General features: G+C 42.7%; 5 protein-coding genes across 10 annotated transcripts in view; 4 read left to right on the top strand and 1 right to left on the bottom strand.

Annotated features, from left to right (window-relative positions):
• Positions 1 to 1229, top strand: part of LOC311488899 (receptor-type tyrosine-protein phosphatase N2-like) — a gene marked incomplete at its 5' end in the record, with an annotated part of 207251 nt that extends 206022 nt beyond the window's left edge. The window contains one exon of the mRNA XM_084545761.1: positions 964 to 1229. Within this exon, the coding sequence (XP_084401887.1) occupies positions 964 to 1035 (72 nt within the window). The 3' untranslated portion in view covers positions 1036 to 1229. The remainder of the gene's footprint in view (positions 1 to 963) is intronic.
• Positions 1230 to 32435: 31206 nt separating this feature from the next.
• On the top strand, positions 32436 to 36593 carry lactb2 (lactamase, beta 2). The gene is made up of 7 exons (XM_084545945.1): positions 32436 to 32653; positions 33645 to 33805; positions 33923 to 34043; positions 34169 to 34347; positions 34726 to 34874; positions 35320 to 35407; positions 35570 to 36593. The coding sequence occupies exons 1-7, from the start codon at positions 32532 to 32534 to the stop codon at positions 35611 to 35613; spliced, it is 864 nt and encodes a 287-aa protein (XP_084402071.1). The 5' UTR covers positions 32436 to 32531; the 3' UTR covers positions 35614 to 36593.
• Positions 36594 to 38408: 1815 nt separating this feature from the next.
• Positions 38409 to 88083, top strand: LOC311489226 (nuclear receptor coactivator 2-like). 3 transcript variants are annotated; one of them, XM_084546198.1, is made up of 23 exons: positions 38409 to 38548; positions 46836 to 46901; positions 58292 to 58405; positions 59977 to 60149; positions 63859 to 63962; positions 64891 to 65068; positions 66536 to 66724; positions 67549 to 67650; positions 68215 to 68355; positions 68923 to 69070; positions 70109 to 71303; positions 76320 to 76593; positions 76697 to 76909; positions 77114 to 77293; positions 77377 to 77482; positions 77563 to 77731; positions 77821 to 78141; positions 80084 to 80161; positions 80291 to 80747; positions 81807 to 82038; positions 82129 to 82291; positions 82407 to 82481; positions 83206 to 88083. In XM_084546198.1, the coding sequence occupies exons 3-23, from the start codon at positions 58311 to 58313 to the stop codon at positions 83215 to 83217; spliced, it is 4605 nt and encodes a 1534-aa protein (XP_084402324.1). In that variant the 5' UTR covers positions 38409 to 38548; positions 46836 to 46901; positions 58292 to 58310; the 3' UTR covers positions 83218 to 88083. The 3 variants fall into 3 exon arrangements, with proteins under 3 accessions (XP_084402324.1, XP_084402326.1, XP_084402325.1); XM_084546200.1 differs by lacking the exon at positions 38409 to 38548 and having other exon boundaries at positions 46797 to 46901; positions 80291 to 80561; XM_084546199.1 differs by lacking the exons at positions 38409 to 38548; positions 82407 to 82481 and having other exon boundaries at positions 46797 to 46901.
• A 2870-nt stretch (positions 88084 to 90953) lies between these two features.
• Positions 90954 to 120000, top strand: LOC311489660 (ATP-dependent 6-phosphofructokinase, platelet type-like; the record flags this gene model as incomplete). 4 transcript variants are annotated; one of them, XM_084546846.1, is made up of 23 exons in its annotated part: positions 90954 to 91227; positions 95802 to 95875; positions 98604 to 98681; positions 99196 to 99385; positions 99558 to 99723; positions 99827 to 99871; positions 99987 to 100095; positions 102326 to 102421; positions 102792 to 102884; positions 102986 to 103111; positions 104786 to 104850; positions 105081 to 105150; positions 107535 to 107681; positions 109238 to 109308; positions 109460 to 109547; positions 110910 to 111062; positions 113965 to 114117; positions 115931 to 116095; positions 116845 to 116906; positions 117491 to 117602; positions 117722 to 117821; positions 118145 to 118250; positions 119844 to 120000. In XM_084546846.1, exons 1-23 carry the CDS (start codon positions 91119 to 91121, stop codon positions 119998 to 120000), a joined length of 2535 nt encoding a protein of 844 aa, XP_084402972.1. In that variant the 5' UTR covers positions 90954 to 91118. The 4 variants fall into 4 exon arrangements, with proteins under 4 accessions (XP_084402972.1, XP_084402970.1, XP_084402969.1 ...); XM_084546844.1 differs by lacking the exon at positions 110910 to 111062; XM_084546843.1 differs by lacking the exon at positions 113965 to 114117.
• Positions 120001 to 122571: 2571 nt separating this feature from the next.
• On the bottom strand, positions 122572 to 135862 carry pitrm1 (pitrilysin metallopeptidase 1). Its single transcript, XM_084546841.1, has 27 exons — positions 135601 to 135862; positions 133436 to 133541; positions 133173 to 133279; positions 132914 to 133065; positions 132698 to 132812; positions 132408 to 132504; positions 132136 to 132296; positions 131898 to 132024; positions 131647 to 131735; positions 131308 to 131436; positions 131074 to 131187; positions 130876 to 130972; positions 130353 to 130487; positions 129795 to 129933; positions 129497 to 129613; positions 129283 to 129412; positions 128082 to 128202; positions 127831 to 127907; positions 127548 to 127713; positions 125443 to 125543; positions 125232 to 125352; positions 125095 to 125145; positions 124815 to 124927; positions 124560 to 124685; positions 123198 to 123343; positions 122833 to 122935; positions 122572 to 122708 (listed from the first exon to the last, which is right to left on the bottom strand). The coding sequence occupies exons 1-27, from the start codon at positions 135645 to 135647 to the stop codon at positions 122615 to 122617; spliced, it is 3081 nt and encodes a 1026-aa protein (XP_084402967.1). The 5' UTR covers positions 135648 to 135862; the 3' UTR covers positions 122572 to 122614.
• Positions 135863 to 143783: the final 7921 nt, after the last annotated feature.

Genomic DNA, 143783 nt, shown 5'->3' with positions numbered 1-143783 from the left:
ACACCCTCCTGATTTTGTCCTCGTCTGAAAAGGCTGGAAGGAAAGTTTGTGCGAAGGATCGTCTCTGCAAAGTCAAGATAATCTAAGGTTGCAAGGATCAAACCTGAGACCTCCCAGTCACAGTAGTGTAGTAGTGTCTCTCTAAAAATCAGTCATACCTCGTTAAAAACTTTCTAATCTTTCTTCCCTGTCGTTCCTCTGCATCAGTAAAGATAAAATGATTTCTGCAAAGTAATTGAACAGAGATTACAGTCAGGTCTGTCCACGTCACAGAGGAATACGTATGGAATTCAAATAGGTGCTTAAAACCTGGTCCCGGGGCAGTGGATGGACTGTTAACCCGTGCTGGGGTTGGGTTCGGATCCCGTCCTGTCCGGTCATGCTGCTAAAATGCTGTTGAGTAGAGGTTACAGAAGACGTGGATGTGCCTTCAACAAGCTCCTGACCCTTAAACTGGTCCTGAGACGCTGCAGGTGTACACATCTACACCTGTTTATTGCCTCAGCACTTCACCTTAAAGCACAGACTCAGCTCCATCGTCACCGTTGGGATGATGAGCCATGAACTAAGGCTCTGGTGGCTGAATGAGATCAAATCCTCTTACCTGTCCCTTGTTACTTCAACTATTGTTTTGGATTTAGATGCTTTAACAACTCAGAGCTCGGCCGACCTGGATTCTTCTGACTTTACTCTTAACAGGACACTGTTAATAGGGATTTTAGGAGCTGAAGCTGTAGGAATATGTGCCACAAAATAAGGATTTAGTTGGATTTGTCGTGCGGCCAAAGGCTGATCATCCAAACCGTCGTCTCTGCAGAAACATCGGCTTCGTGTTTTTTGCCAAAAGGCTCAGCGTGAATCACTGAAATCAAACTCTTGACTAATCCTTCATCCCTCTCAAAGATGTGGTTCCTTGCGTTTGCGTTTCAGCTCCTTTCTTTCCTTGTTCTTCTTTCCCTGCAGGATCAGTTTGAGTTTGCGTTGACGACCGTTGCCGAGGAGGTGAACGCCATTCTGAAAGTTCTTCCGCAGTAGAAACGAACATCTCCTGAAGTTTTCTCCTCTTCTCTGCGACCCGGAGGAACGTCCCTTTCGTTTCCACCCTCCTTCTCTCGTCCACTTCTTTCTTCCTCTTGTGTCCGTCCCTCGTCTCTTCCAGCTGTATTTACCTGCTTGTCCATCATATCCTCTATTTCCTGTCTTCATCTCCATCATGGACTCGTCTGGTTCATTTGACCTCCTCCCCCTCTTCCTCCTCCTCTTCCTCCTCCTTTCATCCACCTTAATAAACAGGAAACCCGGTCCTGTACATAGTTAGACCTTCTTTCCTTTTCCAAAGTGTCATTTCCTTTCTGATAGGTTGCTAAATATGTTTCTCTATGATATTTATCAGAGTTTCTGTTCCTAGATCAGCATTGACCTCAGGGGCATCAGTTGCATTAATCTAAATCAATTTAATTAATTAATTTAACTTAATTTCATATATGTGGATCATATCTGGAGTCTATATTCTCTAAATGATGTTCAGACAGCTGCAGGTCGATGCCCCTGACTGGTCTGTGAGTGTGTGTGTGATGTTGATCATCATGTCCGTTTCACTAAATCGTGTTTGTGTCTGATATTTAGTGCCATGCTTTATGATATGTTTCAAATACACTAGAGTTTCATAGTTTAACTCATCAGCGCCCAGCGTGGGTCGGTGAGGTAGATCTGAGACAAAACATCACCTCCAACAACGGCTCATTTCTTTTGTAAAAGTAGGAGGCTGAAGACTAAACCATAAAACATCATTAATGTCCCACTTATGTTAAGAAAGATAAATAGGATCTTATTACTGGAAATGAGGTGAAATTAGTTTTTTTTTGTCGTTATTTATCGCCTCAGAAGAAGAGATGTGTTTCTTCGACCTGAATTGTCGTCTCTTGAAGTTACGCTCATGTCTGCCTTAAGAAAAAAAAAAAAACAACACAGTAGATGGACGGGACGCTTCATTTTAACATGGCCTTATTCCAGGTTCCTCCTTAACACATGGATAAACATTCAGACTTTAACAATCAGAGGGCAGGACGTCCAGTCGGTGCAACGCAGTAGTCTTAATTATTAACTCCCCGGAACCACACAAACACAGAATGAAGCCATCGTGAAATCAAGTGCGTCTGACACTCTGTATTTTTATGATCGGAGGAGGAGGAGGATAGTTTTACTTCTGGATAGTGCAGTAGATCTTCGATGTAGCATTAATGGATGATTTGTTCATGTACAGTAGCTGAAACATGTGACGCGTCGAAACTCATCAGCTGGGTTTCCCAAAAGCATCTTGGACGTTTAAGGACACGGGCAGCGATTGGCTGTGTTTACATGGACACTAGTGTTCTAGTAGTAATCAGGTTAAAATATGCCTCATGTATTGACTTCAATCAGATCAGACAGGCAGGAGACAGAAGGACGTTTTAGTCAGATTGAGAGAGTTGGTGCAAACCTTATTAATTTGTTCAATAGTAAGATATCAGCTCCTAATAACCATGTAGACACTTTATCTGGTGGGAATAAATTCAATTTTATTTATATAGCGTCAATAACAATACAAATAGTCACAGGACGCTTTACAAAACAACCAGAGCAAGCATGTAGGCGACGGTGGCAAGAAACAACAGGAAGAAACCTTGAGCAGAACCAACCACACAAACGCTAACATGCTCTTCAGTAGTAACACAGAACTGCATGACAAGTAATAGAGAAGAGATTAGAGGACAAGAGCTCGGTGCCAGAGAGACGAGAGTAGAGGACAGGTGCTAACTCCATTCTCTCTGAGCACGTTTATTATGTGTAAAGCATCAATCAAAACTGAATGCTACTCAGTATTTTTATTTTATGTGACTATTTCTACCAGTTATTGGAAATGTTTTAATGGGGTAAAGGTGTATAGTGTCCAGGTAGCCGTTGCAGCTCAGGGGGCCTTTTAATTTTGGCTGCATTCTGTTAGAGAAGCAGAACTGTGCCGAATAAAGACCCAGATCCTGAAGTTCGGTGATCTCAGAGTAGTAAAACAACCAAAAGAGTGTTTGAAAAACAACATGAATGAAGCCAGAGTCCATGTGGACATTGAAGGTTGAAGACGTGCAAACATCTTGATCATCTTCTTCTATTGAACGAATCTGGTTTGTCCGTGAAGTTCGGAGAAAAACTGTTGATAAAATTCTCCAGTGTCTGATGTTTAGATTCATGTAAACACAGATCTCTTATCATATATTTTAAATTGACATCCATGGAAACAGTTGTTGTAACGCAGAGCTGCAAGTTCACACGTAAAAACTTGATTATTAAATTAATAGAAGCCAATGGGTCCAAACTCTACTAAGCTATTCATTTATAGATTGTTTGCTTGTAATTTAAATTAAAGATAAAAGGATGGTGTTTTAAGATCTTATCACTCCAGTTAAATTACTCTAAATTAGTTTTCTGGAGCTTTTTACCCATAATTCCCTGTGCTTTGGTGGCGAACACATCGATGACTTTGGGAAACCAGCTCATAGTTTCGACTGCTGTCCACCGGCTGGCAGTAAACGAGCAGCTTTATTCTAGTTTTGTTCCTTACAGTCTTACAGTGACCTGGATCCACTCTGTTACTAGTGCATGAGTATTTATTCAGCAGGTGACGTGCGCTGTAGTTTCTTGTCGCTTCGAGGCGGTCGGTCCGAGCAAACAACCAAGCGTCGGTTTACCTATTAGCTCCTCCGCTTCACTGCGCGAGGCGCTCCGAGGACCTTGAAGCCGAGGATTATCATCCCTAAACTGTGCAGATTAAGGTTAAAGCGATGCGAGAAGGTGCTGCGGCAAAAACATGATGCAACGCTGCAGCAACCTGGCCTCATGCTGGAGTCCATGTTTCCAATCGGGCTGAAAGAAACGCTTCTTATAACGGATTATTTAATGCGGAACATGATCCAAGTTTCTCTGCCTTTTTAGAAGAAGCTGGAAAAAAAGTAAAACCATGTTTGATTCTACACTTTCTCAACTTGCTAAACTTGTTCTAAAGAGCTTTTTCTTAATACCAGTGGTGATGCTCTGTCACTTTCTTTTCAAACACTCCATCAAGCATCAATAGATGACTGATCTGTACATAACCCCGACCCCCCCAGAAATCACAACAGAAGATATTTTGTTCTATGGGTGTAAACTACTTGTGAATAAAGTCTCATTGTTGATGCAGTACTGTGATGCAATCCTGACTTGTGAGTTTTGTCTCTTCTTCTTTTTTTTTTTTTTCCTTCACTCTGTTTTATATAAAACTTTTAACACTTTGGGGACGTAATTATAACACGGTGGTTGTTAAAACACGTGTGTGGGCGGTGGAACGTGCGTTTTAAATCAAATCCGACGTTTTAAACTGACGTCCTGCAGCGGAGACACTCTGAGTTGGCCAAACGGTGCAGCTACAGTTTTTAGTGATGGTGAATCATCGAAACTAAACGTGGTTGGTGGATCTTTAATTCGAATTTTAAAAGTGAGTACACAGCTGCTATAATTCAGACTCTAAAAGGCTGCTTGGTGGGCTTCCTTACAAAACTATAAACTATTAAAATGACAAGCTGACAAAGAAATATAGATATTCAGTCTGTCATTATCTTTTCTCTCCATCTATTTGATTGTGTTCTCACCCGTGACCTTTAATAAAATGTTCTTGATCTTTTCACCAACTGGAAACTAGCGTGAGCCGTGTGAACGACAAACACTTAATGACAAATATTAGTTTACAGGAAAGATTAGTCTTCATCTATATTGATTGAGGAGACAAAAAAACAGTTGATCACCTGTAGATATGGTCGATATCTGATCTGATCCCTCACAGCAAGAAGGTTATGGGTTTGAATCCATGGGCCAACTGGGGTTGGAGTTTGCATGTTCTCCCTGTGTCTGCGTGGGTTCTCTCCAGGTTCTCCAGCTTCCTCCCACCGTCCAAAGACATGCTGGTTAGGTTCATTGGTGATTCTAAATTGGCCGTAGGTGTGAGTGTCTCTCTGTGTTAGCCCTGAGATAGACTGGAGACCTGTCCAGGGTGGACCCCATCTTCTCTCGCCCCAATGACAGCTGGGATAGGCTCCAGCATGTACCCGGAGAGAACCCATTCACTGCTAACCACCACACCACTGTTTTATATTCAAATGATCATTAGTTGTCTTCGTCCTTCTCACCTGTCCCTCGTCTCCCTGTCAGCATCATTGTTTGTCTGTTCACCTGCTGTGCTTTTTGTTATCCCCAAGTTTTGCATTATGTGTTTTCACATCTTCCTGCTTCATTTGACGCAGCAAATCACGTGACTTAATAATTCAGACTTTGAGAACTTTTCTTACATTTCCATCTATCTGTGGCCCTATGTTAAGAAAAGATGAGCCTTTGTTGGCCGACCTCCGGGCTGACGAGGCAGGCTGTTGAGTCTTTATGAGTAAACCACTCCTCTCTGTCAGAAAGACCTTCTCTATTTTATTATTTCTTTTATTTAAACCTAGGAATGAGCCCTGGACGTTATCATTCAGCCGACGTCGTTTTAAATGAAGCGATGTGTGTGTGAACGCCTCTTTAGAGTCCTTGTTGTTAACGTGGAGCGGAGGCTTTGTATTGATCGTTTTTTAAGGGGGGGGCACTCTTGGTACATGAGCTTGTGCTGCTGGATGGCCGTGTTGACTCAGAGAGTGGGAAGTAGGGAAATCGATTAAGCGAGATGCCGCTCTCGTCTCGACGGTGAAGGCGTCCGAGTAGACGTAGAGTGTGTTGTTTTGTCACGGCGAGCTCATCACAGATGGCTCCTTCCACTCTTCTATGAGCAAACCCACAGCAGCTGTGATGAGGATGAAGATTGAGAAGGGCACTCAGAAGTACAAGCTGGAAAATGTGTGGGCAGTTTACAGAATATAGACTGAGGACTTAATTAGGGGATTTTCTATGCCTTGAATTAATAGTGTGTTCAGTGGTTCCAGTTATTTGCACAGTTGCTAAAGTTTTCATAATATAAGTGAAAGGAGACTGAGAGGCGTCTTCTCTAGACTGTATAAAGATGGACGGTGGAAAGTGAAGTCAAAAGTGAATTCTAAGCAAGTAGAGCTCCCCCTGGTGGCTGGCTGCAGTATAGGTCATAAGCTCCACCCCCTCCATATTGATGGGCGGGACTTGGGCTGAACTAAAACACTAAAATACACGTCAAATACATTTTTTTCAAGGATGGTTTCTGTCATTTTAGTTAGTTAACATATTGTTGATGAATGTTCAAGTGTCATTCGTTTGGATAAGTTTTGTTTTAGTTATTTGACGCTATAGAAACAGGATGTGACATAATGGCGACCACCAGTTGCCATGCCAACCGCTCTGTATGGCAGTCCCGTGTTACCGAGAGAGAATTAAAAACAAGTGCAGTGTATAATCCAACATTTCCTTGTAACTGGTGGAGGTAGAGCAGAGCGTGGTATTAATTAAACGAAAACGTGAGTGAGTCTGGAGGAAGTGTGGGCGGGGCATCTGTATCACGGCTCCACGTGGCTCCACCCTCAGACCGTACTGATCAGACTCTGGCTCCAAAGTCACAAGATGGCGCCGCCCGTATCCCAGGGAACATAGCGTCAGTTTGACCAAAGGAAGGAAGTGGAGACGTGTCGTCCATATTTGTATACAGTCTATGGACACTTATGATCAGATTCCTCTGGAACGATTTTAACACAAGGTCTGAACGAGGCCTCGGTCCTTTGTTCATATGCAGAAAAATCACAGCAAAATCACAGATTACATATAACTGGAGCTACAAACGACACACTGTCTATTCTCGTTTCTTAAATATTAAACACAACTACGGCCTAAAGTGTTGAAAGTAAACTTTGGAGAATCCGACCTTCCACTGACCAACAGGTGGACGTTTCATATCGAGAAATGAAGCAAAGCGCAGAGAAAAGCAGCAAGAGAGGAAGACGTATTTCTATAAACATGGATGTAAACAAGACAGCTCAAGAACACGCATATAATCTTCACAGGGTACCTTTAAATTTCTGCCGAATATAAATTTGACCTGAGGTGATTTCATGGTTTTTATCTTGTTGTATCAAAATGTGCCAAAGACGAATCTTCTACCATCTCCGTCACCTGCTCCTAATTCCTTGATCAACTCCCCAACACAGAACTCTTTCTGGCTTTTGTCCTCTTGCATGTTTTCGTCTTTCGGTTGAATTAAACTTTGTTTTGGACGATGCTGAAGTGAATCTTTAGACCTCTAAAATAACAAACATCTGGTCAGAGATCAGTAATTTGGATGACTTAATGTGTGAGTACTGAAACCCTGAGAAAACTGAATGAATTTTGTTAAAAGGTTGATCCATGAGCTGCTAGAATTTATATACTTTTAAAAAAAATCCCTTTTGAAATTTGGTCCTTGATGCTCAAACGTTTGGGCGATCGCGAAGAAGATGAGTTGAAAAGCTTTTTATTTTTCATTAATCGTCTTTTCATTTGCTGCAGCAGCAAGAATTACGTTTCCAGGAATGAGTGAATTAATTTAAATTAAATCGAATTGAAGGCATATTTGAAATCGTACGATGGCAGAGACGAAGAGGCCGCGAAGCTCATTCAGACGATTAATTATTGTGGGAACTTTCAATCCGAATGAAACAAACACGTAATCGCCAGCAGCATTAGAGCACTCTGTTTTACTTTATGAAAACAAGATGCCCGAGCACGCCGCGATTCAGCTGAAACGTTGTCATTTATTCTCCCGGTAGCTAATGACGTGTCTGTGCTCAAAATCATAGACGGTTATTTGTGAAACCAGAGCAGCGGTTGGTTGTGTCACTAATGGCCCACTGTTACTCTGCAGTCTGCAGTTTAACAGGATTCAAACTAAAAACTTTCCTCCTTGTTTGCACATCAGTCTGTGAGCAGCGTACATTCTCAGACTGCTCGGTAATCAGCCGATGGTGGACGACGTGACTCAGCTCTAGAACGTCAGTATTTCAATGTGGTCGGTGGGTGGGTTTTACTGAGCACACGTAAAATAATAAAAACACAGTAAAATCTCCCATCTGGCAGCTTCCAGCACGAACAGTTTAATACCAGGGAGCTGCTTGGGTCGAGGTGGTGGGTAAAGGTCACGTAAAGGTTGCAGGACGTTGGTCATTGGGTGAGAGGCGGGGTACACCCTGGACAGGTCTCCAGTCCATCACAGGGCTAACACAGAGAGACACTCACACCTACGGCCAATTTAGAATCACCAATGAACCTAACCAGCATGTCTTTGGACGGTGGGAGGAAGCTGGAGAACCTGGAGAGAACCCACGCAGACACAGGGAGAACATGCAACCTCCACACAGAAAGGAACCAGATGGATTTATATAACTCACCTGTTTAAATTATATAGCAAGGAGTTATGTAAAGTTATGCAAAACCAAGGGCGTGGCCACTTTGAGGGATGCCGTCATAGCTTGCTAGCCTGTCTTTTGAATAAGCCAAGATGGCGGCGGCCAGAGACACCACACTGAGCTTCTAAAGCACTCTTCAGGAAACCTTTAAGGGACAGAGGTTTCTTCCATCTTCACATACAGTCTGTACATGTCTGTCATCCAGCCTCCAGTAGCGGATGACCGCTGGTCTGCAGGATGTTGATAATGCATGAAGTTTTGCAGCCTTGCAGTGTGACATTAATCTGATTAAGATGTGAAACATTTTCGTAGCTGCACAGTCCTAAACCTGAACTCTGATATCTTGGACTTCTGGCTCTCAGGCTCGTGCGTCTGCGCTCTTGAGAGTTACAAGCAGGATATTGTTTTAGCCGTGTGAAATCCTCCCCGTGGAGGTGAATGAGGCCGGTTCAAATGGTTTGAGCCCAATCTCAGGTGATATTTACAAGGCCGTCAGGATCACGCAGCGTCCAGGTGTGTGTGTGTGCAGGATTTGAACGATTATCACGTCAGCCAGCTTCTCCGAGAGACTCGAAGGAAATTATTCAAATGAAAAAAAAAATAATAATTCTTTAATTTAAATCACTCGTCTGATCTCTTTCATTATTGCCTCGTCCAATTGGATTACTAATGGACGCGGCTGTGACTCCACTCTGCGTCCCGTCTCTTCTGCCCGGCTCACCCGTCGTGAGGACACTTCTGGCTTTTTAGCTGATCATTTTCATCGGTGTCGCACGTTCGGCGACCCCAATATCGCCCGCCGTCACTCATCATTAGCAGGTTTATAAGCGCTCTTCCAATGGCGTCCCTCGCAGGGAATTTAACCATTTGCATAGAAAAATTGCTTTCCTCCGTGCGACGAGAAAGGACTGTTTTGCATAATTACAAATGATGTGCGGCTGCCGGACCAAAGTGACATGTGCACTTGGGAGAACTGGGAGGAGGACGGGACTGGGAGGGATGTGATGTTTGTCGGTGGACACGAAGGACTGACACCACTTAAAACGTTTTGGTTTTACCGTTTTCTCGCATTTTAAGAGCAGATTATAATCAATAAATGTAATTTATAATTTATAATTTATTTCGGGATTTAACCTACGATACTTCCAGGCTTTTGTTTGTGTGCATTTCAAGCAGTAATTTGAAAACTTACAAGTTTAAAGTCAACAAAGGTTGCTTGTGGGAGGGTTGACCGTGTCGATTTAGTTAGCGTAGCTTAGCATAAAGACTTGGGGGGTAAGCTAGCATGGATCTGTCCAGTGTTGAGAATTTTTTAAACAACGTACGTACATTAAAAGGTAATACAGTATAATGTAATAAACCAGATTTAGTTTTATTGAAGGTGTGTACATAATCAGTTTTTGGCCATGAAGCCTCAGAGAAGAATCTTTTTACCCTCCAGCTGCTCGTCTTCTGTGTGACATTTGGACACTGGGCAGGTATTGTCCCAGGGGGTCTTTGTAAATTTAGGGACTTCTTGTGTTTGAATTGATTTCTAGGACATGTAGGTGGATGGAAAATCCAACCTTCTGGTTAATGGAGCAGAATCAGTTCCCACCGGAGAGACTCCAGCCATTTCCACCACTAAGAAATGTGTGTACATGGGAAGTCGGGCTGGCTTCCAGGGTAGAAAGAGCCAGAACTATTCCGGTCAAATGAAAATTTGCTTTTTGTTATATTCGTCCAGTCACTTAATACCGGGTCTAAAAAGAAGCCGCAGCATAAGCAGCACGTTGGCGAGAGGAGCAGCTGTTTATTTTCAGGACAGCATCTTAAAGGCGCCTAGAGCCTTGTCTCTTATGTGACTGAAATGCAGGAGAGGAGCATATTTATACGAGTAAATAATAGTAATAAACAGCTGAGTTGATTTAAAACATGTGCCGACAACAAATCCTCCACGTTCTACCATCCATAGGAGGGTTTATGTTAAAACAGAGAACCTGGTTACACTAGTAAATGCGGTGAAGGGTATGGAATAGGCATGGTTAAATACTGAAAGAAACAACAGTCTGCCATGTTAAAGTCTAATGCTTTGGTGACCCATCAATCTACCCCTACCTCCTCTCTCCTGTTACTTCACTTATTTACCAGCTACAAGGACAAGGCCGATCTTTGCCGCCTTGTGCTGGGTTTAGCCTACGTAGAGGACGTCCGGTGAGCAGATGGCCCATCAACGTGGCCAAGACACATTGTATGTTCACACTACTGAAGTGAATGTGGTTCTGAATAGCTGATAACTCAAACATCCTTCTGCTTCTAGACTGTAGAATAAATGGAAGCGTCCACTTCCTCCCATTGGTCAAACCGACTCTAGTATCCCGGGGATACGGGCGCGCCATCTTGTGAGTCTGAGCAGGACTGTCGGTTAATACTAAACTCTGCTCTTCCTCCACCAGCTACAAAGAAATGTCGGATTGAACACTTTTTTTAAATTTTGTTTTCACCGTTACGCGGTTGTCACTGGCAACTGTCAATCATAATGATGTCACATCCTGTTTTTATAGCGTCAAAATAACTAAAACAAAACCTCTCATAAAAATGGACACTTGACCGTAGATCTAAACTACATGAAATGAAATGACAGCAACCATCCGTGAAGAAAGATTTATTTGACGTGTACTTTCGTGTTTTAGTTTGTCTCATCCACTAACATGGAGGGGGCGGAGCTTATTACCCCTATACTGCAGCCAGCCACCAGGGGGAGCTCTACTTGCTTTGGCTTCACTTCCAAGGAGCTGTCATGGCGTCCACTTATTTTACAGTCTATGGTAGTTGGTGCAGTCACTGGCCACTGTATGCTGTCACCAGAAGACTACCCGTCGTAATAAGCCGCTTTTAGTTTTTCAGTCACACGGCCGTCCTGTGTTTCGCCAAAGGACTGAGCGCCGGAGTTCCACCACGGAGCAGAACTTCCCATCCGCCGTCATTTCTCGGCCAACTTCCTCCTCAATCTGTCTCGCTCGAGTGGCGTTGGCAGTGGAGGAGAAGACTCGAAGTGATAACAGAGCCAGAGATAAAACAGACACAGCAGCAGCAGCGTGCTCAGACGGATGTGTTCGAGAGCTATTAGAGCCTGTCACAGTTGGCTTGTCACGGATCGGCTGCACACACACACACACACACACACACACACACACACGTCCCAGCACCTTGCACAATACTAATTCTCACCAGCGTACACACACAAGCTGACAATACTCCCCACTGTGGCAATCATGCACAGACACACAGTTGCCTCATTCCTACATGTCTCTGTAAGTGTCTCACTCGCTCACTCACACAGACATGTCTGCCTGGCTTCTCTGGGAATCAAAGGCAAAGACGGCAGCAGGTATTTTCAACGTGCAGACTTGAGCAGTTTTCAAAGATAAGAGCTCCGACTGAGTGGTTCCACCGCCATCTGGGTAGTGAGTGGGTGAGGGAGAGAGAGAGAGAGAGAGAGAGAGAGAGAGAGAGCAAGGACCAAACACTTCTGTCTCTGCAAATGTCATCCACCTCTGCAGAGGAGGAAGGACACCTGTACTATATGAAGTGTACCTGCAGCCAGAAGTATATATCAGGGTCCAAGCATTTATTTCACTTTTATTTGGTATTTAAAGTTTTAGCTTTTAAAACCAGAAATTAAAGTTGGTTGGTTGACAGATAGTTTGTTGATTGATTGATTGATTGGTTTGTTGATTGATTGGTTGGTTTGTTGATTGATTGGTTGGTTTCTTGGCTGGTTGATTGATTAGTTGGTTTGTTGGTTGATTGATTGTTTTGTTGGTTGGTTGATTGGTTGGTTGGTTTGTTGGCTGGTTGATTGATTAGTTGGTTTGTTGGTTGATTGATTGTTTTGTTGGTTGGTTGATTGGTTGATTGGTTGGTTTGTTGGTTGGTTTGTTGATTGATTGGTTGATTGATTGGTTTGTTAGTTGTTCGTTGGTTTGTTGGTTGGTTGGTTGATTGATTGATTGTTTTGTTGGTTTGTTGATTGATTGGTTGGTTTGTTGGCTGGTTGATTGATTAGTTGGTTTGTTGGTTGATTGATTGTTTTGTTGGTTGGTTGATTGGTTTATTGGTTTGTTGGTTGATTGGTTGGTTTGTTGGTTGGTTTGTTGATTGATTGGTTGATTGATTGGTTTGTTAGTTGTTCGTTGGTTTGTTGGTTGGTTGGTTGATTGATTGATTGATTGGTTTGTTGGTTGATTGGTTGTTTTGTTGGTTGGTTGATTGATTGGTTGGTTTGTTGGTTGATTGATTGTTTTGTTGGTTGGTTGATTGGTTTATTGGTTAGTTGGTTGATTGGTTGATTGGTTGATTGATTGGTTTGTTAGTTGTTCGTTGGTTTGTTGGTTGGTTGGTTGATTGATTGATTGATTGATTGGTTTGTTGGTTGATTGGTTGGTTTGTTGATTGATTGGTTAGTTTGTTGGTTGATTGCTTGTTTTGTTGGTTGGTTGACTGGTTTATTGGTTGATGGGCTGGTTGATTGGTTGATTGATTGATTGGTTGGCTGATTGATGGTTGATTGGTTGGTTTGTTGGTTGATTGGTTTATTGATTGATTGATTGATTGGTTGGGTGGTTGGTTGATTGAAGTGTTATTCTTTTTTTTTAATCCAATAATGAAAAGGAGATTTTTTTCTTTTATTTTGTAGTCAAGTGAATCTTAATCTTCTTTCTACTAATAGGACTTAAAACAATAAATTGCAACAAGTCAAAAACAAAAATAACAGCCGCATTGATCATCATTTGATTTCTTAAGAAGCTGTTAAAGCTGTTGGGAACCGATGCAAAAAAAACAAACAAAAAAAAAAAAGTTCTCATTCCCACATCTAATATGTCACGATCTTACTTATTGGCTGTGTAGTAAACTCTCTCTCATCTCCTACATTAATCAGAGGAAAGTGCAGTCTTCTTTTTTGGAGGGGGCTGTCCATCCACTCAGTAGAAAGGGCTTTGATCGGGACGCCAGGCAGCTGTTTGATGCAGAGTGACCCAGCATGTCTTTTGAGTAGTGAGGGAAAGATTGGCTGCTGCACCTCTGCGCTCCGACAGCGTCGAGGTAATAATGCTCATTTATACTTCACATCTGAAGCGTGAGGCTGGCGTGGCTGTCTCGCAGAGAGTGCAGCGATGGAATGGGTTCTGATGGATGCTTAAAAGCAATCAACAGCAGGTTCCTCACAAAGGTCACAGGTCATTATGTTGTGTTTGGATCCATGTGATTCACACCGATGTCTCGTTCTGATTAAAGGAGCAATTGATGCGTGTTTTTACAATGCTGCATTTAAACTTGGTTTGGTTTTCGTGACACGCCCTCAACTCTGCGTTCTTGCAAGCAGTTTTGTGATTGGTCATAATTTTGTGGAAATATTTTGGATTTCAGGAAATAATCAAAGAGTGAGTGTGGTCTTTACCATTAATTGCTGTTTTGTGGTCCATGCACCAGCGTCTGGATGTCCGCTCTTCCAAAGACCCATCATGTAAACTGCTTGGTTATATTATTATGGCGTGGTCGTATCGGTCCGTGTTTGCAGAGTGAACGCATGAATGGGCTGAGACCGCACACTCTCTAACCAGGCTCAGCTCGCTTAATTTGTTTTCAATTGGCGTGTTCACGCCAGCCCAAACAAACCGAACTGAAACGCTCCCTAGAGAACGTTTGACGTGGAGTAAAAGAATTAAATTAGATAAAATTGTTAGCCCTGTTTCCTCACAGCAAGGAGGTTTGTGAAGAAAAGTTTACATGGGTTTCCGTTCAGCTTCCTCCCACATTTGATTCTAAATGCGCCCGTAGGTGTAAATGAATCTTAAACCAGTAACACAGTAAACTTGTTTTCCCTTTCCCTTCACTTGTGCAAAGAAATACAAGTACACCATGATAAAGTTTACATTAAACAAACTATCTTTTTACAAAACATTTTATAAACAACCTGAATTTTAGGAAAAATAGGTGCTAAATAAGTTTAGCACGTCTGCTGTTTAGTTCTGGGTCTCAGTGTCGTGTTGTGTCCACAGCTCTGACTCAAAGAGTGCAGTCCCTAGTGGACAAATCAGGAACAGCAGTTACTTTTATTATCAAACTGCAGTTAATCTTTTTTTGCAGATTCATCCCGTGGCCAGATTAGACCGTTTGTGGGCCGGTTTCCATACGTTTCAAACATTGTTCTGCTGAAATAAATGCTAATTAACATTTGTATTTAACATTTGTTTTTCGGACGTTCAACTCAGGTAGCAATACCAGCAGTAACCACTAGATGGCTGACGTTGTTTTTCGCCTCAGTAGCTTTGCATCTGTAGACGCTGCCACACGACTGCTTGTTAAGTATAAATAAACTGACCCTTCATGTTGGTCTGATTTGATGTCGCTTTACATTTAATTTTAGCTGCAGTAAATCCAGAATAAACGACAATGTGGTGTGAATTTGGACACATTTCACACATGGAGACGTTCCTGACTCATAATGTTTGACAGGAATGTCTTGTCTCTCGTTAGCTCCGTCTGCCCCAGTGATCAGAGGTTAAAAAATACAGTTTAATCAGTGTTTCCCTTTGGGGTGATAACGTCTGGGGCAGCTTGTTGCAGAGTCTACAACTGCACGGGTCACTGCCTGTGGTTGAATGTACCTGGAAAAAAATAAAAATAATCTGTCTCCATCTGTCGCCTCTAGTGGAGAAACTGTCCACGGCGTGTGTTATGTCTGATTTCAATTATTTGTTTGTCATGGGGAGACAGTGGCTTGGAGGTAGGAAGGAGTAACCTGTCACAGCTGAACGCCAGACAGGCTGCAGGAGTCAGAGCAGGAATCTGCAGAAGTCTGAGAGAGTGGATAAACACCTGGACCGCCTCCCTGATGAGGAGGGAATAGATCCTGATGCTGTACAGTAGGAATCAACAGGAGCTCGTCACTGCTTCAGTAAACAGCCAGTATTCAAACAGGGCCTTGTGTATAAACCTTGTGTACTTGCTTCGCCTGTAGCTGCCAGATATTCATGCCGTTAAACAAAATTCAGAACTCGTGAGAGCGTGACGACCAGAATGACAGAGCGACGCAGACAGAAAAAAAAACGATAGAGACGCAGAGCGATGGAGACGCCAATCATCAGCCTCTTTCAGATTCGCTCCTCCACGAGGAGGAAGCCAGCCAGCCAGCCATCCATAATGCATCGCGCGTCGCCTAGCAACAGCCCGGGAACCTAGCAACAGGATCTTAGCAACAGCAACAAAACCGCTGGCTGCCTCGCTCCGTCCGTCCGCCGGGGCCAATGGAGGAGCGGCGTTTCAGGTGCACGGCGGCCAATCGGGAGGATGCAGGGTCCCGGTAAGAGGCGCACACACACACACACACACTCACCCACACACACACACACACACACACACACACACACACACACACACACAGGAAGTCCACTTAGATCCTGTATGAGCACACACTGCTGTTTAGGAAGCAATGCCTCAGATTAACTACACACTCATTCAACAATGATTAAGTTTCAATTACAAAACACACTTTTACTCACTTAGCTCCAACTCCATCTCTCTTTAAAGGTCATTTTGGTTTTATTAAGACAGGTTTAGATGTGCATAGGATGAAGGTAGATGGATTTGGGTTTGCATTAGTATATCAAAGAAGTTTCATCCGTGTCTACTTGCCCAGCCAGTACTTAAAGGAAGATAAGACTTCTTTGTTATCAGGGTGAACAAAAGCTTCACCTTCCTGAGCTAACAGTGGAAACAGAGCACGCAGCTTAGTCCATGTAATCCTGAGTTTTGAAATTCTTTGTATTTCTCATGGGAAGATTTTAAAGCAACTGCAACGGCAACTGCTCAGTCACTTTATTCTTGTCCTGGAAGAAGTCCGATCGAAGTCGTCAAAGAATGGTAGAGCGTGGAAACCATTCACGTGCTTTTATTTTTAAACATTCGTCCACGTTGGCTTGGAGTCCATGTAGCTGCATATGAGTAACACACCAAGTGAAGTTAGCCCCAACTCCAGTCCTCTGTCCTTTAGTGCCGTAAAATGACATGCAAGTGTGTGTGATTTAAATGCTCTGCAAAGTTTGGCTGAGGTTCAAATTGAATAAGTCCCATTGATTGATATCAAGGGGAAGGTTCTCAGTCATCCAGGTCATGGTATATCCAAAAGAAGGTTTGAAAAGGCAACTGGACTTGTAGAGTTTTTGAGAAGAAGTTTCACCACTCATCATCCAAGTAGCTTCTTCAGTTCTAGGGGACTGGTGGGAAGTTTGAGGTTTAAACAGGAACTCCTACTGACACTTGCTCGTTGTGTAAACAACCAGAAACTGGTGCAGCTAATTTCCATTTCTGGTTTGATTGGTAGTTTTTCATGTGGAAGCAAAAGGCTACTTGGATCAGTTTATAAAATACATGCAGGGTCAGTGTGTGGGACTGAAGCAGATCACAACCAACTGAATATGATTCAACTCTTACAGGAGAACCAAGCTTCAACCTCCGGGGCTGGAAAAACATGAAGCCAACATTAAAGCAGTTCCTCTAACGGCCACTAGAGGCTCCAAAGGTGAGTCAATCTAACTTTACATCAGAGGTAAACATGTTACAGTTTTTCTCAATTGCTAAAACACAATTTCTGAAACCTTGCTCCATTTTCTCAAAACCTTAAACACAAAACCTCAGCTTCAAGCACGATTTACAAAACCTCTGACTCCTCTTGCAAAATCAAACTTTCGCCTCAAAATAGTTTTACCTGTGCTCAAAATCAAACACTGCTCTCAAATAATAAACAAATTGCTCAAAATGACATACACTATCAAGCAGTCAGTAAACAATACACCAAAAAATAGAAAACACATTGTTCAAAACATATGGTTCTCAGGGAGAAGTACATTTTTAATCTCAAAACAAATTTCATATGTTTCTGTCATTATACAAAAAGCTCAAAATTGATCAGAAATTACTGTGTTTTGCTCTTTGCATTTTTTTTTTTTTTTGTTCTTCCTCCTTCTTGTACCCTTATTTTTGCAGTGCTGTACCCTGCATCTCAAAAACTTTATCTCTGTGATACTGTAATTCTTGTTCTTTGATGATATGAACCTGTAACCAGTCGAAATCAATTGAGCAGTCAGTACTGAAAACAAATGGAAAGCACAATGTTCAGGGCCATACAATTTGTTTATTGTACCATATACAGCCTACAATGCACTGTGCTACAGTATACAATGAAAGTGACAAAAATCAAAGGACTAAACATGTGATCAATGGGCTTCTTCTTGTCTTTGGGCTGGGTCAGGCCAGAGCACTTCATCGACATCACATGCAATATTTTCCCACCTTCAACAACCTGTTTGCTCTCTGAACTGACTTATATTGGTTGTCACATCATTTGAAACAAGTGAAATCAGTTTTGACTGATTGTGTTCAATCAATGACATTTCTGCTCTCTTTATATGTAATTGTTGCCACTTGTGTTTACCAGTATGGATGACATGTGCATTAGAGTGCAGAATGTGTTTTAAGAATGAGAACGTGTTTAGAGTTTTGCTAAACCATGTGAAATGGTTGAAGGTATTGACAACAGACTGAACATAATGAGTTCAAGCAACTGAGAACGTTCTTCAGCCAATGGATTTTAGTGTTTTAGCAACTGAGAAAAACTGTAACAGCGTGGTACAAAAAGCAGCTTTTGTATCTAGTGCTAATTTATCCACTCATGACAATGGGACATGGGAGAATGTTTATATTGTTTAAAGGCTTAAAGTTAGGTATAATTCTCTCTTGACACCACTGGTGGAGCAGCAACCCTGAGCTTTAAAACATCCTGGGCAACTCCAGAAGTATGAAGTTAAAGTTAATGCAAAAAACATAACTTCATAACATTATATTCCATCTCTGCCAATAAAATCACCCTGTCCTTCATCTGTTGGTGCTTTTATTTCATAAAGGAAGCTGTTTCTGAAGACTTTCCTGACCTGAGGTTTAGCAGTTAACTGTCACCGAGTTTGACATTAAAGCAAAACAACATATTTTATTTTTCAAACCTAGAAAGTCAGTGCAGAGCGCTGCACGGTTTTAAAAGGCTCTCCTGCTATCTGGCAACTGAAGCTGATATCCCTCCATTCTGAGGAGTCTCCACACCTCAGGGCAAAAAAAAAAAAGAAGAAGAAGAAGAAGCTCTAACTTTAAATGAGCTGTATCGGCGTCTGGGGCCCTTCTCCTCATTCCAATATGGCCTCGCATCCCGCAGATACACAGGGACTTTTCAATTCCCAGGGCCAAAGGTGTGAGTATTATCTGGAGATTCATTCCCTGGCCTTAAATGGAGGAATAGAAAGCGAGGCTTAACTCACCTGCTTTTTTTTTTTGTGAGCTTGACGCTGCTCATTCTTCATTCAGTGCCAGGCAATCTTCAAAACCAAGAGGAGGAGGAGGAGGAGGAGGAGGCTGTTCTTCAGTCAGTATGTCTTCCCTCATTGTTAGGATAAGCAGAGGCTGTTTGTGATTTACTAACTGGACGTGTTTGGAGATGAAAATGGAGGAATGACAATTTTTCTCTTCGATTATTTCAAAGTTTCAGTAAAAATAGAGAGATTAAATATTTAGGAATTCACAATGAAACTGATCTCTAGAAAGAAATACCACTTTTCACTATCAGTTACGCCATTTAGGACAATAATATGAAGCACCGGGTGTTCAGGGTCTTGCTCAAGAACAAGGACTGGGAGTCGAACCCTCTGGAACATCAGCCGAGGGTTTTTTCAACCAATGTTTTCGATGCTGATTGAAAGATGGCGCCCTTTACTTTTACATGCGGTGTTTAGAGTGGACTTCCTCTCACTTGAGGTCAAGAAACATTAGACATAAATTTTCTTCTTTTTTTCTTTTTACAAATAACGTCTCTTTAAGGTTCATTTAAGGTACTACGGGACATAGACGCCGTAACCTACGTACGTAGCCCACGTCTATGCAAGCCAGTTATACTGGGTCACTCCCTCTGTAACAACTCCACCCAAACACTAGTCGGCGCTGTGTCTTTTTTTGCCAGTCGGGTTCATTTTTGTTTCTACTTCCTGCTTCACTTTCAACAATGGCGACTGAAACTTCCGCCGAAGACGAGTCGTACAAATGTTTGTATCTCTGAACCTCCTCAGTTAACCTTTCCTCCATGTGTTCCATCTTTATTGATACAAAACAATCAGTTGGATATTTGCGGAGATGGAGAAGCAGCTAAGAGGACCAATCACAGCTCTTGTGGTCTGCGTCGCCGTAGTTCCATTTCTGGGGAGGTTCACGTCAGGTTACAGCGTTAAGGTCTGCGTATGGTCTGGTCTGTTGCTGTATCTTCTGTGTCAACTTAACGCAGAAGTATAAACCACCTATAAGTTTTAACCACAATCTTTTCATTTTCCTTTAAGTTCCAGAGTTTTATCTCCAGAAAATGCAAAAACAAAGACTCATGTTGAGTCATCCTCCTTGTAGCAGCTTTACCTCACTGATCTTTAGTTTAAAGCTTAAAGTGTCCACAAAGTTAAAACTACATTTACATAATTATCTTTTAGAGCAGAGGTCTTCAACAGGGGGTCCGCGACCCCTAGGGGGTCCACGGAGGTACTGCAGGGGCGTCGCAAATGTTTTTTCTCCATAAATTTAAACATCTTTAAATACACATATGCATAAGTAGGGGGTCCCCGCTCCATCTCTCCATCAGTTTTGGGGGTCCTTGGATAACGTTGGAGACCCCTGTTTTAGAGAAACATTTACAGTATGTATCTTATCTTATACCTAGCTTTTGCGTGCACCATATGCCTCGGCCCAAAACGTTCCCCAAACACAAAATAGTTGTGGTTGAAAGTTGGTCTGGAGTCTCTCCTGAACAGAACAGATCTGCTGAGCCAATCAAATCGTTTGCTTTCACTCAGAGCTTTGTGTAATGATGAGTAACAGTAGTCAAACATGTCGTCTGAGCGCTGTGGAGTTAAATTAGTTTACAACAAAATGGCTCTGATTGGTTGGAGGACTGTCCAGTTGTATTTATTTTTATCTAAAGTGTTACCAGACTCACCCCCGCCTCTTGCCCGATGACAGCTGGGATAGGCTCCAGCAGACCCCCGTGACCCTTAACAGGACTAAACGGGTATAGAAGATGAATGAATGAATGAATGTTACCAGACTCATATTCTGATATTAATTGAGTTACGCCAGGCAACTATACGCCTGTAAAGATGAGTCAAAGCACTGAATAGTCTCTGCTGCTGCTGCTGCTAACAAGGTGCCGCTACGCCCTCCACAAGCAGAAGTTAATCATCTCTTAAGACAAAATCAATATTTAATAATGGTAATTTTACTGATTAAATATTCTAGTCCTTTATTAAGGTAAATGTCAAAAATCCAATAATCCAGCTCCTGAAACGAGATGATTTGCTGGTGATGAGTACGTCAGCTGGAAAACAAAAAGAAAACCACTCAGATTTAAATAATAACAATAACGGATGCAGACATTAGAGCCGGTCCTGTGTAGATGTGGTTTCAAAGCCTCGTTTCCAGAGGATACATTGAGCTGCATCCCTCCGCGTGCTTTCATGTCTGCTGTTTGCATCAAGTGGCCGTGTAGGCTCACATCTGTGTGGGCGGACGCCATTAAAATGTCTGACATGTAGAGAAGCGCTGCTCTCATTTAGATCAAGATCAGAAGGTAACGAGTCCCTCGACAGGTGATCTCCTGTAGTGCATCAGTGTGAAAGAATAATAAAAAAGAAAAGAAACCCTCTCTGCTTCAGTGTGAGGCTACATCAGGGCGAGTGAGTCAGCCGCGGCTCTCTAAATAAGTAATTAAAGGGAACTCGCAGTTGACATGGCACGCAATCAGCCGCGATCACGTTTGGACTTTTCAGATATTTAATATTTAAACCTTTTCTCTCTCGCCAAGGTGAGAATCTGAATCTGAATTGCAAATCTCCGCGGGTCACCGACGGCCGCCGTGCCATTTCAAAGGGACTCGATGTTGTCTGGATGTGATCTCTGGAGGGGAGAGAGGTGAAACAAATGACAGAGTAATGAAAGCCTGTCTGGGCAGGATGACGGCCGCTGAAGGGAAACACGCTCCTGTGAGAGAGGGAAGGGTGGATTTCTCTCCATGTTTTATATATATATATATATATATGAAATGGCTGCTATTTGTTTCTGCGCGGGACAAATTTTAGTAGATGCATAAGTCACATTCTGGGACGCAAACACAAATAAATCTGACAAGGAGCAATCTTGGGAAAGAAAAAAAAAAGCAGAGAGGCCATTTTGTATTCATAGTTAAATAATAAACAGAAACACTGAGAACTACTCCTGAAGAATAACAACACGGGGAAGAGAAAACTTTCTGTGTTTCAGTTGGATGAGGTCAAAATAAAAAGGCAGAGAGAGAAACAGTTGTTTACTTTCATTGTCGATAGTTTTGTTGAACTTTTGTTCTGACGTCTTCAGGATTCAGACGTGTACATCGATTACTGAGCATCTCAGGACGACGGGTTTAGGGGCTTCCTGTGCAGACGTCCAGATAACGGATCCTCGGGACGAGACTTCCTGCTCTGTGCGCCGCTCATCGTTGTTAGAGTTGCAGGTGAGAGGCGACGTCTTTAAGGGACGGTTCAGACTCAGTTAATGCTTTAAAATCGCTACGACTCATTAGTTTCTGTTTGGTGTTTCGTTTTACGGATCGGCCCATACGAGCCGGAATCAAGCTCGGGGAGGAGATTGGAGGAGCTCAAGCTTCTTGTTTGAAGTTTGGAGCGTGAGGTCGGTGAGTGAAGAGTTTGGTTTGAGCTGAAGCGGTTGGTGTCTGGGCTCTCATTTAAGGTGGTTTCACACAGCGAACAGCTACTGGAGCTTTTGGCTGCCTCCAAAAAAAAAAAGTCAATAACCACAGAGCTCTGTTTCAACTTTACAGCAGAAATAATCTTGTTTAAATTCTATCAATGCTTAAAATGATCCAGAATTAAGGGTGTGGCCACTTTGACTGACATGGGCGTCCTCACATGTTGCTAGCTGTCTTTAGCTCCACTCAGGCTCCATCTCTTTGATTATATTTTAATTAGCAGGGAGTTAAGCATGGCTTGTGTCTCTGCGGGACCTAGATGCCGTAACCTACGTAGCCTACGCTGGTGCAAGCCATTTATACTCGTCAGTCTGACTCGCTCTGTAACGTCACCTAACTTCTCTGTGTCTTTCTTGCCAGTCTGGTTCATTTTAGTTTCTACTTCCTGCTTCTCTTTCAACAATGGCGACTGAAACTTTCGCCGAAATTTTGCTGAAGCAAGTCATACAGATGTCTCAGAATATCTCTGAACCTCCTCAGTTAACCTTTCCTCCATGTGTTCCATCTTTATTGATCCAAAACAATCAATTCGAAAATTGCAGAGATGGAGAATCAGCCGGAAATACTAAAGAGGAAACACGCTGCTACCAAGAGGACCAATCACAGCTCTTGTGGTCTGCGTCTCCAGGACGTGTAGTTACATTTCAGGGGAGGTTCATGTTAGGATATTAGGTAGAATCAACCAAGATGGCGACGGCCAGAGGCTCCACGCTGAGCTTCAAAAACAACTCGAGTCAAGACGCTTTTTACTCTCTTTGCTCGCTCTTTACTTCCAAACTGACCCGGTGTGTTTTAACTGATTTAGTTTCACGTGTTAATGCAACAATAGCTCAACTTTCTTCAAGGCCAGAGCTCAAACAGGATGTCAGTTTAGTCCAAGGAAGAGTCATTCTAATGAAAAGGTGAATAAGAAGAGAAAAATACCGAATTAAAATCGAGTTGAAAGACGTTCATGATCAGTTTGAGCCGTGTTAAACACCACACACCGAGCTGACCACCGTCTGCTCCAATAGAGATGGAGGCAACAACCAGTGGCTGCGTAGAGATACCTGTAGAGATGAGGTGAGGGGTCTGGGGCTCTGTTACTTGAACCTGAAAATGAATGAATGAATGAATGAGAGCAGATCAGAAATGATAGAAATGTTTGTGTCCGTTCTCTAACTAGCCTGGTTTGCCTGTCACTCTAATAAATCCAGGCGTGGGCGGCCGGAGCGAGGATTGCAAATCAGTTTCTTTTTTTTTTCTTTCTTTTTTTTGTTTCGAGTTGATGTGTTGTCAAAATAAATGTTGCTTGCTGGCTGGATGTGTGCCGAAATAAAGAGGAGAGTGGGTAAACACCAGACTTCCTGCTGCACTCCTTCCTCTCCCACTCGTTCCTTCCTCGTTTTACACCATTCACAGTCTTCCTCTTCCTTCCTCTTTATTGCTTTTTATTTCGTTTTAATTCCTTCGCCGTCTTTCTCTCACGTGTGCTTTTATTCGTTTCGGTTTCCTTTAGCGTTGGCTGAGCTGCAGAGCCCAATCCGCTGCGATAGAGTCTCACACTGGATGTCTACAACATAATAAATATTTCTCTCTGTGTCATACCTTGTCATATTTTTGCTGGCTTCCTCTCTTTTCATGCTCTCTCTCTCTCTCTCTCTCTCTCTTTCACACACGACGACTCTCTAAGGATTTCTTTTTTTTCTCCATCACTGCTCAGATTAATCAGCAGCTTCCTGCCAGTGTCTGACAGTTTTCCCCTAGTTGGCCGGCTTCCAAATCAGACAGTGTTAGACACCAGCTTGCTGTCCTGTCCTGTCTGACTCTCTCTCTCTGTGTCTGTGTGAACATCAGTCTGTCCGTCAGTCGGCTTTATCCCAAATAGCCGTAAGATGTCACTGCCAGTCTTCTTTATTTGTGTAAGTCTGAGAGTTTGTGCTTCACAGTTTGTGGCAGTGTCTGTGCATGGGGTTTAAATCCATTCAGGTTTTTAGTTTTGGCTCGTTCTCTAGTCCTGAAAGTCCTCGCACGTCTTTTGTACCGGGGCAGCACAAGGCTGGCGATGCTGAACGATTTCTTCGTATCATCAGATCCAAGGAAAAGACCAAACACTGAAAATTACGTGTTGGGGCATATTGCTGAGCTGTAGATTCTCCACCAGTTACAAAGAAATGTTGGATCACTCTCAAGTCGGTTGTCAGTGGCGACTGTCAGTCATCATGATGTCACATCCTGTTTCTATAGCGTCCAGTAACGAACTAAAACTATAAGGAAATTTCTCTTGAACATTCATCAGCATTATATTAACTACGTAAAATGACAGAAACCAGCCTTGGAAAAAAAATACATTTGACTTTAGTGTTTTAGTTTGGCCCAAGTCCCGCCCACTAACATGGAGGGGGTGGAGCTTATGACCTACACTGCAGCCTCCAGCCACCAGGGGGAGCTCTACTTGCTTTGGCGTCCACTTTTCTTACAGTCTATGTCATCGACCTTTATGTTAAAATGAAATAGACATGTTTTCAGCCTGGTGCAAACATAGTTTTGGTCTCAATAGCTATTTTTTTTTTCATTCATGACAACATTTAAACATTTAGATCAACAAATAGTTTTGTGCTATGCTTCCTCATGCAGTTTTAAAAACTTCCAAGACTTATTTTTGCCCGTGTCACGACCTGGCTCTTAAGTCATGACAACAAATGGAGAGACACAGGTTAAACGTAACGAATTTACTTCAATAATGAAGTCAGCAACCAACCCATAAGAGTGGGAGTATCAGCGTGTCTGTCGATTGGTGTGTGATTGTGTGTGTAAGGTGCGAAAATAAAGTAACTAGGCCGAAGTTAACAGAGCAAAAATGCAAAGCGACTGCCAGATCTTAAAGGATCAGGGAGACTGGCCAGGTGCTCTCAAACTGAGTCCCGCCCACTAAGGTACCTGCAGAAAACAGACAAGCAACACACTATGGGTCGTACAGCAGCAGCCGGCCGTCGCACCCGTCTATGCTCAGTCATGACGTTATATCTTAACTTCAGCCAAATGGGTTAGACTGATTCAAATTCAGTGAAGAGAAAATCTACGGCGTACACTTTTGCTAATTTCAGGCTCATTTCCATACCTCGGAATAAATTTGGGAGCAGTGTGTTCGTGACTTAACGGAGGCCGTGATTAAGTCTAAATCTCACACCTCTGCACGACTGAAACTCAACAGGAAAGAATTTCAGCCGGCTCGTTACTTAGTTCGGGGCTTCGTGATCGGTGCTGTCCTCCTAATCCTCGTCTGCGTTTGTCCACCCATGTTTTGTCAGGGTCTTCGTGCCGGCCGGCCGGCTGTCTGCCCGCCCGCCCGCCTGTCTGTTTGCAGTGAGTCAGCATGTCGGCGGAGAGTCACCTTAATTTAGTCCAGAGGGAACGTGCGTCTGCTGCTGAATAACCGTCTCTCACCTCCAGCCTCCAGCGTGTTTCGTTTGAAAGCATCGCCTGCATGTTGACAACTGTTGGTTGGTTGGTTGGGTTTTCTTTTTTTTGTTTGTTTGACACTAGACACAAAAACACACATGCACTTACAGGTGCTGCTGAATATTTAGACAGGGTCCCCTCTGCACCTGTACACCTGGAAGCTCATGTTAATGCATTTATCCTTATTGAACACATCCAGAGTTTTAAAGTCTGACATACCGGGAAATAATATCATCATACTGACTACTGCCTTCAACCAGGTTTGCATAATTAACAGTTAAATGAATAGAAGAAAACTGAATGACAGTTCAGTTAGAATAAAAAACAACTACAATCTAGTCTAAAGCAGTTAATGAACTAGATAGCTGGTGTCTTCTCAAATGTCCAGTGTGTGTGTGTGTTGTGCTTTCAGATCGTCCACCTACGTACTAACACTGCTTGGTTAACTGAATACCTGAGTCATTGGATTATTATGTCCGTGACGCAGGGTGCTCCTTTCAGATCAGACTCGTTAACGATGAAAGAGAAGAAAACCAAAGGAGCCCATTTTATTCTGACGCTGCGGCGGCCTTGCTACGTTGAGATCAGAATGTGTGGTAGGATGGCAACGCACTCAGATGAGAAAGAGAGATTGTTACTGGTGGTTTAGTGTTGAAATATTTGTACAGTGACTCTTAAAAGTCAGGATTTTCTACATTTCTGCATAAAAATGACTGAAAACGTCAGCAGACGGTGACACGAGTCCTGAAAGTAGACGAAGAGAAACAAAGAGAACCTGATCAAAGGAAGGAAATAGAAATATTATACATGTGTATTTGTTTATTCAGGAAAATGAGCCAATATTACATATCAGTAAGCTGCTAAGATAGATAGATAGATAGATAGATAGATAGATAGATGGATAGAATCCATGTGGACAGAGACGTTGGATACATCTTGGTTGTCTTCTGGTACTCTAGACATTCAGGACTGGAGGATCTTGTTCTTCTTCTCTTTTTTCTCTTCCTCATTCTCATATTTATTCTCCTTCTACTCATTTTCTTCTTTCTTGTCTTCTTCTCTTCCTTCCTTTATTTTTCCTTCTTCTCTTTCTTCTTCTCGTTCTTCTTTTCTCTCCTTCTCTTCCTTCTTGTCTTTTTCCTTCTTTGTTTCTTCCTTCCTTTATGACTTCTTCTCTTCTTCTTCTTCTCTTCCTTCTCATCTTTCTCCTGATTCTCTTCCTTCCTTTATTTCTCCTTCTTCTCTTTCCTCTTCTTCCTTCTCATCTTTCTCCTTCGGATTCACTTCCTTCCATTATTTTTCCTTCTTCTCTTTCTTCTTCTTCTATTCCTTCCTTTATTTCTCTTCTTCTTTCTTCTTCTTCTCTTCATTCTCGTCTTTATCGTTCTTCTTATCTGTTTCTTCTTCTTGTCTTCCTTAATGTATTTCTTCTTCTTCTCTTCCTTTTTGTCTTTCTCCTTCTTCTTCTTCTTCTCTCACCATGGAGGTAGAAAAACAACCAGTTGCTGAAACAGGAAGTGTTTGAAAAGATGAACTCAGCTGGAGTCAGTGTGGACATCAATGTACTGCAGAGCTGATGCTCCACAGTCAAGTCAGAAAACTTCCTGATTCGTTTTATTCACCGTCAGTCGAAAGAGTTGAAACGTTCACTGTTGCCTCCTGTAGGAACCGACAACAACGCCATTAAAAGTCTCTCCCTGCTCTTCTCCTACTTTTATATAACCTCTCTCTAAATTGATATTTCCCAGGTTCTCTCTATCTCCTTCATCTCGCTCTCTCTCTCTCTCTCTCTCTCGACTTATTTAATTTGGTACCACGTTAAGGCTCTGGAGGAGAAAGTTAATTACGCAGCATTCTGAATTATGAATCGCGATACAGTTTAGTAACATATTGCCTCATTTCTCACTGAAGCTGCCACGAGAGTTTTATTATTTTTTTTTGTTCACAGTTCCTTTGCAGGTATCAGAGGTGCCATGTTCTCTGGGATCTTTCATATTAGTTGCCTTTTATTTCAGCTCAATATCACCTTTTGTCAGAGCCCACGTGGCATTTTTAAAATGATACATGAATTAAATATGGATAGAAAAAAATATATAGTTCCTCAAGTCAGTATTTCTTAATTGTCAGTAATCAGTAATACGAGACTGTGTTAAATGGAAGTCAAATAATTAATAATTAAAATGTGCTTTGCATTTAAAATTTAAAGGCCCTTTCTCATCAATAAAATGTAGGAAACTAACTTTAAAGGGTCAAACTTTTTCTCACCTACCTGTCGTAGAATCTGATTTAATTAGTCTCTGCCTCCAGTTTAACACAGTCCAACAACTGAATCAGTTCAGGGTTGTCAATAAAGTTGGGGAATAAAACCCTCTCCCTCCTCCAGAACTCATCAGAGAATGGACATGGGTCTTCTGAGGGTGTCCTGTGGTGTCTGGCAACACAATGTTGTTAGTGGGAGGGGCTATTTAAGGGGAGGGGCCTCTGTGGATCATCCCACAGATACTTGATCAGTTTGGGATCTAGTGAATTTGGAGGCCAGGTCAACACCTTGTGCTGTTCTTCATGTTTTTTTTTTTTTAGTTGTTCCTAAAGTGTTTTTGTGTGTGTGTCTGTGTCAGGCTGCATCCTGCTGGGGATGGCTGCTGCCATCAAGGAGTGTCATTACTATGGGGTGGGGGTGCCTGGTCTGGTCTAGGTGGGTGCTACATGTCTAAGTAACATCCACACCAATGAATGCCAGGTCCAGAAGTTTCTCAGCAGAACATTGAACTGTCACAAGATGGTTTAAATGTTATTTACTGCTCCTGTCGGTGGTCATAATGTTATGGCTGATTGGCGTATATTGTATTAGATCATTTTATTGTGTGTGAAGGTCATCCAGGTCATGGTACGTCCAGAAACAAGGGCATGTGGACTTATAGAGTCTCATTTGCTACTCTAATGACCAGAGTCTCCATTCTCAATGTGTGAACGGGGGTGAGGTTGGTTCTACCGGCCAAGGTGTCAGCCTTTAGTCGTCTCTACCTTTCTATTTTTATGTCTTCTTTTGGTGGGTATACACATGAAGAGTGAGGTTACATCATAGGATACGATGGCTTCTTCTGTTCTGGACTATATTGATGAAGTCTCCAGAGTTTTCAATGTGAAGAGCATCGCCCACCAACGGAGACAGGATGGTTACCAGGTGCTTAGCGATGTTATATGTGACAGAGTTTCTGCTGCTGTCGATGGGTCTGGGTGGGGCTCCTTCCTCGTATACGACAGGTAAGTATCTAGAGGTTAATGGACACCAGTCGAGACAGTTTCTGATGCTCTCCACCGACAGAGTTTCCTATTTAAGCATCAACTCCTCCACCAGTCCGTTAGAAGTGAAGAAGCTGCTCGGATGAAACGTCTTCAAGAAACTCTACAAGTCTCGTTGCCTTTCTTAAACACTTTTTGGACATACCATGACCTGGTGTTTCAGGATGAACCACTGATGGTTGGAATCTTTAAATATTTTCCTCAGTCAGATTTGGATTTTCCCTGAAAGACTCAAAACCACTAAACTTTTAGATGTCATTCACCTGCACTAGTTTTAAATTTCAGTCTCAGAAACAAACCTAAAAAACAAATAATAAAAATAATAATAATAATAATAATGAAAACCCCAAAATTGTCTGCACTTCTTCTATGATCCAGTCAGAGTTTGCTCATCGAGCTTGTGCAACATTTTTATCACAAATACGTACATGACTACTCGTAAATATGACCGTGGATTCGTGGTGAGATCAGACTCCCGCATTTACACTCTATACTGTTCCTGACCCTCACTCCCACCCTCACCCTCACCCTCTCACCTCCCCCCTCCCACCGCCGCCCCCCCAACAGTCATTTACATTTATATTGAATTAGAAACCATGGTGGAGAGCGAGTGGAGGCAGCCGAGACTGATTATAATGGGAGATTACGGGCCGACTGCACCACCATTATGTCGTGTAATTACAAAGAGAGAGAGAGAAGGAGAGAAGGAGGTGGTGGAGGAGGAGGAGGAGGAGGAGGAGGATGGGGCCCTTGGATTCCCAGATGTCAGGATCTGTTTCATTTAGGGAAATAACGCCTCTCCGCTTTAACTCCCTCTACTAATTCCACCTGAAAATATTACAGCGTCAAATTCCCTCGCTTTTTATGTCACACCTGTTTTTATAGGTCACGATTTATTGGAGACAAATATCAAACAAGGCGTTAAGGAGGACGTGTGTGTGTTGGGGGGGGGGGGGTGGGGGGGTTCTGCCTCTTGGCGTCATTTGACTCCATCGATCTGGTGTCGTAATGCATGTAGGATTAAATCTAATGGGCTCAAGATGATGTAAAACCCTTAAGAAGACATCATGCATTGTGTTTCTGTTAATAAAATATTGTAGGTGACAGATTATGGGGCGCTGATTTAGTCATCCCTGCATTATAAAGAGGAAAACGACAGAAATAGCTCAATGTAGTGCTTTTAAATTACAATTAAACTAGATTTAAGTCTTTTTCTAAGGTGTAAAACCCCAACTGGTGGATAAATTCTTGTTATTTCACAACAGGAGACGAGAATAAAAAATGTACGATTGCATCGGTTTAACGGCACAGATGGAAGAAGGAGGTTTAATGTTGTCTTGAGTCTGTCCCTCATCATTAAATCCATATTGTTTGTGGCTCAACAGTACAGCAGCTGTGTCTGGGTGGAGTCAGGATTTACATTTATTTATTTAAGGAAGATTTCTCGACTCTAATTGACGTGTTTTCTAGTTTATACGGGTCCCAGTTTACAGTCGTTCCGCCCACGTATCTCACAACTTCCCCATCTTACTCTGTGAGCGCCACTCATTATATGAATCGATGATGAGGCGACTAACCCGAGCGGCTTCTAGTAAGGAAGAGAAACGCTTCATCTGATGTTTTAAGGAAATAAAACTTCATCCGTTTGCTTTGTGCCCTTTAATGGTTTTGACACCGTCTTTCAGAATATGAAGCCGTCGCTTCGGGTGTTTTGCTCTCACCCTCCAGACATGTAGTTGACCCATGAATTATAAATAACAGTGAAACCAACCAGGCCTGCGTCCTCGCTCTTCTTCCTTCCTTCATTTTTTTTCTTGAAAAGTCAAGACCGATCATGAATGTTAGAATAACTTCCTCAAACTCGGCGAATGAAGCTCAGAATCATTCACAAATACCCTCCAGAATAACTTCTTGGTTGATTTTTCTTTACACAAAGACGGATGACGCATCTTAAAATAGTGGCAGAGCAGAGGGTTTGGAGAGAAGATGCTCAGAGACGGGAAGTAAAAGTACAAAGAGGACGAACTCCAGCAAACGCTCATGAGGATCTTATTTAGTCTGCGGTTGTTGAATAAAAGCTATAATACACCAGAGGAGCTTTCGCCGTTTATATTCATATAATTCACCATCCCGGGCAGACTTGTGGTTGATACTCACTAATGCACATATGATCTGCAGCACTGACAGGCGGTCAAGCATGCAGCACTTTGAAATGAACGAGCAGACGAAGTAAATGAGCCAAGAAAGTGACGAGACTCTGGTTCATGATATAGAAGTACGACGACAGCGTTTCAATCAAAGATTATGTGAATACTGTACTTTATTCCTTATTGTACTGTATTCGGGGCGGCACAGTGGCATGGTGGTTAGCACTGATGCCTCACAGCAAGAAGGTTCTGGGTTCGAATCCATCACCTTTCTGTGTGGAGTTTGCATGTTCTCCCTGTGTCTGCGTGGGTTCTCTCCAGGTACTCCAGCTTCCTCCCACCGTCCAGAAACATGCTGGTTAGGTTCATTGGTGATTCTTAATTGGCCGTAGGTGTGATTGTGAATAGTTGTCTGTCTCTCTGTGTTAGCCCTGTGATAGACTGGAGACCCTTCACAGATCAAGCGGTTACAGAAGATGAATGATTGAATGAATGAAGGTTTGTATTCAGGCCGTAGTGCAAAACGTTTTTAAAACCTCCCTTAAAAATAAAGTGAAACATCTACATAGTGTTTGGAAACCTCAATAAGTGGTCTATACTCTGGTCAAAGGTCACGACCATCCATTTATTCTGGAAGTTTAATGTGGTACGGACACATTTAAACTCTCAGGATCAATGACAACGGCCTTTAAGCCAGATATCTCTGATATTTGAGCTTCAACTGCGAGGCAACTGTCATTATCGTTATCTAGCAATAAAACGCTCATTCTGTAAAAAATAAAATAAAAAAAAACATTTAAATATATATATATTTTTAATTTGCAATGGTGTTTCTTATGAGGTGAGAGGCGTCTCATACTGGACAAGGGCCCCATCTGGTGTTTGGTTTAGATCGCTGCTTATTATGAGACTGCTCAGTTACTACTAGAGTGGATGGAGCTGTTATTGAAGGAGGTTTATAAGAGTTTTAATTCTAAGAAAGAAAGTCTACATTTATATGACACTAGCCTTATTAATTATGTATAAGATATGCATACAAAAGTGTCAGGTACTGACATGGCAACCTTGGGTATTTATTTAAGATAGTGGCAAACATTTTAATTCAATAGGATTCAATATTTTTAAGGAAGCAAGTTTAAGAAGAAGAATTATTAATTTAGCATATGAGTGTGTGTGTGTGTGTATGTAGCGTGTGAAAAGACGCGACTGCTACCAAATGCAGATATGTCTTTTATTTTGAAGGCTGCTTTGTACACACCGGAAGTAAACAAATATTGACATCCGGTTTCTGTTGCAAGCGCTGTCATACTAGTTTTTCTTGAACTTTAACATCCGTGTGTGTTGTTTCGTTAACCTGGTGTTGAAGTGGGATCGACGGGAGCCATGAACACGGTTATTCCTCGGATAGAGCAGCTGTCTGCCAGAGTTATTCGGGTTTTGGGCTGTAACCCGGGACCGATGACTCTGCAGGGCACCAACACTTACCTGGTCGGCACTGGGGAAAGGTGACTCATGGTGGCATTTAATAATAACAATAATAATAATAAATAATGAATTAAGTGTTTTCAATGGCAGCATGTTCGTATTTGTAAACCAACGCTTGTCTAAAATCGCGATAGTGCTGGAATTCCACGTTGTGCGTCCAGTTAGCGTATGTAAGGGACGTCAAGCCAAACTCCATGTAATATTTCCTAAATTGTATATTTTCTTGTTGGGAGCCAATAAATTGTACGGTATACAACTTATATCTCGCTTGACAATGAATTGACTCTGTCTGCTGCGCACTTCGGCATATACATTAATAACATAAATGATTGTTCTTTTATTTATTATACGAAAGTTATGGGGGGGGGATTAAAACAAAAGTACGTAATTAATTCGTGCTTTAAAAGTATTTTTTTTCTATCATGCATCAATATATTCTCAAAATCAACTATGTTCCAAAACAAACACGTACAAAAAGAAAAAAGAAAAGTGATACATTAGTTTATGAGTCCTGGAATTTCACGTTGTGCGTCCCGTTAGCATAGGTAAGGGACGTCAGGCCAAAGTCCATTGAAGATTTTCCAAATTGTGTAATTCCTTGTTGATAGTGAATAAATCGTAGCGTATACAACCGGTTTCTCGCTGTACTCTGAATTGTCTTTGTCCACTGATCGCTTCGGCATACACACCAATAAGATAAATGATTGCTGTTTAATTTATGAATGAAAAATTATGTAAAAAAACGACAACAACTGTGAGTCCGGAAGTAATTCATATTTAACAGATTTTTTCAATATAGTCTCCAAAATGAATGTTAATGAGTTCTGTATATGCAAATGAAATAGCACATTTGTATAGAAGAAAATATGAGCAAATGTGGCTGAACTGAAAGGGAATATATATATATTTTAGAAAATGTCTATAATGTATATAAGAATAAGAAGCATCTGCAAAGTCATGGAGTGAGGAAACAGTTCAGCCGATGACGTATAATGTGCAACTGTATTCCAGACGCGTGCTGATAGATACTGGAGAACCTGCCGTGCCAGAATACATCAGCAGCCTGAAGCACGTCCTGAAGCAGTTCAACACCAGCATCCAGGAGATCATCGTCACACACTGGCACGGCGACCACAGCGGCGGAGTGGAAGATATCTGCAGAGATATAACAGGTTAGGCTCAGATAGTACTGTAAGCAACTGGGAGTCAGCTCAAAAACTTTCCATGGTCAGTTCCTGGTTCTCACAGAGAGTTAAATAACACAATATTTCTGTGCTTCCCCTCCGCAGGCCCTGATGTCCGGGTCAGCAAGCTGCCTCGCTCCAGCCGAGTCGAAGAGACTGCTGGGAAAAAGAGCTATACTTACCTAAAAGATGGAGATGTTGTCCAAACAGAGGGAGCCACCCTCAAGTCAGTTTAGTTTCTATGCACTTTGAATATATGAAAAGAACTTTACCAGGAGATACAATACAAGCAAAACCCTGTTAGGTCAAAGCCTTTCTCAAAATGAGTATGCGTCTTTTCTTTTTTCTTAGAGTGCTTTTCACACCGGGCCACACCGACGACCACATGGCGTTGCTGCTGGAGGAGGAGCGGGCAGTCTTCTCCGGCGACTGCATCCTGGGCGAGGGCACTGCCGTGTTTGAGGACTTATACGACTACATGAAATCTCTGAAGATCCTGCTGGACTCGCAGGCCGGCCTCATCTACCCTGGTGAGCGAGGACGCAGCGAAACTCCAAGGATACTCCTACTCCTGCACACATGCAGTTACACACATTTCACCACAAGATTCTGCCCAGCAGACGATGGCAGTTATGGGTTAGCTACGTTTGCTAAAAATACCTCAGTGGTGAGCTTGGTAGTGGCTTTGAACATACAGTCTCCATATTTCAGCCTCTGTTTGTCTAACAACAGAAAGAAGCACGGCATGTGAATGAGAACAGCTTTATTGACAATTCAAAGTATATGTGAGCACAGAGACTTAACTTGTCTCACCAGCTCTTCTTCTATTCCTACTTCTCTGATCTGTGAGTCCCTTTATTAAAGTCTTTCAGATGTTTATAGCGTTTCTGCTCCTCCTCTCTGTGCAGGTCACGGGCCTGTGGTTCAGGATGCTGAGGCAAAGATCAAACACTACATCAGCCACCGGGACCAAAGAGAGCAACAGATCCTGACTGCCATTCAGGATGGAGCAGGAAAGTCCTTCTCCTCCATGGAGCTCGTTAGGATCGTCTATAAGGTTAGAAGAAGCCCTCTGGTTACTGTGTGGTGTAGAACGAAGGCCTGTGTGAGAAGCTAAAGCATCTGTGAAGGTTTTCAGTCATCCAGGTCACGGTATAGCCATGGAAATTGTAGTAGATAATGTCGTCAGATTTCATTATGGGACATATTTAACTGGGAAAAGAAGAAGAATGCATGCAGTTGGATAGTCCTACAACCAATCAGATCCATTTTGGTGTAGATAAATTAAACTCCAGATGACATAAATGAATGCTGTCACTTTTCAGTCCGTCACAGCATAAAGCTCCACTAAACGATCAGTTCCCAGCGGAGAGACTCCAGATCAGCTCTTGCCTGACTTCCAGGCTACACCTTAACCAAATTTCACACAAATCACTTTTTTTTTGACGATGAAATTAATCATTTTTGCTTTGCTCTGTTTTTCGTCGCCTCTTTTCTTCTAGGACACTCCTGAATACCTGCACCAAGCAGCTAATGTGAACCTGGTTCATCACCTAAAGAAGCTGGAGAAAGAAGGCAAGATCACCGTGGGTATGTCATCTCTTACTAGCACCGCAGAAACTACCAGGAACATCACTAATGCTTTAACTGCAAGCAGTTTTACTATTATGTTGTATTGTGGTATTTTAGAGAATAAGGCCTTGCATGCTTACTGTGATTCTTAAATACAAATTAAAACTTCTTTCCCGCCAGTGAACAAGTCCTCACAGAACAGCGAATGGAAGAGTAATCTGTGATGACAGATGACTGTTTGGCTAAGAGTGGAAAGAAATCCATCTGAAGATAATCCACCCGGTCTACTTGGATGTTTGCTGGCTTAAAAACAAAAAAATAATACACCACCAGCAGCTGGACTGATTAGGACTGAGCTGAAGTTGTGTGTCAGGTGCATTGTGCCGTTCACTGAATGGAATATAAGCCCCGTCCTACAGTGTGATCAGTGCACAGCCTGAGGTAAATTGTCTTTCATCCAGTTTAGCAGGGCTGACTCTAGCCGTACATCTAAATCTAACAATCTATGGATTTGATTAGTACAAAACACCTTTTACCTTCAGAAGTTTGGTACACCAACACGTCTTTGCCTCTCTTATGATTCTGTTTGACACCTGTAAAAATTGCGGGACGCTGTCAGTTAATGTAAAATGTTCTTCAACTTCAAATCTTCTATTTTCTATCAATTATATTTATAATTTTGGATTTTCGTTTTCTTTGGTAATGAAAGCGCCACCTGTACAGAGGCAGTGGGTGAGATAGATGAATGAATTGAAGAAGTAAACTAAGAGTAGAGTGAATAAACCAATAGGTGTCTTCTCAAACTGTTGATTCAACTGTGACTAGTATTTCTCTTGTGTTGCCCAAACTTTGACTTGAGCAATTCTGTCTTTTCAATCTTGATAATGTTGCACACGTTTAAGTTAGGCACTAGGTGGCAGTATCTTTCAGTTTTATTGTAAGATAACTTCAACAAATTTAATCATTTGCGTTATTGTAAAACACAACATTAGATAGACTATATTTTTCAGAAACTTGTTAAATATGATAAATGTAAATGTTGAAGATGGTTGTTTGAAGTAATAATTGACAAGATGTTATTGCTGTTGTAATGTCTTCTGGCTAGAAATAAAAAATATTGTCTATTTGTGATAATTATTGATTCTTGAAACAGTGGAATATGATCTCAGGTAAATAAACATGATGAACAGATGCCAAATGAGTAATAATGAGAATTTTTATGTGAACTATTGAACTGTGACCAACTCCCAAGTGAGTGTTGTGTCATTTTCATTTTCATTCACGCTCTGATGCAGTCTCACTGTGTGGGAAGAACGTAAATTGGTCATTTTGGGACTGAGTAATGATTTTACTGCAAGTTCACCACTCCTTTCAATAAAGAAGAACAAAGCAAGGCTCATACAATGTAATTATACTCCATCATAAAAGTCATGGAGGGAGATTTAGTGCAGGATTAGATGTGTTGCTTTCAGTAGTGCACCCAATAATTTGGCATCATAGAAATGATAAGACAAAAAGACACATTGATATCATTAGATTTCACACTCGGTCCACAGAAATAAAAGTGACTATTTAGTTAATACAATAAAAATTAACATTATTTTATGTATTTGTTGAGGTTAGGGATGCATGCACCCTAGCACAGAGCCCTGTGAAACGCCAACTACTTCCTCCGATCTTACAGACGAAGTACCATCTTTGTGACGCCATTTCAAAGTAAACATAGTCAAGAGTCACAGAGGGAGATTTAGTCCATGACTGTCCAGGACAAGAATGCAATAATTTGGCATCATTACAGTAATAAGACAAAAATGCATGAGAAAAGTACCTTAAATTCATTTTCATTTCATTCATTCAGAGTTCACACCAGGATGTCACATTAAGATCCTTGTAAATTACTGTTGAGCTGTTTCAATAACAATAAACATTATTTTAGGTATTAGTTGAGGTTAGGGAGGCACGAATAATGCGAAAAGTAGCGACCCTAGCACAGAACCCTGTGGAACTCCATCTACACACCAAAAAAGTGTCTTAAAATCATCAGATTTCAAAACCAGATATCACACTAAGATCATTGTAGATTACTGCTGAATTGTTTTAATAAAAATAAACATTATTTTGGGTATTAGTCGAGGTTAGGGAAGTACATATAATGGGAAAAGAAGCGGCCCTAGCAGACAAAACCCTGTGGAATTCCAGCCACACACCAAAAAAGTGTCTTAAAATCACTAGAGTTCAAAACCAGATATCACATTAAGATCATTGTAGATTGCTGCTGAGTTGTTTTAATAAAAATAAACATTATTTTGGGTATTAGTGGAGGTTAGGGAGGCACATATAATGTGAAAAGTAGCAACCCTAGCATACAACCCTGTGGAACTCCAGCTACACACCAAAAAAGTGTCTTAAAATCACTGGAGTTCAAAACCAGATATCACACTAAGATCATTGTAGATTACTGCTGAATTGTTTTAATAAAAATAAACATTATTTTGGGTATTAGTTGAGGTTAGGGAGGCACATAATGTGAAAGGTAGCGGCCCTAGCATACAACCCTGTGGAACTCCAGCTACACACCAAAAAAGTGTCTTAAAATCACTAGAGTTCAAAACCAGATATCACACTAAGATCATTGTAGATTACTGCTGAATTGTTTTAATAAAAATAAACATTATTTTGGGTATTAGTTGAGGTTAGGGAGGCACATAATGTGAAAGGTATCGGCCCTAGCATACAACCCTGTGGAACTCCAACTACACACCAAAAAAAGTGTCTTAAAATCGTCAGAGTTCAAAACCAAATATCACATTAAGTTTCTTGTAAATTTCTGTTGAGTTGTTTCAATAAAATAAAGCATTATTTTAGGTTTTAGTTGAGGTTAAAAAAACGTGCATTGTGTGAGATGGAGAGAGATAGCAGAGCGGTAATGAGATGAGAGGAGGTTGTGGTGTAGAGGGGGGGAGGAGGAGGAGGAGGAGGAGGAGGAAGAGGAAGGGGGTTTGCTGCTGGTAAAGATAAACAGCCGAGGAGCCTCTGAGCCACATGAACATGGCGGCTCCAGCCCTGGACACCGCCGCCGCTCCGTCCCGCTGACCGTCTCTTCACCCGACACCATCCCGCACAGCAGCAGCAGGCTTCCCCCCTCCTCTTAACTCCCAGGTAAGTTTCTCCTCATGACCCCCCCTTCCCCAACAACCACCACCACCACCACCAACCATGCCGTCGGTCCCACCCCCTTAAAATAAAACCCGATATTAAACCCGATATTCACGCACAGTGTTAGTGTCAGTTCATATCACACTTTTAAAGCTAATTTATTCATATTTTTTGTGTAAATGGCCTCGCGACGTAACCGTTACACATTCGTACGCGGTATTAAAAACAAACCACGGGGTTAATTAGTCCGGGAAATAACACTAGAATCAGCCGCAGGTTGTGTGTCGTTGTCCGAAGTGGTTATTTTTAGCTAATTTGATGATTTTTTTATTCCTCCGTGCGACTGACAGCTACCACCGGCGAACCGGTTAACGTTTATGGAAGTAACCGTTGGTTAGCAAGGCATAAAAAATGCTACTCCGTCGGTTACCTGTTACCAAATAAATCCGCTGTCACCGCTTAAGTCTGCGGGGTGGAAGAAGTCAACGCTCCGTCGTGCTACCGGTTTTATTTAACATCTTCAAACACACTGTGTGAGAAACATCCTAAAACATTTGCTTTGCCGTGTAACTTTTTTGACATTTTGACCGTTAAAATCATCTTCCTGGATTAGGAGAAGCGACAACGGTTCGGGTTCGCTTACGGACCGTGAACCCCCCCCCCAGCGTTACCCTAACGTGAACAATTTTAATGTAATGTGTAAATAAAAATCGTCTAATTTGACTTTAAACCGGTTTATGTGACAGGTGTTGACACAAACTTGTTTTAAAGTGAACATTTTTTTGTAAGTTTTTCCTGGAGCGGTTTGCGTCGCTCGGACTTCCTCAACCAGCTCCAACGTTAAGTGAAACTAGCCGCGTATTTCCGCTGTTTGCCCTTTCAAATTAAAACACTGTTTGTCAATACTTCGATCAGCCACAACATTATGACCACTGACAGGAGAAGTAAACAACATTTAAACCATCTTCTGACAATTCACCTGTTCTGCTGGGAAACTTTTGGACCTGAGATTCATTTATGTGGATGTTACTTAGACATGTAGCACCCACCTAGACCAGACCAGGTACACCCCACCCCATAGGAATGACACTCAAGGTGTTGACCTGGCCTCCAAATTCACAAGATCCCAAACTGGTCAAGTATCTGTGGGATGAGCCACAGAGGCCCCTCCCCTCAACCCACAGGACCCAAAGGCCCCCCACTAACAGGACACCACAGGACACCCTCAGAAGGCCCATGTCCATTCTCTGATGAGTCACAACTGTTTTGGACGCACAAGAGAGACCTACACAATATTAGGAAGGTGGTCATAATGTTATGCCTGATCAGAGTACTTACATCTACAGAGAAATTATCTTGATTTGCATTTAGATTGTTTTTGTCCTCGTCATGAACTACAGACATTTTATGTTGTTATGTGATAGAATTCTTTCAAATTAAAAGCTGAACTTTATTATTGTTTATTGAGGTAATCGACAATATTTGCAGTTCTAGCATTCTGTATAGTGTTTTCTTGTTGTTCTTTTTCTCTTCTTAGTATACACACTCACCCGCCACAACATTAGGAACACTACTGCAGCCCTGCCCTAAATCTGGTGATTCATCGTATGTAGCCTAGCCCATTGACTGAAACGGCGTTGTCAAAATAATAGGAACGTGTTTTGGTGACATAACACAATACATTTCAGTAGCACTACCAACCACGGCCTTCATCTAGGTTATTTTAAATAATGTGGAATACCATAAACCTCATGAAGCAAAGATCTAGTGCCGGACTGTTCTTTTGTTTTAACTGCTGTACCTAATCTTTTGCTAGTACGGGTCAGTGATGAGAAGAAACTTGTCTCTTCAGGCAGGAAATGGCAATTTATTTTATTTTTTTCGTGGATGCCCAGCCCAAACCGCCCTTGAGAAGGAAGTCGGTCCATGGTCGCGCCGTTGGAAGTTGATTGTACTGGGACAATCAAATGGATCCAACGTTAGCTTCGCATACCCTCTCAGACAGAAAGACAAGTGCTCTAAGGGGTCTAACTTGTGATTTTTGTAGGAGCGTCACCTCAGTCAGCCCGTTTCTAATCATGTAAATGCAGTAATTCTCATGTACTTCCATCAGTCACCAGCGTGCTCCCTCATCTGGTGATTGACTGGACAGACGGTCGTTAAGTTTAAAGTCTTTTGAGGCTGGTGCACATACAAGGTGAGCTGCTGGTTGGTAATAAAGGCCCCCCCCCCATGTGGACTAGGACAAGTCAATCAAGTTGTGTTTTTAGACTTCTTTTCTCTGCAGCTTCCTCCCTCAAGTCCAAAGACGTGCATGTTAATAGGTGTGAATATAAAGCCATAATGGTTGTCTGTCTCACCGTACCCCACCTCTCGTCTCACCCTTCTACGGGACAAGTGGTTAAAGATGATGAAAGGATGGGATGCGTGGAAATTAATCTCCATAAAGTGTCAGGATATGTTCCTTATTTCTTATTTCTTGTCTGTTTCTGTGTCAGGAAGCCATTAGCCCGTGCGTACTGACCGACTCTGTGTATGCATGCATGCTATCAGCGAAGAGCCGGAGGGGTTTGCGACTCAACGCACTATTCAAGTTTATACAGACCAGAGAAACAGTGTGTGTGTGTGTATAGGCCTTTTGTCAGTGCAGCCACAAGAATTTGTCCCTGTTTGCTGTTGTGCTGGTTTGTCTGTGTTTGCTGTAGTTCTGGTATGTTACTATAGGAAACCTGTCAGTTTGCTTACGTGACCGGTGCCATCTACCTCCTCTGGATATGTTATCTTTGAGGGCTGGACTCCTGACTCTTTTTTTTTTTTTTTGGCTCTTTTAAGCGTATTTGCTCTGCACCCTGCACCCCAAAGTGAACTTTGAAAAGATTGCAACATCTTCTCCACCGAGTTTTTTCCAAGTTTATCTGTGTCGCTTTTTTTTTTTTTTCCTGTCAAGGGTTTCGACGCCAAGTTCCTGCAGCTCGACGGTGAAATGTTTTGCATGGATCTGTTTTAACTGCGTTTCTGTAACAGCTGTGGGTTTTCCTCAAACCAGTCTTTATCCTTTAGAAAGGGATTAATTCGACTAAATGTCAGTGAGTTTCAGTTCTGTTTTGTTTTTTGTTTTTTTCAACGCCAATACTACCTTATCGTGGTGCAGAAGGAGTGCAGGAATGTACTTAAGACCAAGATCTTACCCTGAGATTGGCAGCTTGCCCAGCGAGGGATCCTTAGTAGCTCGAATGCACTGAACCACGTGAGGGCTCAAACAATGTCCTGACCAATGACAGGAGGAGGAGGAGGAGGAGGAGGAGGAGGTGGAAGGGCACGGGCTTGACTGTGCAGTTCTTCGTAGTAGCTTTTCTACTGGGCCTTATCCTCGGCCAGCAAATCCATGCTCAAGAGTTGCTCATTTAAACACTCATCATCATCAAACCCTTTCTTGTTCTGAATCAAACATAACCCTGCTCTTAGTTTCTTAGTTTAAGAGCCGTGCAACATTAATTTCAATGTGTTTTGTCCTCTAGAGTCTAATGTTCCCTCTAGCTGTTGGTATGCAGTCAAACAAGCACACACTGACCAGGTAAAACTGGCGTTTCCAACCATCCAGATCTGATTCCGTGTAAACATCACGGCCAGCTACACACACTCCCCAGAACCCACGACGAGCTGCTGTCTGTTTTGTATTATTTATTTTCTTTAACTTCAACGTTTCCGCCGTTTCCCCTGGTTCGTCCCGTACATTTGCTTGTGTTTACCGAGGCGTCGTAACGCGCGGCTGCGTGTGTGTGCGTGCTTGTCTGTTGATCTGTGTTTGTTTATGTCTGGCTTCTGTCGCTGCCACCAACTTATCAGGCGCACGCCGCCGCCGCCGCCGGCTTTCTGTCACGTAGCAGAGACGCTCGTCCTCCAGGTCTGATCCTCCTGAGACCAAGTGCTCTAATTAACCACACACACACACACACACACACATGCAGCTATGTCATGACTCCTCTGAAAGCCTCCTGCGGTGCCTGACCACCATAATCACTGTAATATTTCCTCAGCTTAACATATCTAGAGCCAAAACATTAAAACCGCCGACAGAGGAAGTGAATAACGTTGATAATCTTTTGTCAGTTCAACGTTCTGCTGGGAAACTTTAGGACCTGGCGTTCATTCATTCATTCATTCATTCATTCATTCATGTGGATGTCACTTAGACATGTAGCACCCACCTAGACCAGACCAGACCAGGCTCAGCTGTTTTGCAAAGCTCCGATAAAGGCGGTAGCTTAAACCGATGCAAAATAAACCATATGTTCTGTACTGGAGCCGTACTCCAGCAGACTGAGCCGTTGTCATGATTTGTTTTTAGGATTCAGTGACTCTAAACGGGCTGCACACAGAAATAAACTATGAGACTGCGGATTTGTAAAATAATCGAAGCGATGAACCGGTCTAAAACTACCTATATTGCTGCGTACGCCTTGCTTAAATAAGATTTATGAATCCAACAGAGCAACAAAGGCTGCGTTCTGTCTTATTTTCGTCCTCCTGACAGGCTCGGAAGAAAATGTAATACCGGTGACCTCTGACATATTGTGCTAATGGTTGATCCTGTCAACGACGGTCTTTACGTATTAGCGTCAGAAGAAACATAGAGAAGGAACTTGTGCTTGCAGCCTCACTTGACCTGAGCTTTGAACCCAGACTACCTCCGCTCGCAGGTTGGTTGCAGTCGATATTGGCTAAATATCTAAAAAAGCTGCTTGGCGTTAAACTCCGGTTGCATGTCGGAGTGAAAACGCGAACTTGCGTCAATAAGGAACGAAACACCCAGTCATCCGTGCAGCCGTCTGCAGCGCCTTCCTATGTGCAAACCATAGTGAAAGCTGCTGCGCAGGGCTGGAGCACCTGGGAGCCAAGTGTGGCAGGTTGCATAACAAGTGCTAATTTGGTTAGCTGGAGCTGACGGTGGCTGTAATTCTCCAGCACTATGACAGCAGGGCTGAGTTAGAGAGAGAGAGAGAGGGAGGGAGAGAGGGAGGGAGAGAGGGAGGGAGGAGGCGCCACAGGGCTCCAGTCGGATAATACAAGCTAATAGCGTAACGAGCTTTTGCTGAACAAACGGAGGCCGTTGCCAGCGCTAATTGTGGTGTTTGTCACCACCTTTTGATTTCATCGTCGCTAAGATGACGGTGAGGAAGTTAAACGGCGTTGGAGCCAAAACTAATACGTTATTCTTTTCACACACGACTCTAGAAGAATGATATTCATCTTTTTATCAGTTATTAAATTGAGGAAATCCCTATGAAATTAAACAAGTTCTTTTTCTTTCGTCTGACGCCGTCAAAGACAGTTTGAGGATACTGAGGCCGATGTGTGTTTTCATTGAGCGTCTCACATCTGTGGCTGGAGGCTGGAGGCTGCGAGGCTGCGAGGCGTCCGAGGATAAAGGGCGGACAGACGGACAGATCTTTGAAAAGCCTTAAAGAGAAGGACCGAACAAACCCGACTCGATTTCAATTTGTGATCGACAGTCGATGGCGTTCATTTTTTACAATAAAAATTAGATCCATCACCGTCCGTGAGTCATCGGTGCGTTGTTCTGCAGAAAGAGCGTCCTTGCAAAGAGCGCAGTGTTTATACACCGATCAGGCATAACATTATGACCACCTTCCTAATATTGTGTAGGTCTCTCTTGTGGTGACTCATCAGAGAATGGACATGGGCCTTCTGAGGGTGTCCTGTGGTGTCTGGCAACACAATGTTGTTAGTGGGGGGCCTCTGAGGGGAGGGGCCTCTGTGGATCATCCCACAGATACTTGATCAGTTTGGGACCTAGTGAATTTGGAGGCCAGGTCAACAAGTAACATCCACACCAATGAACGCCAGGTCCAAAAGTTTCCCCGATTGTCACAAGATGATCAAAGCTATTTACTTCTCCTTGCCAGTGGTCATAATGTTGTGGCTGATCGGTGTATGTACAGTTATGTGCCTCGCGGTTGCGGCCAGGATTACGCGACTGTGGTCAGCTCCTGTTATGTGGTCGTACTGTAAACCAGCTCAGGGCCCAGGGTAGCCGTGGATGTCTGCGTTACCATAGAGCTGCTTAGTAACAGAAATTAATCACAGGCAGGAAGTAGGTCGTCTCTCTTTGTGGCTCTCATTGACTTTCTGTGGCTCCCTCTCGCTCTTCCCTCTCTCTCTTGTCTTACAGTATGTGCGTGCGTGTGTGCGACTGCTTCACTGTGGTCTTGTATGCAAATAAATAACTGAAACCCTCCGTTGCTAAACTGCGAAATTAGCTGTGCAATTTGTGCGTCTTTGTTTTTTTTTTTCTCTCCTTCCTTCCTAAAGTCTCACTTTACCCCGGGACCAAGTATTTATTTTTCAAATCAGTCTCCAGCTGTTTATTTACATGTTTTCTTCTCAAATGCATCTTAAAAACTTCAGTCCTGTTGTATAATGTGATCTGTGAACTGCTCTGCACACAGAAGGAAAATTATGAGACTGAAAGAAAGAAATAAACCTCTTTTTCCTGGTGGTATTATTATTATTATTATTATTTATTATGTATTATTTTTTTATTATCATGGTGATCAAACTCCACCATGTCTCTCAGGACTGTGTTTCAAGTTTCAAGTGCTCAAAAAAAAAAAAAAAAAAGCTTGCATGAACATTTGTGCTTGTGCAATTTGCAAAGCAGTTTTGTGGAGATCAGCTGTCCATCCCTCCTACACAGACACTGACACACTCCGATGCACACACACACACACACAGTGACAAATGCACGCAGCTAACTCAGCGCTGGCAGGTGCATGTTGAAGGGCTGCGCGGTTTGAATGTGACTGTGTCCAACTGACCGAGAAGGCTGTCTTACATATGCACACACACAAATGCGCACACACACACTCGGTGTACAAATCGAAGGGGGTGGAGGCGGGGGGCGGCAGATGTTTCGGATTTGGCCGCTGACCAAAAAAAAGCTAACTTCTTCTTTTTTACTGCTTTTCATTTTGTGTTCTTGATTACAGTAACTTTCTTCACACAAGCAGCGTCCCGACTGTGACGACAAATTCGGCAGCTTTCGAATCGTGGGGGTTAAACTTTTAAGCGGCGACGCGGAGATGTCGTCAGCTCTCGCCGCCGCCGCCGTCGCCGCCACCGTATTTCCCACGAATAAACCTCTGTTTTTGATTCACCCTGCACCGTTTTCTCCCAACAAAACCTGCACGACCCTGGTTAGAACATCTTCGACGACAAAAAAGCCTGAAAATTAAAAAAAAAATAAATTATGATGGCAGTAAGGAAGTTCATATTCAGTCAGTTTCTTATCAAGAATGTTTAGTATGTGAAGAAGGAAGAAGAAGAAGAAGAGTGTGATTCAACTGGAGAGGACATGTGACGTGTAACGTTTCCTGAAAGTTTTTTTTCTGTCTTTTTTTTTTTTTTTTACCAGATTACAAAAGATAAGGTGGGACGACACAGAGCGACAGACACCCAGTAACCAGGTGTACTCTTTCAGCGCCTTGTGAATGTCTTTGCTCCAGGCCACGGCAATTTGATCTGGTGTTTGGACTCTTCAGTGGCCACACATGAAAATAAAAGAACATGCTTTTTATATTTTATTATTATTTTATGGTCGTCAAAGAGGGGTTTTAAGTGCTTCCCTGAGATAATGTGAATCCAAGCCAGTGGGAACTCGGTGAACCCGGTACGGCACCATACCGGTCCGGGTCAGCCTCAAAAGATGGCCTCGTCGCCGTCTGGGAAGAAGCTGCAGGTTTTCTTGTTTTTGTGGAAAATTGTGAGATTTCCAGCACGGCCGGTGGCGCGATCGCTGGGTTACGCTGAGGCAGAATATGTACCGAGCGCACACACTTTCATGCATCTGATCCTGGGTGTGGTTCCAAGGTTGCGCTCGAGTGAAACGCATCACCTCGCCACACCGCAGGAGTCACGCCGTCACCGAGGGCGCCCCAGCCCTGAAAACACAATATTATTCATCGGGTTCAGCGTTCAGATATGATCAGAAATTCCTGTGCTGATATTCATTGTGCATTTACAGGAATGTTAGCGTACTAGTTCTGGGCGGTATTACTCAGCCTGCTGGAAACAGTTGTGCATTGTTTATGAGGAAAATAATGCAAGCAGGGGTTGGTTGTTTCAGCTCGGTTGAGTAAGCTTGGATTTTGGGCACGTGAATTTGAAAGATGGAATTTAAACGAAGTGTCAGAGTGGGGAGTTTGTACAGCGGAAAAACAAAACGCCTCTCGACGTATTTCTCATCATTCGTGTGTTTTCTGTCTTGCAGTGAGGACTGGATGATGTCGCAATGTGACTTTTTGTGGACGTTTACCCACGATGCTTTGCATATGAGGTGAGTGAGCGCTTTAAAACATGTTCTTGCAGGTTTTAAAAGTCTATTTTTACCTTTCCGTGTCATAAAACTCGTCCTTTGCTTCATTTTGAACCCTAAAATAAAGTTTTGGTTGGTTTTTATTCTTTCTGTGTAAGGTCAGTGACGACAAAGAAGATTTTTTTTGGGATTAAAAACACAAATTCTGAGCAGGTATTAAATGTAGAATCTGATTTCGAGTTCTTCGCTTTTGAAGTAAATCGCACCGTAGCGCCACACCGGGCTCATCAAAAAAGAAGAGGTAAGGTCATGAGAACGTCAGAACCAAAAAGGCACCGGTGTCTGATCAAAGGTTGAGAAACCATGTCAGAGTTTATACAGCAGAGTGTCGAAACTGGTTCCCTGAGACTGCAACAAGCTGATAAAGCAAATAGGGACATCCTGACATGGCAACATGGAGGCGAAAACAGAGAAAGATGTGCGTGCTTAAGTGAGAGAGACAGTTAGCATGACAAATTGTATGTGTGTGTGTGTGTGTGTGTGTTTGCGTGCTTCAGTCAGTCCTGTTTGTGTGAACACATGGTAGCTGTGTGTGTGTGTGTGTGTGTGTGTGTTTGAAGTAAAGCAGCTTCCACCAGCACTTTTGTGAAATTACCTTTCTCTCTCTCTGTCGTCGTACTTTTCTCTCACTCATTTAACTTGTGTTTCCTCTCATCTCTCTTAGTGTGAGGCTAAAGCAGGGCCGATGCTTGTTACGTCAGTGTTTTCCGAATCAGTGTCGTTTTGCTGCAAAAGCGCGAATCTTAAAGAAAAGCGGGAATATTTAGACGTCTGTATGCTTTTGGCCCCGCGGTTTATGTCTATTTACGGAGCCACACTTCCTGCTTTTTGCTCGTATTCTGCTAATAATCACGTCAATCAGAACAGACTTTGAACCAATCAGATTGAGAAGGTCCGTAAAAACCTTTTAATAATTCTTTTAATTATAGGAAAATATTAGCTCCTATAATAACCACTTGATCTGGTGGTTTCTGTCTTTTCTTTCTGGACACATGGAGGTAGCAAAATAGATAACACTATTACAACCCACAGCGTAAATATTACATTTAAAATTAGGCAAAAAAAAAAGCCATTAGTGGAGAGTTTCCACAACCAATGTGCGGTGTGGTTGATGAATGAAGACCATGAACCATCCAGAGGTGTTTGCACTGTCGCTGCAAGGCCAGTGGTGGTGCATAGAGGGACGTCACAGAGGCTTTAAAAGCGTAAAAGACTGAGTAAAGTCATCTGTTATATTCCTGAGGCATGTAAACTTTCATTCAGCGTCCGTTTACGCGTCAAAGATTCAAGGATTCGAGGATTTGAGGATTCTTTATCGTCGTTTCAACACATGTTGGTACGTGGGATGGAACGAAATTTGATTCTCTGGTCCCCGATTCAAGCCATAAGTAAAAAGTATAAATACAGAATAAAATTAGCTAACTAAATATAGAACAAAATAGCAAAAAGTGTATAAATATCGGCAGCACTGTAATAGCTGGAGATTAACTGCGATGAATGACACAGTAATATCCAGGAGTCATGATCAGAATGAGTTCAGTTGGGTTGAAGAAATATTGTCCGTGTAAATGTAGATAGTGACAGGAGGGTTCATGATTGGACAAGAGGGAGGAGCTGGGGTGGAGCGAGGGGTTTGATCCGATTAAGAACCGAAGGAACCTCAATTTCAGGCCTAATATCTACTTGATTAAATATTCAGAACAAACTCCACTGATTAGTTTTGAATGGGAGTTTACTGGAGTTAAAGAGTTTTCGGGGCCGGCATATTATCAAGTCAGAGAACTCAACTTTGTCAGTATCACCTGTCCTAACATACAGGTGCATATTTGACCTCTTGCTGGTCTTTTTTTTCTTTTAACTTTTCCACATCAGCCTTTTAAGTTGTTAAAAGTGTCGAACGGAGCAGTAAAAGGCTTATTTATTTGGCCATAAACATGATTCTGTGCAGACTTATTTGTTTATTGATGAATATCCGTTAAAGGTCAAAAAGAAAGAAAAGAAAAAACGCTTAAAAACTAATGAACAATACCTAGAAAGGCCTAGAGAGAGAGGGAGGGAGGGAGGGAGGAAGAGAGAGGAAGAGAGTTTTTTTTTTCCTGCTCTGGACGTCGACTAATAGGAGGGAGGAGTGAGTGAGTGTGTGTGTTGTGGGAGGAGACAGGGGAGGAGTGTGTGAGAGTGTGTGTGTGTCTACGTGATGGGGGGAGGGGAAAGAGGGAGGGAGGGAGAGAGAGAGAGAGAGGGAGAGAGGATTTGTGGCATGTAGTTTGTCAGCTGTCATTAGACACAGATGACAAACACACAGGAGTAATCTCACGGAGGAGAGAGGGGAAACACAAAACGACTGACTATATGTAACAGCAGCGCTGCGTGTACGTGTGTGTGTTTTGCGTGTGTGTGCATGCGCTGACTGGCTGCCGTGTGTTGGTTTGAACCAGCGTTTCCGCTCAGCCGGCATGGGATGTTTTGCCGGCTCTGGACTGGTTATGGACTGGTTTCACTGAAGCGGAGGTAAGTGGCTATGAGACACCGCTCTGCTCTTGTTTTATATTTCGGTTTAAAGACGCGGCCGTTGAGCGACGCTCGAAACTAATAAATGAAATGAGTTTAGAGGCGATTATGTTCTACGCTGACACTATAAAACACATCCATGTTTAAAGGGAACTGATGTAAACAAACCTTCTTACCGTCAGACGAAGCTAAAGCTCATCGTTAAACTGCTGTTACGGATCATGGTTCATAATAAATTGTAGGAAAATATATGTTTTATTAAACTTGTAGAGCTACAGACGTTCCAATTATTCTAATAGACTATTTTAAGTTCTGATAGCATGAGTAATAGAAAACCAGTTGCAGTGATGCTCAGAGTAGGTGCAACTCCCTTAGTCAGACTTGGACTTTGAGTTGTCATGAATTGTTATTGTGGTTTTGACACTGTGTGTTGTGAGGGGAGTGGTTATGAATGACTGGTCACGCACACACGCACACACACACACGGCAGGAGTGCGCAGTCAGCAGGCCTGAAGCCGCTCTGTCACCTGAGGTCTAACCAGAACAACTGTTTACTCAGTTCGCTCCGCTCCAATAACAACTGTTGTTCAAAAAGTCATCCAGAAAGCAGCGGCGTGACAGAATGTGTGGAGGTGAATTTATTCAGAGGAGAATGAATGCGATAAAAAGAAAAAGAAAAAGAAAACGCCCGTTGCAGAGTTTCACAATGACGAGTTCACATTTTGATAAAACTTGTATAAAAGTTGGAGGACTTTTTAATCTTCCCAGCAGGTAAGGCGTCAGTTTAACAAACACACAGGATGTTACATTTCCACTGCAGAAACAGGAGAGTTCTGTGAAGTCACTAACGTGTGACTGTATGGTAATTTTCTCCCGTGACAATAGCTGCGTCTGTAGATAAGTCAATCAGTGATCAGAGGGTGGATTTTGACCTCCCGGCCAGAGGAACAATGTGCAACTCCAGCAGTGACTCTTAAAGTGTTTTTGCTTTCGTTTTGTCTTGTGTTCCTTTTAAAGCTGCGTGACTCATCTCTTAATTTCTCTCATTATATCACAAGCGGAAGCGTATTGCGGATTTTTATTTATTATTGCAAAGGAAGCTGGGTTTTGCCGTATCAGCGCTCAAAACATTAAGCAGCGTTAAGCGCGTTAAATGTTTTATTCGATTTTCCGTCGTATCAGAAATGAAGCGGCCGTGAAGCCGAGGAGACGCGGAAATCGTGCGAATGTGGAGTTTGTGTCCAGATTTGGTGACTGTGGAGCGTTTGTGTATGTCGTGCGGTGCTTCAGTCGCTTCGCGGGGCATGACGAGAGAGCAAGTGTCACTGACAATAAACAAAGCCTCTCTCTCTCTCGGGCTTCACTCTGATATCCTGTCTGTGTTGGCTATTTTGCATCTTGAACACTCTACTTTGCCATCTTTGCTGCGCTATAGATTACACCAGCTACACTGACAGCTTCTACAATTAGTAGAAACAAACTGTACGTATCCTTTGGTGCGTGGTTTCTGTGCGCACATGTAGAAGAATATTGGTTTCCTGTGTGTCTTAATGTGCCTGCGCATTAGTGTGTGTGTGTGCGTTTGTACTCACAATTGAGTTAGCATCCGGGCAGCCGTGTTCAATATTATTGATTCTGGTCTATAATCGATCAGCCTCTCGCGTTACATGAAGCTGCACATGCAGAGTAATGAGCGTCCCGCTGGGTGAGTGGCCTGCAAACAAGCCGTCAGCTTATTTATTTTGGTTGCGACTCCACTTTTGATCACCTTTCAGTCAAATGGTGGATTTTCTGCCGTTTCGGTTGAGTCCCTGCATGCGACACTATTCCTGACAAATCCAAAGACAGAGGTGTGCAGCTGATTCAGGAATGTTAGAAAACGAGCTTTGCGTTTTTAATTGACCAGGTCACACTACACTATGTAAGTTTGACTTGTGCAAATACCAATTAGTCGTCTTTGTTTAGACAAAGAGGGATGCAGTCGGGGTGGCCTGAAAAAAAAGAGCACTGGTTGAAGTGGGTCAATTTGTACAGCTTGGATTTTACGGGGGACTCACTTCTCAGCACACATAAAGGCGTTTGCTTTCCATTCCGGCACACCAGTGTCAGGAGTCTTTGGAAACTTTGACAATCCAATAAAGAGAGCCTGGGCTGCCAGGTGGTTGGAGAGGGTGACCAAATGTTAGATATACAAAACTGGTTGTCGATCTGACAAAGGTCTGTGTGTGCTGGCCCTCGGGACGGACTTAAACACTTGAGCTGCTCTGCGAGGGCAGCGGTTTTGCATGAAAGAGAGAGGACTGTCAGGGCTGCAGTGGAAATTGAGAATTTGCAGCGACGTCCCTTTTGAGCAATGATTTTGAGAAGATTCTTGAATGTAATTGAGAGGTACAGAACCTAAAACGAACAAAAATTCAGAAATGTTTTAAGGGTTAATTCATCAGTTCAACTAATTTACGTTGACTGATCAATACCTGAATTCTACAGTTTGATGAAGCATGTAAGGCTTCAAACTGATGGTGTTGTTGGATGGTATTGTGACCTAAATTGTTAGATTAGCTCTTTGGCTAAATATATATGTGTGTTAATTAAGCATTCTATGGAAAACGTCCAATTAGACCCCACCCAAAAAGGCTTAATATAAGCAGGCGATGAACTAGTAAATAATCTGTTTATTTTATTTTAAATTTTGGTACATTTCTATCAAGACCATAATTCACATATTATATATGTATGATTCATTTGTGATTCATACTCCACTGTATCCTGGATAACGTGCAGTATTGGGCAGAAATTTGGGATCAGAGCTGAGAAATGTTCTTAAAGTGAAATGTGCCCCTTGTGTGGTCATAAGAGGAAAACATTTCTTAAGGGACGTAAACACAGGAAGTGATAAGTGATAGTGTGGCAACACGAGGCCATGTACAGTGTTCAACATCATACACGACTTTGGTTCCTGACACCATATTCACCGTTCTGATGGCGGGCCTGGAGTGTCGGGTGGTCCCACATGGAGTGGGGGAGTGACGGTGGGGTTCATTGTTGACGGTATTTTCTTTTGAAAAGTGGTGACACAACCAGAAGAGCTAGTTCAGTCGATAGTCTAGGAATAATATTTGTTTGTCTCAATATTTCGGTTGGGAAATATGGGATTACCTAGGCAACCAAAGCCTGGAATATAGTGACCAGCCAGCTGTCTGAAAAGACAAAAGTATGCAATAAAATAAAAGTAAAAGACTCTAAATACAGCACTTTATTTTAAATATATATTTTTATATTGAGCGACATTTAGTTTTCTTTCGAACATCTAAGTTTGCACTCAGCAACACATAAGTCTTACGTCGTCAACATTACGAACATAACTGAGACACAGTCTTGATTCTACATCTATCAAACGTTTTCATGATCAGGTCTATAAACTGGAGGAGTTGCTTTTTGTTGGCGGATGGTGGAGTGCCTGCTACTTAGTAGCCTAACTGGTAACTTGTGTTTGTGTTCTCTGTGTTGTGTTAGCTAAGATAAACATTTCATTGAAAGTCTAATATGGTTTGAGTTTTCTAGGAGTCTCTGTCGACCCTCAAGGCGTCAGACGAAGCAGCAGTACAGGTTTCGCTCCACTGCTGCCTCACAGTGCATCTGTTCTGACACGTCTCTTTGTTAAATTAATAGCTATGTAGTAGTTATGTTGTGGTTGTTGCCTCCACGTCGAATTGATGTTGTCGTCCAGAGATATAAAGCGGTTGTCTCCGGCAACGGGCGATAAGCCGTCGTCCATAAAACCAGCGGCTCAGAGCAGCATCACCGTGGCACCGAACAGCCGAGATGTACATAAAGAGATTGGACATATTGACATGGTCGCGCCAACGCATAAAGATGCACTGACACACAAACCGCTGTGCATATGTTGCTGGCCCTTGGTTCTTAATCCAGCCACAGCAGGGCATTAAATCTACTTTATGTTTGTGTGTGATGGGTTTGCTGTATTTTAGACAGAAGCTTAAACACCAAAGGGAGGTGGTGGGTCCTCAGCATCGCTGTCAGACACACTGCTGAATCTTCACGGTTGGTATTTGGTGCTGGTATTGCTTGTCAAATTTTGAGACTTCTTTGCATATATACAGTATGTACGTAAGCGGAAGTTCATTTTTCTAAAGTAGGTAAACATTTCTGATGACATACAAGAAAATAAATTGCATAAAATACACTAATCTTTGGGGTTAGGGTTAGGGTTAGGGCTAGGTAAAGGGTTAGGGTTAGGGTTAGGGACTTTCCTGTAGTCAGGAGGCAGCTTGGTGTAATATCTATGAAATCATTGATTTATATAAAGTCTCACTGGCTGGCTCATGCATAACAGTAAGTTATAGACTCAGTTCATTTCTGGGAATAAAAAGCCTGACATTTAAGGTGTTATCACATTAACTATACAGATAGAGGTTTTCCACTCTCCCTGCAAAAAATGCATTAGCTCTAATTGTGTGGTGTCCGTCTGCGTGGTCAGTGTTGTTGTTTTTTTTTTTGTGTTAACATGCTCAGAACCTCAATTAGTCTGCGAGCTAAGGCCTGATCATGACTCATTATGTTAATAACAACCCATAGTGAGTTCACTTCCATGACAACTATCATTTTGTCAGGCTTCTCATGAATATTGTGATCATCACGTCTTCCCAACCGGTTCTTCGGTTTCCCAGCGCTTTTCTGTTAAACAGCATGTCTCGTTATGGTCTTTACTTTACTGACAAACTTTACCAGACTTAATGTGCTTTTTTATATTTTTTAATTACTGCTAAAACGTATTGGACAGCCCGTTGTTTCCATCTCTTTCGCCCCGCCTGACTTCCATCTGGATGTAATCTGACACTTACCTGCTGCCTGTCCTCCTTAGCACACTAGGAGGTGGAAACCACAGGGATTTTCCTCGAAGGCTGACAGACGAGAAAGACAGTTTGCGGTTATATAAACGAAAACATGCCTGAACCTATGTTCTGACTGCGGGTAAGGGTGATTAAGCACAATTTAGGTCCGCGGTAAAGCACCTTAAAGATGTTCAAGACATACTATAGGTTCCCGAGGTGATCATTTTCATTTAAATTCATTATTTATTGTGTCAAAAAAAAATTGTTTTTAACAAGTAAACAACAAAAACAGGTCACTGATATGTCCTTTTCTTTTTTTTTTTTCTTTTTTATGAACCCAAAACCAACCCACTAAGGAGGAGTAGGTGGTTTCTACTGGAGACAAAGTCCACTTAAGCAGGCAGTGATCAATCCTCGGCTTTAATTCCTTAATGGCTGGTTTGACCCTCTGGCCTCGTGTCTTCTCTGCAGATCAAATTGTTTTTAAATGGCTTCACTTTGCGAAGCTCTTGGCTCCTCTGATTGCATTAGTATCGGGGTGAAAGGGGTAAAGGCTTTTGTCGCAGCCTACATTAGCGTTAATTCACTGTGTGTGCCGTGTGTGCGCCTCCCCATATGTTTTTGTTTGCGAGTGCGGCCGAACGTGGATGCACTTCAGACACCGATGGAAATCTTGAAGTGATACCAGGTGGATGTGAGTCCAGTGAGTTTGTGAGTGAGTGTGAGGTTGATTGAAACGTTTGACAAGGCTTTCATCTATTTCTAAGGTCACCCAGTTGCACTCGAATAATGAAAACTCTTATCTACCTTAACTTTCTGCCAAAAAACAAAAAGGTTGATAATACCTTAAGGTTTAAAACTAATATTGTACTTTCGAAACTTTTCTTACTTGACTCTAATTTATGATGATCTGGGCAGATTCAGTGCATATTGAAGGGTGACCTAAGCCTAGTTCTGCCTCTAGGTCTACCTTAAAATAAAAATAGATGCTTAAGATAGATGATTTCATTGTTAAAGAAGAACATTTAAAGTCTGAACCACTTTATATATACATGTGCTACTTGCAGTAGAATTTAAAAGGTCTTGAATAAACGTGAAAACACTGGCAAACAAAAATATTCCCAAGGTAACATTCAGGAAACCGTCAGTGGAGAAGGTGGACATCCATTCCTACTCCTATTATAGAAAGTAGCTTGAGCTAAGCTTGCTAATCTCTTCAACAAAGATACATTAATACATATTGATGGATGATCTAAACTGGCAACAGCCAAACTGGCCTGGATTTACCTGCTTCGTCTTTTCAAAGCTAAGAAACTGCACAGCTTAACCATAAGACAGCTCCTTTGGGGCTGGAGCCAATCCCAGCTATCGTTTGGCAAGGGGCGGGGTAACGTCCTGAAACAGGTCATCAGTCCATCGCAGGGCTTACACAAAAAAAACAACCATTCACACTCAAACGTACGGCCAATTTGAATCACCAATTAACCCACATGTGTGTCATTGTTTTGGAGGAGGAAGCATTCATTGTGAGATACGCCTCTTACATATTGACGACTTAAAGTCTTTGTCTCCTCTTGACCGTTGCAGCAGACTCAAAACGTGACAAACAAGTCCTTCTCTGGTTTTAGACTCACTTGTTTCTCACTCAAACAGACTTTCAGGCTTTAAGAGTGACTTTTGACTGATTCCCAGGCTTGAGGAGCGACCATATGGGTGGAATTGACATTTGAAAAGATGGTGTATGAGTGGACTAGGATCTGAGATGTTTCCCTGTGCATTTGTGGAGCAGTCAACTCACAATATATGATCAGTCATAGAGCGGTATTGATGGTATTAAATGCTTGCATAAACGTTTGCAACTGCAGATTTGTAATTTTGCAATTTATGTGCAGAAAAAGTCGCGCTAGCTGCTCTGTGAGGTTATGTGTTTTTGTGTTTAGCATGTTAAATCCTCCCCATAGTTTAGTGTTCAGGTGGTAGTAGAGGAGAAGTCAGGGGATCTCCAGAGTCATTAGTGGACGCCGTCTGGGAACTTTGCCGGCACCACATCACGTGCTTTGTCAAATATTTGTACCCGTGCAGCAGCTGGATGTAAAGAAGTTCCCCTGATGCAGTCAAACTTTTGACTGCTGGTGGTGCTAGAGCAAAAGTCAGCAGATTACTTGCAATTTATTTTAGATTTTTTCTTTTAAAACCTTGAAGGACGGCACCAAATTTCATGTCGGTGAATTCTGAAGTTGTCGAGATATTCAGCCTGAACCGAGCCGGTTAATATTCTTATCCCTGAAGTCACACTGCTAGCATGGCTAAAGATTGGCTGATGGCTAGATGTGTTGATAGCTGGCTGACTGGTGATGATAACAGCTGATTAACAAGGCCTCTCCTTGTGTTCTGGGATCTATCACCACCACTGAGCCAAACCACTTGGCAGAAACTATTTGTTGTACTTGTCCAGATATTTTTTGTTTTTTCGTGTGCGACATTCGGCCCTTTTCCCTTCCCTTCCCATCTCCTCTCTTCTCCTCTTATCGTGTAATTAGGCCATATTTCCCTCCTTCCTCAGGCCTGATTATTCAGAACAACAAATGCCCCTCCCCTCATTTTTCTTTTCTCCCTTCACCCCCCTCCACTTGGATCGTTTTACATTTGCGCTCGCCCGGCTTGGTGAGAAAATGTTTTCCCTCTCCCTTCTTCTATCCTCTCTCTTTCTCACCTCCTTTATTTACTCCCTCCCTCTCTTCCCCTCTCCTGTTGTTTTCTGTCTCTCTCCCTTATCCCTCTTTCCTGCCTTCATCTGCACAGTATCAGCCCCACTGACCGGCGGTTATGCAACAGTCAGGTGATGTGTTGGCCCGTTGAAGGCCCTTAAAGGCCCACTGTCCTGACAGATTCAGCTTCTACCCTGCTTGCAACCGTTCCCCTGGCTTTGTGTTGATTTGTTAATCAATCGACTCTTTTTATTCCCTGAACACTTTACCTAACAACAAAAATTAAATTTGCAAGGCCTAAACCACTGCCACTGAGACGTCTGACTGATCTGTAATAAGAATAACTCGTAGATCTGGTAGAACTCCTCGTTCCACGGAGACAAACACAGGATTGGCGGTGCTGAGCCGACAACACAAGTCTAGTCGCCGGTGTTTGGTAGAAGGTCTAGCAGCATGAGGTGACCATATGGTGTAACTTTCCCTGCCAACGAGTGTTTGAGGGTTTTATTATCTTCCCACCTACACATACCTCTTCTTTTATTTCTTTTTCAATACTTTTTAGGACGACAAAACAAAAAAAAAAAACTCCCACTGACTGGACCGTCAGCTCAAGCGGCAGATATGTTTGTGCAAGAACAGTGTGAATGCCGACATGAATTATCTATTTCTATCTGAAGTAATTATTGACACCTACTGTATTCCCAGTGGGCCTCCCACATTATTGCATGTGGGCACTTTACAATGGTACATTGTCTTTTATGAGTCACGCGCCCCCTCCCCGCTCTGATTAGGCGCCGTGCAGGTTGTGTACATCTTCAGCACATTAATTCCCGCCTGTTGGTAATATTGTGGCTAATAATGCGGTGAGAGTGTTTGAGAGGAGCGAAGGGCCCTCGTCGCTGTCTGTTTATGACGTTTTTAATTTCCATAACGCTCACGAGCACTTGTGCCTCATGGAACCATTGCATCTCGAATAAAAGCATCCTCAGTATGACGTGACCAGTCGTTAGCATATCAGTAAATTGCCAAGTTCTATGGTCTTGCACTCTAGCTGCCAGTGTGTAAATATTATAACAGGCACCTCCACTAACTGATCTGCATTTGCATTGTTCAAACAGGTCCACGTTTATTACTGCTGCGTCTTATATAAACTGTTTGAAGGTTGCTGCATCAGAATGGCAAAACATCACCTCGGACCACGTTTTAGTTTATGCTGCTTCAACAGTAGTTATGACCATATAATGCTCTCTTTCATCTGTCTATTCTGTTCTCTGTCTAGGTGCTGATATTTGCTGAAGATGAGTAGCGAGGGGGGGGACACCCCAGAGCCCCCAAGAGGCGGGGTGGCGGCTCTGAAGAGGAAGGACTGTCAGTCGGAGCTCCTGGGGCCCAGGTGAAAACCTTCATCCATCCCACAGCCTCAGTACATCACGTACCACAACCGTGTTTCTGTTTAAGCCTCTAACATTATACATTTCTCTGGACTTTTTAAAGTTCTTGGTACTCTCAAGCCTAAATGGTTTTCATAAGTAGACGGTTCATTCATTTGCTGGAGTCGGGCCGTCCCTGAGCATCTTTGAACCCTAGTTTTTGTAGAGGGTCCTGCACGGTTGGTGTTGGTCGACCGCTGTGAGCACAGCTTTTCAGGTTTCACATTCGTCCAGAATTAGGGGGGCAATTAGAGTGGTTGTTTTAGTCAATCGCTCCAACTCCCACATGAGACCTGAACGGCCTGAAGTGAATGCTGCGTTCAAGTGGCATCGGTATAATCGGAAAAACAACATTCTGGCTAAAAAAAATCATTAAAATACTCCCTCGTGTCGGAAAACAACTCGTCAACTCCGTCATGATTTTAGTAGCAGCTGCCATTACCCAGGATGTTACACATAAACCACAGAAACATAAAAGGTCGGAAAAACGACTCTCAAACCGGGAACAGGGAACTTCCGTCACCGCTTGAATGCAGCACAACGTGCATACGTTTGTAAACAAACAACATGGCGGCGGCGGCGGCGGCGGCGGCAGTGTGGGACTTTTTCAAAGTTTCCGAGGATGACATTTCTCTGGCTGTTTGTAATAAATGTTTAGAGAAAGTGCCACGAGGTGGAAAAATCAGCACCAGCTTTAATACCTCGAACATGAAAAGTCGTTTGAAACATAGCCATGGATTCGATGGGGTTTTGAAGATGTATGAGGACGCCAGCTCTGCTTTTGCACATTAGTCTTCCTCATCTTCAGGTATGTTATCGGTATCGGCCTTTGGAAGCGGAAAGTTATCAGTTATCGGTATCAGTTTTTTAAAAAAGTTATCGTGCATCCCTATCTAGAATGAATAAACTGATCTTCAACAGACCAACTGATCTTCATGATTCAGGAGATGGTTTGCAGCTCTTCTCAGCTTCCTAGCCTCACAGCTAATGGCAGCTCTTCCAGTTTCACAGTCTTTTGTTCAGGTGCAGAACACACATGCCAGCTGGCTGTTGGCTTTAGCCTTTGTGGTGTGTTCAAGCGCAACTTTTTGGTGACGTCACAGTCAGCCTTGGTTGCCAGTACTTCTTTGAAATCAGTTTGGCGATTCCCTATCTTAAAATGGACTCATAGTGTTAATTGTAAGCCCCAGTGTGTTATGGTGTCAATTAGTTGGTAGATTAGGTAAATAAGTTTGACCCAGTCTCCATTAGGTTGGGCCAAATTTCAGCGTTGTGAACCCCCGGCCTCAAATATGCACATCACATACCGACAAACTAAATCGATGAGAAGTCTGCAGACCACAAACTGTGAGGTTGTTTGTGTTGCTGCAATTTACAGACAGCATGACAGTGTTCTGTTGTCTGTGCAGAAAGGTTATAATGACGACTTAGTTACATAAGACTGACTACAGTGATGTCTGGAGTTTTTGTTGTTGTGCCGTACAAGCGTCTAACTCAGGATGACGTCTTTGTTTCCCGTTCCTCTCCCTCCAAGCCCCAAGAGGAGCACCGAGAAGAGAAACCGGGAGCAGGAGAATAAGTACATCGAGGAGCTGGCGGAGCTGATCTTTGCCAACATCAACGACATGGACGACCTCAACGTCAAGCCGGACAAGTGTGCCATCCTCAAAGAGACGGTGAAGCAGATCAGGCAGATCAAGGAGCAAGGTGAGCTTCAACTCTCCTCTGCATCTTATGTAATAATATTAATGGTAAAGGCTAATTATGTCAAACTTTACCCTGTGAACCATAAGTTGACTAAAAAAACACACCGTGACACAGCCTCCTTTACACTTAAATGGTCTTGAATCATCAAGAAAAGTGCACAAAATTCCCAGTTACCCTAAACTGGCCCTGCTCTGGTGACCTGAAGTACACTCTACAACCTAGAAGTGTAAACACAGACTCTGTAATGACAGTGTATGATGATGGTGAGACAGACTGAAGCAGAGCTGTTAGGTAACACTGACCACCATCTACTATGAGCTCTTTCCGTTCCTTTCCTTTCCTTTCCTTTCCTTTCCTTTGTGCTCATCTTCTTTCCTTCTCTATCCATCTATTTTATTTTCTTTCCTTCCATTCTCTGTCCACCTTTTTCCTTTCCTTTCCTTTCCTTTCCTTTCCTTACCTTTCATATCCTTTCCTTTCCTTCGCTATCCACCTTTTTCCTTTCCTTTCCTTTCCTTTCCTTACCTTTCATATCCTTTCCTTTCCTTTCCTTTCCTTTCCTTTCCTTTCCTTTCATTTCCTTTCCTATGCACTCATCTTCTTTCCTTTCCTTCTCAATCCACCTATTTCTTTTCCTTTTCTCCCCACCTGTTTTCTTTCCTTTGATTTCAATTCCTTACCTTTCATTTAATTTCCTTCACTATCCACCTTTTTCCTTTCCTTTCCTTTCCTTTCCCTTTCTCTATCCACCTGTTTCCTTACCTTTAATTTCCTTTCCATTCCTTCGCTATCCACCTTTTTGCTTTCCTTTCCTTACCTTTCCTTTCCTTTCCTTTCCTTTCCTATGCACTCGTCTTCTTTCCTTTCCTTCTCAATCCACTTGTTTCCTTTCCTTTTCTCCCCTTCTCTACCCACCTGTTTCCTTTCCTTTGATTTCAATTCCTTACCTTTCACTTAATTTCCTTCACTATCCACCTTTTTGCTTTCCTTTCCTTTCCTTTCCTATGCACTCATCTTCTTTCCTTCTCTATCCATCTATTTTCTTTCCTTTCATTTCAATTCCTTTCCTTTCCTTCGCTATCCACCTTTTTGCTTTGCTGTCCTGTCCTGTCCTGTCCTGTCCTTTCCTTTCCTTTCTTTTCATTTCCTTTGATTTCAATTCCTTACCTTTCATTTCATTTCCTTCGCTATTCACCTTTTTGCTTTCCTTTCCTTTCCTTTCCTATGCACTCGTCTTCTTTCCTTTCCTTCTCAATCCATCTCTTTCCTTTCCTTTCCTTCCTGTCTCTATCCACCTATTCCCTTTCCCTTTACTTCTTTTCATTTATCTTTATCTTTCATTTCTTTCCTTCCCTTTACTATCTGCCTTTTTGCTTTCATTCCCTTTCTGTCTGTCTGCCTATATGCTTTAATTTCCTTTCCTTTCCTCCCCACCTTTCTCGCCCTCTCCTCGTCGTTCTCTTTGTCCTCATCTTTTCTCATTGCCCTTGTCCTCTCCCGTCCCTTCTACCCTCTCTTCATCGTTCGCTTCCTCATCCTCCCTCCTCTCTTTTCGTTCCTGCGGGTCGGACGGTCGGCGTCCATGTGTCGTTGCGCCGCTTGCGTCCGAAAACAACAGCTGAACAAGCACAGATACACACAGCGAGAGAGAGAGATGAGGTACACAGCTGCCTGCTGAACTTCAGTGTCATGTTATAAAATACAAAAATGTACGAGTTTACGTGCAGAACCCAAGGTCTCATGGTGGAAAAGTACCAAGAGAACACGCAGATCATAGAATAGGTCATCAGCTTCCTCTGTGCTCGCTTTGTCACCATTATTATTTTTGATTAATCTGTTTTTCTCAGCAGACATTTTAGCTTGTCGCTGTAAGGAAAGCACCAGTTTTATTAATGTGGCGGCGTTCCTCTTTGGGGAGGTCCCACTTTTGTGCATGCTCTAATAATTCATCATACCGAGCCATTATCACCTGTAGCCTCTCCTGCTGTCTTTATGACCAAAATGTTTTTTAATTTGCCCTTCTTTTTGTGGCCTTCTTCTTTTGCATAATAAAGCCAGATTTTACGGCCCCATACCCCCTACAGCTGTGTTTGGTCCAAAATGCATTTCCTTGTTCACGTGTCTCAGCGTTTGCAATGATTTCAGCAAAAGTACCAACATTTGTTAGCTCCAGCTCTGACACGAGCTCCTCAGTCCCGCTCATTATTGTCTTAGAGTGCACAGAGAAACTCAAACACAGCTGACTAGTTGCTGACTAGTGAGCTAGTTTCTAGCAGAACGATGCCTACACATCAGCGCGCAGGTGTAAATGCCAACACCGACGTCACCCGCTACGGCGTAGGCCCTGGAGGAGTATAAATCACGCTTTACTGCGACGCTACAGCCGACAAAGCAACAGGGCTGCGAGTCGTTTTCAGCGGAGGAAAGTGTTATAAAGCTGAAACTTGGCTCCTGAAACATGCTGCTGTGTGACAGACATCTTCGCGACTGCCTTTATTTGAGAGCTAGTAGTGGAGAAAGACAGGAAGGAACGGGGTTCGAGAGAACACCCCGACATGAATGCATTGACCATGTTTCGGCTCTCCCAGGATGAACTAGACTCCTAACTAGAGCGAAGAAGAAGAAGAAGATGAGTGACAAAGTTTTACCTGAAAGAAAACTATTGATGTCGAGGCCTTGGCGCCCAAAATAGAGTGTAACTTTGCAGTTTCCTTTGTTCAAAAGTAAACGATAGATGCACGTTTATTAAGACTGTAAAAGGGACATCAGTAGTGGACAGTAGAGCTGTTAATAATCTACCCATGCATGGATGTTATCCTTGATAGAAGATGTTTGACAGAATCACTCAATAACCCGTTTGAGGCAAATAGGGGATTTAAGGTCTCGACGTGAGCGCACAAGCCGCCGATGTGAAATACGGGCGTATCACATTTATTGATTTAAAGAAGCACAGGCTGCTTTAATACCCTCCTCCCCGCGCGCCGTGCAGCTTCTGCAGGCTCTACAGTGACAGGGTTTAAGGGCTGATGACTCTGGTCCCACAACAGGAATGTCAGCTATGTAGCCTAATGGGGCCATGGGAGGCTTAACAGTCCAGTGGTACAGTCGGGGAGGAGAGCGGAGACGGGCCTCTTGTATGACTATAAAAGTGTAAAATGTACAGGACGCGAGTGTAGCGGCTCGCCGTGAAATCCCACACATTCAAACCCGCGTGGAGTTTCTGCATAAGCATAAGGTTGACTTTATAGACCGGCCACAGAATGTAATCTGTGAAAAGGCCCTGAACGAAACATAAAAACACAAAGTCTGCGAGTGGGCGTGCGTCCGCCCGAAGGCTTCGTCGTCACAAAAACAACCCGGCCAGTGTTTTCTGGGAACAGAAAAATACCCACGAGCACAAGTTTCAATCTGACGAGAAAACAAACCGACTCTGTGGTAAACATACAGTAATTTACTTCATTTCATTCAAGCGCTACTGTCTGAAGCTTGGACTTCTGACATACCGCATCATCAATGAGTCATGCATTCACCGAATTCCTTGGAGCACAAGCGCATGTTATCTTCTGTTCTCTGCAGTGGGATGGATACATATTATTATTCCCCTGATTAAAAAAAAGAACGCCCTCATTGACTTTCAGAACTGTCTCTGAAACGTACAGGCGTGAATGTGAATCAGTTTAAACCCCCCTGCTTTCGTTGTGCGTTACAGAAAAGGCTCCCGTGGCCGACGCCGAGGAGGTGCAGAAGGCGGACGTCTCGTCCACGGGGCAGGCTGTCATTGATAAAGACGCTCTCGGGCCCATGATGCTGGAGGTAGGTTTGACCTTTTGAGTTTGCTTGTGTTACAGTTTAAATGTCAAAGCTCTAAAATGAACATATTCGGAGGCACGACGACGACATCAAGAAATATTATTTCTCTTGTAATCAGTCATCTGTTAGTCACTTTTAAAAACAGGCACAACCCAGAGAGGAGGAGGAGGGAAACTCCTTAATCTTGTTTCAAAATGCCATCAAACTGTTTCTTGTATGTGTGGATGTAAATGACGCGTCAGTCCACGGTGACACAGAGAGATAAGAGATCCTCTGACTGACTGATGGCCATGCCGTCATCAGGCCTCCTCGAGTGCTGGTGTTTGTGTGTGACGGGTGTGCGATGACGTTTAACACGGGACCCGATGAGGTATAAATACTTTTGTGAAAAGCCAGATTAGAAGAGCAGGGGGAGGAGTCAGACCACACATGCACTCACGGGCTATTTATAGCGTCCTCCCAACAGCAACGCTGGCTGAGGTGTCCGCTCGCAGCGAACATCTTTCCTAGCCGTGAGCCGTCTCATTATATTCTGCACCGGTGTTATAATAATAGGACGTACAGTGGAAGGCTTGTGTCGACTTGAGCGGACAAAGTCAGACACGGTCTGTACATCGAGCTGGAAAATGCTGAGTTGACAGGAATGATAGAGTGGAAAACTACACACACTGAAGCTACTGTAGATGTGCTGCAGGATCTGGCAAGTTGCATCTTAGTATTTTTAAATTATTGTGAAAGTGTGGCATTTTTACACTAATAAAGATTACGGTAGTCGAGTGCCAAATATATGAGGATAAATGTGAAACTGTTGTAATTTCTTTTAAGGCAACTAAACCCTTCAGCCTCCTGCAGCTTTTCTGACATGTCAATTTCCACCTCTTTGCTCTTCCGTCTCCGTCTCCTCCTTCCCCCGCCCTCCATCCTCCCTCAGGCCCTGGACGGCTTCTTCTTCGTCGTCAACATGGAGGGCAACATAGTGTTCGTGTCGGAGAACGTCAGCCAGTATTTGCGCTACCAGCAGGAGGAGCTGATGAACACGAGCGTCTACAGCGTGCTGCACGTCGGCGACCACGCAGAGTTCATCAAGAACCTCCTGCCTAAAAGCCTGGGTGAGAGAAACAGAAAAACAGGTGTCCGGCGTTTTTACCTGTTTCCAAAGTGACACGTGTTTTAGCTTATGCTGCATATGTAGGAGCAGGTTGTAGCTAGTGGATCACTGTCAACGGCATTGTTTGCTGGGTGAAATTTGGGGATAGCATCTTCTTCGTAGATAAGAAAAGCCTTTATGAATTTAGTTTATTTAAGATCGGATCAGGACTCAGATCGGCCAATACTAAATGGCTAAATGTTAATTGGAATAGAACAGAATAAAACTTTATTGCCCACCGAGGTGGAAAATTGTCTTTGGCTCACCAACACAATCAAAAGTTGGCATATGTAGAGGCACACAGCATCGCATGGACACAATAATAAATACAGTGGCAGGCAGTGGAATAACGGTTGGGGATAAAAGACTTTTTAAAACCCCCCTTGGCCCAGAGGGGCTCTACAGCACCTTCCAGACTTCAAAAGTTCAAACTGATTAAAAAGAGGATGCGAGCTCTCCGCCAGGGTTCCCCTAGCTTTCCTCCCTGTCCTTTCAGGGACACAATTTTTCTCCCCATTGCCACAATCCTATTTAATTAGTTCTTGCACTTACAGCTTAAGTGACCCAACCAAGCAGAGAGATGAGATGTTAGGACGACTCTCTAATGTGTGCAGTATACCCCAGAATCAGTGCTCTGACAGTCTTCTCAGAAGATGAAGCCTCTGTGAACGTTTCTTAAAACCAAAGTCTGTGTTTTCTGAGAAGTTTATCTGGCAGCCCAGAACTGTGCCAAGGTATTTAAACGTTTCCACGGTTCCGAGAAGTTTACCATCAAGTGAAACCGGCTGAATACTGTCAGATCTCGTTTTGTGCAGATAACCATTGGTTTTGAAACATTGATTTCTAGCTGGCTATGTAAGCGCCGTGCTGCAAAAGCTTTAACGTGAGCAAGATAGGAGGTTATCTCCAGAAGAGTAACAGGCCGACTAAGGCCGTGTCATGTGCATATTTAATCAGTTTGAAGTTATAATCGTTAAATGCATAAACAAGTGAACATGTAGCTTTACGTGCTATTAGCTAGCCACACTCTTTCTGAGCGAGAATACCTAGAGAGTACATTGCTCACGATCAAATTGTCATTAGCTGTGGCAGGTTTTATCTCCAGATGAGTCATTTCTCTTAACTAGTGCTAGGTACGTGGCAAACCAGTTGGTTTATTTAACAGAGCAAATACTTTTAGTGTTTGTAAATGTTGCATCGACAGATCTCCGTCCCTCATATAAGTTGATTAAACACCTCACTGTTTGTCTTTGTGAGATGGTACACTGCTGTTTGGCGTTTCAGTGTTTGCGTTGGCACTTTCCATGGCAAATATGATCGCCGGCTTTTTTATTTATTTTTTTCTTTTAATTTAACATGCTTCTGTTGACATCCTTCTTACATCCCCCTCTTTGTTTTTTGTCTCTCTCTCACTCTGTTGGTCTGGCAGTCAATCATCACAGCAGCGATTCGTCCAACAGGAACAGCCACACCTTCAACTGTCGCATGTTGGTCAACCCTCACCCCGACGGCGAAGCCCGGCTGGCCTACGACCAGCAGGACGCGGCGCCACAGAAGTATGAGACCATGCAGTGTTTCGCTGTCTCCGAACCCAAGTCTATCAAGGAAGAGGGCGAAGGTATGTCATGAAAACGTTTCTCTTCAGCCCTCATGACTTTCCTTTCCATTTGAGTTGTTTATTTCTGTCCTAATCCCGGATTTCCTCTTTTTAATCATTGTTTTCATCACTTCTACCTTGATTTTATTCTTATTTGGTTTCTTCCGTGTCTTTTCTGCCCTTCCACTCTGTATTTCTCCCATTTTCTCCCCATCTCTTCGTCATTCCATCTGTATCTTGACTTTCTGTCACTTTCCCGTCACTCTTTCCATCCCCGGTCTCCTGTGCCCTGTCCTCCTTCCGTCACCACTTCTCCCTCCACTTTTCCTCCCATCCACTGGGAGAGACTAATTAGCGTGTGGCACTTTGTCATCTTCCCATCTAATCTAATCACACAGACATGCACGCTAGGGAAAATAATCTGTCTGGCACTCTAATTTTAGGTGTCTGACAACCAGATATTGTGCCAATCTCTCCCCTGACAGGAGGAGGATATGTGGTGGATAGACCGAGGGCTAAGGGTTTAGGTTGGACGTTTAGATTGTCTCAGAGTCAGAGTGGTGTTGACATGGATGTCCAGGCTCAGGTCACGGTTGTCCTGTTTAGATTCAGTGAGGAGGTGAGGAAACGGGTGTTCAGTGTTAACCTTGTGGAATTGGCAGCGTTGAAATTGAGGCCAAGGTTGAAGTTGGATGCTGAAGATGATGAGGGTAGGAGGCTTGAGGCTGCAGCTGAGATTAAAGGTGCACTTGATAGCCGCTTTATTAAGTACCCTCAATGTTTAAAATGCAGCTGTTTGGCTTCACAACACTCAGTTTTGTGACCTATTTTATTCATATTTCCAGATTTCCAGTCGTGTCTCATCTGTGTGGCGAGAAGAGTCCCCGTCAAAGAGAGGCCTGCGATGCCCTCGTACGAGAGCTTCACCACACGGCAGGACCTTCAAGGTACGTCTGAAAAGGACATGGTAGTTTGATTGAGTCCCAATCAAATCAGAGCCAATATGGATTCATTAAATCCTCTGATTGATTGATTGATTGATTGATTGATTGATTTTTTTTAAATATGTATAATTTCCTGTATCCCGTCGTCAGAAATCTGGTTTCACGAGACAATTCTTGCAATACTGTGCAACAACATTAGTCGAGATACAACAGCTGATTAGATTTAAAAGGTATGAACAGAGAAGAGTTGCACAAAAGCAAAGTTATGCATGGTAAAGGTAAAATACCACAAATCTCTGGACCCGAAAACAACATTAGCTTTAAGAAAACTGTTTGTAAAATAGTTTAGAAACTGAAACATCCCTAAATAAATTGATATTGAATCTAATGTGATGTAAATTAGTTTGAAAATAAGCATTTTAGTCTCAAAAACAGATTAAAGACTCTCACAATGTGGTTTTAAATGCTAGACGTCTGGCCTCCCTCCAGAGATGTGATTGCTCATCGTCGTATATTATTCTTCTGCACCATAACATACGTAACAGTGCCATGTTCTACCTCGTCCAGGTAAGATCACATCGCTCGATACCAGTCTGCTGCGGGCGTCCATGAAGCCGGGCTGGGAGGACCTGGTCCGACGCTGCATCCAGAAGTTTCACCTGCAGAATGACGGGGAGATGTCCTTCGCCAAGAAACACCACCAAGAGGGTAAAGTTGGATTTTCCTCACAGTATTTAAAGCTACAGTGCAGAACGTTTGTCTCCCCCTGCTGGTAGTGACGGTTATTACACAAACACCGTCCCTGAGACCGTTCTCTACTTAGAACGCTCCCATGGAAGAACCACACCAGTGGTTATACGTGTTTGACACATCCTGTTTTAAAAATGTAATCTGTCCTGAAAGCCAAGTTTATTTTTATTATCTCGGTTTCAGAACAACCGGAAAATTGTGAATTCAGAGAACTTGAGCTGCATCGTTAGCTTTCGTTTCTCTGCCGTAGTCCTCACCACACTTCTAGGTCCTGCAGGCTCCTCCATCTTTAGTTTGACCAACGATCTTTGCAGGTTTTAAACGCATCACCCAATCGTCCTGCAGTGTAGCTGTAAATAATTAGGTAAAAATAATAGAGAAATTTGTTTAGAGCATTTTAATTGTCGATACGATGTCAGGTTCAACATGGAGGGTTTGAGGAGCAGTGTAGGGTGTCTACTAAATATAATCTTCAAATGATAATAATAATGTATATATGTGTGTTTTTTGTATTTTTCCTTCCAGTGTTGAGGAACGGCCATGCCCTCAGCCCTCTTTACCGGTTCTCCCTGGCGGACGGCACCATCGTCTCGGCTCACACTAAGAGCAAACTGGTCCGATCTCCGGCCACCAACGAACCACAGCTCTATATGTCCCTGCACATCCTGCAGAGGTACCAGCCCCTCTTTTTTTTTTTTTTTTGCCTTTATTACCTCCACTTCCTGCTGCACAGTTTGAAAAATGCTGCATCAACGTTATCCTCTGTTTTCTACCCTTGCTGGTCTTCCACCGTGTCCACAAGTTCTACATTGTTAGATTCAAATTTTAGATAGTTCAATTAGGGTTCAACACCAACGTTTATACTTTACACCATGTGTTCACAGACAAGACTCTATGTAAATCTGCAGTATTGTGTGAAACCAGGAAACCTGGCAGTTTGAGAAGTCAGGTTACATAATTTATTGATAATGAATCTTTAATTAGCCTTGTAGCTTAATGTAAAACCAAACAAGTGCAAAGTTTTCCCCCAAACTGATCAGATACAGTATCTTCTACTGCTCTGCCACACCAGTCTGTTTTTTTTATCACATGCTCTCCCTCTGTGTTGGCGGTTTCCCTCTTGATTTGTTTAAAGGGGGACCACTGTAATGTGGTTGGAAACAAAGAGCCTGCTATTCAGAACTGTCACCACATATATATAGACCCAAGGCTGTCACCAGCGCTACCAGCCAGTCCAGTCTGCAGTACCCTCCCACCACCGACCAGCATCCAACCGTCGATACGACCGTTCAGACTCGGGATTCTGGACAATGGTCAGAAAACAATGCCAGAACTGTTACCCAGAGCGTTCAGAGATCAATGGCAAGAACTTGGCCTCTTTACTTCCACAAGTTTCACGTTCGAAATTATCGCTCTTGCCTTTCTGCACAATGAGAGCTTTGTGTGCTCTCATGGTGCGGGGCTGAAGGCGATCTGTGTTTTAAGAGTCTCTCTCTGTTACAGCTTCAGGCCTTGTTACAACTTTGTTTTCTCACTTGTGTATACGGTTTCTGAGCCGCTCTTTTCTTTATGGTATACTTAACCCTGACACCAGAGAAGACGGACCGTAGACATCTGCAGAAATTAACCCGTTACACCGAATATCTGTCTCTGCTTTGATAGTTTCATTCTTTAAAAACAAACAAATAATTTTTTAATCACTTTCTTCCAGGGAGAGCGGCATGACTGGAGACAAGCCAATGACCCCGAACAGCGTGAGTGGTCCCTTCCCTTCTCCCGACGCCAGCGTCACCAGCAACACCAACCACTCCACGACAGCCTCCAGCACCCCTGGACGTGGTTTTGGGGCCGTAGCAGGACGGGCGCCCACCCCTCAGGGAAACTGCCATGCACAAGGAAGTCCTAGCGTCATCTCAGGGGCCCAGGGTGCCATGATGTCTCCTCGTCATCGCCAGAGCCCCAGCATGGCGGCTACCAGCAGCAGCTGTAGTAGCCCTCACCTCCCCCAACACCCCCCTGGATCTTTCTCCCCCGCAGGCAGCCTGCACTCACCAGTCTGCAGCAGCACAGGGAACAGCCAAGGGTTCAACTCTCTTAGTGCGCTGCAGGCTCTCAGCCAGGGCCACAGGATTCCCCAGGGACTCACCGAGGGACAGCATCCAGACTCACCTGACAGGAAACCAGTAGCTCTTCAGAGCCCACTTCACAGCGCCAACACTGGTAGCCAACTAGCCAAGAGTAATCCCAGTTTAGAGGCTGATTTATTTGGAACATTTGAGGAGCAGCAAGACTTGCTGTCATCCCAGAACCAAGAGGGCGAACAGAGGGAGGGGAAAGATGGTGACCATGACAGCTTTGATGCTAATGGAGGCTTGGGGGAGCTTGGGGATGCCCCAAACCGACTTCTGAACACCAAAGGCCACACCAAGCTGCTCCAGCTCCTCACCACCAAGTTAGAACCGTCTGATCCCTGCTCACCGCCGGGGCTCCTGGGGGAAGACCAGACCTGCAAGGACCAGCTGGGCGGGATTGGCGGTGGTGTTGGTGGGGCAGGACACAACAACCACTCCACCTCATTGAAGGAGAAACACAAAATCCTCCACAGGCTGCTGCAGAACAGCACCTCGCCTGTGGAGCTGGCCAAGCTGACGGCCGAAGCTACGGGAAAAGACCCCATCGGTCCGGAGTCGGCCTCGGGGGACAGCATGGCCGCCCTGAGCGAACTCTGCACTAAACAGGAGCCGGGAAGCCCCAAGAAAAAGGACAATGCGTTGCTTCGCTATCTCCTGGACAGGGACGATAACGGCATCCTGGATAAAGCCATCAAGATGGAACCTGGGGAAGGACTGAAGCTGTCCAACATAAAGACGGAGAAACAGGACCCTGGATATAATATGGCAGACCAGGTCAGTAATCAAACAGGTGGTCTGGTGTCTCGTCTGTTGGGAATTATGCTCGTTTGGGTGGGATTTATGCTTTTTAGTTTCGTTTTTTGGGCTCTGATTGGTTGCAGTCTGTTGCATGCTGTGGTATTTTTTTATCTCTGCACCGGTTGAAACACGCCCCATCATGAAAACCAGACCGAGCTAAAAGTACAGCTCATGCCGATGGAAATTGCCGGTTGCAGTAACACTGATGTCACGTTTCCACTTCCCAGACTGACAATATGGATGTATTTAACAGCTCCTATAAACACCTTCATGTGAGAAATACAGGAGCTGATGCCTGGTGTTGGTTTTCTGCCTGACTTGTGTCGACTTGATGACGATCCCACGCACACACACACACACACACACACACAGTCCCTGAAACACAAGATGCTCTGGCAGTGGAGGCAGAGGAGAACGGTTTAAAGGCTTGAGACTGTGCGTGAATAAGAAACAGGGAATCAGAGATTTTACGGGAACGAGCTTTCAAACATGTGTCATGTATGTGTAGGTTTGGGTTACAGAAAGTTTGAGTGGAATTAGTTTTTATAAAGAGGTTAAAGTTCTGTGAAATGACACTCTTCAGTGTAAGAGATGGAGTGATTCAGCAGGGAGTGGAAGGTGACGAGGAGGAGGAGGAAGACTCCTTTACTCTTGAGAAAGACACAGAATCGAAGGAAGGTCATAAAGGACAAAGAGTATAATGAGGAGAAAGATGAGAAGGCAAACAGGGCAAAGAAAACAAAAAGAGGGATGAATGAACTTTAAGAGTCCCCCCGTGGGGTAAATGAAAACAAAGAGCCGCTCTGTGAAACAGTACAGCGCAGGGCTCCAACATATAAAACAAATACCACGCTTAACCTTTAATTCTGACCTTAAAGGTTGGAATTAAAACCTCTAGTGGTGTTTGGAGGTGCAGATGGTCCTAGATGTCTTGTCTGACCCAACACATGAAGAGTGAAATAGTTTTTAGTAGGTATCGTCTCCGTCAAACATTTTTAAACCCTATGATATACATTCTTTCATGACCTTCTTGTCTATCAGAGCTTCAGTGAGCAGCTACATGATATCGTCTAAAGATTCTTGAACCAACTCTGTCCTGTTTTAAGCTCGGTTTAAACTCCTCTAACATGGAGCCTACGCCAGTGAAAGCATTAATACCTCTGCGCTGGTGTGTCCCGCATTGCTCTGTAATTACGCCACCGAGGCGCTATGCGGCGGATTCGTCAGCTGTGTCGAGTTTCACTCAGCGCTTCACACAGTGGCGCGTGGAACTGAGGGATTCATTGCTGGAGTTGGAGTTAAATAAATGTGGATCAACAGTAACTTTGACTGAAATCACTGCGGCGCAGGACATAGAGGAGACGTCCCAGTAGATGGTGTGTAGGAGGCTGAACAACAAGGGCTCGTCTGGCGCATAGACTGTATAAAATATGGACGATGCGTCTCCACTAGGGATGGGCGATATGGACTAAAACATTTATCCCGATAATTTCTGGTATTTATCACGGTAACGATAAAAAATGACGATAAATAAACACCAATTCAGCCTAATCTTTTTGACTATAATGCATCGGCAAGTTTTATCTGAGTTGTTTTTTTTTTTTTTTACCGGACTCTTTGGATGAAGTCGACGCTGCTTCTGCATCCTCACGCATTTTCTGTCTTTCTTCATATTCTGGTTTGTGCTTGTGTTTGAGGTGGTGGAACAAATTAGTGGCATTACTGTTCTTTTTATTCACTATTTGTTTGCAAACCTTGCACGTTGTAATTTGCTGCTCCGCATCAGACTTTTTAACCCCTTCATGCCTAGTGTCGCGAATTTGCGACGCACCGTTTCCGTTCAGGCTGCAGCCGAAATAACGCATTTAATACCCCAATGTCGGTTTGTGCACATTCAAAAAATTCCTAGGAACCTTTTGCAAGCACTAGTTTCTCGTAGGACCGGCCGGAGTGGTAAGCAAAAATACAAATATTTAATTTCTTTATATAATTGAAAAATCAATTCAGGCGTTAAAGGTGCAGTAGGCAAGTCTTATAAAACTAACTTTCTGTCATATTTGCTGAAACTGACCCTATGTTCAAGTATAATTGCATAAAGCAGGTCATTTAAAAAAACATTTGGCTCCTCTGGCCCCACCTAGAGCCTGTAGTGCGATTTGCAAGACATCTAACGCTCCACATTCAGATGCACCAATCACGTCCAGGGGTGTATCTAACAGAGTGTCAATCACTGCTCATGGACACGCATTTCATAGCGCCCTCCCCACCCCCTTCCCGTCTAACCACATCAACAGGTAGCGGTCATATATCTACCACATAGCAAATTGATAAATCTAAACTGTGGAATAAAATGCCACAATGAATGCTTCTAACTGTTGTCGATGTTCAAATTTTTTGGCTAAGTCCTGGATCTTCGCAATCCTGCCTACTGCACCTTTAAGGGGTTAAAACCAAACCAGATAATGGAGGTTGAGCCTCGTTTAGGAACGAGCTCCTCGCTGCCCAGTGTATCTGCTTCCACCTTCAGCTATTGTCAATTTGTCAATATTCCACACGTGTTGGGCTGCGAGTGTGTCGCGCACATATATACGTACATCAATGGGAATTTATCGTTTTTATCGTGGGTTGACATATTCTTACCGTGGGGAATGTATTTGACGATATATCGTAAACGATGAAATATCGCACATCCCTGGTGTTCACTGACGCTGCATCAAACGAAACTTCTAGGAAAAGTGGACATTTGAACATTAATCAACATTATATTAACTACTTAAAACAACAGAAACCATCCTCGGAAAAAAAATAAATATTTGACGTGTATTTTAGTGTTTTAGTTTGGCTCAAGCCCCGCCCACTAACATGTAGGTGGTGGAGCTTATGAGCTATACTGCAGCCAGACACCAGGGGGAGCTGATTTGGCCACTGAGGCGCCTGAACAAGGAAATGATTTTAGGACCAATCACAGCGGGACGTACAGTTATATCTCTAGGGAGGCGTACATCAGGCGCACAACTATCAACATTAAGCATTACTAGTGTTATTTATAATATGGCACTAAATATTAATTATTCTGTCTATAAAATACAAAAAATCTTTGGCATTTTTTCTTAAATTATGATCTTGATAATGATGTAATTCCACCAAAGATCGATTAGTGAGTGCACTCTCATGCTCCCAGTTTAAAACAGTATAGTTAAAAAACATATATATATATATTATCTGGCTTCAGTGGTAAGTGAGTTCACAGGTGCTCATTAAAGTTGCAGGTGCGTTCACAGAATTAAAGTCAGATCCGGGAAGTGGGGGCCGGGGTTCACCCTCTCTCCCTACCAACAGTTGTGCCTCCGGGGGCAGAGGAGGGCTGCTGCCAGAGAGGAGGAGAGTCATTCAGAGGCTCTCATCCGTAAAAAGTTCTTGTTTGTAGTTTGTAGAATGAGGCGAGGCTTTGTTTAACCGGCGCTGATAATTGCCAAGAGGGTGCCCGTTTGGTTTGACGGATGTCCCGGCTCTACTTCGCTGGTTTCATCTACGTATGCCGGCATTTGTTTTGTTAAACTTCACAGAAAGAACCTTTTTATGATAATTTAGTACTTGTATTTGATTAAAATTAAATAAGTAAAATGTATACTTCAAATGATGAGTTGCACGTGTTTCACAAGCAAGTTCTTTTAAGATTTAATATAGCGTCTTTCTTTTTGTTTTATTAAGTTTATTAGACAGTGCATCTGATGGACACAGATATTTAAACTTTCAAAGCTCTTGGCTATTTTTCTCCAGCCTCCTCTAGTTGGTTAATAACATTACTTATATATAAAATGTGTTTTTTGCTTGAGATTTATGGCAAAAAGAACATGTGACAGCGTGCAGCAGCGTTGTGTACATTTTTTGTTCTAATGTGTTGCTGCTTGTGCAGGAACAAGCCAGCGGTACCGTCTTTATTATTAATAACCCGCTGTCTCTCCAAGGTTTTGCACTTGTACATTTGTTGCAAGGCCCAAATATAAAGTCCCTTTTATAAAGACAGTTTCAGAATTAGACCGCTGTCACGTTTGACACCACGCCAGACGTGAATCTTGAGGCTATATATCAGATTGATGTTTACCAGTGAGCGTTTGTTCATTTGCTGCGAGGACGTGTCCCTCGCATCCACGTTTGGAGCGTTGCCTTTGGTACGCTGCCATGCTGTATTTCATCTTTCATTGTTTGTGTGCGTGTGTGTGTGTGTGTGTGTGTGTGTGTGTGTGCAGCGTTAACAGAGCTGTGACTGTGTGTCATACTGTACATCACACATGACCTCATTAGTGCCAGCAGTTTATTTTTAGCTCCTCCTCTATTCATCAGCCAAACAGCCTGGAGGAAACCATTTCTATCAGTGTGTGTGTGTGTGTGTGTGTGTGTGTGTGTGTGTGTGGTGGGTTAAGTTACACTGAATTACTGACGGGACGGGGGGAGGTTTCCATTTCTGTCGGTTGTCATCAGGAATGAACATCGGCTTTTACACACTTTAGTTATTTACATTTTTTGTCTCTCTTATTTCTTTATTATTTTACATGATGTGTTTGAAATACTCCGAATGCACTTGAGATATTTTTATATGTTTGTACCTGAACTGAAGGCATACCGTTTCTTTTTAGTTTCATCACCTGGCAGCTTTATTTCAACGTCATCGACATTAAACGAATTAAAGAAGATGTTTTAAAGATACGAGGCCGTCCCTTTGATTACAATCTTAGAGTTTTCTCTGGTCGTGATGTTGCTGCTTTTGCTTTAAATTAAGAACAACGATGAAAAATGATCTGGGTTTCACTGCTGCACATTTAAAATCAGTGCATGACGCCACCAGGAGCACAAAACGCAGCCAATGTCACGTTTCACACAAGGCCCAAAATATAATTAAAACTTCACTGACAGTTTTATCTCTGAGGAAGAAACCGTTTCATCTTCCGCGTATGTTCTGACCTTTGTTCTTTGTCATGTGGCCGATCTCAGGCCAGTGAGCTGGAGGACCTGCTGGAGGATCTGCAAAGTGGCGGCCAGCAGCAGCAGCAGCAGCAGCAGCAGCAGCAGCAGCAGCAGCAGCAGCAGCAGTTTCCCAGCCAGCCACCAGCCAGAGGTAGGGCCACCTCTTCGTCATCTTCTTCCTCTGCTCCACCTGGCTCCTCTGCGGACAAACAGACCATCATCGGTGACATCCTGCAGATGACTAACAGCAGCAGCAGCCCCCCCAGCCAGCACAGAGCCTTTCCCCCCATCAGCCCTGCAGGTACACCATCAGCATTAAATATAATCTCTATGAAACAACAATAATAATTCAGATTTCTTTGTGTGTATTGTATGAATAAGAGAATATATTTTCCTCACTTTAGGCTTTAATGGTGCCAGGCCCGGCCAGCCGGGTCAAGGTGGTCCTCCAATGAGGAGCATGTCTCTGGACAACAGTATGGGTCCCAGCGGCCCGAGGCCTTTCCCTCCTCAGCACAGGAACAACGGACCCTACTCCTTAATGCAGCAGCAGCAGCACCAAGGCATGATGGGAGCCCACACAGGCATGGTCAACCAGGCTGCCATGACCAATACAGGTAAAGCAGAGTAGAATATAATCATTTATGTCTGCACACTACATTTTGACACAACTTTTCTATTTACTCCAAGAAAATCACAAAAATACAAAGATTTATTTGTAGCTGAATAAAACCAAATCTTGAAACGCGTCTTTGTTTTAAAGTTTATTGTATAAAGTTGCTCTAGAAAACCTCAAAATACATCTGGTCTCCTTAATCCAGGCATGCGAGGCGCCATGCAGCAGGGTTGGGGCGCCCAGGGACCCATGGGGGGCCCTGCAGGGCCGATGATGGGCCAGGGAGTTGGACCTGGTCGCATGGTCCCCAACATGAACTCTATGCACCCCACAAGAGGCCCACCTGGGTCCAAAGCCATGGTCAACATGCAGATGATGGGCAACGGTGAGAAGATAAAGATATACTAGAAAGACAGAAACTGGCTTCAGCTCTCTTACTGTTTTTACGTTCTTCTTTCTGTCCTGCAGACATGGAGATGGCAGCCTCTCCCTACCCTCAGCAACAACCTCCGCCCAATCAGACTGCTCCCTGGTCAGACCGAATGATGATGGATCATTATGGAAACCAAAGCAGGTATGGCGTTCTCACCACCCCGGAGCATAAAGGACGTTTTACGGTTCAGTGCGATGACACGACGGTCATTTCCCTTGCAGGCCACCGTACGGCGCTCCCCAGGAGGAAGGCATGGGGTGCTGCGGCAACGGGCACGAAGGCCCGCCGGATGAAGGAGCACTGCTGAACCAGCTGTGCTCGGTGCTGAAGGACTACGAGGGTCTGGAGGAGATCGACAAGATGCTGGGAATCCCCACGCTGGCGGGACAGGTGAACAAAAACGCAACTTCCTTAATTCTGAAAGTTCTAAAACACATTATAGAACAAAAAGAAAACTTCTTTCTGTCACCACCCTGCAGAATTCTCTGACAGACCAAGACCAGTACCTGGGCTCCTCAGACCCCGTAGCCAGCATGAAGCCTCCCCTCTATAGTCAACACTACGGTGGCCAGCCGGGCTACGGCGGCATGCCTCCCGACGGCGGGTACCACGGGCCCTCCATGAGCGGCCACATGGGGCCACAAAGGATGCCACCGACGGGCTACCCGCCGATGGTGAGGATGCCTGGAGGCGTAGGACCCAGGCCAACTGGCATGAGACCAGGGGGGCCCAATCCCATAGTGCCCTCGCAGCCCAACAACCTGAGGCTCCAGCTGCAGCACAGACTCCAGGCCCAGCTGGTACGTGGCTACGGATGTTTAAAGTTTTCATGTTTGCAAGTAGTCGTTAGCCTGAGTTTCACTTTCAAAGTCCAACCTTGTGAAAACTCAGCATGGATTTACTTCAGCCAGGATGAATCCATAGAAAAGCAGTCAACAGGTTTGAGAATAAGTGTTTTTTTTATTTGATATCGTATCTTGATAAACAGAATAAACATATATTTTCTTAGCCTTCCTGTCGAATTTGACCCGTCTTCAATCTTTCCATCCAAAAAGAAGTGTGCTACGTACTGCAGAGTAATTCGTTGAAAAAGAAGTATCGGGCGAAAGTTGCACGGTCGATGAGAAGACGATACGAGGGTCGGTTGATGACGGGGATGACGGCAGCTTTCCAGTAATGCGTCATCCGGCTTTGTCGCGCCGAGGTCGAAATGACAAACTGCTAATTTTCCCAGTGAAAGTCCACGAGCGCACGTGCACTGCTACGTTTTCCTCTTCGTGATCTATCAGGCGTAAAACAGGCAGTCATGCATGTATAATCTATTCACCCGGGGACAGTTTCATGAAACTCACTCGTGCATCCAACTTCTTTTATTTAAGTTCCAAACTCATTTGTGTAAAAAGTCGCTGTGGTTCTGACTAGACTTTCAGATGTGAAAATGTCTCTTAACCTGTTGTTGGTTTGCATTAGATTTTAATTTGCTGTGAAAGTGTCTTCATGTCAACTTATTTTAATGAAGCTCCACCAGAACCCAGAGATGTGTTTTTGCTCCTGGCTGCCACCTGGTGGAGAGTCAGCCGAGAACAGCTTATAGTACAGCCACAAAAAAATAAATAAATAAATAAATAAAATAGCATTAATTAGCAGCGTGTTCAGATGTGAGACACGACTTCTGCAGACTTTGAATTCAGAGTCTGGTAGGAAACTTCACCATAAATTAGTCACCCAGAAAGTCTGAGCTCACTTCACAAGGAAGAGTGCAAGATGATTTTATTATTTTTAAGAACTGAGCAAACGTTCAAACCCCATCCGATGCGTAAATACAGTTGTAATACATGTTTTTTTTTGCATGTGCAGGTTTGCTAAAGTTGTTTGTCAGCGTTCAGTACTCCAGGGCAGTAGTGAGAAAAAGTGACTTAAGGATACATGTCCATACAGTAGTGCTGACCCTTAAAACCCCTGCACTAACATAGCGTGTGAACATAACAATGTGAGCACAAGCAGATCAACGTGTGATGATTTTAGCTGTGTCAGAAATGTAAGATAACCGTCTCATAGTTTGACTGCTTCTGTTTCATCTTAACATACTATATATAGATGGATATATAAATAGATATAAATAGATATACACACAGTTACATTCATAGATTTCCAGACTAAATTCTTATCAGAATTAGTCTGGTATCAATTGTGCATAATCAACTCCCAATGGCGTGACCCCAGACCAACTTTCTCCCACAGATATTTCGTGAGCGTTGAAAGTTCAGATTCAGATTCAGATTCAGAAAACTTAGGGGGCAATTTAAGGCACAAGTGAGCAGCTTAACGTGCAAGTACAGACATTTTAAGGTGCAAAAAGGCTGGTCCAGGCAACTATGTTTATGTATTCTTAAGAAAATATCCTTAACTTAAGCTCCCTTTGCAAAATTAGCATCCCAGGTGTTCGCCTTTATTCCCTACTCAACACCTGGTCCACGTTTTCTCATCTCCTTCTTTTTGTCAGTCACATAAATATACCATCGTTCTTTGTTTGCTGTGGCGCATGCTTATGATGTTTTACGCATTTATGTTTATTTTCTTCTGACTAACCATCGTAATATGTGCACACATCAAACTTTATTAGATCCGTGCTTCACAGTGTGGCCTGCAGTAAACCTTTCAGATTGCTTAAAAACTGCTAGAGAACAAACAAAGTAAAAGTATTCCGCCGTTCATTTCTTATTTTTTCTGTCTCCTGTCTAGAACCGTCAGCCAATGGTGAACCAGATGGGTGGAGTGTCCAATATGAATCTACCTCTAAGGTCTAATGTACCAAACCAGGTCAGTCTGCTCTTTCCTCTCATTCACAATGACATGATTTCCCCCACCAGCTGCGCTTTGGTCTTTGTTTCTTAGCTTTGTTCCTTCACGCTAAGCACTGACACAGCTGACTGTTTGTTCCTCCTGCAGGGAACCCTCAACGCTCAGATGCTGGCCCAGCGTCAGCGCGAGTACCTCAGCAACCACCTACGTCAGCGCCAACAGCAGCAGCAGCAGCAGCAGCAGCAGCAGCAACACGTGCATCAGCAGCGTGCCATGATGATGCGGGCTCAGGGCATCAGCATGCCGCCTAACATGCCCAACGGGGGCGCCGCCGCCACGCCAGTGCCTATGGGTGGCACCAACCCACGGCTCCCCCAGGGCAACCCGCAGCAGTTCCCCTACCCGGCCTCCAGCTACGGTACAGGCCTGCCCTCTCCTCCTCCACCTCCTCCTCCTCATCCCGGCTCCTCGAGCCCCTTCTCCTCCCCTCTCTCACCCAGCCATCATCTGGCTAGCCAGGGCATGATGGGAAATGTGGGCGGGCAGTACAGCGGGGTAATGAGTCCGCCATCACACCACAGTGCCTTCCAGTTCAGCAGTTCAGGTATATGATCGCAGCACAGCAGAGGCGTCGCAATATCGGTCTGTGTGTGTGTCTGCTTTGTGGAAGATGTAGTCGCTTTATTGTGTTGCGGTGGCGGTGATCTAATATCATCTATGTTTGAAGTCCTTTTTTAAGTTGATTGGGTGTGGTTGACGGCTGCTTGATTAAATCATTTCTTTTGTGCTAATCAACAATGTTGCATCAGATTTTCTGTGTACACTCAAATTAACAAGCCACAACTTTCCTTTGTTTGTGATATTGACCCTGACATGAACCAATCATTAGAATATGTTCTGGTAATATATCTGTGGTGGTGGTGTGTCTTCTATCAGTGCGTCAGATTCAAGTTCCTCACACGAGGAACGAACCTCAAACCGCCAACGCTTTTGTATTATATTTCAATTGCATCAGAGATTTCAACTGCCTGTTGTGGAGATTATACACCGATCAACCACAACATTATGACCACTGACCACTGACACTAAATAACACTGACCATCTTGTGACAGTTCAGTGTTCTGTTGGGAAACTTTTGGACCTGGCATTCATTGGTGTGGATGTTACTTAGACATGTAGCACCCACCTAGACCAGACCAGGCACCCCCACCCCATAGCAATGACACTCCTTGATGGCAGCAGCCATCCCCAGCAGGATGCAGCCACAAAAACGCTTTAGGAACAACTCAAAAAACATGAAGAACAGCACAAGGTGTTGACCTGGCCTCCAAATTCACTAGATCCCAAACTGATCAAGTATCTGTGGGATGATCCACAGAGGCCCCTCCCCTCAAAGGCCCCCCACCAACAACATTCTGTTGCCAGACACCACAGGACACCCTCAGAAGGTCCATGTCCATTCTCTGATGAGTCACAACTGTTTTAGAGGCACAAGGGAGACCTACACAATATTAGGAAGGTGGTCATAATGTTATGCCTGATCAGTGTAAATGGAAAGTGTCACCTGTGCAGTTGTCGTGAATGGAGGTATTAGCTATAGAGATAAAAACTGTTTTTGTACCAGACTGTAAACATTTATTTCTGCCACATTTTACCCTCCAGGGATGAGCCAGCAGCAACAACACCAGGATCCGGTGTCATGGGGGGCCGCCACCCCTCAGAGCCCTCTATTGTCCCCCAGGATGGGTCAGGGCCAGAGCCCCATGATGCAGCAGAACCAGAGCCAACACCAAACCCAACCCCAGGGTCCGAACCAGGGAGGACCTCCCAGCTACCAGCCTAGTGCCAACCTCAACGGGTGGCCACATCCTGCCAACGTCTCCACCAGCAACAGGTGACGACACATTAATAGTTCTCTCGGTCTCGTGTGCAAATAGTTTTAAAATAAACTATGATCTGAGTCAACATGTAATCTCTCTTTCAGTGTGTACCCCCAACAGTCCCAGTCTCAGTACTCCACACAACCAAATGGAGGAATGTACAACGGCAACAACATGAGCATGGGCGTTGCCATGGCCAACAATGGTGGCAACATGAACCCAATGTCGGGACAGATGGGCTCCATGACCTCCATTAATACAGAGCAGGTGAAAGAAACAACAGTTTAAGATAGTTCAAGAAGCAGACGTTCCCTGTGTATGTGTCTTGTTGCTAAATAGCCATTCAGGAGTAGTAATTATATTTATGACTCTGCTGGTATAGGTGAGCGACAGCAGCATGATCCTGGAGCAACTTGCAGGAATTGACATGTTGACGCAAGAGGGCGAAGCTAATTCTGTGAGTTAAACATTCTTCAGTGCAGTATCTTGTGTTATTACAGTTATTTTACCAAGATATAGTGTCTGAAGTTTAGAGGTAGAGATTAAAATGAGATTAGCTCTGTTATGTGGCCAGTCTGCCCGCAGCTATGAATCAGCTGTTTTAAAAATTGGTGTACCTCAGGGCTCGAGTTTAGGTCCTAATTAGTTTTCAATCTTTCAGTGGCGACTTCATGTTTGACATTAAGGCAAAAGGTCTTAAGTAGATTTCCTTTTTAGTATTTCTACTTCACTGGAGATAAGAATTGTTCCTTTTCATGCCTTGCAATTAAAAATCAGTTTAGCATTTTTATCCTTAATTAGAATGCAAGAATGCGTCCTCTGACATTTGTGTTTAAAACCTGTCATTTGTTAATTTACTGCCCATAAGTAGACAAAAATGACACCCACCCCCTCAAACCTGAAGGCCCTATGGTGCATTGACAATATTCCACAACCACCACTAGAGGCCTCCTTCCACCTACCCTATGCTAGTCTTTGCGTGTTTGGACTAGGGGGCTAGCATTCCTTTGCCAGGGGCCCCCCAGAAACCTAGTACGACCGCTGCAGTTCGCAAAGAAATGCATGTTGAGATAAATAAAGGTTTATAAAGTTTTTCCACTGTTGCTTCACACAAGTTGCTCACCTCCAGCCTGTGTATGCTCTGTCATTACAATTAATTCTTAATTTTCTGTCCTTTGCAGAATTTTTGCTGACCCCGGCTGCGTTTGAGTCGAGGCGACTGACCTCAGCTCACGAGGGAAGTTATGAAGGAGCTGATGGGAAAACACTGCCCTTCTATCACACCAGCCAACTCAGAGTCGCCATAAACAGAGAGAGAGAGAGAAAGGGAGAGAGAGAGAGAGAGGACGACGACCAACAAGACAAGTACAAACCTTCTGAACTGCACTCAGACTGGTTTAGTCCCTACTTCGCATTTTATGCAAATAAAACAAACAGTAATTACAGGGAAACTGCCATCTGAACCATCCTGACAGCACACTCACAGTAAGAGTTTAGGGTCAGTCATTCTCTGTAGCTTACAATAAGCTTTCAACCTTAGTAATTAATCAACTCGTGTTATATTTATCTGTACATTGTATTCTGTAAACAATCAAGTGAAGGCCGTTGCAGGATTAATGCTGTGCTCAAAGGTGTAAACCAAACGTAGGAAACGGTGAAGGAAATTGTAAAGTAGTAGCGTCACGTCTAAGACAAGAGGCTCAAATATAGTCCAGCGGCGGCGTAAAGCACCGAACGAACTTTGTTCCAGATCACATTGTTTGCTGTTAGAATGTGCTTCGTTCAGATGAATGTATTCCTGACGTTTCCCCGCTGAAAACATCCGGCTGTGATTCTCTGAAGTCTCTTAGGTGGTGGATTCGTGATAGAGCAAATTTTTTTTTTTTTTGTTGTTTTATTATTATTATTATTATTATTATTATTATTATTATTTGTGAGCGTGTGAAACCGAAACTAACGTCACAGCTCGACACTGGAGAGGAGACGTCGACGAGCTTAAACGGAACCTCTGGATTTTTATCTTTTTACGGTTCTGTTTAAGAGCCTGGACGACAAATGAGAGAGTTTATGAAAGAAAAAAAATAATATTTTAGTTATTTATAGTTTTGAAGTTGTTTTAGAGATTCTTTGTATGACATGAAAAAAATCAAGAATATCTATCTTTAAGAAAATCTCTCGAAATGGTACATGTTGATGTCGATTTTAAAAATTAATATATTTCAACTGCTGTAGTTACAGGGGGCCCGAGTCCCTATTTAATGACTTTTTGAATGAAGGTGGATATGATGTATAGATAGTGTATATAGATTTTTAATACCCATTTCTTCCCCTATGTGATATCTGAAAGCAGCTGGTTGGAGTTTAGTTCAACAAACATTTGTCAGAGGGCAGAAATATGTCATTGGTTCAATGAATCATCAGTACGTGGCGCTAAAGTTGGCTAACAAAGTCAAAATGTAAACAAAATCTTCTCATATTTTTATTTTTTTTTATCCATTCTCTTGTGACTTACGTACAACCTTAGCTCGTTTACAGGCTAGCTAACTGGCTTTCAAAGCTATAAATCAACAAGTTATTGCCATTTTGCTGTAGCGACTAAGCTAACCTAGTAAAAGTAGCATCAACAACTTTACAGTGAAGCACCAATAAAGATTATATTTGTTTTCTTAGCCCTTAGCTCTTTATCTTTAGCAAGTGTTCTTTGGTTCAGCCTGAAAAATGCATTCAGGTGTACTGTTTTTAGCAAAGGTTAGCACTAAAGGCTAGCATGCTAAAACAGATGGTGAATATTGCTCGCTTCAAATGGAACTTTCAAATGGATGTCGTGTAAACGAAATGCTTGGCGTTCAAGTGGTTAACAGCAGCTAGAAGCCAAAGAGGCTAACAGTTAGCAAGCTAACAAGCGGCTAACTTAATTTAGGAACTGTAAAGACGGAATAAAAGGAGGCCGTCGAATATCAATGTTTTCCTCCGACTTGTTTGAAAAAAAACAACATATATGACTAAATTATAATATGTTTAACTTGCCAACAACTTCCGCCATTTTTGAAAACGTTAGCAAACCTGACCTTTAAGAATATTTCCTGTTACGAGGTTGTAAATAACCACAAGACGGTTCTCTTCATGTGGAGTTTACCTGAGATTAACAAGGTAGCCACAACACCATCTGAAGGTAGCATATAGCTGATGCTAGCCATTAGCGCCACTAGCTTAACACCACAGGTGACATGTAAAATATTGGCATTATAGGACCCTAAACTAAGCTCATGGTCGCGGTTTATCATCAAGAGAGTTTGTTTTGCCTGCTGACATTTAACCGATGACATTTATTTCTGCCTCCGAAGCAGCTTTGCCTCCAAAAAACAAAAAAACAAACACGTGTTCATCCAGTAAAACTCCATGCTACTGCCGCTCATTTTAAAATGACTGTGATGACGTGTGTTGTTTGTTGTGTCGGGTCTTTCTTTCGGTGTGGCTGATCTATTGAAAGACGAACGTCTCTACATGCATTTTGTACGTTGTTTTTTTGTTTGTTTTTTAGCATTTAACTCTAAATTATATTTCCACAACCGGCATGTGTCCCAGAGCCTTTACACTTCCAGACTATATGAACTTATCCAGACTGGAGCATTTGGTACTGGTCTCATTAAATGCATTTGAAAGGTGCTGTTCACTAGGTGCTGTCTCATACTCTTATAAGCTCGTAATTGGGAACAAAACTGTAAACTGGCGACGTGTACTTTTGGAAAAATCTGTAAAACTCACACTGTAAGAACGTGGATGTACGATGAGGAGAATGTGAAAACGAGTGCGAAATGAAAACACTGAAAATAACCTTGAGCGTTCGTTGCCACTTTATTTCTCCCGTCACTACAGTGTATTATACTCCGGTGAATGTTATAAAAATCCCAAAGATGTTAACCTCTGAGAGAAAACGTAAGCCATGGAAATATTCTGAATGTCAAACTCTCTGCAGGATCGCGGCGCTCACACAATGAAAGCGAATGATTTCTCTTGATTTTTTTTTAGTTTGGACTCGTAGAATATACATACTGAAGCTTTTTCTTGATTTGTACGTGTACATTTTATCAACTGCAAATTACTGTAATTCATGTAAGTACCTTAAGATGCTAAAGACGTAGCGTGATGCCTTAGATCTGTAGCTGTCTGCTGTGTAACTGTAAGGTTTACAGGTGTATTACTGCTGTCACACATACTGCTGAGTGAGTGAGTGAATGTTTTAGACAGTCAGGGGGGTTTTTAGAATTTCTTCCACAAAGATTTGTATTTACTCGGTATGATATGGAAGCCCACTGCTGCCAAAATGATGCATAAAGTAAAATCAAAATTCAAAACTCATCTGATTCATCAAATTTCCTCAATCTTGGAAAGTTTAAGATTAATTAATTTTTTAAAGAAAGTTTCTCTTAATTTGAGAAAGTTAATATTATGAGATTCTAATTCATTATTTTAAGAATTTTTTTGAAATTTTGTTCTTTTGAGAAAGTGTCACATTATTTGGAAGAAGTTTTATTTCAAAATTCTAATTCATTATTTTAAGAGTTTCTCACTATTTTTTGAGAAAGCTCCAATTTGTCTAATTTGTTATTTTTTGAGATCCTGTGCTTTATTTTGAAAATCTAATTCGATAGTTTGTGAATTTTTTCCTAATTTTGAGAAACTAAGTGATTATTTTGAGATTCTAATTCATTCTTCAAAGAGTTTCTCGTTATTTTTAAGAACGTTTCAGGTATTTCTGAATAAGTCAATAAGTCATTATTGAATCAAATTTGTGATTTTGAAGAATTGTTTTGAGATTACGATTCATTATTTTATTTCAAGATTCTAATTAATTTTTTTGTGAATGTTTCTCTTAATTTTGAGAAACTTTTTTATTGTAAATTCTATTTTTGGCATAAATGGGCTTCCATACACCTGAGCTCACCGCGCTACAATGGCCCTTAATTTATTACGACAAATTGAACTGATGCCAGTCAATACCAAATGTGATATTTCTTTGAGGAATATAAACATATAAAATATTTCTTCAACTCCCTTTTATTACTCGACAAATTAAAGCCAAAGTTGGTGGTGCTTTAGTCGAGAGTTCAGTTAAGAAATGTTCTCACTCTACACAGCAGCTGTAATGTTATAGAATATTATTTTATAGGATGAGTCCCCCTTTGAGATACTTCTTTGTCCTTTAACAAAACAGGAAGTGTTTCACAGTACTGTGGTAAATCAGTGTAACGTCTCACAGCAGGAGGAGAGTGGAGGCTGTTTGACATTTAAAGAGATTTTTTTATTATTATTATTTTATTTGAAGTTTCCTCTCTGCTGTGATGTTCATATTAAACATCTCCGAGGTACATATACAGTTTTATTCAGAGTGTGGGTGCTTTATAATTATTATTATTATTATTATTATTATTATTATGCAGAAGTCCGGACGTTCACACACACACACACACACACACACACACACACACACACACACACACACTTTTATGCAAGCTGTCGACTCTAATGTTGCTTTTGCCAATGCTGCTTGTTAATTTATGATTCATGCCACTGTAAATAAAACTATTTTTATTGAGCCGGGCTGCCTCTGTGTTTTTATTTGACACGGGAAAGATGATGTTCAGCAGATGAAGCCCATTTCACTTGTGTAATACTTCCAAATCGCCGCTAGGTGTCGACATTTTCCACTTGTTGGTTTGAATTTTACCAATATCACTGTAGAGTTAATTAATAAATATCAGTCTAATCAATTTAAGATGCAAAGCAAGGTTTTGTTTTCCCTTTAAGTGGTTTCTGGTACTTGCACGTACTAGAAAACTAGAAAATAAATTGTAGGATAGGTTTGAGAAAGACAGGTTGCATTATGGGAGGTCCCCTAGCAGCCTAAACTTGTAGCAGCATAACTAAGGGATCGTCCAGGAATGCTGTCTTTCATGAATCTATAAATCATCTGGGATCATAGACTCTAGTTTCTGTCATGCATACATGTTGCCGTCACGTCTCTTTGCAGCCCCAGTGGGCTTGCAGTGGCGGTGCAAGTGTCCTTGGCTGGTTCAAGGGCTTAAATGTCCTAAAACCCAATCAGCCACAGGTGAGGATCGGTGGATCTGCTTTATTTTTGTCATTTTTTTTCTCCGTCTCTCGGCCTTATCCAGATGTGTCCCCGTCTCCCCATACGACCTGGGCTCTGCTCCAGGTATCTCCTTAGCTCTAGCTCTGTGGCTCTCAGGCTCTGTGAAGCTTCTTCAGACAATGTCGACTGTTCGCGACAAATAACAAGATGTTTTGCAGCAGATCCTTCAAGTCCCGCATCCCACAGACGCTGCAGCTGTACGAAAACAAAACTGTGATCCACTGTGTGTTTCTGTCTCCTTTTTATCAGAACCAGCAGCTCTTCTCCAGCGTTTCTCAGCAGTTTGAGCTACAGCAGCCAGGTCTGTTGTGTGTATCAGTGAGCCATGGCCGCCCTTGACCTTGTCTCTGGTTCACCTTCTTCCCCTCCCCTGATCAACTTTTTATAGCAACTCGACACAAGAGCTGCAATTTTGTCGATGCTCTGACCCAGACGTCTAGCAATCACAATTTAGTCCTCGGCCAAGTCACTCGAATCCTTCCACATATCCATTTTTCCCACTTTGAAGCATTTTTCCTGCAAAGCATTCCTTATGGTCATAATGTAATGGCTAATCGACATACACTTGTTGTAGATTCACCTCACAGACCTTTCAGAACACCTATTCTGTGTAACCTTCATTTTAAACCAATTCTGACCCGTTTTAGTGAACTGAAGCCAGATAAAACCTTATATCTGTTTCATTTCATCTTTATTTGACGTCTTTAATATAACACTAGAATCACAAGTTACTGTCTGTGTAACCGTTTGTGGCGTGGAAGCGGTTCCTCATTTTGAATCCTGGAAGTTTCTTTAAAGAAGTGAGGAACAGCAAATATGTCACAAGACCCCACAGGCCCCGTCTTGGCGAGGCCCTTGTGTTTTCCACGGAGAGAAAATTGAATGTGGTCCAGAGCCTGCTGCCCTCTGCGTGGCCCTTCAAATCCAAACACACGCCAACGCAACTTTCTGCTCAGATATGAAAAAACTGTCCCCGTGTACTCTCAGATTAAACCTACAGTATTATGAAATATTACAGCTGCTGGCCGGTGACAAGAGTGAGATGTGGCATTGTCCTGGAGCAGAGAATAGTCTCTGAGATAAAGCCTGTGGCACGTAAAAGATTGCTCAAGGTCGTGAACTTTAATGAAAGGTCGTGGATTCTGTCCAACTCCCAGAGTTTAAATAACACTGCAGCTTTGTTTATCATCATGCACGTCAGGATATAGTACAGGAAATACACATTAAAAAAGCCCATATTTTACTACATATATGTGTCACCATACAGACATTTATGACTGTGAGAATTCTTTAATTCTTCGTTGATGCAATTTCATAATTTCCTCTAATAATCCAATCTGCTGGTGTTGCATAATGTCAACTTTTAATATTACAACACTCTTTTTTTTTTTTGTTGTTGCTTAGATTGCAAAGAAACTTATGAATTGTGACCACAAGTGTTATTTCCTGACTGAAGAGCCGCACACTCGGTTGTTAATTGGTTGGGATTTTTCCACAGTACGTGATCTGGACGCTCATTGGTTGATTCGGCTGTCAGTCAAATAAGAGACCGAACCTCATTGGTTCCTCGTCTCTGGCTTTGGTTTCCAAGGCTGATTCGTGAGAAGCACAGATGGGGAAAAAGTGAAGACGTATCACTCTGGTTTTCCAAAACTGTAAAGTAGGCTGGATCTAGCTAATGTATATCTACAAGCGAAGGACAATTTATAGTCACAACTATAAATTACAATTTACTAATTTATTTATATTTTCGTCATACAAATTAATTTAGATTCACATAGAGAAAACAGATTTTTTAAAATATTTTTGCTTTCTTAATGTACACGGAGTTATTTCTATTACAAGATTTAAAGCAGAGATATAGTTGCGAAACACGTTTGATTGAGTCTGGCTAACTGCTAAGCTAGCCTTGAAGTTAAACTATTGAACCACACGGGCTGATTAAAAATATACAAATGGGTGGAAACTTTAGTCCAAACTAATTTAAAAAATGAAAATGTACGATAACCAGCAAATGTAAAAAAAACAAAAAAACAAAAAAACGTGTAAGCAAATGCTAAAATATTACTTTTCGGAAACAGCGACCCATGTGGCCTAAAGTTGGAATTACAGAGCAAGAACACGAACACAAGAAAGTTCATTATTATTTTAATTTTAATTTTATTTATTTATGTCTTACTTGTTTACGTTCATAAAATTGTCATTCATATTTAAAGACGATTTATTGAAGTCGTATAGGCTGTTATATTTACGCAAGCTAAAACAGCAAATAAAATAAGTAGGAAACAACGAAGAGAGATACAACCCTGAAATGCTAGTTCCTGTTTTTTTTTTTTTTTTTTTTAATGCAAAATATTAATGTGTATCAGAGCCAACTATCGTAAACTGTGTTTAAAGTGACAAGCTAGCCTTGAAGTAGGACTTTTGGTTAATAATTTAATATTTAGTTTAATATCGCTGCTAAAAAATACATAAATAAACACACCTGAAGGACTAACTAATGGTTTCTATACTTTTTTATATATTACTCTGTCAATATTAGTCAAATCTTTAGTTTTTGTTTATATGAACATATTAAATACAATAAATGCAGTCAATGACAGCACAAGCAAATATATGTTTTGCTAACACAACAAAATGGATTATTATTTTGAATAGAGCATAATAATATATATTTTTTTAATCATATAATTATATGTTTCTTAATTAAGAAATCCACACACGCCAATGTTTAGGTGTCAACTCTATGTGTAGCGGAGTGACTCCTCTCTCTCAATCTATGATCTTTGTAGATAGGGGTGTGAGGAGGAGGAGGGCGGTAACCACTGCAGTCTTACTACAGTATCTCACCCCTCTACTCTCCCACTAGTGTCGGATATCCACGGCGCTACTCGTCGCCGTCCACACTGTACATTTCAGCTCGGCTGTCAGGCGGCAGACATGGCTGGCACGGCGGCACCGAAGCGACAGGACACCCGGAAATTCTTCGAGAATCTGACCGGGGAGGGCAAATCCATCGGGGTGCTGACCAGCGGTGGAGATGCCCAAGGTAAGGCAGGGTTCCATTATCGGACAGCTCGTGGTCATGTCTCAAATCATTGTGACTTAATAAACTAACTAATTCTGCCTGTACTACTTTATATTATTTTACTATTATTAACATCGTTACTGTGGAAATATTAGTCACAACATATTTAATTTAACATTTAATTTCAACTTAATAATAATATCCGATTATGGACTGGTGGGAGCAAGGCTCTTCCTCCTGTGGAGGAAAAATACAAGATGCAGCTTTAGAGAGAGATAGAGCAAAATAATAATAATAATAATAATAAAGTTTAATTCATAATTTATGTGCAGTGGATCTCAATGACTGTTATGCAACAGCTTCTACGTGTGTTTACATGGATGCTATGTCTGTATTAAGTCCTAATAATAATCCCAGACAAGTTTCTAAAAGATGAGCCAATATCAACAAGTGATGCACTGAGCTGAGTAACTTATATATCTAATTAGCTGCAGGGTTTTCCTTTTCCTTTTCCTCATCGTGCATTCTGCACCATATCTCTTCTCTGGGAGGTTGTTCCTAGATGGCGGAGGCTTGTGTGTGGCCTCCAGAGCTTGTAATTCAGTTATAAACCCACTGGGGTTATAATAACATCTAATATATTGGAATATTTTTATATGATTTTGCCATGAGTCCAGACAGTAGAGTTGGTCCACATGACAGGATGTTGCAGCCTCATCACCATTCATTTTGTATCCAGAATCCACATTTAAGTCATTTAATCTAATCTCATCTAATTTATAATTATTCCCCTCAGGAATATATATATGTATTATTTAAAATAAAAATGAGGAAGCACACATATGTTACTGTAGATTCGTAAACACGTGTCTGACATGACAGAAGGATGAGTCGTGAGAGGACCAGTGTCAAGTTTCCAGACTTAAACGCGCTCACTTCCGGTTCAGTTTATTTTTATGAATAGGATAAAGGGGTTCGCTCTATTTTGGGGGGGCTGGAGCGCTCTTATTTTGAAGGAGACGTACGTTGACTTCCGGTGCCCTTGAGTGACTTTACGCTTCCTGTCTCTGGGGCTACGTGAGGAGCAGCGAGTATGCAGGAGAAAGAGGAATTAATGAGAATTAAATCTAAATTTTAACCTTGGATTTTTCTCCTAATGATGTAAAACTGCCTGTCGTGTATTATATTCAACAAATTGATGTTCTCCTTTGGGATTAATTTTGTGATTTTGGTGTTTTTATACCGTTGTCAGCTGTTACATAACCCAGTGTGCCTATGGGCTACTACTCAAGTGCAGTGGTGTGTTATTACTGCAGCATAAAACCTCACATCACTTCCAATGCTTGATTTTAGAGACAAGCTTTGAACTTTGCACTGACAATATTTATTTTTTTTCCTGGCTGCAGCTGAGACGTAATTATAACTATCACTTCAAAATGGTGTTATCAGCTGCTTTGTTTACACTGTTATTCCACTAATAATCAGGATTAAAATGTCACCACATAAATCAGAACAGACCGTCCTAGGGTTTCCTGTCATTTGTTGAAGACTCATCCAGCACTAGGGGGCGTGTTCTAATTCAGCATCTGTTTAAAATGCTCTCCTGAATTTGTATGCCCCTTCCCCTTCAACAAATCGTAGGCAATAGTATATAGTACGTGATCTGGATGCACATTGGTTGATTCAGCTGTCAGTCAAATATCATCATTGGTTCCACGTCTCTGGCTTTGGTTTTCAAGAACCACAGAAGGAGGAAAAAAGTGAAGACGTATCACTCTGGTACATTTTCCAAAGCCGCAAGCTGGATATAGCTAATGAGTTACTTCTGTTACGAGATTTAAATCATACATATAATCGCTCGTGTTTGATTGAGTCTGGTTTCAGCTGACAGCTAGCTGCTAAGCTAGCCTTGAAGATGAGCTATTGAAGCATGCAGGCTAATTAAAAACACACAAATGGGGGGAAGTCCAAATAAATAAATGAATAAATAAATAAAATGTATAATAACCATCTACTGTAAAAGAAGATGAAGCTTTTGAAACAAGCTCACCTTGAAGTATTACTTTTGGGGAACAGCGGCCACTGTGGCCAAAAGTGGGAACTACAAGACAAGACACATTGAAAATATATTGTTTTACTTGTCACTTGTAAAAGTACTTTTAAAATTGTGATTCAAGTTTCAAGATTCAGCGTTACTGGAAAAGTGGGCGGGACTCGCTCATTCATGTGCAGCTGACCAATCAGAGCAGACTGGGCTTATTGGGGTGTGAAAATATGTGAATACAGAGAAGCAAACAGCGCTCCGCTAGTTGTTTTTTCCTGGGATTTGGAAATGGAAATGAAGTAAAACTGACGTACTCGATTTTAATCTGACACGTTATTTTCTGTTTCAAAGAAAGTCCTCTTTACAAACTTCGCAGGACGTTGTGTTCCCACGGGAGCAGCTCTATTAACCTTGCTGTGAGATGATAAATGATTACCGAGGCGCATATTCCTACCACTCTGGGGAGAATACATGCAGACATAGTCAGCTGGAGATATTTAGTTAGTGTGGCAGGCCCGTGGGGGGAAAAATAAAATTGAGTTATTTTCCAAGAGCTCAGCTGAAACATGACACACACACAACGCCATTATCTGTCATCACCTTTTATTTCTTTGTATTATTAAAAAAAATCAAAAAAACTCATTAAAAACATTGTGTAGTTGAGGCCCAATCAGAACTGCCCTGGTCTCTTAGCAACACCAGCTCATATCCCGTCAGCACTGGTTAGCATATACAGCTAACTGCCTGAAACCACGTGCAGGCCTGGTTGTTCTGGGAACGGAAGCCACTCGTGTTGCTGCATCTGTCCTTTGTGCAACCTCTGTGATACAACTACAGATAAAAAAAAAAAATCTACATCAATGATTAAACACAATAAAAAAGGGAAGTCTGAATGGTGTCAGGAGATTGTTTAGATGTAGAGCTGAAACAGTTAATCACAACTGACTGGCTGACATTATTTGTTGACGTCCCATGTTTAGTTTGTCTTTGTTGATTTAATATCTGGCTCTGGTTTCATAGATTCTCGGTTTATGTTCGTGTGCAACGACAATAAAGGCTTATCTTATCTTAATTGACTGTGGCTCTTTACGAGCACTTTTCTTTCTCTCTGCTCTCGTCTACTTGGGTCTTACAAAACCTTTAAAATCTCCATTGCCAACCTGTTGAACGTGACTGGGTGTAAAACCGACTACGCTACAATGGCTACGCAAATGTTTTATACGTTTTGACGTAATATTTGCAAGGTAAACTGTAGAAACATATTGTTTGTGCTGCAGAGGAATGTGTGATTGCACCTTGATTGCAGTTCTTTGCCACAGAACGTGACAATAGTGGAGTGCAACGAGTTCTCGCAGCGATGTCTGATCAGAGCCCTAGAGCGAGGCATTGCCATCCAAGGAGTTAGTCACGTTCTGTACACATTCTGCAGACCAGTGCCAGTGAAAAGGGCTGGGTTGTTAGCAGCATGTGGTGTGGGAGGAAATCTGGCGAGAGAGCCGTGGTGGCTGTGAGAGGGCAGCTTGGGCATGTTGTGTTCTGTGTGCGACCACAGTCAGACTTCTTTGCTGAATGAGCAACAGGCTCTGTGGCGCAATGGATAGCGCGTTGGACTTCTAGTCAAAGATGTGAGATGTCATTCAAAGGTTGTGGGTTCGAGTCCCACCAGAGTCGTTCTTTAGCTCTTCAACATGTTCATCAATCAGCCAAAGCATTAAGAACAGGAGAACTGCAAAACTTTTAGACCTGGCATTCATTGGTGTGGATGTTACTTAGACATGTAGCACCCACCTAGACTAGACCAGGCACCCCCACCCCATAGCAATGACACTCCTTGGTAGCATTGCAAACATCATCTTACTGATAACCTTGCCTATCTTCAAGAAAGAGTCTAGAAATGCATGTACAGGTTCGTTTTGTTGCACGGGTACATTGACAATCAAGACCTTGGATGCCCATTTATACTTTTTATTATCCCATAAAATTGCAAACATCATCTGGTTCTGGTGATGTGCGGTAGCTCTCTAGCCCTTTGGATTTCATTTTGGAGCGTTTATCCATCCTTTCATCGTAATGTTGAGCTGCAGTTCTTATTTAGAGTCTGGCTCCTCTTATTAAACCCACCGTTTCCTGCTGGAATCATTAAAGATTGATCAGCTGTCTGTCTGCATGCTGGTTGCGTCCAGGGAAGTTAAAGGTCAGTCGTGCGTGCCTCCTTTTCTTGTAGGACCACAAAATTATGATTGCAGACTTCTGCTTCCTGCTTCTAATTTCACTAAGTGCTCCGTCAGACTCTCCTCCTGAGGGGCTCTCCTCTCCTGCGCTGTCTCCTTTCTCTGTTTTGACCTTTCCTGTTGTCTGCTGGTCTGTCTAGCTATTGCCACTCCCTCTTTACAGTTCAGAAGAGGATGTAGATAAGATCACTGGACACGGAAACACACATCATTTTAACAAAGACTGACGTTTTCCTAAACCCGTCAGCTGTGACTTTGCTGTTTTATCATTAGAAGTGTTTTCTTCTGTGACCACTAACCCCCCTGTCTCCCTTCCCCAGGCATGAATGCAGCCGTCCGGGCTGTCGTCCGAATGGGCATCTATGTCGGAGCAAAGGTCTACTTCGTCCACGAGGTGAGATGCGACCCAGCCTCAGGGGAGTCTGCGGCATCTCTCAGACTCCGCAGTGACCTAAACTAATAGTGACAAGCCTTCTTTATTTGGCTGTGATCGTCCTGAGAGAGCCAGCAGGACTCAGAGACCTGACATCACCCTAAACTTAACTTAAACTCACCAGCCACAGGAAATGTTAGATCTGGTGAGAGGAAGGCAAACGCGTTAAACTTAACTTGAAAGCAAAAAAGTCAAAAGTACACGTCTGTAAAGGTCGTCAGTCATCCAGGTCATGGTGTATCTAAAAAACTAAGCTGAAACAAGGGCAGTGGGACTTGTAGACGTTTCATCCAAGTCTGGCGTATAAGAGAAACTTGGACAGTTTAAATTTCTGACCCGGTTAACACAATGAGGAATAAACGTATTATCCCAAAGACAAAACACCCAGGGAAAGTGTAGTTCACGCAGCTCAGTTCATTGAACGATCTGTCAACAAACAGCTCTACAGGCCAGGATTCGGCTGTCCACCTGCACCTGAAGGACAAGAGACACTGTTTTGAAGACAACAGCGTCCACATTTCTTAAAGGAAGAACTCTTCTCTGAACCTAACATTCATTCATTCATTCATCTTCTGACCTGTGAAGGGTCGCGTTGGGGCTGGAGCCTATCCCAGCTGTCATTGGGCAAGAGGCGGGGTCCACCCTGGACAGGTCTCCAGTCTGTCTCAGGGCTAACACAGAGAGACAGACAACCATTCACACTCACCCCTACAGCCAATTTAGAATCACCAATGAACCTAACCAGCATGTCCGTGGACGGTGGGAGGAAGCCGGAGTACCTGGAGAGAACCCACGCAGACACAGGGAGAACATGCAAACTCAGCCCATGGATTAGAACCCAGAACCTTCTTGCCATCTGCCTTGGTCAGTTTGCCGACCAATTTTGACGTGTCCAACAGGCTCTGTGGTGCAATGGATAGCGCGTTGGACTTCTAGTCAGAGATGTGAGATGCCATTCAAAGGTTGTGGGTTCAAGTCCCACCAGAGTTGTTCTTTAGCTCTTGAACATGTTCATCAATCAGCCACAGCATTATAGACAATTCAGTGTTCTGCTGGGAAACTTCTGGACCTGGCATTCATTGGTGTGGATGTTACTTAGACATGTAGCACCCACCTAGACCAGACCAGGCACCCCCACCCCATAGGAATGACACTCCTTGATGGCAGCAGCCATCCCCAGCAGGATGCAGCCTGACACACACAACTCATCCTTCTCTGAACATTGGAGGTGGACAGAGATATAATCAGTCATCAGTTTGTCTGAACACAGTCCTAATATCTGTCTCCAAAAGGTTTTACACCCTCGTACTGTAGGGTCAATAATGGGTCTCATTCATTTGAGAAAGAGGACAGGATCGAAGACTTGGATGAAACGTCTTCTAGGGACTCTTGCCCTTGTTGCCCTTGTTTCAGCTTGTCTCAGAGAGTATCCTAATACTTAATCCTCTCTTACTTTTGCCATATCAAAAGAAAAACTGTTGTATTCGTTTTAAAAATTCAATGTCTTTGCCGAAACTCAGACCAGGTCTTCAGAGCTAATCCATCACGCAAAACGTCTTCTTAAGCATCGAAGCTGTTGTTAAGCTGCATCCACTGATGAAGCAGCTAAAGTGATAGAAAAGCTGTGGGAGGCGTTCGGTATTGAATGTCAGAGGACATTTGTGCAGCTTCGAGGGGGCAGGACGCCACTGATGGCGGCGTCAGTGGCGGACAGACATGATCTGGTCTCAGTGTGGATATAATTGGATTACCAGGGGCAGGCTTCATCCTTCACCGGCTGCACTGTCACCCCCCACCCCCACCTCCATCAGCCTCCAATAAGCACTGGGCTGGAAGTAACGACAGCTGAGCGCCACGATGCCTTTATTTGGGTTGGGAGCTCATCTGGTGGTTTGAATCTCTGAATACAACGCTGCATCTATAAAAACAAAACAGGAAATAAACCATAACTCACATAAGTTCCTCTTCTGTTTTGTTGTATTGTTGTAATCACACTTACGAGGAATTGTTAATGTGCTTGCAGCTGTTTTAATAACCGATTCATTTTAATAGGCGGTTTAGGCTTCTGCGTCGATTAGATGCCGTAGCTACGGCAACAGCACAGACCCTAACACCGTAGTGTGACATGCACCTCCCCAGAAATGTAACTACGCAATTTTCTAAGTGATTGTCTTGGATCAATAAAGATGGAACACATCGAGGAAAGGAACGGAGGATGTTCAGAGAACAAACATTCGTATGACTCGTCTCTGTTGTGGAACTTTCACAGAAATTTCGCCAGTTTCAGTTGCCGTTGTTAATTAACAGAGCAAGCCAGACTGTTGAGTCTAAATGGCTTGCACCGGCATAGGCTACGTACGCAGGTTACGTAGATAGGTTACGTACATAGCCTACATACGTAGCCTAGGTACATATCCTATTTACGTAAGCTACGTACATAGGTCATGTACCTAGGTTACGTACGTAGGTTACGTAGGTAGCTTACGTACATTGCCTATTTACGTAAGATACGCACCTAGGCTATGTACCTAGGCTACGTACGTAGGTTACGGAGTCTATGTCCCACAGTACCTTAAATGAGTCTTAAGTCTTTTACAAAGCAACAAAGACAAAGTTGTTCTTGTTTCAGCTTCTTAACTGTGTCACAAATCATAATAAATTTAATGTAGGTTATGTTTTCATTGTTCAGGGCTACCAGGGGATGGTGGACGGCGGAGACAACATCAAAGAGGCGTCCTGGGAAAGCGTCTCCAGCATGCTGCAAGTGGTGAGCACATGAGCTTTCTGCTGCTGTTGGACACTAGTAGCCTGTCGAGTTTTTAATGTAGATGTGGAGGTGGTGATATAAACCTTTAATAACCATGTAAACTCTTGATCTTCTGGTTTCGCTCTGGTTACTGGAACAAATCCATTCTGTCTGTAAGAACACAAGATGAGGATTTTCCAGGAGGGCCAGAAACATGGAGGTTGAGAAGATCAACGAAATGTCCATCTGTCCCATTCTACTTTAAAGAGTTTTACATTTAATATTCTGTTAATAGCAAATAAGAAAACTGGAAACTCCCACAGTTGAGGACTTTAACAAAGTTAGGAACTAACATTTACCTTGAGACTGGAAAAAAAAGTAGTTTGATAACTGATGCGTTTATCGTCTTTCATGCATTCAGCTAGATATCAACCCCAACAGCAAAATAAATTAGCCTTTGAACTATACACTCATGTCCAGAGGAAGCTAAGTAGAAATACTAGATTTCCCGATATATGACGTATGTGTTTCTCAGGGCGGTACAGTGATCGGTAGCGCCCGCTGTAAGGAGTTTCGTACCCGCGAGGGCCGCCTGAAGGCTGCACACAACCTGGTGCAGCGCAGCATCACCAACCTGTGCGTGATCGGTGGAGACGGCAGTCTGACCGGAGCCAACCTGTTCAGGGAGGAGTGGAGCGGCCTGTTGAGTGAACTGGTCCAGCAAGGTGATCGCTGACTTTACATACGATATAAGTTTACAGGTGTGTCCGAAACGGATTGATCGGCACATACGCTCACATGTTTGAGGAATTTTGTCTCGGTGGGACAGTTCAGGATATAAAGGGAGCTGACCAGATGGCTTCTACATTAACAAAGTGTTAACTCGTGTCCCTCTAGGTCTGATCGATGAGGAGGCAGCCCGCAGTAACTCCGTGCTCCACATCGTCGGCATGGTCGGCTCCATCGACAACGACTTCTGCGGCACCGACATGACCATCGGCACCGACTCGGCCCTGCACCGGATCATTGAGGTGGTGGACGCCATCATGACCACGGCTCAGAGGTGAACAGATCTACCCTGTGAACAATCGGAGACGTTTTTTGTGACAGTGTCTTTTGTGGTCTGTCGTGCATTTAACAGACCAACACACTTTCTGTTTTAACAGCCACCAGAGGACGTTTGTGCTGGAGGTCATGGGGAGGCACTGCGGGTAGGTGCTTTTCTTTTTGAGTGAAAAACAAACATATATATTAGAATATTTTCTGTTGGAGTACATGTTCGTTAGACAACATCTAATGTACTTAACACTGTACGTGTGTGCTCAGATATCTGGCCCTGGTCAGCGCCCTGGCGTGCGGAGCAGACTGGGTTTTCATCCCAGAAATGCCTCCTGAAGACGGCTGGGAGGACACCATGTGTCAGAAACTGTCTGAGGTAACACACACTGAATCATTTGAGTGTCCATTTAATATGACATGTACATATCAGTAAATGGACTCTTCTACATAGAGTATGCACCTGCTCAACATACATTTATTTAAACTCAGATTCAGTTTCCAGGGTTTGTTTCCAGGAGATACTTGATCTCAAATTCACAACCCTCAAGAGTTTGACTGAGTCATCATTGCACAAACAGTGTTTTAAAACTCTGTGAAATCCAGTGTAAGTGCTCTTAACCAGCTGAACGTGTTCAGCTTTAGTCTCCAACAAGGTCAGGTATGGAAAAAAAAATAAAAATCTCAAAAGCTCACTGTCCTCACTTGATCTATGCTCCAGTTGTTTACAGTTTGCTTATAGAGGGCTCACTCGATGGTGACAGCTGAAACGAGTGGTATGAGCTAAGTATAGATCCAGGCACCACAGGAGGAGCTGGGAGGTTTATTCCTGTACAAAAGCTACGACTCTGGTGGGACTCGAACCCACAACCTTTGAATGACATCTCAAGTGCCTGACTAGAAGTCCAACGCGCTATCCGTTGCGCCACAGAGCCTGTTGCTTGTGGCTGCTTTTTGTCTCAACATATCCAATGACGTAACCAGACTTCTTAGTTTTACTCAACAGTTTGTGTTTTTCCTGACAAAATTCCTGCAAGAGATGAATTGACCTTGCACACACACACATATAGGCAACTACTGGATTGTGCAGACATCAAACAGGATTGTCTTTCTATAAAAAGTACAAGAAAACCAAAACATCCCAACATCATCTGAATCCGATTTAATTCCGATTTTAATTCTTTTAAATCAGTCTGAACAAACAAGGCTCATTGTCAGGAGGAAAACCAGCAACTCTGGTTTGGATTCGGTCTACATGTAATTGCTGAATCCAGTCAGTTTTTGTTGTGTAGATTGACAATTGAACATTGAACGTTGACGTGGAAAACCCCCAACACTGATCTGACTCCACACCATTAACTCATCTATGATGTCTCAAGATGTCCAATGCACTATGCAATTGTGGAAATACAGTTAGGGAGTATACACCTTATTTTTAAGGAGATACAAGTTCATGAGCAAAAGCTACGACTCTGGTGGGACTCGAACCCACAACCTTTGAATGACATCTCAAGTGTCTGACTAGAAGTCCAACGCGCTATCCATTGCGCCACAGAGCCTCATGCTGTGTTGAGTTGACACACACAAACACACACGTCTGTTTTCAACCAGTAGGTCATTGGTTTCATGGTTTTTGCTATAAATTGGTGTTAACATGCATTTGCCAAGAGATTTGATGAGCTCAGTTTGTCTTATTATTATTATTATTATCGTCCAGAGTCGATCTCGGGGTTCCAGGTTGAACATTATCATAGTCGCTGAAGGAGCCATTGACAGACAAGGACAACCCATTACTTCTGATTTTGTGAAGGACGTGAGTAGAGCTCAGTTTCATGCTGACGCAGAGGGGAACCAGAAGCTGGACCGGCCGGTGGATACGAACACATCGGACGGCCGGAGTGTCACGACAAAAGTTCTTACAAAGTCCAGACACTTGCCACATTCTGCGAGACGTTTCTACTTATTACTTTCACAGAAAATGACTTTGAACCAGTGTTTAACAATCACACTGAGGTCAATGTCACCAATCGAGGGTTTTTCCATTGGTAATTCTGGGAAATGTAGGATATTGACAACTTTAGTGGAAGTAAATGGTTCCACCTTCATGTATCATGTCCCCCTAGTGTCGTGCAGTTCCGTCGATTGACAGTCGGTGGCAGCACTGAGTAACCTGGCAAATGTCTAGAAAAAGACAAAGAAGAAATTGCTTCTTCTTCTTCAAATTTCATGACTGAAACAATGGAGGTGGCCTTCATGTGAGCAATGAAATGCGTTCAATACATTTGTTAGATATGTCCACAGGACACCTTTAAGCCAACTTCTCCATTTAACTACACAAGTACATAACGTTGCAGAGCTGGGTTTGAATTGTTCTTGTGTATTTTGAAATTCTCTGTTGAAAACAAAATGTCCAGGTTTGCTACATATGTGGAGCTTCTCCCTAAAATGTGGCAAGTGCCTGTATTTTGAGACGACGGTGGCGACTCGGCTAAATGTTAAAGGTTTTTAGCTTGTCCTCCGTCCTCGGGCTCCAGCTTTTGGCAATGCAAAACTTTCCTCATGTCATGTTTTTTTCAAACGCCTGTGCTTCTTCTTCACTGTCCCTCTAGAACCGCGCCGAAAGGAAGCGGCTGAACATTATTATTGTAGCCGAGGGCGCCATTGATAGCCACAACAAGGCAATAACTCCTGATTATATCAAAGATGTAAGTACAGAAGTGGGGAAGGCCGATCGATCGAGGCATGGCGGACCTGCAAACTCTCCTCCAGACGCATGGACCCTTTTGTTTTTTTAATTTCACGGTTTGACGTTGGTTTCCTTCAGCACGCTGTAAACATTTTACATCTTACTTGTAGTTGCTGTGTTTCACCCTTTCCCCAACTCACCGTGCACCCTAAGCCTTGAGTTCCCTTTGCATGCACATTATTTGGCACTGGCTAACATGACAGGAGACGTTTTGCATGATTTCCCCATCTGTTTGACACTTTTATTTCGGTGTTTTCCTGAAGATGTCATTAAAATCTGTCGTACACTACATTCCTCGCATTAATTGCATGCTCTCGGTTTGCAACCAGCTGGTAGTGCGCCGCCTGGGCTTCGACACCAGGGTCACTATCCTGGGCCACGTGCAGAGAGGTGGAACCCCATCCGCCTTCGACAGGATCCTGGTAAGCCTCCATCCCCCTACGCTCCCTCGATCATTAAATGTAAATATCTGGTCCTTAGGTGTGTTAGTTGCTCACTAGTCACCTTTAAATGACTTTCCCAGGCGAGTCGTATGGGCGTGGAGGCCGTGCTCGCGCTACTGGAGGCGTCTGCCAACACCCCGGCCTGCGTCGTGTCTCTGGTTGGCAACCAGGCCGTTCGGCTGCCGCTCATGGAGTGTGTTCAGATGGTGAGTGTTGGTTCGCAATTTGATATTGCACCACTAAATATTAGCTTTAACCGTTACCTATAATACAGTCACATGTTTTCCATGTCATTAAAAAAAGCAGCAGGCAGTGGCAGTAAAACCTCCAACCCTCAACATTTTGTTGTTGTCACTCTAAACCTTTTTCTAAGTGGCAGGTCATGGTATAGCTCAAGCGAAAACAGAAACTAAACAGACTGGAGAGAGGGAGGGGGGCTGCTTAGAGTCGTTGAGATCGTTGATAGGGTTGTTTAAATGAGGTCTGTGCTTAGATACAGATAAAGCTTGCTTGTTAAGAGCTTAAAGTAAACGTAGTGTCAACGTAGCCAGGACAAATCGAGGATGCATTTAAGTGATCTGATCTCTGACTACATGTGGAGGTAGACTGGGACGCATTTGACCTCATTCCTTTGGAAGCGTGAGTCACAGTAAACACCACCTACTCAGCAGGGTGCTCCTTCGTGAGCAGTAAAAACAACAAACACTGTTGTCGCCCAGGTCGGATATGAACGCAAGGTCTTAACGGGGCCAGAGGACAATTATTCTCCAACCTGCTTGAAATCTTGGACGCTAAATAAAATGATCTGATAAGATTTGCATGTGTATGTGCCCCAAAAATGGCGGTTCTGCCCCGCTGTGGAGCGTCAAATCTGCCAGAATTATATCAGAAGAAGAATTAACTCAGTAGAAGACGATGTCTCCACATGTTCCAACGTTCATCTTTTCTTGTTTGAACATCTGGTTGTTTTGCTACGTCTGTGTTTCTGTCCTTTGTGGAAATCAACAGATCAAGTGTTCACATGGTTATTTATTTTTTAATTCATTTATTTGATAGGAACAGTGCACGTTAATGAACATCTACTCAGACAGAAATAGATGTAAATATGCCAGATTATAGCAACAATCCTAATTTGCATCCGCACTCCCTCGGCAGGTAACACAAAAACATGATAAGACATAGGACAGGACAATAGAATACAAGACATTACATTACTAAGAGGATGAAAGTCAATGGTAACGAGACTGGTTTGCTTTCAACCACTGCTTGAGGTTAGTTTTTTTGAAGGTTTGTAACGTGGGACACTCACCTTATGGAGAGTGGAAGACTGTTCCAGAGCGTTTTGTTGACCTCACAGTCCCCTCTAGAGGAGGCCCTGGTCCTGAGACCGCTGAAAGTCAGACATGGGAGGTGGGGCAAGTCCATGTAACACCTTGAACATCAAACAAGCAAATTTAAAATGTTTTAAAATGTTCCTACTGCTTACACCACCCCAACTCAGTCTGATTTGGTCCAGTCTGTTCTAATTAATGTGGTTACCTGAAGCCCCTTTAATCTGATTATTAGTGTAATACTAGTGTTGGTGCAACTGCAGCAGCTTTTTCTATGTGATATCAAAATGAGTGAAACATTTTCTCTTTTTAAAAAACAAATGGATTTTTTTTAACGATAAGCGACCTTAGATATTACCTAATTAACCACATTTCACTTAAATTACTGTTAAATAAGAGTGGCAGCAGTACATGGGCAGATTCCTCCTCAGAGCATCTGTACTAATTTGTAATACATTTCCCCAAAACTGACCAGCGAGACACAACCAAGCAAGCTAGCTAAAAGTGTTTGTGTTTGTTGAATAAGTTCTTTTTTTTGTCCTTCATCAGACCCAAGAAGTGCAGAAGGCCATGGATGAGAAGAAATTTGAGGAGGCGGTCAGACTGCGCGGCAGGTATTTATGAAATTCCAGCACGAGCTGAAAGGTTTCTGAAATGTGCCTACAATCAAATTTAAAATGCTTTAGCGGTGCTTCTAGAGAGCGAGTTTATATTGAGCTGGTTGTGTGCCCTGCTTCCAGCTCAACTGTGTTTCTATTGATTTACAGTTGAATTGCTTTCTGTGCGTCAGAATTCATGTCTACACTGTTTAACCTTTATTGTTTACATTTTGTAATCTCTGCAGGAGCTTTGAAAACAATCTGAGCACCTACAGACTCCTCTCCTACCGCAAGGCGGACTCTGAACTTCCAAATGTAAGTATCTCTACAACAAATAAAACAAAATAAAATAAAAGATAAAAATACTTATAAACCAGTAAACCCCATAGATCACAGTTTTAATTCTCCTGATGTGTCTTTTCCCCCAGCGGCTCTTGAGATTTGTACATTAGCTATAAGGTACTTCCTGGCCAGGTGCATTGTGGGTGCCGCAGTCTTTTTGTGACACTAACAGAGTCTGTTTTTCTGTAACCGTCTGTCCCGAGGGAGAGGAGCAGGAGGCGGGGGACAGGGAGCGGCTCCATGTATGTGATGAGTAATGAGCAGCCTCTAGGTCGGCTTCTGACGCAGGCGTAGTTCATACAAACAGCTCTTTAGAAGCTAGCCTAGACCTTTTATTTTTTCCCGTTCTCATCCGTCTTCCTGTTCTCTTCAGCTTCAAGTTCCTCAAATGCTGAGATAGAATTTGAAAGTGTGTGGGGTTTATCTGAAAGACTAATACCTAAAAAAGAAAACAAGCTGAAACAAGGACAACTGGACTTGAAGAGTTTCTTGATGACATTTGATCCAAGTAGCTGCTTTATCTTTAAATGGATAGTGGGAAGTTAGGGTTTTCACCTGAAAACCAGATGTTAAGACTTTGCTGTAAATTGATGACAAATTACACCGATCAGCCACAACATTATGAGAAGTGAATATCTTTGACCATCTTGTGAGAATTCAGTGTTCTGCTGGGAAACTTCTGGACCTGGCATTCATTGGTGTGGATGTTCCTTAGACATGTAGCACCCACCTGGACCAGACCAGGCACCCCCACCCCATAGCAATGACACTCCTTGATGGCAGCAGCCATCCCCAGCAGGATGCAGCCTGACACAGGAACCCACACACAAAAACATTTTAGGAACAACTTAAAAAAAAAACATGAAGAACAACACAAGGTGTTGACCTGGCCTCCAGTGTTGACCCTCAGAAGGTCCATGTCCATTCTCTGATGAGTCACAACTGTTTTGGAGGCACAAGGGAGACCTACACAACATTAGGAAGGTGGTCGTAATGTTATGACTGATCGGTGTTTGTCTCCAATTCCGAATAGATGGCTTCCTTTACTCCTTTTGCACAACATCTGTCTTCTCTAGCTAAAATATGGATGTTGTTGTCCTCTAAAGGAGCATCCCTTGTGCTTCAGGTGTAGGTGTAGTCGTATTTAAACCCCAAATCTCCACCAGTCTTTTAGAACTGAAGAAGTTACTTGGGTGAGACGTCCAGTTGCCCTTTTGTTTTTCCATGGGATGTACAGTGGCCTGTATGTCAGAGAACCCTCACAGACCGTAGGACTAATCATCTGTGAAGCCTAATTTTAGTTTCCAGACAAGTATTTATCCGGTAACGGTGCCACAAAATGACAGCGTCAGTGCTCGTCACCCGTCGTCCCGTCTGTCTGTCCTTTGCTTTTGCTTAGAAGTGCTAGACTTGCACGGAGACGCATCAGTGCTACAGTCGAGGACAATCGCAGTGATCTGCTTCAAACCGTAGCCACCTTATACTTTAATACCAAAGTCATTGGAGACAGAGGATGAAAGTGCGTCCTCTGTCTCATAACTCAAACTGGACAGGCTCCATGCTGTCTTTGGTGCAAAGGGTTAGTGGTTGCTAATGTCCTCCTGTGAACCTGTATCTATATGATGCATGCCTTGCCTACATGCCTATCTTCTCATGTGCATTAGTGGTGTCTGGCAGCCAAACAAGAACTGTTATTTGCTCATTTTAGCACAAACTCTACAGATATTTAGGCTCGACACTCAAACCTTGCAAGTGAACACAACGGTGCACGGGTACCTGTCCATTTTGAGATCCTCCATATCATCTGACTCAATCCTGACCCTGACAGTTCAGTCTCTGTCGTTGAGTGTATGTATCCTGCATTCACATGTGGAGCACATGCACTCAAATACAGGGGCTTCCTTTGAAATACAGCTTCAAGATTGATGTTAAACTAAGTTATTCTAGTTGGGGATTATCTGCTTGATTTTCAGTGGTTGTCGTGTGAAAGCAGCTGCTGCTTCGCTGCGTCTTCTAGCAGCATGTGGCTTCTTGCATGTAAGGCCATCTTTGCCCGCCGTCGCCTGGCTTCCCGCCTGGCAGCTAACGGGACGTGGATGACATTTTAAGGCAGCGAGGGCGGACAGCTCCATGACTGCCTGTCTTCGTTGCCTCTAAAAAGTTGCAGAAATACCATCGTCCTCAAACATGCCATGTTTGTACACTGAATGCAAGAGTCACGCCGAAACGTGATAAAGCCTGGAGGCGTAGGAACATAAGGCCCGAATGTACATGTGCAAGAGCTGAGTTCTGCTTCCTCCGCTTAGTGGATTTCTGGGTGTTATATGTGTGTGACTGGTCCTCTCTGTCGCCCACAGAGCACCTTTAACGTGGCGGTGTTGAACGTCGGCGCTCCTGCAGCAGGGATGAATGGCGCCGTGCGTGCTGCTGTCAGAGTGGGAATCACCGAAGGCCACAAAATGTTTGCGGTCAACGACGGCTTCGAGGGATTCCACAAAGGACAGGTGAGCATATGCAATATGGTACATGTCGAGTGGGGGGAGGAGGGGAACATTTTTAACAGATTCTAGCTTTTTAATACATCTATTTAAAGTTCCTTTGAAGGTTCAGGAGGAGATCATTTGTATGCACTGACTCTTTTGCGGACACAAAGCTTGTATTTATAGGAATATGATATTCCAGCCTACATCAGAAATGTGTATATGTGCCTTATATACTCATTCATTCCTCGTCCGCTGACTGCATGCAAGCCTTCCTCAGCAGCACTAGAAGTGGCCCGTTGAAAAGAGATGAACTCCCGAGGCGAGTTGTCATGTAGAAGGATTAGACGTGATTGAAAAGTGAAGCCGTGATCCCTGAATAAAACCCAGACTAAGTAGGACACTGATTATGATGAAGGGCCGAGGGTTGAATGTGGCTCCGCCGTCACAAGGATGAGAGTTGGATAATGGAGAGCAGCGTCTGGCGCCACAGTTGAGCCACATTCTCTGACTGAGTTGTTGTAAAAGTACTTACTGTCTGGACCATAGACTGTATATAAATATGGATGATGGAACAGCTCCTCTAAAGTGGAGCCAAAGCAAATAGAGCTCCCCCTGGTGGCTGGCTGCAGTATAGGTCATAAGCTCCGCCTCCTCCATCTTAGTGGGCGGGACTTGGGTCGAACTAAAACACTAAAATACACGTCAAATACATGTTTTTTTAAGGATGGTTTCAGTAATTTTAGGTAGTTAATATTATTTTGATGCATGGTCAAGAGTCCATGTTTTGGATACGCTCGTTTTAGAAACAGGATGTGACATAATACTGACCACCAGTTGCCATTCCAACCACTCTATAATTTTTTTTTTTTTTTAAAGTCAGTACAGTGTATAATCCAAACATTTCCTTGTAAGCGTAGAATTAATGAAATGAAAACACGAGTGAGTCTGGAGGAATTGTGGGCGGGCCTCCACTCTCGGACCGTACTGATCAGACTCTGGCTTCAAACTAACAAGATGATGCCGCCTGTATCTCCAGGAAAATGGCGTCAGTTTGGCTAATGCAAGGAATTGGGGACGCATTGTCCATATTTATATACAGTCTATGTTCTGGACAGTGACTCGTTCTCATTTTGTACATCCGTCTCTACGATTTTCTCAAGAACGCTCTGAAGGAATTTCTTAAAATTTGGCACAACTGGAAGCTAAAGACCAACTTCTTCGGCTACAAATTACGTGTGACAGAAAGTTTGTTTGGCGTCACCCCATTTGGGGACGTTTGGCAAAGATCAGTCGGGTCAATCAAATAGTTTGGGCAGTCCAATTGCCTGCAGAGGTAAACACACACAATCAATCTGAAAATTAAAACACACAAATGTCTAAAAGGAAGAATAAACTTCACCGTGACTCTAATGTTCCTTTAAAGTCACATATCATGGTGAACCTTCAGCTTGACTAGTTGTGGTCATTTTAGTTTGAACAAATACATGGTTTCATTTGTCCAAAGTTTCAAATCTTTGAGATTTTAGCCAAATTAATGACATCTTTTTTTTCTTTCTTTTTTCGTTTGTTTTTGTCAGATCAAGGAGATCAAATGGGGGGATGTTGGAGGCTGGACTGGCCAGGGAGGGTCCCTGCTTGGGACAAAAAGGTAATTTGAGGTTAAAGTCATTTTGAATTCATTTTCTATCTTTAAAAATAAACTTAAAAAAGCGGATAAATTAGGATACTCTTATTATTTTAGTTAATAATGAGTGATGTGGATGCCCAGAGAGTTATTATTATTTTTTTTTATGTCTTAGAACTCTTCCAGGAAAACATCTGGATAAGATCGCGGAGCAGATGAGGATCCATAACATCAACGCTCTGCTCGTGATCGGAGGATTTGAGGTGTGTAACTTGATTACTTGATTATTACCTTTTTATCTCTGAACATGTTTTATATCTTAGAAAAATACGATGAAAAGTCTCAATATTGATCGACTGTATTGTGCCATTGTTTCATCCCTTAAAGCTACCGATAACTATATAACAGCAGAATTGTAGTAATCAGTTAAAGATAAATAAGATGAATTGTTTTCATTGTTTCTCTCCAGTATTTTAAGTTAACTATGATTTGTTCAACATTGCTGAGCGTGTTTTTCACCAATTTACCCTTTCTGACATTTCAACTTGAAAAACATGTCTTGACATCTTTATTTTCATTATGTAATCGAGACACATTTAAATGTTCTAGGCTCTCTCCTTGTCTCTCCATATATGGGCGTTGGCCAAACTGTAAAGCCAAACTGAATCATAATTAACCAAAAGATTAAACTGAAACTAATTGACACTGTGTCAGTTTGATTGGTTTTGATTGACTTTGACAGCTTGGCCAAAAAAAAAAAGTGTACACTGCCTTCATCTTTTGTCTTTTTGTGTGAGGAACCATGACATCAACTTCCTGTGTGTGTCTCATCGTCCGTCCTGATTGGCCTGGCTCTCTCCTCTTGGCTTCTCCCTAGAATACACTCCCCCACCCCTCCCCCACAGACCTTTGTTTGTCCCCTTACTACCTCCTTCCCCACATCTACCATGAACAGGCCCCTCCCACTTTGTGACAAACCACACCCAATGCGTCGTAAGCCACACCCACTTTATGTTTACATGGGTTTATGGCTTCCGCGTTCTTGACACATCGAATGTTGAGATTTCAGAGCACGTTCCCCATAGTCTTGAGGGGGTTTTAGCTCTTTACTAAGTAAATTAACAGAGTTACGTACTGCAATATCAAATTGAAACACAATTATAACAGGAAATATTAAAAATGCAATTAAAGCTATAACTATTTACGGCTTATCAAATTGTTAGAGTGATGCATCCCTTGAATATTTTACTAAATTATAGAAAATCTGTATATTTCATGTATAAAATGATCATTAGCTATCTAAAATTGAGTTTCCATTCATGATGTGCACAAAGATTTGGCTCCAGTGGGATGATAACAAAAAATCCATCAGTGCAGCTTGACCTACATTGATGTGTAACTGCACAATAGCTGAAAATTGATCATGTACAGAGTAGTTATCACAACCAGTAGTCATATCTATCCCCTACGAGCTTTCCCATCATGATTTTCTCCAAGAAACCCACTCACATCCTCTTGTCAGCTGCACTTGTGACGACCTCGGCACTAGGCCTCTTCACTTTCCTCCCATCTGTGTGCACCTCCTCAAACACTGACCAATAAGACGCTGGCTCTCACCGCTGCAGGCCTACGTGGGATTACTGGAACTCTCTGCGGCACGGGACAAATATGAGGAGTTCTGTGTGCCCATGGTTATGGTCCCCGCCACCGTCTCCAATAACATACCCGGCTCAGACCTGAGCATTGGCTCAGACACGGCTCTGAATGCCATTACCGATGTAAGTGTGACTGGGTTGGAGCGCATCCCAGTCTGTCGGAGTTTGGGGCTTTGCTGATGGACGGCTCGCGTCCTCACATTAACAAGCAGAGGGCGGACTTCAAATAAGACAGTCAAGACAACGTAGATACATTCGTCAGAAGGCATTGCACAGAAGTTTGAAAACTTAGAAATTGGAAATGTGAGTTTCTTTTAAATACAAGCAGGATAAATGGTAAAGGAGTTGTTATTTAAGTGTAGGACAGGCTACTCTTTAAGTTTGGACACACCAAAGCGACGTCAAAGAAATACAGGCAACGAAGGCCGAGTGTGGCATCCCCTCACGTCACATTTGTCTGGGCAAACCAGCAGGTGGCAATAGATTGTATTCGTAAACTAAAAGGGGCATCTAGAAGAGCGACTATTAGTTGAGAAGCTAGGATGAGCTATACACCGTTGTACCGCTTGCCTCTCCTGAGTCATGCTGATCAGTTGGTCTACACCCATAAAAGCTGAAAACAATGGCAACTGGACTCAGAGTAGAGTTTCTTGAAGATGTTGCATCTAAGAAGCTTTTTTCGTTCTAAAGACTGGCGAAGAGTTGAGGTTTAAAGAACATCTGTGGAGGAAGCTGTTGAAGGAAACTGTTTGATCTCATCTTCTCACTACAACTGGAGAGAGAAGACGGGTTCAGACTGTTTCCTCCAACCACTGGTAAGTATCATTAACAAACCTTCGTCATGCATGTTTCAGGTGGACAACACCCTCCGGCCCTTAAGAACTGAAGGAGCTACTTGGATGCAGCGTCTTCAAGAAACTCTAGTTGCCCTTGTTTTCAGCTTTTTTTGACCTGGGCCTGGATGACTGAGAACCTTTACAGACAGCTGGTCTACAGTTCTACGTGAATAAACTGTAGACCACCACAAGCCTTCTGTGTGTGTGCCGTTTGAACACTGTCGTTTTGTTAACGTTCGTCACTTCTCGAAGCTGATTAGCCAATCAGAGTAATCTCTCTGGCTGAGTTGTTCCGACCCAACTAGTATCTAGCGGTCAAAGAAACACTGGAAAAACTTGAACCACAGACGCTCAACAAGGGCTTCCCGAAATTGTAAAAACTTTTAACATCCGCTTGGTGTGTTGCTGCCCTTAGGAGGACTTGGAGCATGTCAAGCTAGACTTATAGTAATCATATTAACTGCAAACAATAAACAAGGTCAAGAATTACGCTTTGCTAAATATATTTCGATGGCAAAAAACACATGTAAAAGTAGTACGATAGACAGATTTGACTACAAGACGTAAACCTAGAACCGGTAGCCTATCTTGCTCCAAGGCATGGTATAATGGTGGAGCCATTTTTTTATTTTCATTCATGAGCATTGTGATTTCAGCACATGGAACTCTGCTTGTGTAATTGTTGGCAGTCCCAGTTGTGTTAATGTTTTTTTAAGGAGTCAGTAGTTGTGAGAACAGGGAAGTGTCAGTGGGCTGTAACGTTTTGTGTAAACACTGGTCGCCTCCCGAGTTGAACTGCTTGGTAGGACATCCTAAATGGAAAGCACTCACCTCCTGCTTTCACATAAACAAACCTTATCATAATGGTAGTGTATGTTAGCGGCACAACACACACATTAGAAGCACGAAAGCAATGACTAGAAATACAAACGTGGCCAAATAAGTGTTCTTAGTTCAGATGAGGTTAGTGTAGGTTGATGTTCCAGATTAAAACCTTTCTATGGGAGATAATAGTCAGAGCTCAAACAGTCCCTCAATGCTGGTTGCTGTTGATGGAGGCGAGCAGGTCAGCGGAGGTCCCAGGTAAGTGTTGGGGCATGCAATCATGTGTTGTGGCATGTTTTTTGGCCCCGACGTGTTCGTGCGGCCCTTTCCTGTGTGTTTGTTTGGTAAGCAGCAGATGATTGGACGGCGGTGTGGTTCAGCCCAACACTCTGCTTGCTCCTTTGTGTTTGGAGTTTGCATGCTGCGCACTGAAAGCCGCCTGCACTTGCTTTGAGCCAAGCCAGGCCTCCTTCGCCGCTGCTACGCCTCGCTTTCTTGGACATAAAAGGCGACATTGCATCGGGGCCCTCCGGAAGTCTCACCTCAGTCTTTATCTCGTCGCGTCAACGCCGTTACATGTGAACTCCCCCCCTCCCCCACCACCACCTGTCCATCCCATCTCCTCTTAGCCAATGAGAAGCCAAAGCCCCTCCCATCTCCCGGAGAGAGCCAGCCAGCAGCGCACACTGTAGGTCATACAGCTGCATGTTCATGGTCTCAGCGTCATTGAAATAACGGCCTTTTCTTGTATCCTTCCATCTTTAATGTTGACTCTTAAAGCAGCAACATTTTATATCTTATACTGACTTATTATCTTTAGACACGATTCAGCAACAGTTTCATGATCAGTTTTCTTGTTAGAGAAAAGTTTTGGAAGTGGATTTCTGTAGTAAACCCAAACTAAACAATGAAAAGCGCTTGTAAACTTTACGCAGAGATCCTTCAAACAGAAAAATCTCATATAAGGAAACAGGTTAGCATCAGGAGTAGCGTCCTAGTTCGTTATATCTGTAAAAGATTAATTGTGGTTGTCCAGAAACCAAACTAGTTGGAAGAGACAGTTTTATTAACATCCATTGCTGCCAGGTTTATGATATTATATCACTTCCTGTTAGTATAAAACATAAAAGTGCTTTTCTTGCTAACTGGTTTGTTGTATATTAAAAGCATTCTTGGCATTTTATTACGGACTAAACCTCAGATTCAGTTCAACAAATCAAAATAACGAAGGATACAAGACAAGGGACCATGAAGCAGCCTGTGCGTACACGCTTATGTCCCACATGAGGACACACTCACAGGGTCTCAGACGTGTAGTCTTCCCCCTAGTGGTCTAACTCTATATTGCGGGCCACCACCATCAGGCCCTCGAGTCCCTGCTGGAGCTGTACGAGGCCCGGTCCAACTACGAGGAGTTTTGCATCCCGATGTGCATGCTGCCCGCCACCATTAGTAACAATGTGCCGGGCACTGACCTCAGTATCGGAGCGGACACGTCCCTCAACGCCATCGTGGAGGTAAGCGCCGAGCCACGAGAAAAAATATTGTCAGGGAGGTGATCTTAACAGCTGCAGGTTTTGAAGCTAATTAAAAAGTTTATTTAGAACGTATATAGATGGGTTTGTGGAGATTTCAAAACTTAACTGGTTTGTTCTCCCTAAAAGTCACACTTTAATCTGTGTTATCGAGAGATTGAGTGACCTTTTCAGGAATTGGCAGCGAAATATTTGTACTTTTGGGAAAGTATTGACTCTTTTGATGCATAGAAAATCTGACAGATAAAGGACATAGATCTAGTCTGGGTTGACCTGCTAAGACACCTAAACACTGAGTCAGTCCTTCATGCTTCAGAGTGTTGAGCTATGAGCCCAGTTCATCTGCTGAACAGAAGCAAAACCACAGTCCCGCCACTGTGAGTACACATTTTGCTGCTGTGAGAAAACGACACAACGCACTTGCATGTCAGTGACTGCTCTTTGTGTTTTTACTGCTGATGCGTTGACGTGTCTATGACGTCGTGATGCTGGATGGAGTTTGAGAAAGATGCTGTTTGATGCTGTTGAATGTTCAGAAGTGCTTTTGTTTTGGTGCCAGATGGGTGAAGTCTGCCTCCGAGAAGAGTACAGTGGACACCAAAACCTCAGTCAGTCATAAAATAGGGAGGTTAATGTGGTGTTGCACTGTATTGTTCTGATCTGGTCGACTCCACTCATCTGATTAGAGCGAAGAGATGCACAGGTCGACTCTGATGGTACATAAATTACATTTCTAACAATTCAAGCTCAGCGGCTACGTTTTCTTGGACAGTAGATCTTCATTCTGATCAGAGATTCCAACTTGGCCGTTTACTCGGACACGAATAAAATGAAATATTTGTATATCTGCTGGAAATATAACAAATCACATCAAAATCTCGTCACCTAATGTTGACCCCAAGTGTTGACCCCAAACACCACCCCTCTTAATCTGATTTAAAATACATTCTAATCAGGTCAGTCTGATCTGATTACATGATGCATTTCTATTAAAATTATTAGTGGAACGCTAGCGTCCATGCAAACGTAGCCACCGACTCTTTCTAAACTCTATTGATCTGAATGTTGAGTTTGCAGAATGCCATACTTCTTAGTCAGCAAGCTATAGTGTGTATATATATATATATATATATATATATATATATATATATATAAAAAATCTAAGATAAATGTAATATACTAGGGTTAGGGTTAGGGTTAGGGTTTAGGGTTTAAAATGTTAAGACCATACACAGTATATAATGATATAAAAGTACACATTGTAAATATGGAATACATATAATATGCAAGAGTATAAAATATGGAACACACATTAGATATATTGTGTGTGTGTATTTAGATAAATATGTCTAATATAAAGAGATATATACAAATATATATATATAATAGAGGCAAGTATATCCACTAAAGCTATAAAACATGTAAATACTGTATAAAATAGACATATAATTTGTAAGTTATATAAATTATAAAATACATTATTTTGCAGTTTTATGTTCTGACTAAGCTGCTGATGAGGAGTCGACCTGTGCTCTCTGAGTGATCTGCAGGTATTTTACTTCCCTTAAAGCAGAGCTGCTGCTAATATTTGTAATAATTCACTTTGTAAACTTAATTCCAAATGCTAACTTGCATCTTTATATTCAATTACTGAACTGGGAGTCTGTTGAATTTGAAGCGACTGATAGTTTCAGCTCTACTTTAAGCGGTTTGCTTTTGGAGTTGCATGCTCTTCGCTGTGATCAGGTCGAACCTTTGCTGTGTGTAATAATCGTGTGATCTGCGTGCGGGCTAGACGTGCGATCGCATCAAGCAGTCGGCCAGCGGCACCAAGCGCCGGGTCTTCATCATCGAGACCATGGGCGGCTACTGCGGATACCTGGCCACCGTGGGCGGCCTGGCTGCAGGCGCCGACACCGTCTACATCTACGAGGAGCCGTTCGACATCCGTGACCTTCAGGTGAGAGACAAGCGTCTGACTGCGTCATCCTTAACAGAGGATACAGGAACAGTGGAGCACTCCACAAGAAGAACTAAAAACCAAACATCTCTACTTTTTATTTATGTTTCATTTTTGCTAGACTGTGCACTTTTTATCCCCCCCTTCACGGCTCCACTGAATCGGCCCAGATCACCGTTCACGTGAGCAGTGCTGCAGCTTCCGTTAGTCACTCGCTGCCTGGATGTTTCAGGAGCGTGCAGATGACCCAGATTACAGCAGTGCACATGAAGCAACTTATTAATAACCTCTGAGCTGCATCACTCACTCAATGACAGACAGATCCCGTCCCAGGAGATTAGAGACGTCAGTGTTGTTGTTACTGTCGCATAGATTCCTGCTCTACAATAGTTCCTTTTTTTTTGTTTTGAATCACTTTGCACCTTTTAAAAAGTGTTGCAGACATAATTAGTATTATTATTATTAATTGGAATGTCAAAGCATTTATACAAATGAATAAATCACAAAGAAATAGATGATATTTTACATGATATAAGTAATTCAAGCAAACCTCGCCTCCATCGGGGTTTATTTATTTTTTTGTAAAACGTTGCATATGTCGCCCCCTGCTGTTGCCAACGCCCCCCTGCGTCCCGGGGAGTGATGAGGAGACCGAGGTGCGTGACTTGCGGCTGCATCAGCTGCTCGTGCAGGTTGCAGGCGCCGTCGCTCCGGTTTTTAACGTGAGGATTTTACTCTTGTGTTTTCAGTCCAACGTGGAGCATCTGACGCAGAAGATGAAGACGACCATCCAGAGGGGCTTGGTGCTCAGGTGAGGCTCGGCGCGCTCGTTTTCGGGTCAGATGATATTGCTCCTTTTAATGTTTAATGCCTTTCCAAGCTGCTCGCCACAAAAAACTGTGGTCAGGCTTTTGCATGAGAGTGTGTGAGAGGGACAAGGAGACAACAGGACAAAAGAAAAACGTTTCCATGCTCTAATTTGTGATGAGGAGTGCCACGTAGTCATTGTTATGCGTTTTTCGTTTTAAAAATCCCTCTGACATCACATGAACCTCCTCAGACTTTGTCTCATGTCCTCCGCTGTGGTTATTTTAATCCACTGCACCATCACGCTGCTTAAATTGCTCCCAGCAGGATGGAAGTCCTGTGGAAATAGGACAAATGTAATAGTTTGGACAAGAGCGTAGGTGACATTGTGTGCCTGTGCTGAGGTTTGCACCTGCATAATTTCATTTATTACAAGACACACACACACACACGAGTCGCTGCAGGATGAAGTGGACAGCAGGTTGGTGCCCTGGCTCAAGGGCACTTGGAAGATTTGGAGTTATCTCCAGCCTGTGTTTTCATTTGGCTTGAAATGATCTGATCTTTTAACCTTTTCCGTTTTTTTAGAAATGAGAACTGCAACGAGAACTTCACCACTGACTTCGTCTACCAGCTGTACACCGAGGAAGGACGAGGAGTCTTCGACTGCAGGAAGAACATCCTCGGTCACATGCAGCAGGTAGGGAAACACGTAGCAAACGTCGTCGCCGGTGTTCAAACTCCGACACGACTCCGTAAAATACCCGTCCATCCTTTTCCTTCCACGACTGCAATAAAGCAACACCTTCCTTTTCACAGGGAGGAGCTCCATCTCCGTTTGACAGAAACTTTGGCACCAAAGTTGCTGCTAAAGCCATTCAGTGGATCACGCAGACACTCAAGGAGTCGTACAAAGGAGGTAATCCAGGAGTCTCCTCTTGGTTTCATGTCTTTCTAGTCAAGTCAATACAGAGGACCAGTAATGCAAGGTATAATACAATGACAATGAAGCAGTTTTGCCCGGTCACCTTTAGATTTAAGGCAAGAGTTAGTTACCGAGAGGAGTTGTTGTGAGGATGACCTTAGTGACCTGGAGGCAGAATATGGAATTAGCATGTTGGAGATGTATTGTATTGTGAGCTTTAAAAACAAACAGTAGGTTCTAGGTTAATCTGCGGCCTGTGAATAAGTGGATGAGGTACGTTTACGCGTTTAACCGTCTCCTGCTTTTCTTCTGCGCAGGGAGAGTGTTCGCTAACTCGGACGACACCGCCTGCCTGCTGGGGATGCGTCGCAGAGCTCTGGTCTTTCAGCCCGTGTCACAGCTCCGGGATGAGACTGATTTTGTGTAAGTAAAAAAGTTTTCTGATTTTAGGACGCCCCGATTAATCTGCGCCCACATGCACAGCTAAAATGTGCCCTAAATCAAAATGGATACAGATCCTACAGCTAACTCTACTACGGTGCACTACTTGACATTGCTGCTGCTGCTGCTTTTATTTTGCATGCACAAACAGTGAGGACACGTGAAGAATTTAAATGCATTACTTTAATCAAATATGAGTGTAGAAAAACCTGTATTTCTGGCACGACTTCACCTGCTACCAAGGTGCATGAAGGGGGAAAAAAAACTGTAGAAAGGTAAAGACTTCTTCAAGATGCTGCAAAGTTATACACATTTATATTTTGCAAAACATCATGATGGCCACTGGAGTCTTGACCTTTCTACAGATCCTTAAACAGTGGCCATGCTTAAATATGCATGACACATTTTGAGTAATACTGGCATCATGGGCGTTTCTTAGTACTTGAACTTTGGACTTGCATACTTGTTAGTTAGTGTGATTTGTCCTTTTGAATTAGAGCAGCACTAGAGCAGTGTTCAAGCACAGGCAAGATCACATTTTGAGAAATACCCTTGTAGTGGTACAATTCCTTGTTTTGCGCCTTTTCTGAACAAACTCTGGCACTGATTAATGTACGAGCCATTTATACTTGTGCGTTCATCAGTCTGACTCGCTCTGTAACAACTCCATCCAAACACTAGTCGGCGCTGTGTCTTTTTTTTAAACAGTCAGGTTCATTTTTGTTTCTATTTCCTGTTTCACTTTCAACAATGGCGACTGACACTTTCGTTTGTATCTTCGGATCTCCTTTCCTCCATGTGTTCCATCTTTCCAAAGTGGAAACAAGGTACTACCAAGCGGACCAATCACAGCTCTTGTGGTCTGCGATGCGGTTATATTTCTGGAGAGGTTCACGTCAGTCACAGTCACCTCCCCAGAAATGTGCACCTCTAGACCGCAAGAGCTGTGATTAGTCCGCTTGATAGTACCTTGTTTCCGCTTTAGTATTTCCAGCTGCTTCTCCATCTGCGCAATTTTTGAATTGATTGCTTTGGATCAATAAAGACCGAACACATCGAGGAAAGGTTAACTGAGGAGGTTCAGAGAACATTTGTACGACTTGTCTTTTGAAATTTTGGTGAAAGTTTCAGTCGCCATTGTTGAAAGTGAAGCAGGAAGTAGAAACAAAAATTAACTCAACTGGCAAAAAAGACACAGCGCCGACTAGTGTTTGGGTGGTGTTGTTACAGAGTGAGCCAGACTGACGAGGCACAAATATAAATGGCTCACACCAGCGTCGGCTACGTACGTAGGTTCCGGCGTCTATGTCCTGCAGAGACATAAACCATGTTTAAGGCTACGGCGTAAAATTGTTGCAGAAGCCTAAACCGCCTATAAGCTGAGCATCTCCTCGTTATATCTAACAAACGGCAGCAAGAGATCATTATTTAAATTCCATTTTAACTGTTTTGTAGGACAGTGGTTTTATTTCAAGTTTAAAGAAGGAGTAGGCCCGACAGTGGTCCTTCAAAAACGTCCTTGTTCGGACAAATGTACGACGTCTCAGCTGACTGACATCCCGTTTATCCTTCCAGCCACAGGATCCCTAAGGAGCAGTGGTGGCTGAAGCTCCGTCCTCTGATGAAAATCCTCGCCAAGTACAAGACGAGCTACGACGTGTCCGACTCCGGCCAGCTGGAGCACGTGACCCGGATCAGACCCAAAGAGAGCAAGACCTCGGCGGCCATCTGAAAGCGCCGCGACGCCACCAGCTTCACTCCAACGGGAAAAACGGCTTCACAAAGAGAAAAAAAAAAAACAGTGACAGCTGCTCACACAGCCACTGGTCGACTGCTGATTGACTGCACACACATTAAGGTACATTTTAAAATGTTGTATGGTAAGGACGAGGCACTTTGCAGAGGGGATCTTCTAGGTTAGACGACTACATCGAATTTGAGGTCGGTCATTTCAGATAAAAACACTTAGTTTTAACACGCTAGCAGCGCTAACATAGTACTTTCTAGATCCCCCAAAGTTATTATATACCTAAAATTATATATATATATGCACTTCTCTTCATGTACTGTATAAGTATTAAAGTTTTAGTCCAGAATTGTAGCTGAAACTTTTTTTTAAAAGATACCTAGCAGAGCAAAAACAAAAGCAAGGCTGAGGTGCTTTTTAAAGTCTAGCTTTTGTCATTTTTATGTTCTCCAGCACTTTGAGCCCCATAATAAATGTAATCCCCCCTAAAGCTGCTTATAAAGAGGGAATACCATATACGCCAGGAGGAGCACAGCCTGCTCAACGTCTACCATCTTGATTGTAAAACGCCGAAAACTTGAAAAGCAGCCCGCAGGATGTTTTAGTGAGGCTTCTTTTAGGGCGAGCTGAACCGTCCCGTGTCCTGCCACCTGCTAACTGTATGTCATGAGTGCACGTTGTGTCGTTACCTTTGCCGTCTGTATCCACCCCGGGCTTTTGTGTGTGGCATCCTTAATAGTGGTTATTTGCGATTAGCGTTCGACTGTTGCTGTAGTTTGGCAGTGAGGTGGGGGGGGGGGAACAAAATGTCTGAAACTACTCAACGTTATGTGCTGGCGGTGTGATGTGAGTGTCCTGTCAGAGTAATAAAGTATTTACTGTGTGGAAACGAGGAGTTTTGTGTTAATGCATATGCAGCTGTTGTGGTTGTTTTATCATCTTAACCTTTAGTGGTATTCAGCTTTTATGGGTCAGGTCTTGAGATGTCGGCTTCCACGTCATGTTTTGGGTGGGACTACTTTACATAGAAGTAATAGTCTCTATGATAACTGGATTATCAGAAGCAAATTAGAGTCCCAAGGAAGTTAAAGAAAGACAACTGGACTTGTAGAATAGCTTCTTCAGTTTTGAAGGACTGGTGGAGGAGTTGTGTTTTAAATAGGAACATCTGTGGGTGCAGCCCATCAGGAACTTGCACGACTAGATTCCTGTTGTTGAGTGGGAGACTGTTTGTCCCTGTCTTCTTTCTTTAATGAATGGTGCTCTACCGACCCATCATCAATCAGAGGCTCCAGTCTCATAGGCGGTTTAGGCTTCTAGATATTTACAACCAATTCATGTGCTGGTCTATAAACCCAGTGATTTCCAGCTGTTTCTCCATCTCTGCGATTTTCAAATTAATTGTTTTGGATCAATAAAGATGGAACACATGAGGAAAGGTTAACTGAGGAGGTTTGGATATACAAACATTTGTACGACTCGTCTTTGGCGAAATTTCGGCAAGGTTTCAGTTGCCATTGTTGGAAGTGAAGCAGGAAGTAGAAACAAAAAGTAACCCGAATGGCAAAAACAAAAAAAGACACAGCACCAACTAGTGTTTGGGTGGCGTTGCTACAGAGCAAGCCAGACTCGGCGCACAAGTATAAATGGCTCGCACCAGCGTAGGCTATGTACGTAGGTTACGTCGTCTATTTCTCACAGTACCTTAGCATAAAAGGTGTGAATGGGGGTAAAACTTCTTTGGGACAGAAGTTAAGATTATTGTAAATTCACCTCCTATAGATGGTCTGTGAAGGTTCTCAGTCATCCAGGTCATGGTATATCCAACAAAGGTTCGAAAAAGGCAACTGGACTTGTAGAGTTGCCTTTTTTTGAACCTTTGCTGGATACTCCTATAGATGGCTTCCTTTACTCCTCTTTCAGACCATCTGTCTTCTTCATGAACTGGCTCTCCTGCCAGTTCATCAGGACACGATTCAGAGAAGACAGATGGTTTGAAAGAGGAGTAAAGGAAGCCATCTATAGGAAGTGAATTTACAATAACCTTAACTTCCGTACCCAAGAACTTTCACCCCCATTCACACCTTGAGACTGGAGACTCTGACTGGACAACACCCACAGAGTTTCCTATTTAAACCTCAACTCCTCCACCAGTCCTTTAGAACGGAAGAAGCTACTCGGATGAAACTCTACAAGTCCAATTGCCTTTCTTTGATGTTTTTGGATATACCATGACCTGGATAATCTTTACAGAAAACACTATTAGTCCATTTTTCAGGTGCATGATATCTCACAACACAAGCTTTCAAAGTGTTAGTAGCACCACAAAATAAAGCACGGATGCAGATTTCTATTTGAATAGATTCATTTTCATAAATATATACACACACACAATGGAATATACATTGATCTTCAGCTGAGCATTTCAAATGACACTGATCAGGACACGTTCCTAAGTTCTGTATTGTTCACTTTAGCTCTTTTTTTTTTGCCACCGTTTTAAAAAATAAACAAGCATGTTTTCAGTTTTTGGTGTGCACAAGCTAGTTTTTTTTTCCTTCTTCAGTTTTTATATAAAGTACCTGCTGCTCTCAATGTATTACTTTACGACCCATGAAGGATCTTTCTTAATCGCCTCGTTCTCCGGGCCCAGGATGGCAACGCCACACGTCCTCTGACCAACACCGAGGTACCTGCAGGAAAACAACACCACCTGTTTTATGCATTTGAACGGTTTCACATGTCGAGTTTTCCCCACTGATAAAACACAGAAATATTTCCACGTGTACGACAGCTATTGGGATTTTAAAGTTTTACCTTTCAGCCACATCCACCAGGTTTTTATGACTGACAGCGAAGAGTCTTTCTCTGTGAGTCTGCTTCATCTCGTCTGTGACGCCGCTGAGGAATCGACCCATTCCTGCAGAGAAAGCAGCAATCACAAATTATATAACTGATCACAAGTATTACAAATTGGAGGCACAAGGAGCTGTGAATAAAAATCTCTACAAAATCCAAGAAAAATGTCAGTTTGATAGATAATTAAATTAAATATCAATTAAAATACAAACTTTAATTATGACAGAGACATTAGGAGTACTAACTACTTTAATATCACCAGTAATAAAGAATTTAACTGTAAAATGCTTAAAAAGTGGTTAAAAAAAAAAGTTGTTTCTCACCTTTATCTGCGGGGGCCACAGGTGAGTCGACAGCTGAGAAGACAGACAGCTTGGCTTCGTCGATATCTTGTTGGGTGAACTGTCCAGACTTTGCCCAGTCGACGCCTTTACGAAACGCAGATAACGTCTGTACAGAGTTTGGATCCCTTGGACACAAAAGACACATAAACTGATATTTAACATACTCTGTAAATGTACTCATTACGTCGGAACGGAACTTTTGTCAGTGCACGATTTCCTGGTACACCGATTACACTGATGCACACGTAACAGCTACCAAAATGGAGGAATCAGAAGAAAGCAATTTGCCGGGACTGATGGAAGGAAAGTTTTATTTTTTGGAAGCCCAAACTGTTTTTTTACCATTTAAAGTCAATACTGTTCGGAAAAAGGACTTAAAGTACTTAAAATGGCACTTTAACTTTAGGTCTGTTCAGTTTTGTCCAGGGATATTTTCTTTCTTTTTCTACTGTTTTGAATTTAAATGTAATTAAATGCATTTTTCCAGACATTAAAAGACCTTGAGTTTACAATATTCATGTCTGTGTCTATTATTTGATTCAGTCGTCCACTAAAATCCATTTAAAAATTAAGAAATGTTGCTTTTTGGGGCAAATATTGTTATACAATTAAAATGTGATTAATTGAGATTAATTACAAAGCCTCTAATTAATTAGATTAATTCTTTTAATCGAGTCCCACCTCTAATATTTATATATTGTTATTAAGGCGCTGAAGATATTCATATAAGTCAATTTATGCGCTGGTCTATAAACCCTTCAGAAAAATCACATTTTTAGCATCATAAAGAGCGAGGATTGATTTACTAATAAAATAACTGCTGCAGCTCAGGTTTCTTCAAAATCCACGAGTCTGGTAAACCAGCCAGAATTATACGCGCACACCAAATTCTTGAGGGAGAAAGTTGATCTGGAGTTGCTATGTTGGGAACAGCAAAGATCTGAACTGGCATTTTGCAGCCTGGAAGCCATCCCGAGTTCTGTTGTTGAACTGGTTTAATTGTAGGAGTATTTCACGCAAGGGTATTTTCGTGTCAGTTGGTTTAAACTGCAATCATATTCTGATATGAATTCAGTCTGGCTACGTCACAATAAACATCCATATCATGAAGCTTAAAATGTTGTCGCAGTCTGATGGCAGCTCATATTTGCCGCCTCAATCCCAAGTGGAACAAATTTAATAAATGTAAAAAGCACACCTTTACTAAACCGTCCGGTTAAGAAGAAGACCGTTTTAAATTAATAATTCCTAAATGATTCGAAAATCTAAAGTGTAGACAAGAAATATTAAACTGTAATAAGCAAGCGGTACTTCTTAACTTTCCATTAAAACGCTGCCCACCTGTAGGAGTAGAAGGAGAACAGGCCGCCTCCTCCCATCCTGGCCCCGCCCCCATAGGCTCCGCCCTTCTCCCGGATCTCTCCATGAAGAAACTTGGCCGTCATCATCCTGCCCAAGATGCACAAACTGACCAACATAAAGAGAAAACAGTTATCAGACTGAGGATGCAGACTGTTAAAGTCACACAAAACTAACCAGAGGAAATACGACTTTAAATAAATTGTGTTGAAGTTAAATATGGATCAGCGTATTTACCTGGCGTAGTCCTCGTGAGCGAAGGGCACCGTGCGAATACACTCGCTGACAAAGTTGACGGGGAAGGGCAACTGGAAGTAAGTTTTCATCGGACACGGCTGGAAATTCTGCTCCTGAAAAGGATGCAAGTAAAAACATAATCCTAACTTAGAACAAGATCCACTTGTTTAGGTTTTAATAGTGATTGTAAACTGAATATGACAGCGAAAACAGAGACATAAGCAACAGATTTAATATGGCGATCAGCTGAAATGAGAACGCCTGTAAACACTGAACTTACAGATATTAGTTTCCTACTTGGGCTGAGTTTATCCAGCGGGTCAAGTGGCTTCTGTAATAAATGAATAAAAGTACATTTAATCATTTGAAGTTGATATAAGCTATGTAGACTGGTTTATTTGTCTGATTCAACCTTACGTTAATAATATTTGCGCTGACGGGTTTGCGCTCCTTTCTGTTTTCTGCCACGTCCTTCATGAAACTCTCCAGCTGTGTCGCTGTGTCGGACATTTTCTGTGGAGTCGTGTTGACCGCACACCTGGTAGGGCACATATTTATAGTTAAATTATTGAGTCTGCAGCAATTACAAAAAGATAAAACTGCAGAAAAATTATGACAGTGAACAGACCTCATGTTGTCTGGGTTGAGAATGTGTTTTTTGATCCTGGGTAACGTTCGGATGACTTGACTGAGGTCGGGCATCTCAGCTATCCTCTTCATAAACGTCACCTAATGTTAAAAATAACCACAACAAACAAATACTGACTTTAAACTCCAGCATCAGGTCCACAAAGAATGAAAGGAACACTGAAGGAAGTTAAACCTTGGAAATAACGAGGGATGAGCAATGTAGCTAAAAATCACTATCTGTGTTATAGATTGTTTAGGCTTCTACATCAATTTGACGCCTCAGCAAAAATATAACTACACGTCCTGGCGACACTGAGCAAGAGCTGTGATTGGTCCGTTTGGTAGTAGCGTGTTTCTGCTTTAGGATTTCCAGCTGCTTCTCCATTTTCAGATTGATTATTTTGGATTAATAAAGATGGAAAACATCAAGGCAAGGTTAAATGAGGAGGTTCAGAGTCGCCATTGTTGAAAGTGAAGCAAGAAGTAGAAACGACTGGCAAAAAAGGAAAATAAAAAAAAAGAAAAAACAGCGCCATCTAGTGTTTTGGTGGCGTTGTTACAGAGCGAGTCAGACTGACGAGGCACAAGTATACCTTTCATATTTCAGTAAAACCTCCCCTCATTCTGTGTTGTGACCTATCCGTGTATCACCTGCTTTTGTGTTATTTATTTTTGTGTGTGTGTGTGGTCAGATTTAGTAAGACAAGTGTTATTCCTTCCATTCGATTGTGACAAATTAATGCAGAATCACATAAAATAAATAAAATGATATTCTGTGCCACACACTTATGCATTTATATCTGAAAATAACTCTTGTAATAAAGCCAAAAACTCAACAGCAAATTGTAGCTAGGAAGTTTCTTGTGATCATTCTTTTAACCCATTCAGACCGGATCACGCATCTATGCGTAGTTATCATTAAGACCGGCAAACGCGTCATTTTGAGCGTTGTCGTCTTTTTCGAGGCACATGGCCAATTATATGCACTGTGATTGGCTGAAATATTCTTGGGTGAGTGACAGAGATGCTTAGGGATTTTTTTTAAACTCATGTGACTAATAAAACGCTTTGTGATTGGTCGAAATAAGCCTACACGTGGAGTATGTTTTGGTCGAAAATTTTAAACACCGTGCTAGCGATCCGTCATGGCTGACTCAAGTGAAGGAAGTGATATTGACGAAGTAATTGGAAAAATAGATCTTTACTGATTTTCAAAATTTTAAAAATGTTTGGTGTTTATTGATTTTTAAAAAAAATGCATTTGAAGATTATGCCCTAGCAAGTCAGTCAAGTTGAAAGCCAAAGAAGTAAGCTGTCAAATGCTTTTTATCTCATGTTTTTATCTGCTACAGAGCCTGAGAAATTAAGGTTTTAGTAAGCGTTGACATATTTTGAAAAACCTCAGGTTTTGAGAGGGGGTTTACAGAAGAGTATTTAGGCCTGAATGGGTTAAATGGGATCTACTGTTTTTTACATCCTGGACCTTATTTCTGGCATAAAATATGGTCGTTTACTCACCCATATAACTTTGGTGTCATTTGTATTCCTCTAAGCCTCTAAATAACACATTATCTGACACAAAACTTGTTCATTTTGCAAATATTTTGTTATCATATGCTAGTGCTATTCCCTGTTGAGTCCGGAGTTACCTGTTATCATCATCTGGGGTCTGTAGATTGACCTACAGACCCTGAATGATGTCTTCTGACCTGGATGATGTCATATCAGAGCGCCGCGCGCACCTGCGATGGTCGGCTTGTTTACCTGTAATTTGCTACTTCTAGTTTTTTTTGCAACATGGCTGAATATTTTTCCAATTCTGAGGTTGTGGACGAACCATAGCACAAATGGTTACGTAAAAGTTATATGGGTGAGTAAACGACCGTATTTTATGCCAGAAATAAGGTCCAGGTTGTAAAAAACAGTAGTTCCCCTTTAAGCATCAGAATTAGTTACGGTTCGCATTCACAGGTGTTGGCCTCAAACTGAAAACCACAGCCCCCAATGTTTTCTAATTTAATTAAACTAAATCAATATATCAAAAAATATTATGACTATTGAGCGGTTTATCATTTAAATTTACAAAAATAAAATTTATTTTACCTGTTCCATTCCACCAAACGTCTCCCGGAGGTCTCCTGCTGGAGTCAGGTGACGGCCCGCCCGGGTCATGGCATACATGTGACCCGAGTAGGAGATACCGTTGGCCAGCTCCTGCGCCGCCATCATCACCAGCACTCTCAGGCGCTCCTCGTTGTCAAAGTGGGGGCTTAACGAGAGAGAATAAGACCAAAAAAATTAGCTGCTTTTCTGTTTTCCTATTGGTAGAAACGTGGAGTGGAGGCGTCTCTAGCTGCAGGAGATCTGAACCATTCGGAGGATATACCTGTTGAATATGTCGCTCCACAGCTGAAACATGTGAGGAAGGTTCCTCTCCAGGCACGAGGAATACAAAAGGATCCCCTGAAACAGAAAGCACAGAGAATTAGTTATATTTTAAAGTTTAATTTTGCCTTTCTTTATGTAAAGAGTTTTTGCAAAGGTTTCCAGTTTGTCCCATCATGCACAGGGCAAAAAGCAGAGAATCATTTTTAGCTTTGATGTGTTGATCCAAAGACATCTTTAGCTGGCACTGACCTGCTCAAACATGTCCAGGTGGGAGGAGTCAGGAATGATCTGAGTGGAAACGGACATGCCCCCCGTCTTCAGCTCCATCTGCTGGGCCTGTTGCCTGTAGTCCAGAGCTCCACAGCCCATCCTGGTTAAACAGGCACACACAGAAAAGCAAACATTGGCTTATCTGCTTCAATCCTGCAGAAAAATCTCAGTTTTACAAAATTTTGACTCCTCTGTGGCCTTTTCCACATAAACTGATTCCCAGTGACTTCACAACTAGCATAGTGTCCGCTCTTGTTAAGGTCCTGAATGACTTGAACACAGAGTAAGCTGCATTCAAGGTCAAACCCAACATATGACTACACAGACTGAAAGGCAGAGAAAAACGGGGACTGCTTTGCCCGTCGACCCAATTTTGGATAAAAATAGATGTATGGATGGATTTGATTTGGTCACAAACTACACACCTAGGTACACAAAAAAATGGCATGTGGAGTCCCTCAAGGCTCCGCTCCTGAGCCTCTACTTTTCATCATTTATCAGGCCCCACAGAACCTGATTAAAGAAAACAACAATGACCTATAATTGGGATAATTAAGAACCTTGTGGACTCTAGCATTGAGTAAGTGTACTGAGCACATCAATGCTTGAATGTGACATAATATTATAATTAATTAACAAAGACAGGAGGAAAAATGTTGTTTCTGGAGACAAAGAACAACAACTTAAAGTTTATCCAGACCACAAATTGAGCCATAAACCTTGCTGTGATGAATTACTCATCATCCTACTACCAAAACTATCCAAACATTTATCTTCAGCCCTCTCTAAAGAAAACAAAAAACAAAAAACAGCTGCAGCTTATTTAGAAATGTGCTAACGTTATCTGGAACAAAACCGCCCGAAAACTTTGTCTGCTCCAACTCTCAGTTAGCTTTAATGATGTCTTGAGACATTATGTAACTTTTACTCCTCTTGTTTTATTTTATTTAAGCTTATTTTTTTCCTCTATCTTGTGTTTATTCCTGGGAAGTACTTCATGTTTGCTGTAAAGCATCGTGAATTGCCTCTTATTGCCTTTTACGCTGCAAAAATGCAATCAGCAACGACAAAAATAGTAATGAATGGTGTTTGTTTTCCCAAAGAAACAAGCTCTAATCCTCACTAGCGCCTTTCATATCTATTTTTTCGTCTTGCACACCAGACTGAAAGGTTAACTCACTTGGTAATAACACTGCAGAAGAGTGGGACATAAAGCCTCAGGTCCTCTGGTAGGGTGTTGAGGCTACACATGGCTCTGAAGTACACCAAACCATTAGTGGGCTGCTCACAGAACTGAACCGGGACACCTCCTGAATGAAGATTAGGACAGCGCTCCGTCAGACACAATTACACCTCAGTTTTCATCAAATATTCTTGATAGAATACCATGGTACCTGCGGTGCTCATTTGAACAGGAGTAATCGGTATCGTCGGCTCAATGTCGGACACTTTGAGGGCAGGTAGACAGGAGGCATCCTGGGTTTTACTCTGAGCCGCTAGAAGCTCCAGACCTGTCCAAGAAGAGAAAAATCACAGTAGAAATGTTCAGTAGATGACATTACGCCTGAGGGAGAACAATTTTGACATGTTTTATAGCTCAGCTACTCTCCCACAGATCTGCTGACCACACAGACGGTGCCAGCGTGTGAAAACCAAACATTTAAATTCACATAAAAGTAAAACTGCAGCTACCTTTCTCATAAATCATGTTCCTGTCGTCGTCACTCAGAACCTGGATCTTTTTCTGAAGTTTCTCCTCCTCAGCCTTGGCCTGTTTCTCCATGTAGGCCTCGTCGGGGCTCATCGACAGCGTCAGTCGATGTGTGTTGTCCTACGGGGCCGGTTGATAATCGATGGTTGGCGAGACAGAGCAAATTAGCATTCATTTCAAAAAACTAAAAGACCTGAAGTTATTTAAGGCAGTCTGCTCTGCTTTGACCTTGGTAAAAAGGAAACAAAACTGATTCTGCTGCTGAGCCTTTTCCGTCACAAAGCACGGCAGGGAGGTTGTCTGATAAATACAACTGGAAAATGAAGTCGAACTGGAGTACTGTGTCATTTCTAATCTTGTTTGTTTGCTTTACTTGTGTCTATGAGGCTCATTACTCTGCTCAAGGCCTGTTATATATTTTACCACATTCACTTTTCTTTGTAAATAAATGTTTAATTCTTTGCCGCGTCACCCGGTGCCGCATCCCTCCCAGGGTGCGGCGTTTCTGAGCCGACTGTTACAGCATAAAGTTCATTCACCTTAAAGTAGTGCTTGACTTTGTCCTGGAGGAAGCGTGGGTTTTCCTTCAGGGCCTGTTTGAACTTGGCAACGCTGTCACTGATTTGCAGCAGCTCCACCGGGTTGCCGTCGTGGTTCCATGACGATGCTATATACTGATAACATACGCAAACAAGCACAACGTCACGAGCAAAAGAAGATAAAAACTGAAGGTCTGAAACTAAATGACTCATGAACGCCGGGACAATCTTGCAACCTGTCTTTTTAGGACAGTTTACACGTCAAAACACGAAGATAAGCTGCAAACTAAAGCCTGTTTTAAATATCGATGTGCACATCAAAGTGTTAATCATTATACCTAATACTGCAATGATGGATTTTATGCAAAAAAGGAAACTCTGGAGGAAATTAACTAGTTTACATTCTTCAAAATATACAGAAAAACGTGGTTAACAATATTTCATGCACCCTTTGCAAACATATCGCCCACATGAAGGTTTCTAAATACGTCTAGGACTCTTGTAATTGTGAAAACAAACTCACCGAGGCCAGAGCGAGGCCGAAGTTCGTGGACTGATGTTTCATCTGGATCTCGATCTTATGGAGGAGGGCCTCGATTCTCTCTTCCTCGAAGCCGTTGCTGCGTTAGTTAACAAGTTGATTTACTGTTAAAATCTTTATCTGCATTGATATTCCACCACTGAGCAAACCTGAATGACAGAAGGCGACCGTGAGACTTACTCTATGATGTGATCGATGGTTTGGCTGATGATCTGTTTGACCCTCTCCGTGTCCTCCTCGGCCATTCCCTGCAGCCCGATGCTGAATGATGCCTCTTTGGTGCTGCCATCGTAGCTGCAGGAGACAGATTCGTTTAATCCTACGTGAGCTGGATGACCAGGCAGTTTGGCACGACAACAGTCATAACTGATGCAATCTTTCTAATTAAACTAATTTAAAAGCTTGTGTACACACCCAACAACGGAGGAGAAGTCGGTTCCTATCTTGGGTTCGATGAGAGATTTGTAGAAGGGAGAGTTTGGCCCAGAGATCATGAGAGAGGACAGCAGGCTGAGAGTGAAGCCCTCAAATGCATCAGTGATGCTAAAAAGAGAAACAAGAAGCTTAAACAAAACGAAACGCTTCAAGATGGCTCTTGAAAGGACAGTGACCTGGTAAGCAGGCTAAATAAAAAGGTCAACAGCAACAGAGGAAGCAGTATCTAGGAGTTTATAGATGCCGTTCTGGTTCAGAAAGAGTTTGAGCGCAGACGTCTCTTTGAAACTCAGCAGGAAACAGGTGAGGTGATCTTACTCTCCCAGCAGGTAGCTCATACACAGCGTGTTCTGCCTGGCGGGATCTGGAGCCAGAGCGTCAGGGCTGCAGGTCACGTGATCCTCCCTCTGTGAAATTCCCAGTGAGATGAGACGGTAATTCAACAAGCCGTTTAGTCACAGTCACTCAAGGAGAAATGTGCACTGTGCATGTGTGACAGGAGCAGATTACTAATATATCACACCCCTCCTCAGACACGAGGGTGAAGACATCAGTAACTGTCAACTTACAGGACTGTTCCAGAGGGGCTGAGAGGGGACTTCTGTGTTCGGGTTGATGCGATCAAACTTGGACAGAGCTTCGTCTTGAATCTGCTTCAGATGATCCTCCAAAGGCAAATCTCCATAAGTGAAGAACCTGAATGTTTGGACAATGGTTTCAGTCGTACAACTCAAGACTCAACTTTTCTGAGCTCGATCTTTACAGACTTTCAAACCTTAGTTATGATTTATACGCGCGTCTCTTTACCTGGCGTTGCTGGGATGGTAGTGTGTGGCGTGGAACTGTTTAAGCTGCTCCCAGGTGAGATCAGGGATGGCCAGAGGTTCTCCTCCTGACACCACAGAGTACGTGTGGTTCGGGTACAGTTTGTTCTGGAGGTGCTGGGCGTAAAGACGCTCGCTGTCCGACTGTAAAAGTACACACGAACACACAAACTATTATTTCACATCCTGACGCTTCTTAGGACTCATTACGATACTTCAGAGTTTTGTGACGAGGCTGAGGAAGTTCCTACTTACAAATGCGCCCTTCATTTCATTAAACACCACCCCTTTAAACACAAGAGGGGATTTCGGATCGGTGGGGTTTTCATTCTCCAGCCTCCAGCCTTCCTGCCTGGAAAATGAATTCGTACTAAATTAAATCATAATCTGACACCTTTTATGAATCAGTACCAGATCAGATGAGCAGTCTTCACGTTAATTTTTCTAGGATAATGCAGGACAATTGGGAAATTTAGCACCAGTCTGACGCAGAACCACAACATCACCTCTAAAGGTAACAGTAACAGCGACGGTTTAAACCTCACCAGAAGTCCTGCTCTCGTAGACAAGGGAAGAAAACCGCATCGAGGTAGACCGACAGGAGATTCTGGAAGTCCTTCCCATTTTGGGTGGAGAACGGATACATGGTGTAGTCACTGGCTGTTCATGAATAAACAAAAAAAATATATATTCCTGTGAATATAAGCTCACACATTTAAGAGTTAACTTGGTACATCTGAGTCAAGATTACAGTTCCATACCTGTGAAAGCATTCATGAACGTGGACAGGGACCTATTGAGCATCTTGAAGAAGGGGTCTCTGCAAGGATACTTCTCAGACCCACACAGCACTGTATGCTCCAGGATGTGCGGGACCCCTGTGCTGTCCATGGGCGTCGTCCTGAACTGGACGCTGAACCACAGGAGGAGTGAGTGAGAACAAGAGGTAGCAGGACACTGTGGCTATGCTACGACGCGAAAAAAGGACAATTCTGTTTTAAAGATGTGATTTCAACCAACCTGAAGAGGTTATTGGAGTCATCCCTGGCGGCGTGCAGGTACTGAGCACCGGTTTTATCGTGGGACAACTTCACTGCTGTTAGAAACAAGTCAGGGACCGCCACAACCTGAGAGGGGGCACAATTTGAAGCTGCAGTGACCATTTGTTCCTCAAAGCCTCATAAATTCACAGTACGCCTCAGTATTGTTTTAAATCTCAGCATATGATCAGCAATTTTAACAGATGTCTTTTCATATTTTCCAAGCTTTGGCATTGTATTTACCTCTTTGACCGTAAAACCATGGATCTTCTGTCCTGGCTGGTACTGAAGAGCCCTCTCTCTCGCCGAAGTGCTCCTCAGCCTCCATGTCTGCTGCGGTCTGTTGAAACTTGAAGAGAGAAGAAAAAAAAAAAAGTAGTTCAACAACTTCCAACTTCTGGAACCGTTCCACTTCCTCTTCGCTGCGCCTCAGTCCTGCCTGCAAAGACGCCTAGCAGTAACCATGGTAACTGAAGCTGAACCAGTCATTGACCTTTGCACAAAGAAAATACAGTGCTTCATAGTTTGCAGATCCCTGTGCAGTCGCCGACACAGCAACCAGAGCGAAGACGGTTCAACTAGAAACAATAACACTCCAACAAAAAGCTGCTGGAGACTTTCTACCAGTCTGTTTGTTGCCAGCGCCCTCTACTTTGCTGTGGTGTGATGGGGGAGCAGCACCAGCAAAAAGGACACAACAGACTCATCCTACTCAAATGCACCACTGAACGCCACAGGAGGTCATTCCTGCCTGTGGCCATCAAACTTTATAACTCCTCCCGCTGAGTGTTGGTCACTCTTAACACTTCAGACGCTGTTAATTTATTTGCAACCTTTTACCTCTGTATATTGTGAATGTTTGTAAAATATTGTTTCCTACGGAAGAGCATTGCACTCACTGGACAAAAAAAAATAATAAATTAGACACCTTATCTCATAATTACGAGAAAAGATCTCATAATTATGAGATAAGATAAAGAAAAAGAAAACGTCTGTAAATCCTCTCTCAGTGGGAATGATGGCGCTATCGCAGCTAATCTGCTATTACTTCCTCCTCGGTTTGAGACACTGGGAAATATTAATGTTTCTTAAAAATTAGTATGTCAACACTGCACAGGCATCTCAAGTCTTTAGGACTGTTCAGGCGGAAAGCCCAGTCTGACGTCCTGCAGGGGCAGTTGAACCAACACGGGATGCTTCATGGACACAAATTCATGCATTTGAAACGCATCCAATCTGGTTTAGTAGTGACTCAGAGAACTGTAAGGCACCTGTTAAAAATCCTAGACCCTCAAGGAGTACAGCTAAGGCAACAGAACCGTCTAAGAAGACGCCTGTATACAAACCCAGGCCCCAACTTCTTATGTGGCACTTTTCCTCATCTCGTAATTTTGAGATCGTGATCTCGTAATGATCTTATCTTGTAATTACGAGATAAGGTGTCTTATTTTTTTATCCAGTGAATGCGATGCTCTTCTGTAGTTTCCTCTACTTTAAATGCATCTTACTTTATTTTTTTATATATTTTTGTATTACTTTTATTCTATTGTATTTGCTCTGTCAACCAGCAACTGTCACTTTACGCGAACAACAGCAACAAAACAATTTCCGTGAAGGATTAATATTATTATTGTAATTCTGATTTTGATAAGTTGGATCGACAAACTGATCCGAAAGGCTGGGGACGTGATCGGCAGAGAGTTGGAGACGTTTGTGTCAGCGAGGGACAGGAGGACGCTGGACACACTGCTCTCCATCATGGACAATCAGTCACACACTTCAAACCAAACTCTATCCAGCTGTTCAACGACAAGATAACTCCATGTTATTCATGTTAATGGACACTATTGGACCTTATTTATCATTCCTACATACATAATATATATTTACTTCTGTCTCTATTTTTTGTACATATGCAAATTTTGTACATTTTTACTTAGATTTTATTTTTTTTCTAACTATCTTCACCTATTTCTCTTTTTACTTGTAGTTGTCAAGAGTGTTTTTGTTGATTTTTTAAATGTGCAACTGAGCTACTGTGACTAAGCAGTTTCCCTTGTGGATCATTCATTCATTCATTCATTCATTCATTCATTTCTGTAACAGCTTGTCCCGTGACAGGAAATTACTGAAAACTGACATTACTGAATAAAAGCCACCAACAGCAGCGTTAGCCGACCCCAAAATGTTTGGTTGCATCAGTTGTTGCATAATTTCTCATAATTTCCAACAGCTGTGCTTCGACTGTCACTGAAAAATCTTCTCACAAATCTCTATTATCACTATATCTTGTCATATATCTCAGTAAATATTATGACATTGCAAGGAAATAAGCAGTTTTTTAAACGAGCACCAACAAGTAGGAGTGTTAGCTTCACGGTCACTCGCTGTACCGTTAGCTAGCTCACCTTACATATCGTAGTTTCTGGAGCACCGCCTTCGTTTGCCTAAACATGGTTTTGTCAGTTACTCAGTTAAACTACTACTGTAATCCTTCGCGTGCGTGTCTATAAAGCTGTATAATTTTACCATAATCTTGTCAACAAATAACCATTATTACGGCTCGGCATCCCAAATCTGTGTCCTCTCATGCCTTGTGTAGTGAGCTGGACACGTTGGATGGAACGCGCACGTAAAAACCACCGCAGCACCTGCGCGCATCGCAGATCTCACAACCATCAGTTGCTCTGCGCAGCATCGATTATACCGGTCCTAACGTGTTAACGCTCTACGGTTACATGAGCAATTTTTCAGCACCCGCAAACCGGACATTACGTCAAGGCGTGCTTGTTTGTGATTGGTCGGAGCTGACACGCGGTGCGAGTATGACTGCTTGTGATTGGTCGAGCGCGGAAGAAGAGCGGGTATGATTGGCTAAGCGGCATCTGGTTACAAAACCATGACAGCTACAGTTTTTGAAGGGCAGCGTAGAAAAATAATAAAACGTTCATAACTAGCTAATATCCGACTTTATTTTTGTTATGGTCTAACTAATAGAAATAATACATGTAAAATTTTATATTATTCTATTTTAAAAGTAACGCAATTGAAATGCTAATAAAATAATAATTATTATTATTATCAATATATAATCACTTTAACTCCTGTTTACACTGCATCCACTTTATTCATACAGTCATGTTTAGATCCTCCATAGACAGTTTGGAAAGAACATTCGTGGCATAATTTTAATATATATTGTGTATTGTTCTAATTTTTACATTATTATTATTATTTATTTTATTATTCTTAAAAAGTGGCTCGTTTTTGCACGTCATGCTGCTCACACGTGTTTTAAATTGACCCCATCCCGGGGACAAATAAACTTTTCTGGATCAGAATGAATTATTTAAAATAAAATCCAGCAGATGTCGCCATAAGACCGAGTTATGTTAAAGAAAGTAGGAGCGTCTGCTTCATGAGACACCCTGTCCTATTTATTTAATTATTTATTTTTATTTCCAAACGATGCACTCCGAAATAAGAAACAGTGGAGTGCAAATGTACAGTTTTGTAGTTAAAAGGAATAAGCACACACATAAGTGCTTTTATTACTTTTATTTTTAACTGTAGGCTATTTACACAAATGAATACAGAATTCTTAAAAGTCTGTGTTGCCTAGCGACTTTTGTGTATGGCACTAGATTGCAAAGATTTTATTTATTTATAGGAATTAATAGGACTAAGTCATCTCTAAGGACATTTTTTTTTTCAGTGAATATGCTCATCATATGTCTGATCATTTTAGACCTTATTTGTCTGCAGTGTTTTTACACAATACCTTCCTATCATTGAAGTGCAAGATGTATTTTGCTCTTTAATCCAAGCCTGAGCCGTTATTAGTATTAGACATACTTAGAAGTTCTCAAACAAATAAGCATTTCTTCCTTTTGAGGTTACACAAACCCCCTGTGAATTCTTGCAAGATGAAATAAGACAAGATAAAACAAGAAATGATAGAGTTTTATTAATATTAAGGGAATCCTTGTGCCAGGGGATGCTTAAAGAGCAAATCATAGTAAAAAAAAAAAATGACATAACAAATGTGTTCAACCTTTAAAATGCAAGAACCAGTGACCGGTTAACACGGTTAGTGAATGGTTTTAGCAGTGTTGCACTTAGAATCAAATTTCAGTGGTATTGCACACGATGTGGACATAAAATATATTGCAATATATGACACTGAGCCCCGTGTTCCTGGTTTTAGCTCTCCTCCCTACTGAAAGAGGAGGAGCTGAACACTTTAATGGCCCATATTGTGCACATTCTGCACTTATTTAACATGGCATGCTGTGCTAAAATGCTACCCCAGCTCAGGTTTGCGGTAGGCAGATGCGATTCAGTGCAAATTCCTTTAGGGACACGCGGGCTGTAAGCAAAAATATCAGCTGAAATAATGCAAGGACAGGGACGCAGGGGCTCACTGCAAAACAGTCCTTAAATGAGGTAATTAAGGCCTGTGTTGATGCCGTGCTTTAGCGGTTACAAGTAATTAACGTACCTCAAAACAGTTGCCATGCTGTAAACTCCTGTTTTTTTAGAGCACTCTGGAGATTTGGCCAACTTGAGTATTCAAAACCGCAGCAGCAGTTTTAGAATATATACCTGCACAATCAGTTAAAAAACAAGAAATGCACAGGTAGGTGGTAAATGTATGAAATGCATGTACATCCGCTGCAGACTCACAATGAGGTCCCACTGGATTTGTATAGGAGCAGCAGCTCAGTCACTTCTCATTACAGCACGGACTCTCCATCACCTTGTTTCTTTTATGCAAAAATCCCACTGCCTGTATTGACAGCCACTGTCGCCTGCCTTCTCTTTTTCTTTCTTTGGAATATCTTTTGAGGCTCCCACGGTCATCCCTTGTGTTTCCGCTGACAGCATGTGGGAGATTTTCCAGCGGTATGAATAAGAGGCCTTGGTGGAGAGGCAGGAGGGTTTTTTTCTTTTTTTTTGACAGAGCAGGAGCGTCTTCCAACATGGCAGCTGGCTCCAGTCTGTCAATGCAATGTGTATTGTGAGTCAAAAAAAAAAAAAAAACCTTGATCACACAAAGAGGGGAACGGGACAGGTAAAACTACTGAGAGACTGGCAAAGAAATGAAAATCAAAAAGGTTCCTATTAGGTAAAATAATTAAAATGGCATTTAGCTTCCTAACAGTGCAGGTGTTTCTTAAAAATTGCACAAAGCTATTTTCATGTGCAGACTGTACCATATATTCTCCTCCTACAGGAAGACACTGCATCCATCTTGCCTCATTAATTAGTTTTTCTCCCGCGGAAGCAAGTCTGAGACTTTCATGAGTTTTTTTTATACAAAATCTGTTTGCGTACATATTTTCCAGTGTATTCTGACAAAGGGATTATGCAGTAATTTAAAATTTGTTGTGAATATTTGAACATATTTCAGTTTTATCAACTACAGCAGGACTGAGAGTCTGCCAGTGGCGGTCCTAGGTTCTGGGGGGACCCCATAAAGATGTGTATGTGTTATCCTCCTAGTCATAGGATGGGTCGAGGGGGTCCAAGGGGGGGATGTGGAGAACTGTTGATGCACTGAATAGCTTTGATAGGTTAAGGGGATTTTGTATTGTCAAAAGCCACAACATTATGACCACTGACAGGAGAAGTGAATAACATTTAAACCATCTTGTGACAATTCAATGTTCTGCTGGGAAACTTTCAGACCTGGCATTCATTGGTGTGGATGTTACTTAGACATGTAGCACCCACCTAGACCAGACCAGACACCCTCACCCCATAGCAATGACACTCCTTGATCCCCAGCAGAAAAACAACTAAAAAAAATATTTCACATTAACACTTGATTACATGAAAATGTACAATAATTAAAATTACATTTAGCTTCCTAACAGTGCAGGTATTCCATTAAAAAAATAAATTGCACAAAGCTATTTTCATGTGCAGACTGTACCGTATACTCTCCTCCTATAGGAAGACACTGCATCCAGTTTGCCTCATTAATTTGCTTTGCTGAAGCAACTCTGAGAAAACTTTTTTTTTTTGTTTTGTTAAACAAAAACTATCCGTGTACATATTTTCCGGCGTATTCTGACAAGGGGATTATACAGCAGGGTGGAAAAATCACAAACACAAGTTCACAAAAGTAATCTTTCATTTCATGGAGACTTTAAGGTCAACGGGAGGATTAGACAGGCCTTTCAAACTCCTGCACGCCCACAGCTCTAAAAGCCCTTATTTGAATAAAGTCTTAAAAACACGGTGGTCGAGCAGAGATTTGACGCACAAACAAGAAAGTGCTCTAATGTAATGCAAACACACTTTCTGACAACATACTTTGGATGGCAGGTGTCAAACATAAGGCCCGCGGGCCAAAAGTGGCCCGCCAGAGGGTCTGATCTGGGCCACAGCATGAATTTGCAGAGGGTGAAAATTATGTAGAAGGCTGTAGTTTTTCAATGAAAATAGCTGCTATCCCTAATTTGTCCACTGTTTTAGTAAGAGAAGTGGACAGAACTCAACACTCAGACCCAGGACTAAACAGCAGACAGCAATGTGACCAAATTACACAAGAAATAAATTTTTTTTAAAGGAAAGTTAAAGGGGAACTACTGTTTTTTACAACCTGGACCTTATTTCTGGCATAAAATACGATTGTTTACTCACCCATATAACTTTGGTGTCATTTGGTGTCATCCAATGGAGCTCAGCGTATGTCCATTATAGTGGGAGTGACTGGGGCACCGAAGCGCAGCCTCTAAATAACACATTATTTGCCGCGAAACTCGTTCATTTCACCAATATTTTGTTATGATACGCTAGTGCTATTCCCCGTTGAGTCTGGAGTTACCTGTTATCATCATCCGGGGTCTGTAGATTGACCTACTAACCTCTGACCTGGATGATGTCATCTCTGAGCGCTGCACACACCCTCGACGGTCGGTTTGTTTACCTGTAATTTGCTATTGCTAGTTTTTTGCAACATGGCTGAATATTTTTCCGATTCCGAGGTTGTGGACGACGACTTTGTTTATGATGGACATCCTTACCGTTTTGAGCCAGAGTATATGGATGAGGAGCTCGCTGAAAGGAACAACAAACCGCTGCACGTCTGCGAATAGATAACAGGTAACTCCGGGGGAATAGCACTTGCGTATCATAACAAAATATTGGTGAAATTTTGCGGCAGATAATGTGTTATTTAGAGGCTGTGTTTCGGTGCCCCAGTCACTCCCACTATATGGATATACGCAGCACTCAACTGGATCTAAACTGGTAATTTCCCTTTAATTACTTGTTCATCTTCTTTCCACTAAAACAAATGGAAAAATCTGGAGTTGTCGTTACTTATACATTACTATGCTGGTATGTTATTGGTCCGACCTGCTTGTTGTCAAATTGGGCTGTGTGCGGCTCCCAGACTAAAATGCTGTTTTAGATAATGAAAAGAAAAAAAAAGAAAAATCATATTTCTCTGTATACAGTACGCAGTCAGGGATGTGAGTGGCTGGTGGCGTGTGTTGCTGTTGACGTGCTCCTTCCTCCCCGTAATCCACGGGATTTTATAAACGTCTGGACTGTCCAGACGCCGGTTCATCCAGGCTTAAGCGATCTATCAGTGTCAAATGGAAAACAAAACCCCCCCCGGCTCCTCACACTCTTCCTCACTCCTGTCTCTTACTGCTTTGTTATCTGCTGAGTGTGGACATTTCCTTTTCCTCAGCAACATCCTCCAAACACATTCTCAGTGTTTTACATGGACAAAAATGTCAAGACAGTCCAGGCCACACTGGCCCCGGGGGGCTGGTTTTCATGTTAGTTTCAAACGCACAAATTATATTTTAGAAGAAATATCGAACCTCTCCCGGGTCCATACTTTCCGCGGTCCTGCCCAAAGCTCTTACCTTAACCTTAATCCAGCACCTTTGGGATGAACCGGAACTATCACCCTGCATCGGCGCTGGACCTCACTAATGCTCTGAATAGGAGAAAATCCCCACAGCCAGGTTCAACATTTGATGGAAAACCTAAAGCCAGGAGAGTGGAAGCGGTTATAGCAGCAGATTAAAGCCATGGCTTTAGAGTAAGAGGTTCAATAACACCGTGTGTGTGTCTGTAATGCTTGGGTGTCCTTATGCTCTTACCGTGTAGTTTATGTATTTATCTGAAGCTAACACAACATTTCTGAGGATCTTTAACTGGCTAAAGTCAGGAAGAATTCAACAACTCCATCAAACATCTACACATTGAGTTTGTAAGTGCACGCAGCAGCTGGTCTGTTGTACTGGAAAACATTTTGTACTTCATTGAGTGGTTATTGAAGAGAGTTTAAACTTTATTTGCTCACGCTTAACTAATCGAAATTATTCCACTATTAGACCGTTCTAATCTTATCAGTCTATTTCATTACCCTTCACTTGTTACAGCCTGTTGTTTAGCTTTCTAATCTGTTAACCTCCAAATATAAATGTTGTGAATGTGAATCAGTTTTATCTCCAACACAGAAGAAGGCAGTAACACTAACAGCACTGAGAGTCTATCAGCGGCGGTCCTGGAGAATTGTTGATGCGCTGAATGGCCTTCATAGGTTTAGAGGGTTTTGTATTGTAAAAATACACCAATCAGCCACAACATTATGACCACTGACAAGTGAAGTAAATATCATTGATGGTGGTAAACTTCTGGACCTGGCATTCATTGATGTGGATGTTACTTAGACATGTAGCACCCACCTAGACCAGACCAGGCACCCCTACCCCATAGCAATGACACTCCTTGATGGCAGCAGCCATCCCCAGCAGGATGCAGCCTGACACAGACACACACACAAAAACACTTTAGGAACAACTAACAAAAAAACATGAAGAACAGCACAAGGTGTTGACCTGGCCTCCAAATTCACTAGATCCCGTTTCTGTGGGATGATCGACAAGAGGCCCCTCCCCTCAACCCATAGGCCCCCCACTAACAACGAGCCAACACCTTAGGAGGGTCCCCCTGCAGTGGAAGACATCACGCATTATCCTGTCCCTAAGAAGCTACGCCCGAGGGAGATGAATGACTACAGACCGGCCGCCCTGTCATCCAGCATCATGAAGACCATGGAGTGGCTGCTGCTCCTTCACATCAGGCCAGGTCCGCCACAGGTATCAAACATATGGCCAGCGGGCCAAAAGTGGCCCACTAGAGGGTCTAAACTGGCCCGCAGCATAAATTTGAGAAGTGCGAAAATGACATACATGAAAATAACTGCTATTCCTAGACCTGGACCTATTGCGTATCAGGTAAAGGAGGGGGTGGAGGACACCATCCTCTACCTGCTCCATCAAACTCTCTCACTTGGACAAGGGGAATGCTGCTGTGATTCACAACTCTCTATCTATCTATCTACACCCTCAGAAGGCCCATGTCCATTATCTGATGAGTCACAACTGTTTTGGAGGCACAAGGGAGACCTACACAATATTAGGAAGGTGGTCATAATGTTATGCTTGATTGGTGTATTGCCAAAAAGTAGCCATATAGGGGGCCTCTTTCTAATTTGCTTCACAGGGTCCCAAACAATCGCTTAGTCTGGCTGTCCTGACGGAGGCTATGCTTACAGAGGTCCTTTGAGCGAAATGCTAACGTGCACACTGAAAACGCTAACAGTTTCTGCATGTTTAGCATGTTAGCGTGCTAAAATGTACGAATTAGAATGAAGCGCAAAGCGCATCTGATGCTAATGTCTACAGGAAGCTGTGGTTTAGGATCACTGGTTCGAATCCCAGGTCTGTGTGAGGGCGAAACCGAGGACACGTTGCGTTTGAATCCACCTGATAGCTGCTGAGATGTTTCAATGTGCCCCACAGCGACCGTTACAACCCGACCCAGTTATTCAAATCACTCCACAGCCGTCTAATCCCTATCTTTGTTTGACATTACGGGTTCTGCTGTAACCACATTCCACGCACACGGTGCTGCGTACCGCATTCGTACGAGGTGGCATTTTGGGCTTGTGCTGGTCAGCTACCTGCCATATCAGCGCTGAGGTTTATCACATCACTCCCCGGCAGTCCCCTTTATCTCTCTTCATGAAGGGCAAATAAAGGTTGGGGATTCGATAAAATAAATTATCACAGGCTGTTTACTTGAAGCTTGAGGTCCGTCTGGGGAAGGCGGCAGAGTTTTCTCCCTCAATTCAGTCATATCACGCCAAGCAGCGCCGGCTCAATTGGAGAGAGCTGGTGGGAATGCCTGTTTATGAAATGCACCAAATTGTCCTCGGTGGAATGCCGAGTAATTCGCAGATACCGAACAATACGTGGCAGCATTTGTGTCTCCCAGAAATTGGATTGATTTGGGTAATTTGTTTTGCAGTGAAGCCATTTCTCAGAGTATAACAACATGTTTTAAAGCGTGGGGTTATTTGATGGTACCTTCGGAAACACAGTGTGGAACGAAACAACAAGTCCTCATCACAGTTGCTCGTCCAGAGTTTTTACAGCCATGTGCAACAGAGGTCAGATTCTGCATCTGGACATATTTTCAGATGAAAGGTGTGAAAATCCGTTATGCACGGTGTAATTAATCCCTGCATGATATGAAATACCGAGGTGGTTTCGGT

The sequence above is a fragment of the Chelon labrosus genome, assembly GCF_963514085.1.
Source record: "Chelon labrosus genome assembly, chromosome: 6".
Classification (NCBI taxonomy): domain Eukaryota; kingdom Metazoa; phylum Chordata; class Actinopteri; order Mugiliformes; family Mugilidae; genus Chelon; species Chelon labrosus.
Note: the sequence above shows the minus strand (reverse complement) of the source record. Positions and strands in the feature narration are given on the sequence as shown.

What these genes read in the sequence shown, in the direction of transcription:
- LOC311489226 (XM_084546198.1), top strand. Translation starts at nt 58,311, where the DNA reads ATGAGTAGCGAGGGGGGGGACACCCCAGAGCCCCCAAGAGGCGGGGTG. An exon ending in CAGGCAGATCAAGGAGCAAG is followed by an intron (nt 60,150 to 63,858) that starts GTGAGCTTCAAC and finishes TGTGCGTTACAG; the next exon opens with AAAAGGCTCCCGTGGCCGAC. An exon ending in ACAGACTCCAGGCCCAGCTG is followed by an intron (nt 78,142 to 80,083) that starts GTACGTGGCTAC and finishes TCTCCTGTCTAG; the next exon opens with AACCGTCAGCCAATGGTGAA.
- pitrm1 (XM_084546841.1), bottom strand. Translation starts at nt 135,647, where the DNA reads ATGTTTAGGCAAACGAAGGCGGTGCTCCAGAAACTACGATATGTAAG. An exon ending in AGCCCCTCTGGAACAGTCCT is followed by an intron (nt 131,736 to 131,897) that starts GTAAGTTGACAG and finishes GGAATTTCACAG; the next exon opens with AGGGAGGATCACGTGACCTG. An exon ending in CTCAACCCAGACAACATGAG is followed by an intron (nt 125,353 to 125,442) that starts GTCTGTTCACTG and finishes GTGCCCTACCAG; the next exon opens with GTGTGCGGTCAACACGACTC.
- lactb2 (XM_084545945.1), top strand. Translation starts at nt 32,532, where the DNA reads ATGAACACGGTTATTCCTCGGATAGAGCAGCTGTCTGCCAGAGTTATT. An exon ending in CTGGTCGGCACTGGGGAAAG is followed by an intron (nt 32,654 to 33,644) that starts GTGACTCATGGT and finishes ACTGTATTCCAG; the next exon opens with ACGCGTGCTGATAGATACTG. An exon ending in AGAAGGCAAGATCACCGTGG is followed by an intron (nt 35,408 to 35,569) that starts GTATGTCATCTC and finishes CTTTCCCGCCAG; the next exon opens with TGAACAAGTCCTCACAGAAC.